Below are 144,179 nucleotides of genomic sequence, written 5' to 3' on the forward strand. Positions count from 1 at the left end.
CTCCAAATGTGTATCAGCCGTCAAGGCCACCATTTGGATGATATAATTTTTAAAACTTAAAGTAAAAAAACTTTTTTATATCTACATTTGGGAAATAAATAGTTTTTGGTGATACCGCGTAGCATTTTTTTTCAATCCCCCCTTTGAAATGTGGGAGTTATTTCTGCTGCACCCTGGTACTTACAGAAGAGATCATTAGCAGGAATCTTATCATCTCCATTTTTCTTTCAAAGGGACCCAAAACAAACCAGGAATTTTGTGTATTGAAAGTGCAAAAAAGTAGCTCTATATCCAGAAACCTATATGTGCCCACTGTATGCCCAAAGGCCATGCTATCTTTCCCCTAGCTATCAGAAACTGACTCCCTCAATTTGAGTCACACAGTACCAGCTCCACACCAAAATGGTAAGGAACATCTGAAATACTAGGGGATGGTCCCAAAAATCCAACATGTAACAGTATATCCAACAGCAAATCATTATTGAGTGTGTGTATTGAATACCCTAACCCTAACCCTAACCCTGTCTTTTATATCTTCTTAAGTAAGGCCTCAGACTAATGAATGTTCCCCCTTGTAAATCCCAGGTCCTTCCTTGTCTGTTCCAATCAGTATATCTGAGACACCAACAATTTGCAATCCTCCCAGGGCCCTTTCACAGAATGGTGAGCAGCAAGATCCGTCAATCGTTAACTTCATGCAGTTACTGCCTAACCAGGAGGGCTGTCGTTACCGGGGAGACACCTTGGCAGACAGACAGACTAAAATAAGTGAAGCCATTTTCAGAGGGGACCTGCCTAGAAGCTGAAGCTGCTGCATTGTCCTGCTTGGAGCACCAGTATACGAGACTTTTAGTGACCTCTGGAAGATTGGCATACCCTCTTCACTGCTATAGCTGGTCCTTAAGAGCTGTAGAAAAAAACATGGGTGGTATCACAAGGAAAATCCAGCCATCTCCATTACATTGTTGTCGACGTGAAGACCTGTGTGCCTCTGCTTCATTTTGTGCTTAAAAGAAGACGTGTCCTAAAGCTTCTTCATCTGCCTAACCCTTGACAAGGTGAGGGATATGGAATGAGGATTGCAAAGACTTTACTGTGAATGCAAGATATCAGACAAGGGGCACAGTATTAGCACAATCAGAGTGTTTGCTTTTCCTAGACAGAAAAAAAACAAGCAGCGTCCAAGTACAAATTCTCCATCCCTGCTTTAAAGATGACAGAAGATGAGCAGAATGGTCCTGCATTGCTGTTGGTGCTTTTCATTTCAATCTTGAAGGCGAACAAGATATATGCTTTCGGACAAAACTCCAGTATTAAAATCTGACAGCAGGGGCCCCCTGGTAAAAGATGGGCTCCTCTACAACCAAACCAAAACTGACCCAGGTGGCACCATGCCAAACTTCAGAAGAAAGTCTACCGAGAAATGGAATGACCTGGGCAGTTCTAAGCAACACCCAAGAGCAGGAAAGAAGGAGAGCTGGACTGCTACCTCCCCTTCAGCAGGAGGTCCCACTGACATTTTCCTATGGCAGGGACATATCCGAGAGCCTGACTACAGCAGCAGGTATGTGACATGGTTGGGGACGGAACTATTAGAGGGCAAGGTATTGGTCACCCCATTTTCCACATCTGTGTGTGAAAACAGAATGTAAATATTCCTTGTCCATTTTTCCTGTAATTGGTCAGCACCATCATACAGTATCTAAGCAGGTGGAGAGACCAAAATGGTACACCAGTGTTTCTCAACCTTTAAGTATTTGCGACCCGAGTTTTCATAACAGTTTTAATCGCATCCCCCCCTAATGTTTTTTTGAAAGGAGCCCACTAATGCCATTTGTTCTTTTTTAATTAATGATATATTATAGATGCCTATTTTATTATACCTACTTAACTTTTATCGACATTTATGTTACCCTATATTTATTCTTCTAGTATCAGAATGTAGTTTAAGTTCATTTGTTTTGGTTTCAACAGATGTATTTTCCATATTTTCAATTCTTGTTTTCTTTTGCCCCCCTTTTGTTACTTCACGCCCCCCTAGGTGGGCCCGTCCAACAGGTTGAGAACCACTGTGGTACACTTTTCTTTTGTAGTGATAGGCAGATATATTTTGAAGGTTGGCTGTCATTCTCAGGTCAGGGCATAACCAGGTACGTTATATTAAAAGATGAAAGATCAGCAACCAAACAAAAGGGCAAAGCAACCTAGAAGTCAATACACAATTTAAATGTGAAAATCTAAAGTATTTCTTATATTGCTGGAGGAGCACATTTTTCTCTTGCTAATAAGTTCTTTATTCTCGCAGAGTGCAGGCAACTTTGTAGAGCATGAGGCTTATCTTGCCAAGACCACATGACCATGCCCCATGACTTTACATATCTGAAATCTTCACAGGGGACACCCCACACCCCAGACTTTGATCAATTAACATTGTACTGCAACTCTGAATTGACGTTGTATTGTATTGCACTGCACCAAAACCTGATTTTAGTGTACCAGCGAGTACTGGCACCTCTTTATGAATCTTCACAGAGAACCCTTCCCACAACAACTATTTGACTGAATGTCACTGTATTACCATAAACACAGTACTGCCAGTAATTTTGATCCACTTCGAGCGCCGACAAAGGCCATGCCACTGGTGACGTGTAGTATTATAGCAACCAACATTTACAAATGGCAACATTTGAGGACATCATAACTGTGCATCATCAGAAAACAAAATACAATAAGAACACTGAGCTCTCCCTTTTATTTCTGACAGTAATAGAAAGGAGGTGTTTTCCAGGTGGCAGTATCATATAATGGGAACATCCTGTGTAAAGATCTGAGGAGGTAATATAAAGTGGTACCCACAACTGAAAAAAATAGAAAAGGATGCAAAGTGTCACTGAGATGACACCCAGATCTGGCATTGATTCATTATGAAAACATGAACTAGACACACACACAGCTGTACAAATCTCTTGCTCTCTACCACCAGGATGCAACAAAATCGCCTTTCAGCTCAGCCCCAACTACCTGCTATAAAAATTACTTTGCGACAGATATAATGAGCATACATCAGTTAATCAGGACTATTATAGTCTGTCATCTCATCTTTAGGAGATCAATCTGATCTTTATTTTCATATTCACATACCCAGTTCAGAGAGAGAGCATTGCAGAATTTGTGGCAAAGCAGTGAACCAACCATTAATGTCGATACTAGCCCATTGTAGAGCTTTTTCACAAGTACACTAACACTATTAATCGACATACAGTATATCCCTGTGATGTGAGAGGAAAACTGGAAGTATGTGGGAGAAAACTCTCACAGGAGAAAAGTATGCAAACTCCACACACTCAGTACCCGGGTTGGGCTCTGAGGGAAATGAATTGTCAGTCTCAGTCAACTTGCGAAAAGATGTTAAAAGCATTTACCCCTGTGGAAAAATAAATACTAAAGAACTACACAAGAAAGTGATAAAAGGGAAGAAGATAAAATACAAACAAAGTAGAATTTGTTGCCTCTCTAAGCTCTCCTAAATTGACTAACTCTAACATCTGGGGTGTACTCCCACTTGCCATTCTAATTATACCATATCTGAGCTTTACTTTTTCACCTCCAGTCTCTCTCTTTCACCCACCATTGATGTTTCGTCCCAAAACTTTCCTTCCAGCTCCTGAATAAATTAATCTTTAGGATAATGCAACTTTAAAATTCCATTCAGTGGTCACTCTGTGCCAAACCCAGAATAATGTCCTACAGTAGGTTGGATGCAGCCCTTCTTTAGCTCAGGATCCCAAACACAGAGCTCTGTGTAGCCCTTAAAGGGTCACCTGTCCTAAATCTTTAAGGGTGACATGGTGCTCCCATTTACCCCTCGGGGTGCATGTATTTTAGTGGGTGGAGTGTGTTTTTTTTTTTTTACTAATCTTTGAAACCCCAATAGTCAACATTTCTCTTCTAAGTAGGCACATTTCCCAAGAAGCCTTCTTCAGATTTCCCTTTATCCTTTCATTCTTGTTATGGCCAGAGGGTCACACATCCTTGTAACATCTGGAGGCAATCACCTCCTAGCATCCTGTAGTTTTTCAGTGGGTTTTGCCCTCATTATTATAGGTGCTCCAACTTTGCAGGACCAGAATTGCCATCCAATAGGTACTCAGTTTTACACAATGGTACATAAAGATAACCCTTTGTCACTGTCATTTGTAAACGTTTTGTGAGGGACTTTCACCCCACACCGCCTTTAACCTAGCAACCTTAGTAGCTCAGAACCCCATCCAGACAGACATGCTTTTATACTTCATCACATGATGTTTTATTTGAAGTAACCTGGCACAGGAGTTAGTGGCGCTGTCTTACTGATACAGCATCCTGGGTTCAAATCTTGTTCATTATCTGGATGGAGTGTGATCTTACCATGTCTGCACAGATTCTCTCCCACATTCCCAAAAATATGTGTTAGTTAATTGCCGATTCAAAATTCATCTTTTGTGAGTGAGCAAGTATTTATACTCCTTTATTAGTTGACTAAATTGAGTTACCTGGCATTGCTGGGGTAAGAAAGCAGAAAGACAGAAAGGAAAACCAGTTGAAAATTACCACTCACAAACTATTAAGCACACAAAAAATGACACCATAAAATTGTGAGCAAAAAAAAAAAGATGATATGCAAATAAAAATGTGAATTCAAAGAAGACAATCAAGCAAACACTACCGAGGGCAAAGAAAGTGGTCAAAAAGCAAGAAACCTAACACTAAAGATTGAAGATTGAACACACCAGGCACCATAACATTAATAGCATAAGCACCAGTGACTCGTGTGATTTTGGGCTATACAGAAAATAAATGATATTGTATTGTATATTAGTGAGGCGGCACGGTGGCGCAGTGGTAGCGCTGCTGCCTCGCAGTTAGGAGACTGGGGTTCGCTTCCCGGGTCCTCCCTGCGTGGAGTTTGCATGTTCTCCCCGTGTCTGCGTGGGTTTCCTCCGGGCGCTCCGGTTTCCTTCCACAATCCAAAGACATGCAGGTTAGGTGGATTGGCAATTCTAGATTGGCCCTAGTGTGTGCTTGGTGTGTGGGTGTGTTTGTGTGTGTCCTGTGGTGGGTTGGCACCCTGCCCAGGATTGGTTCCTGCCTTGTGCCCTGTGTTGGCTGGGATTGGCTCCAGCAGACCCCCGTGACCCTGTATTCGGATTCAGCGGGTTAGAAAATGGATGGATGGATGGATGTATATTAGTGAACCAGGAATGTGATGATGCAGGGTCAAAATGAGTTCTAAAAAAAAAAAAAAAAAAAAAAAAAATTTATACTTTTAAAACTAAAATGAAAACTATTTAATTACCATGTACAGAACTCCAAACTAGAAAACACACATACAAAATTAATCACATACAATAAAAAAATGATTGCATTTACTACAAAACTATTAATAGTATTGGAAAGCTGCTTTGTAGACAATATTCATGTTTTTTCCTTCTGGTGCAAAGAAATACAAAGTGTCCTCACCTTCACGACCTGTGTGGCACTCAGTTTCCTCTGCTGACAGATCACACTCTAGTATTCCATAACACTCCCTCTATCTTGAAACAGTAGCACTACTTTCCAGCTTTGTCAAAGTATTGTTTCCTAATCCTAAAAGAAATGTAAAAAGCGAAAAAACTGTGTTTAGACTAAATGTGATAAGTGATTCCAGTTCATTTTAAGATTTAAATCAACTGTGAGGCTTTGACCACTCGCTCTCACCCTAAGCTGCTCCCACTGTGGGGTGCAAGGCAAAGTTAAAAAGTATGTCAATACAAGGACTGAAGCAACTTGAATTTTGACTGAGAAGTGGTAGCTGACAGGCCGTAATGGTGATGTAATGATGGATATAAAGGGTAAGAATCAAGCCCAGATTTCTCCATTGAAAGGTTACAGTCTGTGTGGTGCTGTTTCTCTGTCAACTAATTACATTAGAATATAATGATAATATTTCATGAAACTTTCTCCAGCCCAGAGGGGGCATATCAAAAACCTAACTTATGGTGAGGAGTACCTGCGTGCCATGGCTTGGAAAGCCCAACTGTGGATAAATAACAGGAAAACAAATCAAACAAAGGTTGTGCTTTTTAGATATAGCAATGGTGATGGCAACCCTGTGGACAACCAGTTGAGGAAAAAGCAAACAAACTACAACAATAACAACATTTATTTCTATAGCCCATTTTCACACAAAAAGTAGCTCAAAGTGCTTTACATAATGAAGAAAAGAAAAATAAAAGACAACATAAGAAATTAAAATAAGACAACATTAGTTAACATAGAAAGGAGTAAGGTCCGATGGCCAGGGTGGACAGAAAAAACAGAAAAAAACTCCAGACGGCTGGAGAAAAAAAATAAAATCTGCAGGGGTTCCAGGCCACGAGACCACCCAGTCCCCTCTGGGCATTCTACCTCACATAAATGAAACAGTCCTCTTTGTAGTTACGGTTCTCACGGAGTCACTTGATGTTGATGGTCATGCAGACTTCTGGCTTTTAATCCATCCATCATTGTTGGAACATCACGGTGCTTTGAGTAGATGGAAAAAAGGATACCGGAAAAGGAAACTAAAGAGAGCTTTATAAATGGAAAATTAAAAAAAAAAACACTGTATGATTTGGGGTGTGTGATTTACAGAAGCAATTTATATGCATTATCATGTTTATGAATTGTACATTAAATTGCCCCAGCCTTGCTTGATTGAGCAGTTACTGTACATGCACAAATCCATCTTTCAAGATGCCCCTCTAACAATTTTTAGACAATGTTCAGACATAACCCAAAATTCTCATGTGACTCATTTTCTCTTAAAAGACATCAGAGCCAATTATCTTTCTTAAAGCCTTTAATCCAATGTATTATTTTATTAGAAGTCAAATGGGAACAATTAAAAATAAACTGTGGGCTGCTGTTCTAATCACAAGGTAAGTCATTGAAAAAAGAAAGCTCATTTCTGCTCTGCTCTCCAGGCATCACTGGCCAAGCTATCCCTCAGAGAAGCATCATTCAAGCACACCCACCCCGCAGAATGAAGGTAAGCCTTGTTTAAAGTGAGAAAAGGAGATTACTAGCTGTGTAACATCTGAACAGCACAATTCTTGTAAAAACCAGTGAGCTTTGGTAATGTTCTCTAGATGACTGACAGGCATGAGTCCTAAAACATTCATTGAGAATGGGATGAGAAATCACACAGAGTATAAAACCAAACTAGCATACAATATTCTAAGCAAAATATTCTGCCTATAGCTGAAGTGAACTTACGCAAGAATTGGCCTGGTAAACCACAAACCACGAAAATCTCAATTTGAGGGAACATTAGCTCCACGGATGGACCTGATCCAATGTTGAGAAATGCACTGTTCACTTAAAGTGCTAAACACAAGGCCACAAAGGCAAGAAAATTGCAAAAAGAAGAAAACAATTACACCACCAATAATAATTTTATACTCAGCTTCTACTAAAGAATCATTCAGCACAGTCCACCACAGGAAATGCCAGGAGACCCCAAATAAATATTGTTAGAATTAAAGTTGCTGTAATGGTTAAGACACACTTGTTCTTTTTCTGTTAGCAAGGGTTCTCAGGGTGTTCTCATTACCAGAGAGGGGAAACTTAATGTATTTATTTATTTTAAGTTAACGTTTTTTTTAGTGCAATACACCAACCAGTGCTTAACCAGATGTTTTTTCCTTCCACCCATTGCTAGAACTCTCTGGGAATGAAGAGTTTTCTCTGCATTTCTCTTGGCCGCGTCCATGAAATGACACACAGACAGATAAGGCATAAATAATCAAGTCAAAAACTCTGAATGTATAATAAAAATGCAAACCATGCAATGTAACATTAATAGAAATATTTGATACACAAGTATAATATTTCACATGCAAGTTATGTACTGTATGAATGCAAATCTTATTTAATCCACAGTGACACCTTTAATACAGACTGAACCTCATACTGTAGATGCCTACACTAATTTACTTTTATATCTACTAAACACACGTGGTGTATTTAAAGAATAAAGAACAAACAGTCAATTAATCCTTATACTGTATTATATAGTGCCACTCAAAGACTGAACCTTATACTGTAGATGCCTACACGAATTTACTTTTATATCTACGGAACAATCAGTTAATTAATCCTTATATTATATAGTGTCACTCATATCACTCGACTATGCAAATAATGAGAATATAATCCATTGTAAAAATCACCAGGTTCAAATTCACTTTTGTAAAGGATCTCAGATCTTATATCACATATATAAATAGCTAGAAGTATCAGTTAATCTCTGGTTTTACTCTGTGTGACACAATGACTAGCAATGGCTCAGCCCAAAAGACCCAGTCTTGATTATATTCTTTGTAGAGTTTATGTATTGTCTATTGTATTTTCTCCAAACATGAGGTAAGTTTGAGAATTTTGCATACATTATGTGAAGAGAGAATACATTTTTAATATTCAATAGTGGAAAAGGAATATGAAGGAAGTATTTTACCTGCGGGGTGGCACAGTGGCGCAGTGGTAGCGCTGCTGACTCACAGTTAGGAGACCCGGGTTCGCTTCCCGGGTCCTCCCTGTGTGGAGTTTGCATGTTCTCCCCGTGTCTGCGTGGGTTTCCTCCCACAATCCAAAGACATGCAGGTTAGGTGGATTGGCGATTCTAAATTGGCCCTAGTGTGTGCTTGGTGTGTGGGTGTGTTTGTGTGTGTCCTGCGGTGGGTTGGCACCCTGCCCAGGATTGATTCCTGCCTTGTGCCCTGTGTTGGCTGGGATTGGCTCCAGCAGACCCCCGTGACCCTGTATGCGGATTCAGCAGGTTGGAGAATGGATGGATGGATATTTTACCTGCAAAGATCAAGATTAAAGCCTGGTACTGGCAATAACTTGGTTTGTCCTCTTCCAGAGATTGGAGCCCCTTGCATTGCCACAACAAGAACGCGCATCTCAGCCGCAGCCCAGTGCATCTCCAGATCTCCAGGTAAGATGAACTTTCTGTCTCTGCACAGTAAATATGCACTCAGCCACTGACTCCTTCAGAGATCACCCTACCCTGGCAGCTCTAACTTCACACCACACTCTGTCAAAGGACCCCTAATTACATTAGTACTGCTGTTCGCCGCTGTGCCACGGCTTCTACTCGGCGTTACGTTAAACTGAAAACTTAAGGTCGCAGTAGGAGTCGCGCTGTTTTTATAAGATGATGTACACGTGTTTGAGTAAGGTAACAAAAATATATATGTAATTAAAAGAATTCAGCATCTCCCTACTTATAACCGTTCACCTCACACGAACTTGGCGCAACTCACTTAATAAACTGCAATATATTAAACAGTATATTAATACCACGTACAAATCACAATATAAAAGAACTATCAAAAATAATGCAATATAAATGACAATAATGACATTACTTTTAACACCACGAACGCCTACTTGAAAAAGAACAAGGAATACCAACAGACAAGTAAACCGTTGCACACACAGAAGGTAGCGAAGAAAGGAAGGGCGGATTATAACATAAAGCTTAACGTACACATTTGAAACAGTCACTAGAACTATGCACAAAGCTCCTTGTTGAAAAGAAAATGTGACAAGTCAGGTAAGCAAACGCTGTAACAGAATGCGGATAAGAGCTCACGCCCTACATGCCTCTCCACAGCCTACCTTAGCTACTGGGCGTCGAGGGCGATTAGGCGTGCAAAACTCACTTATTAAGCTACAGACATGTCAAAGGTCAACAGCAATAATAAAATAATAATAATAATTAAAAAATTCAAATCGAAATAACCAAGAGGTATTCGTGTTGAAATTAGCAATGTGAAATAAAACCATGTTACATTCACCCAGCACCCATGCTCTTTAATTGCTTCAAGCCTATGGTACATGGTTTCTAAACCAAGGGTTCCCAACCCAGTCCTTAGGGACCCCCAAACTCTCCACGTTTTTTTTTAATCCCAGTGTAACTTTAGTGGGCAATCACTAACAGTGCACTAACACATATGGGCTACATAAAATCCTTGGGGTGCATAATTTGATGAGTCCCATAATGGTCACTGTGACAGATAGGGGGCGCTGTCATCCCCTTGAACCTTCAGACAAGACGTCAGACACCAGATAAAAGTCCCAATAATTTTATTTTTACAAAAATACTGTGCACAAAGCTCCCTCCACTCCACTACACTCATAAACAATACAATTCTCCAATACACAGTCAATAATCAAATCCTCCACTCCCAGACGCGTTGTCACCCTTCCTCCCAACTCAGCTCAACCCTGGGATCTCCCACAGTCCTCTTAAAGTCCTCGACCCAGAAGTGCTTCTGATCCCCCAGTCCATGTGATTACCCAGCACTTCTGGGTCAGGTGAAAACTCCTCTTTTTCTTCAGCCCGGAAGAACTTTATTTCTTCCGTCCTTGTGACTGGGAAGTACTTCCGGGCTATACAGAGAATACAAGTCCTTGAGCCTCCCTGGTATCCAGCAGGGCTGTGAAGGAAAACTCCAAGGTCCATGATGCCCTGCTGGAATTTGGGGCATCTCCACATTGCAGGGAGGGCTCCACCTGGCGGCTTGGGGGGTATTGGCTGGGATAAGCTGCCGGCCATAGTCCATACCATCCATATAGGACCCATATAAAACACAGTTTGGGGTCCTGGAGCCTTGTTCACCACCTAGTAACCTAGCCTATTATAATTCTTGAAATCAATTATTCACAATTCATAAATACCATCTTACTTTAGCCCCAACTCCACGGAAGTGCCCAAAAAATAAATGAAGAGAATCACATGCCACAAATGCTGCTTTCCATTCTACAAAAGAAGAAAACACACTCCATTTACACACAACATTTGCAATTCTAATTTCTGACTGTACACAAAAAAGGATTGTCCAGTCGAAAGATTAACAATAGAAACCACAATTCAAAAGTACAGAAGTAACAAACCAAGGTGAACTTGGGAATCAAAGGCTGTATAAAGTCCCTTTGAATAGCCACATGCCTCAAGTCACATAACTAACTCATCGTAAAAGCTGGGGGATCAAGACGCGGTTCCTGGAGAGCCACAGTGCCGGCAGGTTTTCATTTCAGCCACCTTCTCCATGAGTAACACATTTATAATGCTAATGGATTATACTAGTCAGGTAATTCCGTTGCTTAACTTTTTTTTTTCTTAACGATCAGCCAAAAAATGTGATGCAAAGCAACCCAACAAATGACCAGCTAATACAAACATCTCCAAATGTCTTAGAGGGCCACCATTTTTGCTCTAGCCTATCTGCTCTTCAGTAGTTAATGAAACACGTTACGTAATTCTCTAATTCTCAGTCACTTCCAAAACTGACTTTCTTTTTCTTCACTATGAAAATGTGGGTGGCTGGTGTGTATGTGTGTGTGTGTGTGTTCAACCTGCGATTTACTGGCACCCTGTCTAAGGTTTGTTTCTGCCTTGTGTCCTATGCTAGCTGGGATAGGCTCCAGCAGACCCCCCGGACCCTGTTCAGGGCTAAGTGGGTTAGTAAATGACTGACTGACTATGCAAATGCTTGATGTACCATAACAAATGACTAGTTCTCAAAAGTCTTCTTTTCAAATATTTTATTAGGGCAGTTACTGTGTGAAAGACACAAGTGCAAATGAGATCAAAGTTAGCCTGCTGACTCGCTTTTTGCAACTCCCTATTGTCTGACTGCTGATTCAAGAAAAAAATTAAACAATTAAAATCAATTACAATTCAGTTAAAAGAAGTGTGCTAAATTAGAAACAGTAACTGGTCATTAACTAAAAACGCAGAAAGCCACAGTAGCCCTCCAGGATCTGAGTTTGACAGAGTTTGTCTAGGGAGCTTTAATCGAAATGTTTGTGTAAAAGTGAGCTGCTCAAGATACTGTAAATGTGATTTTGCCTGATAAAGCACCAGGAGGGTTTGGCTGATGCCTGAGAAATGGGTGAGGTTGAGGGCATTGTATGAAAACTGGCAGTTCTGACCTGACCCCATAAAACAGCCACCAGAGCCATACACATGTCTCACTCCTAACTGACCTCACAGCATTTCGTTGTACCAAGCATCTTCATCTTTGTGTCTCACAGGACTTCAAAGACGGCAGTGGTGATGTGATTCAGCGCACTTCCACTGGTAAGCGGAGACCCAACTCTGAGATGGCAAGAAACCAGGTAAATGTCGTTTACAGCAGACCTTGTCAAGTGCTGAGTACAGCTGGTGAACTAACTGTGAGTTAGCTGTGCAGTGCCTACAGACTGCAGACCACCTTAGCTACTCTAATAATGAAGAAGGTGTAGGCCACCTGACTCCTCTCCCCAGTCTCATCCCCTTCATCAATACACCCCATAAGTGCAGAATCAACCGAGAATTTATGCATGTGCCATGACCTGGGGCCTCATGTATAAACGGTGCCTACGCACAGAAATGTTGCATAAGAACTTTTCCACGTTCAAATCGCGATGTATAAAACCTACACTTGCCGTAAAGCCACGCACTTTTCCACGGTACCTCATGTCTTGTCGTACGCAAGTTCTCCGCTCGGTTTTGCAAACTGGCGGCACCCAGCGTCAAAGCAGTGCTACTGTTCCTGTGTGGTTACTCATTGTTTTCCTGACGCGGCTTTATAAATACACCGAAACTAACCGCATATTGTTTATTAGTGTAATACATCTGATTGTAATTAACTCGTAACAATATAATGGTCCAGGGAATAGCCATAGTATTCCAAATACCATAACTGCTTTAGCGTTGTTACTCTCACTTCTTCTTCTTCTTTCAGCTCCTCCCGTTAGGAGTTGCCACAGCGGATCATCTTTTTCCATATTTCTCTCACTGCACGACTCGGAGTATTTATATCACTGTATCTGAGTGTGAATCACAGCAGCAGCTGATCGGAAAGAGAATTATCGGTATACAGCTTTAAGGACACGCTGTCTCAGCCACTGCAAAACGTTTCAAAGCCTTTCCTGTACGGACCTCGCGGTTCAGAAACAGTTTAATCCCAAGAACTTTAAATGCACTCAATCAATTGCTCCTTGTAGAACGGTTTGTACTTATAAGTACAATCACCCCACTGTAAACTTGCACTACAGTTATAATATCTCACAACCTGAGCCACTTTATAAAGCGCGTATTTACATATGATGACAATATCATTTTTAAGGTGAAATGCAGCAAAATATGTTTATTATATTATACAGATAAAACTTTAACTTCATTTAAATAATCCATATTCTTCACTGGGAGTATCGTTAAGGATAGAATAATTAAAATGTACTATGAAGATATTTCAATGTTCCTTAAACGTTTTGAAGAATCGGCGCTAAGCTTACAGATGGCTTAACGTCTATTACAGAGCTGATTGTGTGGCGATCTGTTACTTGGGGAAAGAAAAGCACTGACTGCAGTGACGGCTACGCCAATATATATTGAATATAAAACAGAAAGAGAAAATAACAACACAGATAAAAACGCAGCGACAAATTTCGCCAAAAGTTAAATGCTTGTCATGAGCACGAGGCGGCTATGCAGTGTCTGCAACGGACGTGGCCATCCACCGTGCATAAGATACTTTACTGACATTGGCGGGCGAAGGAGACACCGATTCTTCCTCTGCCCAGTGCCACCACAAGCCTAGAGCCGCCCCTGATTGTACTGCTGCAATAAATTATTTCATCGAAGTGAAACACATGTTTAATAACGTGCTTTAACTCCTATCATCATGAAAATGACATCACGTATACATCTCAGTATTTTAGTTATTCAGAGAGCTGTAATATCACGAATGTCATGGATTCTGTGTCCTGTCGGATGAAGAGAGCCAGTTTAAGAAGCCAGTAGTGATTCCCACACATAGAGCACATACGAGTAGAAAATCAAATACAAAACAAAGCATTTAACGTGCTACTTTAATTACGATGTGATTTGAGAAACTGGTTAATTAAACGATTTTAAGATGAAGTTTATGATGTTCTACTTTAATGACAAAATAAACTACGTGATTAAAGTGGAAATGTCGAGATTCAAGATGAAATTTAGTGCTTTTTTCCCCACCGTGTGCCTTTTTTCTCTGTACCCTAATAAGCTTTCATATGACACTCAGACTGTGGGCTATAACTCGGCTTTCACGGCAACTTTGATATGTGACTTCTTTTTTATTTCCGGCACTGTGCGATTTTGTGAACGTGAGCTTTCAAGTTTCTCCAAAACGCTATGTCACTCGATCAACTTCATTTTGTTGATTATACCACGGTTTATTTGAACAAATAGTATGTTTTTCCTTTGCCTCCACTTGGTATTCGCTGAAATTCTTATATTTTCCCCCGTGCTTTTCCCATTGTCTTTTCACAGAAGGCTGAGCTTAAGGGCGATTTATATTGATTTGCATATTCAAAGAGGCGTAATTCTGGGAGGAGTTGGGGCGTTACATAAAGCGTGCCTGCGGCGTTAGTTTTCACGCTGATCGGGATTTATGTAGCGGAAGAACATGGAAGTTGGAGTACGCACAGATTCCTGCATCTGGATTTTTCTGTGTGTAAGCACATTTCGGCTTTTGTGCTTACGCCATGTTATAGTGCGAGTTCTACGCACGGCGTTATACATGAGGCCCCTGGTGTTATATTGATAGTCTGATGTGTACGAAGTGAAAAGAAAAGGAGACAGAACGTCTCCTTGTGCTGCTTCAGTGTTGCTCACATCCATATCAGAAACACATTCCCATCATGATAGTAAAAATATATGGAAAATATACACTAGTGTCTTATTCATGCCATACTGATTTGTTTTACAATAAGTGAGCATGAGTCTAGGAACAAATGCACCCTGTGATGGACCGACAACCTGTGCAACCTGTGTCCAGTATTGCCAGAGTATTCTCTATACTGGATGAGCAGACTGGAAAGAACAAGTGAGTGAATGGACAAACAATCAACACATACAAGGCATTCAGCTCAACAAAAGAATAAAATTGCAGTGAACACCTAATGTCATTGCTTTGAGGCTCAAAGTACATTCATCCATCCATCACCATCATTCTGTTCAGAGTCGGGGCTTATCCCAGCAGCACCAGGCACAGGTGAAAAAGCAGTGCAGCATGGGATGCAAGTTCATTACAGGGTCCACTCTTTGACACTTACAGTGGTCTGCCAGTTACAGTGTAGGACTGTAAGGGCTCTAAGGCTGTGGGTTCAGTTCGAGGCTGGACTATATGTAACTTTGAGCAGGTTGTTTCACATACCAGTACAATTATTAAATATCACATGTGGAAATGATGTTCAACAACGTTACAGATGATATATATATATATATATTTTTTTTTTTTGTTAAGAGTAAATGGTTCTTCTCAGCTATTTCCATTGATGAACCCCACACAATGCACACACCACAACCCAGTAACCTCAGATTTAAGGGTTCTGTCATGCAGTGGGGTTATTACCCCTGACACTTCTCTGTGGGCATGTGTTTCATAGATAGCCAATCCATAGTGACATGTCCTCTGCCACCTGATATTTCCCTGGTGCTCCCTCGGGGGGTGGCTAAGGGAGTCACACACATGCTCTGCAGAGTAACAAACATCATTCACCCAGTCAGTGACCTTGTTTGCTGAATTTTTTCTTGAAAATTCACTAAGTGTCTGGCTTAAGAAATCTTTTTTCTCACTTCCCCATGATGCTTTGCAAGGCTAACATGGCAGTCATTGTGAATTCCTTGGAAGTTCGGATGGCGTTCTTTGTAATGACCAACACGATTGATTCAAAACAACAAAAAAGTATGGTGTCACTGCAAGATGGTAAATATTTTCTATTTTTCATGTCACCATAAAATGAAAAAAACAAACTTATTTTTAGATAATTTGAACTTATATAGAATAATTATTGAAAATCTATCCAGGAAAGGCTACAAAAAATGAACAAAGACTGAAATTCATAACAATGACGCTGATCCCTTGCTTCACAGACTGTTAGTAGTGATAGGGAGTTTGGGAGACGCAGAGAGAGAGAGAGATACATGACTCTCGGAGCTGTTGTCTGATATACTGTATACTGTATATTGTGGCCGGGAGCAGGAATGACAGACTGCTAGATCAAAATTTGGGGCACTAACCAGGTCATCCTGTTTAACAAAAGGGAGAAATAAGCACAAGTAATGCCTGTCTTGATATTTTTACAGTGAATCTCAGGCCAAAACAACAAAAGAGTCTTTCTCTTAACCAAGAGGTTGCTTCACAAGACGAGTTCTGTCTATCAGATCATCCTGGAGTCAAATTATACCTCCTGCTCAGGAGTCTGGGATTCTTATAGACTAGGGACTGGAAGGGGTGGAGTCAGGTGCCCTCACAGGGCAATGTTAGTGGTAGCGGCCCCTCTGACTCTGGCAGATTATTACATACCTAGACATGATCCGTAAAAAGATCCCCCAACACACGTGTGACTATATATTTATTAGGACAAGAACAAGAAAGAAGTTTCGGGGGATCCACCCCATATATTATCAAACAGTAACAATAAAAAAAGTATTCATCAAAGACTGAGTCATAATGTGATTACTTTGGTGAGTGGAGGTCTTTATACATGCTCAGCAGGAAAAAGCAAGATATGGGCAGAAGGGCATGGTCTGATATGGAAGAAGGTGGAACTTTAATTGGTCTTCCCTTCTGGACATCTCAGAAGAGAGAGAAAAGGCATTAGTGTGATTCATCAATCCCTGACTCTGTAGCTTACTCTCAGTTAAGCCCTTAGACGGCCTCCCATATATGCCTCGCAGGCATGGTTAAATCTCATTGCACAAAGTCTCATCTCGAGTTCTTGATATTTTTTAGTTTATAATTTAAAAGTGGAATAAGAATCTGAAAATCTAACAACATTACATTAAATTTCAATTTATTCTGAAAAGAATGATACCAAACATATATAGGCTATGTATGTTTTAAAATAAACCGATTTAAAGCGTGACAAAAAAGTGACATAAAATGTCACAAAAAATCGTTACACAAAATCATTGCACTTTTAGGCTCAGGATTTTTATTTTTTAGGCTATATATGTATATATATATATATCTGTATATATATGTATATATGTATATGTATATATATGTATATATATATAATATATATATATATATATCTGTATATATATGTATATATGTATATGTATATATGTATATATATATATATATATATATATATATATATATATATATATATATACCTGTATATATGTATATACACTGCTCACAAAAATTAAAGAAACACTTTTTTTATTGGGCCTGGCATGAAATCAGTTAAACCTGTCTGATAATTTTCTGGTTGGTTAAGCAGCTGAGGTCATTGTTAATCACTTTCAGCTGTATTGGTGTTCATGGACTTAACAACAGGTGCACTAAAGTGGCAACAATTAGAAAACCCTCAAAACAGGACTGGTTTTACATGTGGAGGTCATTTCAAGTTTCTCCCTCTTGATCTTTTTTGGCTGGTTTTCCACTCGTGCTAGTTTTGGTTTGAGTAATTATCTCTACTGGCAGTATGAGGCGATTCCTTAACCCTACAGAAGTTGCACAGGTTGTCCAACTTCTCCAGGATGGCACATCCACACGTGCTGCAGCAAGAAGGTTTAATGTGTCTCCCAGCACAATCTCCAGAACATGGAGGAGATTTCAGGAGACTGGCTGTTATTCTCGGAGAGCTGGACAGGGCCGTAGAAGGTCCTCAACCCATCAGCAGGACCGATACCTGCTCCTTTGTGCAAGGCGGAACAGGCTGAGCACTGCTCGTGCCCTACAGAATGACCTCCAGAGGGCCACTGGTGTGAATGTCTCTACCCAAACAATCAGGAACAGACTTCATGAAGATGGCCTGAGGGCCCAACGTCCTGTAGTGGGCCCTGTGCTCACTGCCCAGCACCGTGGAGCTCGACTGGCATTTGCTCAAGAACACCAGAATTGGCAAGTCCGCCATTGGCGCCCTGTACTTTTTACAGACGAGCAGGTTCACCCTGAGCAGCTGAGTCTGGAGAAGACAAGGAGAACGATATGCTGCCTGTAACGTCGTTCAACAGGTTTGGTGGTGGGTCAGTGATCTACTGACATCTACTGCGTAGGAAATGGTGCTCTGACTGCCATAAGGTATCGAGATGAAATCCTTGGACCCATTGTCAGACCCTACGCTGGTGCAGTAGGTCCTGCTTTCCTCCTAATGCACGACAATGCCGGCCTCATGTGGCAAGAGTATGCAGGCAGTACCTGGAGGATGAAGGAATTGAAACAACTGAATGGCCTTCACGATCCCCTGACTTAAACCCAATAGAACATCTGTGGGACATTATGTTTCGGTCCATTAGGCGCCGCCAGGTTGCTCCTCAGACTGTACAACAGCTCAGGGATGCCCTCATACAGATCTGGGAGGAAATGCCACAAGACACCATCCATCGTCTCATTAGGAGCATGCCCCGGCGTTGTCAAGCATGCATACAAGCTCGTGGGGGCCACACAAGATACTGAAAAGCATTTTGAGTAGCAGAAATTAAGTTTTTGAAAAAATTGAGCCCTCTGTAGGCAGAAAACGTTTATTTCCATTAAAAGACTTGGCATCCTTTTGTTCCTAAGACATTGCCCTGTTGTTATTTGTATAGATATCCAACTTCATATTGAGATCTGATGTATCTAATGTGTTTCTTTAAAGTGTTCCTTTAATTTTTGTGAGCAGTATATATGTATATATATATATATATATATGTATATGTATATATGTATATATTGTAACAAGAGGAGACCAGAGACGTAGAAAGGTTTGGGGCAGCCACCCGTTTAATTCGGTTTCCCGGCTGCAAAAGTCTTTGAGGCATAATTAACAGTTGTTACACAACAGAGTCCAAAACAGAACTGCCTGCCTAAGCAAGGCAGTGAGCTTTATAGCACAGAGGGCGGAAATGATGTCGTCCTCTGGGCCGGAACTGGAAGTGACATCATCCTTGGGGCCGGAACCGAAGTGACCTCATTCTTGGGGCCGGAACCGAAGTGATGTGTCCTTCCTGGAAATGGCGGCTCCTGGTGGGATTTCCGGGTAAGACCTGCAGAGAACTCAGAAAGAGCGCCAGTGCCCGCCCCTGGGCAGATGTATAAACAGTATTTCCTAAGCCCTTCAGCTGCTTCCCATGCACACGCAGTGTGACAAGACTCCCCTCAGCCCAGACCCGTGGGTCGGGCGACCTGCACCGAGAGGTCGTGGGCCGGGAGAGGGCATCGGCGTTGGCATGAAGAGACCCCTGTCGATGAACGAGGCGTATACTTGTACTGCTGCAGGTCAAGAAACCACCTCGTGACCCGTGGATTCGACTCCTGTGAAGGGCCATCCACTTCAGAGGTGCATGATCCGTCACCAGAGTGAACACGCGACCCAAGAGGTAGTACCGCAGCTGAGTTACCGCCCATTTGATCGCCAGAGCCTCTTTCTCCACCGCCGCGCACCTGGTCTCCCTGTCCAACAGTTTCCGGCTCAGGTACATAACGGGTGTTCAACACCGTCGGCGCTTTGGCTCAACACGCACCCAAGCCTGTGTCCGGCGTCCGTCTGGAGGATAAAAGGAGAGAGAAGTTAGGGGAGATCAAGATAGGTGCTGAAGTCAGAGCCCTTTTTAAGTCACTGAATGCAGCCCCCGCTTTATCAGACCATACCACCGTATTAGGAGCTCTTTTCTTTGTCAAATCGGTCAAGGGCGCCGCTCTCGGAGAAGCGAGGCACAAACCGGCGGTAGTACCCGCCAAACCGAGAAAGGATTGGACTTGCCGCTTGGTTTTGGACGGGCCAGGCCATTATGGCTTGCAACTTGGAACACTGTGGCCTCACAGTACCCCGCCCACTAGGTAGCCCAAATATTTGGCTTCCTCAATCCAAAGAAACATTTCTTGGGGTTGATTCGAGCCCGCCTCTCCCAGTGTCCGTAATACTGCTGTGACCTGCTGTATGTGTTCCTTCCAGGTGCTGGAATAGATGACGCGCCATCCAGATAGGCAGCACAGAACGAGTTATGGGGCCGGAGCACTTTGTCCACCAGACGCTGAAAAGTCGCAGGCGCCCCGTGTAACCCGAATGGAAGGACACGATACTGCCAGTGTCCGCTAGGAGTGCTAAACGCGTTTTTCCTTCGGACTCCGTTAAAGGAACCTGCCAGTACCCCTTTGTCATGTCAAGTGTAGTCAAGAATTTGGCTGGTCCCAGTCTCGAGGAGGTCATCCACGCGAGGCATGGGATAAGCATCATTTGGAAACTTGGTTAAGCCGACGGAAGTCATTGCAAAACCTCCAACTGCCGTCAGGCTTAGCAATCAAGACGATGGGACTGGACCAGGGACTACTACTTTCCTCGATTACTCCTAGTGCCAGCATTCGCTTGATTTCAAGTTCCACTTCTACTTTCTTTGCCTCCGGAGTCTGTAGGGTCGCCACGGACGATCACCCCGGTCAGTCAATATGTCATGCGCAATCAGAGAGGTCCGACCGGTTTTCACTTACCACCTCTGGGACAGAGCGGATAGCTGCTTCGAGCTCTTGTTTCTGCCTGGGGATAGCTGCTCGCGAAATTAAGGGAACTTACTTCAGCGAAGAGAGCAGGGCTGTCCGAGGAGGGATCGATCCCTCTCCTTCCACGGTTTCAGCAGGTTTACATGATATATTCGCTCAGCTGGTCGGCGATTGGGCTGTTTCACCAAATAGTCAACCAATCCCTTCCTTTCCTTAATTTCAGAGGGGCCTAGCCAATGGGCGAGCAGTTTAGAGTGAGAAGTTGGACCAATACCATGACGATCCCCGGTTGGAACTCCCGGAGAGTCGTACCACGGTCATAAAGGCGGCCTGTGCTGATTGCGCCTCCTCTATATGACTTTTAGAATCGGTCTTATTGCATCAAATCTACGCGCAATTGGGCGATATATTCCAAAATATTAGTGGAGGGCTGTGCCTCCCCTTCCCAGCCCTCTTTTAAAATATCCAATAAACCCCGGGGTTGTCTTCCGTACAGTAATTCAAATGGAGAGAACCCGTAGAGGCTTGAGGAACTTCCCGATATGCAAAGAGGACAAGGGGGAGGAGTTGGTCCCAATCCCTCCCATCCTTGCTGACTACCTTACGTAGCATTTGCTTGAGAGTTTGATTAAATCTCTCCACTAGGCCATCGGTTTGAGGATGATACACCGAGGTCTTTAAATGCTTTATTTTCAGTAACTTGGCAGTCTCCTTGAACGTTTCCGAGGTAAAAGGCGTTCCTTGGTCCGTCAGGACTTCTCTAGGAATGCCTACCGCAAAAGACTCCTACTAGTTCCCGTGCAATATTTTTGTGGTAGCCGAACGGAACGGCTTCAGGGAATCGGGTAGCATAATCCACGAGGACGAGTATATATTTATATCCTCGGGCTGAGGGTTCTAGGGGTCCTACTATGTCAACCCCAATCCTATCAAAGGAACGTCCAATAAGGGGAAGGGGAATCAGAGGAGCACGGTCCTCCTAGGAATTTGCCGCAGTTGACATTCCGGACAGGAAATGCAAAAGCGCGAACCTCCTCATTAATCCCGGCCAGAAAAAGCGGAGCTTAATTCGCTCTAATGTTTTATCGGGCCGAGATGGCCTCCAAGAAGGTGGGAGTGTGCTAACTCGCAAACCTGCCGCCGTAGGTCCGCTGGATTAGCAACAACTTCGGACCTTCCCCTCATGTTCAGCGACCCGATACAACAAATCATTATCAACGACAAAGTGAGGTCCCTGTGGCATGGGCAAATGCGCGCTGGCGTTAACGAGAACCACTGCATTCTTTATGTGTTTCCGAGAGTCGGCATTCCACTGTTCTCTCTTGAAAGAAGCCGGCGTCGCTCTAAACTGAAAGTGCAACTCAGAGAGCGGGTCCGGTCTGACCTCAAGGGGCGGAGATTCCTCCTGCGCTGCGGGCGCTAGTGGATGACGTAGTAGCCCGCGACGGTCCGGGAGTGTCTTCGTCACTCTCTTGGCCTACCGCCCCACTCCCTGTCGGCTGATTACACGGTGTGGAAGCAGCTTGAGATGAATCGTTGTCATCTATAACGAGGCCATAAGTTTTTCGGGGAATGCTTTCTAAACTACGCCGTTACTATCAGACCAGTCTCGCCCGAGGATTACGGAAGCGGAGGATCCGGATGCACCGCCACGGTAAGCTGTCGAAGGGTTCCTCCGAGACATACGTAACACCGGGCGGTATTGTATGTGCGGATATCTCCGTGTATACATTTTAGACTGGTCTTCTTTTTAATCCACTGTTGCGGTAGAATAAAGCGGCGAGCAACGACAGACACGCTACTGCGGAATCGAACAGCGCTGTTATTTATGTCCATTAATAAGAAGCTCCCCGTATGTTTATCCGCCAGGGATTGCTAGGGGCACACAAACACCCCCGCCATTGTCCCCTACGGTCCGCCTTGTTCCCCGACAGGTCGCAAGCCAGACGGCCCGGCGACTTCGGAACAGGCTCTGGATTGCGTGGAAGGGACTGCTTTAGTAGGACATAGCTCCCGGTAGTCCACAGAGCGGCTGTTCTGCCTCCCAGGTTTCACAGCCGGCTTCTGGGTTTGCAAGGTGTAGCAGCTCGTCCATAGAATGGAATTCCCCCAGGCCGGCTGGGCAAATTCCTGGGGTAGCTTTTAGCAGCAAAAACAGGCCACTTGCTGCACTATTTGTAGGGGTCAACTCGAATGGCGTAGCCACTCACCCACCTGTTGCCAGAGAGCCATAGCCTGCTCTGACAGCCCTTTGTTTGGGTTAAACTCCCAGTTTATTATTTCTTCACCTGCCAGCCTGGGGACAACCCATCGTTAACAGGGACCTTGGTCCCGATGGGCAGCTCGGCTTTCCTGCCAAGGAGAGCATACTGAGCCACTCGAGTGTGTTCCCCAGAAGCCAGCCCACGCCTGTGGGTCCCCTCTACCTTCTCCACGAGATGGGTGGTCAACCCGGGTTATGCTCATGGAGCAGAGCCTGCACCGTCCTTCCTGACCCTCCGGCGCACTCCCTGCCCTGAAACTCGGCCCGGTACTCACCCACCTGGTTCCATGAAGTTCGTGTCCCGGTTCATCGGGACACCATCCTGCCGACTACGCCACTGTAACAAGAGGAGACCAGAGACGTAGAAAGGTTTGGGGCAGCCACCCGTTTAATTCGGTTTCCCGGCTGCAAAAGTCTTTGAGGCATTTAACAGTTGTTACACAACAGAGTCCAAAACAGAACTGCCTGCCTAAGCAAGGCAGTGAGCTTTATAGCACAGAGGGCGGAAATGATGTCGCCCTCTGGGCGGAACTGGAAGTGACATCATCCTTGGGGCGGAACCGAAGTGACCTCATTCTTGGGGCGGAACCGAAGTGATGTGTCCTTCCTGGAAATGGCGGCTCCTGGTGGGATTTCCGGTAAGACCTGCAGAGAACTCAGAAAGAGCGTCAGTGTACCCGCCCCTGGGCAGATGTATAAACAGTATTTCCTAAGCCCTTCAGCTGCTTCCCATGCACACGTGTGTGACAATATATATATATATATGTATATGTATATATGTATATATATGTATATATGTATATATATATATATACACATATACATATATATACATATATATTTATATACATATACATATATACATATATATATACATATACATAGTGGTACCTCTGTATACGTCTGCTTTGGAATAAGACCAACTTGGTATACATCCTGTTTGGACACGAAAAATTTTGCTTGGTATACGACCTTTGTTTGCAATGCGACTCGCGTGCTAGAACACCAGGCGCTACCCTTGTTTACCTGTCTCGAGACAAAGCCACGACTGCCCACGAGCATCAGTGCGGCAGTTGCTAGCATTCAGTAAACAACCCGCACTATAACTCTCTGTGAATTTTCACGTGTGTGGTATAGCCGGGTCCACAGCTCCTGTCAAAGCCCAGTTTTAAAATAAATAATCACCGCGCTCACGGCTTGGTGAGGGGGCGTGGTGGTTTTGTGGCTGAAGCGGTTCTCAGGGCGATTCGCGATGTGGGCATTTCTCACCTAAGTGCACAGGTAAAAGAGACAATCCGCATTTGTAAATAGAAGCGCAAGTTGGCTAGAAGGGGAGGAAAAAGAAAGAACGGATGGGAGGTAGAGAGAGTGAGCGAGTGAGAACGTGCGCATGCATGAAGTAGCTGAAGTAGGCAGAGAAAGGTCAGCTGCAAGTAGGGCGACTCCCCTGTTGGGAAGCAAGGGAGCTGCCAGGTAAAAAGGTACCGGGCTTCTTCTTGTTTTTTTTTTTTTTAAAGAATGCTTCCTGCTGTATTTCAACCTCATTTTTAAGAAGACTTTTTTCTATTGTTTTTAACCTCCACGTTTCTTTTATGGATTATTTATTGGAACTTTGGAGACTGCACTTTAATTTGAACACCGTGTTTTGTTGATTGTTTTAATAGAAGCACTTTGCACTGTTTCACCATCCCCTTGCTTTGTTGTTACTGATGAGCTTAGCAGTGAGGCACATTATCGACGGTGTAGGGTTCAAGGGCTCCCCGGCAGCAGATAGGAGCATACAGCAAAACCCGCATCATCACAACGTGATTTTGTGTTTTTTCATGTAAATTTGAATTGATTGTTGAAAAGTATGATGGTGGCATGCGTATCTGGGACATGGCTGTTGCATACCATTTGCCGAGAACGACGGTATCTACAACTGTGAAAAACAAAGACGTTATTAAAACGTAAAGTGAGGTTAAATTTTCGTTTATTTCATCTAATTGCTTTTGTATTTATGTATTTTACTATTAAGCAGTGTTTAAATTATTTTATACAACCCCATCAAGGTATAATATGCCAATAACAATAGGATTTTTTTTCATGGGAACAGATTAATAATTTTCCCATTATTTCTTATGGGAAAAATGAGTTTGGTATACGTCCTGTTTGGTATAAGTCCAAGAACCTGGAATGGATTAAGGACGTATACCGAGGAACCACTATATACAGTATACGTGGAGTTTGCATGTTCTCCCCGTGTCTGCGTGGGTTTCCTTCGGGCGCTCCGGTTTCCTCCCACAGTCCAAAGACATGCAGGTTAGGTGGATTGGCGATTCTAAATTGGCCCTAGCGTGTGCTTGGTGTGTGGGTGTGTGTGTGTGTCCTGCGGTGGGTTGGCACCCTGCCCAGGATTGGTTCCTGCCTTGTGCCCTGTGTTGGCTGGGATTGGCTCCGGCAGACCCCCGTAACCCTGTGTTCGGATTCAGCGGGTTAGACAATGGATGGATATATATATATATATATATGTATATATATATATATATATATATATATATATATATATATATATATATATATAGAGAGAGAGAGAGAGAGAGAGAGAGAGAGAGAGAGAGTAGATATATATACACAAGGGGGGCCCCAAAAATAACAAGAATTAAAAAAAAAAAAAAGCATTTCTCTAAAAACATTTCCAAAATTTGCCGAGAACGACGGTATTTACGATTGTGAAAAACAAAGACGTTATTAAAACGTAAAGTGAGGTTAAATTTTCATTTATTTCATCTAATTGCTTTTGTATTTATGTAATTTACTATTAAGCAGTGTTTAAATTATTTTATACAAACCCATCAAGGTATAATATGCCAATAACAATAGGATTTTTTTTCATGGGAACAGATTATAATTTTTATAATAATTTTCCCATTATTTCTTATGGGAAAAATGAGTTTGGTATACAGTATGTCCTGTTTGGTATAAGTCCAAGGACCTGGAATGGATTAAGGACGTATACCGAGGTACCACTATATATATATATATATATATATACATATATATATATATATATACAGTATGTTATTGTTCAAACCTGTTCTCAAATTCTTGCAAAGTGACAGCCTTCAGTGCCTCCGTCGTTTGCTTGTTGACCTCATCTTCATCCTGAAAATACTTTCCTTTAAGGTACCTTTTCATTCTTGGAAATAAGAAAAGAATCACAGGGTGCAAGGTCCGGGGAGTAGATGACTGTTGTCATCCTGTTTTTCATAAGAAACTGTCGTACATTCAAAGCTGTGTGGGCAGGAGTGTTGTCATGATGCCGAAGCCACTCGCCTGATCTCCAGAATTCGGGTTGTTTTCTCCACACTGCGTCATGCAATCGCTTGAGCACTTCAAGGAAGCCACTTGGTCAAATGATGCAGAGGGCAGTCTAGTACACGTATCTAGCAGCAAACGTCGGACCCAACGCCTCTCTAGCCTCCAGAAAAAAAGTTCTTGTTATTTTTGGGTCCCCCCCGTATATTATATATATACAGATGCGCATCTTTTTTTCCTCTTAGTGGTAGTTTGTGGCAATTTATATTTTGTTTGTGGTTATTGCCCTGTTTGCATCATAGTAGTACAGTCGTTAGCAGATTGTCCAAATCAGAGGATTCATAAGCACTAAAGGCATTTCATCTGCTTCAGAGCTTTTACAGTTTCTTAGAGAAGAAACACCTTCCAGGACATCTTCCACATGTAGATGTTGCTTTCAGCCTTTAGCTAATATTGCGTGTCACAAATGCCAGTGGTGATCGATCTTTCTCCAATCACCGGCTAGTGAAGAACAGACTCAGATCCACAATGGGACGGGAAAGACCGGATCATTTCACTCTGATATCGATTGAGAGTGACCTGGTTCAGAAACTGGATTTTAGTGATCTGATCAAGGGCTTTGCTGCAAAGAAATCGAGAAAATTACAATTCTGAGAAGCAAGCATGTGTCCGTGTTAATATGCTGAATGGCCTGCAATATTTGATATTTTTGCTTTTGTGTGCATTTGCCATAGAGGCCTAATAGTTACTTGTGATCAGTGCAACCATGGCAAATTAAATATAAAGACTTAGATACGGCACGCATGTTGTCTCTCATAGCGTAAGCCCTATTTGTTTCTGTTCTTCGTGATTTTTGCCATTCACTTTAAAGCTAAGACTCTGTAGAAGGCATTTACTTTATTCTGTGTCACTTTGAGATCTTGATGTTGATGTGTATAGCACTCAAGAGTGTTTTGTGTAGGTAGTGCCCCAGAAATATCTCCAGCCCGTAGGGGCCCAACCCTTCTTAATCTGCCCTGACCATTGCAATATGCACAGAAGAGTCAAGGAAAAAATCAATAGAGGTACAGCCAATCAAAAATGGAAGGACAAGATGGGCAATTTTAACATGAGGTTAAAGATCAGATAACCTAGGTGTGCAGGTTAGGCTAAGTGACAACTCAAAATTTTCTCAGCAAGAGTGAGTGAGTTTGTTTGTGTGTGTGTGTGAGAGAGAGTGAGGAATAGGCATCCTATTTAGAGATGTGTCCTGAATTATACCTGATGGACAGGCTCTAGTTCCCAAAATCATTAAGGAAAAGGACGAAAAAAGACGTGAAAGGTACTTTCCATTCTGAAAAAGGAAGTGAAATTTTGAAACAGTATATTTGAATTGGAATACAGACTGAAAGGGCAAGCCAAAAATAACTGTGACAGCAAAACAACACTGAATTAGCACAGAAATCCAAGAATGCCACAGATAACAGCAATCAGCAAAGATACCTTCCATATTTAAGTAATAATAGTAGTAATAATAATTAATTAATTAATTAATAAGTAATAATAATTATTATGCAACGATAGGTCTGAAATTAAAACTTTATCAGTTATCACTTGGGGGTCCCGGTACACTTGTTACTGACTAGACCTAGACAATGTACACAGGAGATTATGAAGGCTAAATTGATTATTTAGCACAGTATGTACAGTGCAAGTCAAAGGAGGTTAAATCTAAATTCTAAAACTTATTATAAAGGTGTCATCTGGAGCACAGTGTGTAGTTTTGGACTCCATATTTAAAAAAATTCCAGTACAATACAATACAATACAGTTTATTTTTGTATAGCCCAAAATCACACAGGAAGTGCCGCAATGGGCTTTAACAGGCCCTGCCTCTTGACAGCCCACCAGCCTTGACTCTCTAAGAAGACAAGGAAAAACTCCCAAAAAACCTTGTAGGGAAAATGGAAGAAACCTTTGGAAAGGCAGTTCAAAGAGAGACCCCAGTACTATTGTACATGCTGCAAATATAATCAGAGGTGACCTGACAGAGCTCTTTAAAACGTCAAAGAGAATCATAGGCACAGTATGTGGAACACGTCATAAATGTAATGTAAATGTGTGGAGTAAGTCGTCCAGCAGTGAAGTGGATCACAGTATTTTGGTTATCTTCATATCTCAGCTGGGTCATATTTTCAATAACAGTGGGGAATAAAGACTGATGAGCCGTGTCATGCTCTGGTCAGCTCAAAACGTACATAGTGTTATGTTCTTATGAATAATGTATATTAACATAAAAAGATAATGGAAATACAAACAGGCCAGAGGGGATGAAGACACAGAGGTATGGCCACTGAGTGAATAATCTTGACAAACAGAGAAGGAGAAAGATAGAGGTGCCATTTTCTGGTAATAAACTGCTGCTTTAAAGGCACTAGTAATGTAATGTATATTTGAATATACTGAACATTACATTAGAGTCTTGCATAGCCAAATGTGATTGTCAGATGAGAATATACTTTTGGGGACAACTTGTTAAAAAGTTTGGAATGAATAGCAGCAAAACCCACCCCTGAAAAGGCTCCGCCCACAGGGCTTCTTTCTAAACACCCGCCCCCAACTCCTCCAGTCCGTCCATTTTAAACTGCTGGGTTTTCAGGAAGGGAGCAAAAAGAAACTGAACAAAAGACGCTGAGAGAAAACAGAAAGCTCAAATTGCAAGTTATCCATTCAGGAGCTCACAAGGTAACTGAAGATTAATTTGAACACTGTACACTGAGGTAGAAGAGACAACAGACAGACACAAATGTCGGCTGCTGCAGCTACCTGGCTCCACGCGTTTGAGACCTGCTCCTGTCTGCTATGACACCTTTCTATCATTTTGACTACTGCATTACTGTACAGCGCAGCAACAAGTCAAGTTTAGGCGAGCATTGTGGTCTATGGATATGCTACGTGTTAAGATGGCTGCACATGCCATACATTCTTGCATGGCATGTTTGCATTTCCATTTGGTAGTACTAACTTCCATCCATCCATTATCCAACCTGCTATATATTAACTACAGGGTCACGGGGGTCTGCTGGAGCCAATCCCAGCCAACACAGGGCGCAGGGCAGGGTGCCAGCCCACCACAGGGTAATAATGACTTCCTTTAGTTAATCTTTTAGGCATACAGTGAGAAGGTAAATGCTGTGCAGCCTCATCTGGGCTTCTACTGGTGTTGTTACACAGATTTGTTGATTCAGGTGTTTTGAGGACTGAAATTTACATCTCTGATGACTTTTTGTTATCAGCTTTCTTAGTAGTAGGCCTCTCCACATCCTTTTGATGGGGTGTGTCACACCTTTTACTTCAAATGCATATTTTGCAATTTATAATTTCACAAGTATAGCAGCCAGTTCTTTCAGCCTTACATCAACTCTTATGCCATCATTATAAGTGAATGACAGAGAGTAGACACAGTGCCTGTGACAACATTGATGTCTTCAAATGCCAATGTATAATCTAATTAATCTCATGTTACTGAAAAGTTTTTCACTTGCATCAAGTTATGTTTATTTTCAAAACATGCAATGTAATCTCTGGACACATGACCCACGTTCATATTTTTAATAAGGGTCTTTTTAGGAGATTTCTCAACTGTAGACACTCCATCAGACCAGGTTATGATCTTTGCAGTTCAAATTCACTGCCCCTACTTTAAGCGCCACCTTCATGAGGCGTTGGATTGGTGTAGAAATGTGCCACTCAGTGAGCCGTCTGCTTGTTCTCATCCAGTTTTAAGCAGCGTTCATTCTCATTTCTTTACATTTATATAGTGCTTTTACTGCTACTCAAATTCGTGTTGCCATCAGGGGGAAAAAAAAGTAGTGTTTCTTCCCAATGAAGAGGCGTATCCATGAGAATTAAAAGATTCCAAAAACGGCGTGATACACATGCAGAGCAGGTTAGAGGTAATGGAAGTATAACAATTCGAAAGTCTCAAAAAAAAGTATGGTAAAGATTGCATTAGGGCAAACAAATTGAAATGATTACTCGGTGAAATAACAGAACAGCGAAATGAGATCGAATATATCGTTCCGATTTAAACTTTAAGTCGGAGGACTTGTAGATCATCTAATTCGTGTTGCCATCAATGAAGAGGCCTATCCGCAAGAATTAAAAGATTTGTTGTTTGGCGAAAGTGAAATCCCGTGAGAGAAAATGTCAAGCCCTGCGAGACAAGAGCTTATACAAAGAGATTCGGAAAAGTCCTGCCCACACAACCACGCACAGAGTTCAATCATTTCCAATTTGTGTGAATGCCATCGTCAGACACATTTCTTGCAGAGAGAAAGAAACGATATTCACTCATGGGCAGTTATACGTTGCGTTGTCATGATGTAATTCCAAACACGGAATCAAAATTCAATGCGATATTGATGAAAAGGTAAAAGAGATTGAATATATGGACATAGGTGATATGATAAAATGTGGTGGGTTGGTGCCCTGCCCGGGATTGGTTTCTGCTTTGTGCCCTGTGTTGGCTGGGATTGGCTCCAGCAGACCCCCGTGACCCTGTGTTCGGATTGTATGGGTTGGATAATGGATGGATGGATGGATGGATATGACAAAAGTGCACTGCGCGAGATGAAGATCACGCGGCACGGCAGCAGCATCAAACCAGCAGCTGATCGAGCAAAGACGAGATAAAAAAAAATGTAAAAAACTGTACTTGTTTCCCACTGTATCACCATTTAAGAGGGGGTTTCGGAGGAGTGACCGCATCTCTTTGGGGTGCATTCAGCCCCCCTCTTCACAACGTGAGTGGCAGAGACGCGAAGATGCGCCAGCCCCTAGCAAAGCAAGCAGTGGGCAAAGCCCCCTAGTACATTATACATTTATACATCTGGATCAGTGAGACTAATTAGATTTAGGCTTAGGTTTAAGTGACAGCAAAGTAGTTGAGGTCTCCAAGCAATGGCAACCTTGAAGCCCAAAATGGTGATGGTTTTCTGTAGCTATGAAAAATAAAAAATAAAAAATGAATGTAGGAAATGACTGGAAGAATAGAAGAAAAAAGCTTAAAACAAAACAAAACATTTAACAATTGTATCTGTCACCATGTAGCCTGCCTGTCTAAGTCACTGACATGGTGGGTCACTACTGCTAGTGCTCGGCTATTAATATATAAACATAATGTACAGAAATGTGTGGATAACAGGTGCATAAAAGCCATAATTGGCTGTGCTTCTTAATTTCAGAGTGGAGTTTTAGCAGCACAATCACAGATGAGCCGAAAGATGTGCAAACAACGTTTCAGCGAGAAGAAACGAATCAAGGAGATCATGAACAAGAGATACCAAGGGAAAGATCAGCAGATGGCAGTTGAAAATGGTAAGCACAGCACAGACTATATAGAGACTCACATTGACATTACTAATCAGGATTATTAATGATTTGAACAGAGTTATTAACATTTTTAAAATAACATTTACTGTCTGGCCAGGTGAATTGGAGGCAGCTGCACGTCTTATAAAGCGGCCAAAAGAGAGGGACATCTTTTGGGATTCCTACTGTGGAGAACAGGTTGACCTGGAGGAACTTGTGTGTGCAAGTCCAGAATTGCCTCACCATGATCAGACCAGGACCAGTCAACAGCTCTCCCCAGCCTCAGGAGAAATGAAACCAGACACCAGTAGGTCAGCGACCAAATCTGCAAAAAGAGATGAGATGGTTAAGAATTGGATGGATTGGAAGACAGAGAGAAAAGATATGACCCTAAGTGACAACTTTTTAGAGAGTTACTGGGGAGAAACAAGCGAAAATTGCTTGTCCAAGGAGGTACGGAGACACAGACTCGAACCAGAGAACCATGTCAGTATGGAATTCATATCTGAGTCTCTCCGCTCAGCAGAAAAACAGCAAAAATTGTCCCATTCTAAACTGTTAATATCCAGCAGCTTTCTGGAACCTGACTGGAATGGAATGGACAATTGTGGGCCTAAGCAGCCATCAAGACGGCGTTGGCCTGAACAAACCAAGAAGAAAGCAGGAATGATTACCAACTTAGACAAGTTTTCAACTGATGACATCTGAGAGGCACCAAATTTTGATTGGGACTCAAAGACGACAACTTATTTTCATTCATCCCTTCCTTTCTTCAATTTCCAACCTCTCAATCAAAATTTCATTGCAGGTCTACATATAAATGAAGGTTACCCATTAAGCATAAGAAACGACACATACAGTGGATTTAGAAAGTATTTGTATCCCTACAGTTTCTCCACACTTTATGGCATTGTGGATTAAATTTTAAAAGAGCTAAATCTGACCTTTTTGCCCATCAACCTACATCAGGGGTCCCCAACTCCAGTCCCTTTTCTTAATTGATGACTAGTTTTTGCTGCTAATTAACTCCTTTTCCTTTCATTTTAATTAACTTGACTTTTTAAGATTTGTTCCCCTGAATTTTGTCATCGTTTCTCTGAATTGCTCCATGTCTTTCCTTAAATGGCACCCAAACAAAAATGACATGTGAAGTGAGTGAGCCAACAGGAGACCAACTCAGTCAGGGCCTCAAACTCCAACCAATTGCTTAATTAGGTGCCAATTCTTGCCGTTAATTAAACCCGTCCTTTAATTCCATGGCTTGTTGTTGCTCTCATTATGCAATAGTATACAACATTTCCAAAACTGTTGGTTTTCTCTTTTCTAACTGCACACTGTTAAAATGTTTTGGAGACCTCCATCTTTCTTTATTTTCAGATATTTTATGATGGACACTATTTGCTGGTCATGTTTTGGTTTATTTTGTATCTCATTATTGTTTGGCTGCTAAACAAGAAAAGGGAAACAGTTAAGGGATCTGAGTCTATAGGATCAAGTCAATTAAAATGTATTCAAAATAAATTAATTAGCAGCAAAAACAGGTCACTGATTAAGAAAAGGGTTCAAATGAAAAGCTGTAGTCATAGTGCCCTCCAGGACTGGAGTTCTTGACCCCGAACCTACATGGCCACATCACTCTTCTGCCTATTTATTTTCATTTTCGCTGCACAGACAGTTAGAGGTCAATCTTTCACTAATAATAATTAAACATTTAAGGGAGCATCTAACATGTGGAAGCCTACCTTTGTATTCCAAAAGCTTAATGGCATTTCTATGGTTCCCAATACCATAAAAAGAAAGAAGTATTTTGCGCCACAAACTTTATTTTTTGTTAAATAATCTAAAAATCGTGCATCCCTGTTTTTCATACATTCTTACAATGCACAGCACCCAGTGTGCTCATCCAAGGAAATAACAGGCTTGCAAAGAGAGAACTTTCAGGGTGCCAACTTGGCCGTTCCCATTTTACTTCTAAGTTCAAAACAAAGCAAATGCACGATGGAGTGAAAAGGAAACACATGAATCACTTTGCAAATAAAGTGGCTGCAGTAAATCAGACTCTCTGGTCTACCTTGAGAAATTCGTAGAACTCCATAGCTCTGGTCATTTTGCATTTGATTATTTGATCACATGCCTGGGAAGAACTTGAGTGTGCGATCCTCAGACATACCTGCGTGACACAAGTTTGTAAGAAAAGAGAGCTCAAAACTGTGAAGTAACTAAAAATAAGATCTAAATAAACAGGGGAAACCTGGGTGACATAGCGTAGAGCATTGCTGCCTCATGGACCCGCATCCAGTGTGCAGTTCCTTTGGTGGAATTTGTATGTGCAAAGCAAATTAAACTGTGATCCTAAACTGTCTCTGTGTGAATATGGGCCCTGACGTTGGCTGCCACCTCATCCAGGGTTGATTTTAACTGCCAGGTATTGTTCTGGCCATAAATGATAGATGGAGGGTTGGCAGCACTGATAGCACGTGTTTCCACACCCATCACACAACGAACCACCTCAGCAACCCAAACAAGGACACAAGTGCGGCCATGCATTGGGTGATACCACAGCACCACACTGGAACAGTGTGAGAATTTTTACAGTGGCTGGAGTGCCAATCCCGTTACCAGACCCCAAGTTTTCCCTGTAAGTTGGAGGACCTGCTTGCACAGCTGGATGTAGATCAATGTCATAACCAGGATGGAGAAATTGCAGGGCCCAGCAGAATGGAGTCACTTCTGGCTCTTACAAGATTCAAACTGGCAACCTTCTGATTGCTGGCACAGGTTCCTAGCCTCAGAGCCACCACTCTGCCCATAAATGACCCCAACTTTGATTGAGGTTGTTGAAAAATTATGCTATGCAGAATCATTGACGTTGTTTTGAGTGGATCGTGCTTAAAGAAATACCCCATCCAAAAATATATTTTTTTAATTTATTACTGGTTGAAGTGGTTCCCCACTCTCTATGTAAAGCAATTTTGAGTAGCATGAAAAGTGCTTAATAAATGTAATCATTATTATCAATGTATTGTCAAGAATAAGATGAAGTTTTCAGTGCACCTCCTGCTTTGCGATTCTCATTTTTATGTGGACTCCCTGGTTTTGCCCCCTGCTTCCGTGATAAGGTACTAATATTGGGTTGCTCCTCTTCCTCCTGCCAAATTTTTGCAACCTCTTTTGTTTTTTTTTTTGCTGTGAACATTTAACCCATTGAATCCAGCCACAGAGCGGTATATACCTGTAAGGCCAGGATAACAGCCTGTCATCATAATTCTTCTGGCCTGAACAGCCGCCGACACATTTCTGTGACGTTACTCTACACTGTAAATATTCCCAAAAGGCTGCTGCACTTCTCTGCCGTCAAGACCCGGCTGGCCAGAATACCAGCCTTCGTCATATTCGACTACGTCTACAATATACCACTAGCTAGTTACACTGCTGTTTTTGTCAGCTGCAGGTCAGTTTTGTTTTCTCTCGTAGGTTTCAAAAAGAAAACAAAGGATTTCAGTTGTACTTTTAGCATGAGTGATACTCAAAATAATAGATGCATAGTGTGAACAGAGAAGTGCAAGCAGGCAAACAGAGCTTTTTTTTTTTAACCAGAGGTTTACAGTTTCCCTCACCTCCATTCTGGACTTTGAACTTTAAATGCCTTAGTCCCATTTTGAGGCCAGAAGCCTGACAAACCTTTGCCTTGTGTTTAGGCCTCTCAGGGTAAGGCCAATTCAGTGGGCCTAAATATGAAGTAAAGACAGGTCTGGCTTCTTGTGCCTTGTTGTGACAGGAATCAGTTTATAATTTTTTTGCCTGCAATCATTCCCTCTTACCTACCAGATATTAAGTTTGTCAATAAAAACCAAGGACATTTTGTTAAAAGCCAGAACACTTTGCATAAAAGACAGCCCTGGAAAAAAACAAGATGTCTGGTCACCCTATTATTATGTCACCTACTGAGCAGTACAGCTTTGAGGCAACAGAGCTAACCACCATGCCAATATGCCTCCCATGGTATTATATACAATTATTCAATTTATTTCCAAGATTTAATTTCCATCTGCCCTTGGACTTGGAAAATAATGAAGAAGAGTTTCCCAGCTGACAGATATGGTGTGTCACCTCCAACTTAATGCATGCACATTGAAGTGCTCTTCATGCAAACAGGAACCTGGACTACAGGTTCCCCATGATGTCAAGATGAGTTCTTTAAGCCATCCATTGTTATGTTTGAGACTACAGAAAATCTCAAGAAGGTCTTGGGAACCTCTAAAACACCCCACCAATTATGATCACAAACACAAAAAAAAAAAATCACATTAAGTTTCAGAAAAAACATTCACTTCTGTTTATTCGGCTATATATTGACTTTGAGCACACTTTCTTTCCACTGCAAAACTTGGTGCCTTAGCTGGATCAACCACTGTGCTTCCCTTTGTGATACCAACTTTTACAATGATAATTTTTTTTTTTTTTTTTAAACATAAAACAACCTGAACTTTGGACATTTATGAGTGTCAAGAGAGACTGAATGTACTACTACTTCTCTTAGTATCTGTGCTCATATCATTCCTTGGATAACTGAACAATGACTAAAACTGTTGCTTACAGAGCCCCGAGTTCAAATCTTGGGAACAGGCAAATACTTTTATCTAGCACCCCATCTTAGGTTAGCTACTGTATTATATTCAATACTGTATGGGTAAACTTCAACTGTCCATTTTAACAGTTGGCTTCAGGAAAGGAGCATTTATATGATACAGGTCACATTTTTATGCAGAACTTACATACTTTGAACATGTCTTCAATACAGTTTTTATCAGAATGCCAATAGTGCATTTTTGGCTATAACAGTTAGTTAGCTTTAACACAAAATAGAAGGCCCGGGTCATTTCAATCGAATGTGAGGTCTTCCAGACTGTACCCAAGTACCACACAAGAACTAGCTGTACGAAATGTCCCACTGGGGTGACACTATATCTTTGCCATGCAGAAACAACTCTCACTTGTACAAGTACTTTTACACTTTTATAAGTCATTTAAATAGCTCTTAAAAGCAACACGTGTATAGTAAGAATGTAGCATACCGTGAACTATTTTATCTATTATAAAAAAAAAAAAATCTTGGGAGGGAGACGAGACGTGATCTTCTCGGAAGACACTTTGACGTCCCGTGAGACAAGGCAGTGAGACAAAAGAACAGCTGCTGTACAAGCTTTTAAATAATCGACGCGCAGCGCGACAAGCAGAACACACAGCTTGCCAGCAGCTGATCTGACCTCATCTCCTTAGCGTGTGTTCACATACCCACCCCCCTTTTACAACATGAGCAGCATTATACGTTCTGCGAGAAAGATTTAACCACGTCCGGGGCCGGAAATAAAGGACAAAGAGCAGATGACAAAGTAGAATGTTGTAAAGAATTCAAAAATGTTGGTGTGATACACATGCAGAGCAGGGTAGAGATAATGGAAGTACGAAAATACCAAAGTCTCAAAAAAAGGACAGGAAAGATCGCATTAGCGCAAACAAAAATTATTACTCGGTAAAATAACGGAACAGTGAAAAAAGATCTAATGTATTGTTTGGATTTAAACTTTAAGTCAGAGACTTGTAGATTGTCTAATCTGTGTCCAAAAACATTGGTACAGTATGAAGTCCTGTGAGACAAGAGACTTTTAACATGAGATTCTTCCAAGTCACGACCTACTTAAAACTATTTTCAAACAAGACCACGGTCATCTAAATTCAGTCATATGAAAGCTTTTGTCAGACACACTTCCTGCGCTCTCAGCTCTTATAAATTTTATCAGGACAATCATTTTATATTTTCTAGATGACACATCAATGACAAGGTGAAGAAGAAAGAGCATGGACAAACATTTGATACGTTTTTATCTATTAGAGAGAAAGAAACGATACTCACTCACAGGCAGTTATACGTTGCGTTGTCAAACAGAATCAAAATTAAATGCGATCTTGAAGAAAAGTTAATGCCAAATATTGTTTTTACTAAAGTTTTAAAGTAAAAGTGAAAATAAGGCATATGTAACAATTCCCATGAAAATAATCTCTAACTTGTATATCTGGTAAACCAAACCCGGGGGTGGGTGAGCGAAGTGAGCAGGGGGTGGAGCCCCCATTTTTAAAATTAAAAATGAAAATTTAAATTGCTAGCCACCATGTCTTGTTCATTTTAGTTACCTGAAAATTTTATTTGGATTTTTTCCATATAATATTTTTAATATAAAAATATATACATATACACGCACACACACAAACATATGCCCCTAGAGTCACTTTTTTTTTTTTTATGCACGTTCAGCTAGGACCACATTTGCACATGCAGGCAGTAATGAAGCACATTCAACATTGTATTTAATAAGCCTTGTACTCATTTATATAAACTGCTTTTGAAATATTATTCATTCATATACAATTTAATTTCTACTTCTTAATATGCAACAGTGTTTGGATTTTCCATTTTTATGCATTATGCACTTTTACTTTTTGCATTCACCACTGTGCTGAAGTAAACAGTTGGGTCAGCCAGGAGAAAATTATTTGCTTCTAGATTTCACCTAAATAGGGTGAAGCTCCCAGTTAAAACACTGATTTATAAGAATGTTACCTTAAAAGTTCTAAAAGGCTTTAGCACACCTTGACACTTAAACTACACACACGCTGGAGAAGCATAACCACTGACCTGCTCAAATAACCATTTGACTTCTGAATTGCATCTCCCTATAACCTTCCAGTTTTAACTTCCCACACACTCCAACCACACTTGGGAGAAAATCCAGCTGCAGCACCAAGAACAGCTCAGAAAACAGAGAAAGAAAGCAGCAAGCATCTTAACCAATGTGGCTGCATTCATACACCCCAAATCAAAAGAAACTGACATGGATTGTCTTAAATTATCATTCAGTGTACAAGTTAAATACAAGGTAATTTTAAGATTTCTTTTTGGATTTCGTCACTACTCTGGGCTTTGAAGTGGTATTGTTAACACAACTACCAGTCCACAGTGATTTTCCAAACAGTGAACCTAGTCTACTTGTGGAGCTAATGGCTGCTTCCTGCTGAGCACAGCACATGTAACCATTGCGGTTTTGTCTGTTTATCTTTATATAATTGCCCAATCTGCCTCCCTTCAGAAGAGAACTGTATGCAAACTACTTACAGCTTCATCCACATGATCTCTGTTGGACTGAGACCCAGTTGTGGAATAGGCAGGTCCAGGACGTTTTATTGTATTTAAAACACATTAATATACATTAGGTTTAAATATTCCAAGGCCTTATTAAAAAAAAATACCTAATTTCATAGCAGATTATAGAGTTTTCTGAATGACGTGTAACGTCACATTTTCATAATACATCATTAGAAAAATTTTGACAAGAGCTGCTGATTCAGCCCAACAAAGCTCGCAAGTCCTATCCTTTTAAATTCCCCAAAAACAAGTCAGTTTTGAAAGTGCCTACTGTCAAACACTGCAATGCTCTCACAGTGTACGTGGAAATAAAGACCTCTATCTAATCTATTCAATGTACCATGTTTAGTGTGGAGATTAAAAGGGTACTTTAAGTTTTGTGAGACTAGGCAATGTACATTTACTTGATGTCAAGAGTCTCGCACACACTGGTTGTCAAGAGCTGCCGAAAAGATTTTTCAAACTTCAGCTGTTACCACATGTACTGTTTTGCTCCATTTTAGACCTACAACATTGCAATGAGCTTGAAGATGTCATGACCATCTTGGTGACCTGCATGACAAGTATTAACACCCAACCTCTTGGCTATTGGAAAAAATCGATTTCTTTATGGGTGTGATACAATTTCAGTCATTTTTTTCAGATTAGAATGATCATTTCACTTTACCGTGCAATTTTGTTAGTAACAATCCTAACCAAGAAACCTGCAAAACACACACAAACATTTTAACACAACACAGTTGGACTATTACCAAACAGTGATACAATATTTCTAACTTCATTTCTCATATGTTACAGGAATGGGGTGAAATGCTGTTGAAATTACTTTCTGCTTATTGAGAAGGATCTTTTAAATTTTGTTTTTGCCAAGTACTATATTTTTCTTCATTTATTTAATGGGAAAACAAAATAACTTTACATCGACAAACAAAATAAATAAAATGTAAAAAGTCCATGACCCAAGCAGGCTGGTGAATACTTTTTATATCCACTGTACACACTTACAGGTTGACACTGGTGTTTGAGAAACCCACAATGCTAACACTTTGGACAGTCGCAGTTGTCTCCCAACCAGCTTTAGGTTTCCAATCTCCATGATGTTAGCTTCTCTTTTTGAGTAGCGAATCTTTATGGACAGTTACGGACTGTATTTCCACAATTAGAATTGATTTGCATTGTAGTGTTCACTTTTTAAGACTTTTTGGCAAAATAAAGCACTTTTCACCAGAAGATTAACATACAAAAATCCCTTCAACCTTTACTAATTGGTGATTATGCTTCCTTACTCTTGCTTAAATGTTGTTTTAAAAAGGTATATTTAACATATAGTCAAACCAAAATAAAGTAACTATCTTTGAGAACTAAACCTTTGACATAACCCACTACTCACATTAACATACTGTACTTGACAAAAGGAACACTGGCATTTCTTAAACAAGGCTAAAGCTTTAGCATCCTTAAGCTTTTGTGACAGTGTAACATTTGCATAATTGTACATTCCAACATACTAATAATACCCCCAAGAGCAAACAAAACTGAAAAATCAATACACCCACATGCCACAAATGTTCCTTGAATTATTAAAAGTAAAAGAAAGTCATCAGTTGTGGAAATGCCTGTTAACACAGGTTGTGCTACGAGTCTGCAATCATAGGGGGGCAAACAATGTTTATCTTTTCAGCCCCAAAACATTTTTCAGTGAGAATGAAAAAATATGGATTGTTTTTCCTGTGTTTTCAGTCTTATGAAAAATCTTTACTTCAAATGGAAAAGCTTTAAGTTTAAGAAAGAAACCAAATTTGCATTTTCAAATGTCTGTCTCCACTTCTAGATTCATCATTAGTCTAAGTTGAACTTATCAGGGACAGAGTTGGGAAAGCCTCAGGCTATGTTTGATTTCATGCAAGGATGTTTATCAATCCAATCCAATCCAATTTTATTTATAAAGCACTTTAAAACAACCAGCACAGGACCAATTGCAACTAAATATTTTCAAAACAGCAACAATGGAAAAATCATAAAACTGAAAATCAAATCTGCAAGAGTCTTTCATTTTTAGAAAATAAAAAAACAAAACAGTAATTATAAGTGGCTCATTGTATCAAATGATAAAAAAAAAATCTTATTGAACTAAGGAACTAAAAACAGTGTGCATACAGGAGTTTGACGGAATCAAAAGCCAGTTTCTACAAAGTGAAATGTGTGTGTAATTTATTCATAACAGAAATCAAATGCAATGTGAATATTGCATTTTCACAAAAGTTTAGCATTATCAACAGAATTCAAAAGTATTGACAATCTTTAAAACATTTTGCCAGATATTCTGACCAGACCTAATAAGGTCTGAACACTTTCATTCTCACATATGAGAAAAGCAACACCATACATACACCACACAGACACACACACACTTAAGCATCAGGTGATTTCCAATATTTTTATATAAACAAAACCATACAATATGAGCTCATTTCTGGTTATTCACATCAATACATAAAAAATTAAAATAATTTATTACCAAATTTATACCTTTGCATTAAATAAGTTTTCTTGCAAGACAATAAAAAGGAGTGAGAGGGGACAAAAATGACTCTACATGCAATTCAATCTTCCCTTCACCCATGAAGAGACGCAAAATCCTGTCTAGCAAAATATTCATGTATACTCTCTCATTCTAAAAATGAAAACCAAAAATGAATCCCACAACCCTATATAATCTGTCTTTTAAATCCCTTACCATTTGAAACCAGAAATAAAAAGATCCCAAACATACTGCAAACTTGCACAAAATAAGTTTACCCTTTATTTTACCTTACCCTGGGTGGGCGATTCTAGCCATTTGAATTGAACAGTTTACAACTTCACACAAGAGTTTGAATTAATTGTCAAGAATTTGAATTAATACTTTTTAGATTAGAAAAGTAGTTTCAGAAGAGTTTAAAATTAATACCAGCATTGGGCAAAAAAACTTAACGCTGCCTTCTGTTCATGCAGGCTAGCATACACAACTGTCCCTTCGTTACCAGGAGACACCCATGAATCTCGCTTCAAGTACCCAATGTTGTCAGAATTATGATCTCTCATTTACACAAGACTTCAGATGGCTCAAGCAACAGACAGGCTAGTGAGATGTTTGGAGAAACAAAACATTTAGAACATCACATACCATGAGAATTCTTCACATGGATCACGCTGAAAACCTCATGTAATGTAAAAACATAACTAACTTGGCAACAATTATTTGGGAGGCTCCATGTAAACACACAAACCAGAGACTGTCAATAGAAAAAAAAAAATTTTGCCTAAAATTTCCTCAATGAAGTGCCTTTTCATCAACTTCACATGTATTTCATATAAACTTTAGGATATTAATGTAAATATTACCATAATTTAAAAAGAATACCACTGCCCTTGATAAAATATTGAATTATGCTTTAATCATATGATTTTCATGCTACTAAGAAATAGAATGAATTATGAAAAAGTATTGTGCAATTAAACAATAATGCTGCCTTGAATGCAAATGATCACTTATATGCACAATGTGTACTTTATATGCTCTCAACTGAAAAGATCCATTTTAAGCTTAAAATAACCAAATTCAAGGAGAGAAAACCAGTAAATTCTTTGATTTCTTCCAATTTAGGATGCATCTTAATTGTGTACTAAGCTTTCTATACAGATACATTAAATTTTGTTTAAATATTAAAACTTGCAAAAAATTTTGGCAGACACAAACCCAGACATTCAGTTACATTCAGCTGATGTTATGTGCTGGTGGAATGAATATGAAAGAATCAGCACATAAAAGCACATCTTACAGCAACAGGCATTTAGATTTTATTAATTGCCTCTAATGTCCAGGCTTTTGGGACAAAATTCAAAAATTAAATAGTTTTTGCCAAGTACAGAAACAAATTTAAAAAATTAAAATCTGTGCTGAATACAAACAACGTACTTTTCAGATGAACAACAAAATTTCTCCTTGCTTGACTAAGAGAAATGCCCAAGATTAAATACCTGTACATTCACATTTAACCAACTGCAGCTAACATGTGGATTATTTTTTTTTTTTCACGCTGGGGGGAATTTTACTCCATAAATCTTTTTGTAATTACCTGCAACAATAAGATGAAATGGCAAAAAAGATTATGCTTCTCACTGAATATTATTACAAAATTAAAACCTTGTTTTTTTTGTTTTTCTCAAAAAAAAGAAAACTGGAAGGACAAAATTAGCCATAGACCACTTACATACACCAAAACATGTATGCATACAGTAGAGAGAAACAAAGTGCATAAGATCAGTTTGATTAAAAAAGTAAAGTAATTCAAAGCAGCAATGAATGCATAATTTTATTTACCAGCTTGAAAATGCATAAGAAATGCGTTATTTTACCAGTGACTTTTCTTAACTAACAAAATTTGGGGTAGGATGGGTCTAAAAAGTTGCCCCCCACTTTAAATCTTAAGGAGATTCATCTATATAGAAGCAGAGGCATTAAACCACAAGAAACTTGTAAGAATGAAGATCATTGTGTAGAAAATGAAGAGTGTAAACTGGAAAAAGGTTAGATTTTCTGGGTTTTTTTTTTACTTTTTGTAATAATGCCTCTTAATATTTTGTTATTAGAAACAAGAGACAAATATTATCCCAAGAATACTTTTTTTATATATATGTTATGTGCTAAACCTTACTGGGGACGCTTTAGTTAAAAGGTGACACCTGAGGATAAAAAGAGTGCTTACATCCCATGTTCCCAAATGGTTCAGACTAACAAATAATGAAGGGGAAGGAAAAAAAAAAAATCTAGTCACTCATATCATGAAACACTGCCCACTGTAGCTGTGAGGGATGGGAACGAAATCTTTGAACCTACAGCTCAAGGCAGTTTATTCTAAAGATGTTTCAAATATGCTACTTCTGACACTTAAGGCTTAGAAGTGAAAATGCGTACAGGCCTAAAGTGTACAAATATGGATAGCTGTCAGGATCAATGCACCTTGATATCCCAAATGTCTATTCTTGCAGCACAGCTACTAAAGCATAACAACATAACAAGATTTTACAGTCATTGTCTCTATTGCTGCCACTTCTACTCTGCTCGCATTCATCTGAACTCCTTCCCTCTCTCCAACATTAATTTAAACAGCAATTCAAATTCAACACTACCAATCCGGAAGCTTAGGTGTGATTGTGCAAATATATATAGTAGCTATTAAAGAGCACTTTCAATTCATCCTCTCAGACCCATCCCCCCATTCAAAAAATAAACCCTGCAAATGTCCATTAATAGCTAAAGTCTGGTTTACCTGCTTATGTGGTTTTATTAAAAAAAAATATATTTAAAAAAAAAGTTTTCATTGGTGATCTGCCAGTGGGCAACCTTGCAGCTTATTAGCACCTATCTGTGGCCCCTGGATTACTTTATATCCTTTTTTTTTTTTTTTTAAAGTTTGTGGGATTTTCTTTTCTTTCTTCTTTTTTTTATGTGACACTCCCATGAGTCAACAGTTGTCAGCTTTCAGAAATCAATGTCAAATTGCTTGAGACAACAAACTGCTCCCACTCAAGGGCCCAGCTTCCCCTGAAAAATATTCATGTATTCATATTTCTTCTTTAAATGCTTAAGGTTAATTGTTTGCTGTTTTTCATTTAATATTTTTGTGAAAATCACTTTTGCTCCTTATTAGCCATGTCCAGATTCTGCAAGGCCTCTCTAACGTAGCCATAGTTTGAGCCGCAAGGCATCAACACCATTTAAATAGTATCGAAAAAGCCGCTTGTCCCTCACAAAACCCAGATTCTCATAAAGTTTCAATGCAGACTTATTGGTGATCTCTGTTTCCAAAACCACCTGCAAAACACAAAGAAAATAAGGAAATATTGGTGAGTTCATATAAACTGTCCCTGAAACAGTAATTCCAGTACTACAATGGAAAATTCATTAGCACATTTGATTGACTACAATAGGGTTGCTTGTTATATAACACATATCAAAGTGCATGGTTTCTGCTTGCTGAAACTACATTCCTGGATACTAAGCTAATATAAATAAAATAAGACACTGTAATATCAAACATGTTTTTTGCAAAATAACATCATGAAACTGTTTGCAGTTCAACTTCAAAAATGTTATACTGATGTATGGCATTTTAATATTATCAGAAAAAAGATGGCCACATCTCTTTGAGCTGCTTAGATAGGGATCTTTTTCCCCTGTGCTCCCTGATATTCATCAATCAATTTTCAGCACCTTGCTATCCAAGTTTATGGAGTCCACAGCCAATTTTGAAAGTACTGGTTACAAGACAGGAAAAAACAATTTAGAATCACCAATTAAACTGAGCTACATGCCTTTAGAACATGATAGAAAAAAAACAACAGGAAAAAGAAAAAAAAATACACTCACACGCACAGAGACAAGATGCAAATTCCACAAAAAGAAAGATACAGACAATAAAATTGTTAAGTCTCAGCTACATCAGGCAGGGACTTCATTGTAATGACCTAATTTACACTTTATATTTCACATTTATGGCCAAGACTATCCTTAATTATACTTAAATACTGTCATCAAATAACAGGGCTAGCTAATATGAACATCTCATATCAAGATGAGGAGAAAAGAAAAGCCTTCTTACTTTAATTCTCCTTTCATTCAATTATAAACTTGTATAGCTGGTAGAGAAAGACAACGGCCAGTAACCTAAAATTGAATTACAGCGCTCAGAAATGCAAGGGTAAAAATAAGATATTCATAGTTCAACTGGCAATTACTCATGCCAGCATGTAGAGGTGACCTCCAATTTTAAACGGTTTTTACTTGTGTACTCTTTGGGCCCAGCTCCTGTTCTATACCACCAGCAATCCACTAACATTCAGAAAAACCTATAATAATGTGAAGCATATATATATATATATATATATATATATATATATATATATATATATATACACACTGTGCACAATTATTAGGCAAGTGAGTATTTTGACCATATCATCATTTTTATGCGTATATTCCAACTCCAAGCTGTATTAACTTGAATGCTTATTGGATTTAAGCACGTCAGGTGATGTGTATTTGTGTAATGAGGGAGGGTGTGGCCTAAGGAGATCAACACCCTATATCAAGGTGTGCAGAATTATTAGGCAGCTAGTTTTCCTCAGGCAAAATGGGCCAAAAAGAGATTTAACTGACTCTGAAAAGTCAAAAATTGTAAAAAGTCTTTCAGAGGGATGCAGCACTTTTGGAATTGCTAAGATATTGGTGTGTGATCACAGAACCATCAAACATTTTGTTGCAAATAGTCAACAGGGTCGCAAGAAGCGTGTTGAGAACAAAAGACGCAAATTAGCTGCCAAAGATTTGAGAAGAATCAAGCGTGAAGCTACCAGGAACCCATTATCCTCCAGTACTTTCATATTCCAGAGCTGCAACCTACCTGGAGTGCCCAGAAGTACAAGGTGTTCAGTGCTCAAAGACATGGCCAAGGTAAGGAGGGCTGAAACCCAACCACCACTGAACAAGAAACATAAGTTGAAACGTCAAAACTGGGCCAAGAAATATCTGAAGACAGATTTTTTCAAAGGTTTTATGGACCGATGAGATGAGAGTGACTCTTGATGGACCAGATGGATGGACCTGTGGATCAGTAATGGGCACAGAGCTCCACTCCAGCGTGGAGGTGGGGTACTGGTATGAGCTGGTATTTTTAAAGATGAGCTAGTTGGACCTTTTGCATTGAAGATGAACTCAAAATCAACTCCCAAACCTACTGCCAGTTTTTGAAGACACTTTCTTCAAACAGTGATACAGGAAAAGACCATGATTTTTATGCAGGCCAATGCTCCATCACTTGCATCGAAGTTCTCCACTGCGTGGCCAGCCAGTAAAGGCCTTAAAGATGAAGGAATAATGACATGGCCCCCCTTCCTCATCTGACCTAAACCCTATCGAGAACTTGTGGGCACTTCTTAAGCGCTAGATTTACGGGGGAGAAAAACAATACACCTCTCTGAAGAGTGTCTGGGAGGCTGTAGTCACTGCTCCACAAAAAGCTGATCGTCAACAGATCAAGAAACTGACAGACTCCATGAATGGAAAGGCTAATGACTGTTATTGGAAAGAAGGGTGGCTATATTGGTCATTGATTGATTGATTGATTTTTTTTGAAATGTCAGAGATGTTTATTTGTAAATTTTGAGGTGTTTATTTATTATTCTCACTATAACAGATGAAAATAAACAAGTGAGATGGGAAAATTTCATTTTTCCTTTAGTTGCATAATAAATCTGCACACTAATAGTTGCCTAATAATTGTGCGCACATATGTATTCCCCTGATGATGTTCACACTCACATTTCCATTGTGAAACATTCAGGTTTCAGGTTTATTAACATTTTGGATTGACTGATAGCACTGTGTTTGTTCCATATTAAAATTAATCCTCAAAAATACAACTTGCCTAATAATTGTGCACACAGTGTATATACACACATAAAAAAAACAAAAAAAAAACCACACATTTTGGAGGCACACACTTTAGCTTATTTAACCAACTAGGAAGCACTTGGACATCCAGGTATCAAAGGAAGGTGGTTCATGGGCATCTTCTCCCTTCTTACTATAACTGAGTACTTCAGAAAAGTGGTCTTTAATTTCACACCATGCATTAAGTACCGAGGAAGCAGTCTGGCAAAGCTATGGGCCACAGTGTTGGTGAGGTGCTCAACTGCTCTATACTCAGGCTAACCTTTAACTTTGGTATGCGGAGCAGTGTCTTGCCATTTCATGGCTTCTTGGAAAGTGTATGACTTTCAGTTGTGATGAAAATGACCATTCGGCTGTAAAGCCCCAAGCATGTCAGTGTGTATGGACAGCTGTCTGTGTTGTGTACAGTAATCCCTCGCTATTTCGCGGTTCACTTTTCGCGGATTCACGACTTCGCGGGTTTTTAAATATAGTGGTAGTATTTCCTAGTCTAAGAACAACAAAACAAGTTCGGTGACTAAGTGCGTTGTAACACTGGCTGTGATTGGTACATGGGAGGGAGACGACAAATCACAGCTTTCCGCTTTCTAATCGGGCCCGTGATTGGTGCTTTGACTGATGCCCAGATCCCACAGCACCTCCCCTTGTCTCTCTGTTGCGGCCATTTCGCTTCAAGCTTTCTCGCTGAGCGGTTTACTTTACACTGTACTGTGTGTGTTTTTTTGTGGTTTCTTTGTGTTGAACTTCGCTTCAATTTTCACCCCTGCAACGGCTCCCAAACGTGTTCCTTCTTCCAAGGCTGGTGCTGAGCCTAAACGCCAACGAAGAATGATGACGATCGATGAGAAGATGAAACTTCTGGATATGTTTAAGGAAGGGAGAACGTTCACGGCTGTGGCTGCAGACTGGCTAAGGATCTGCAAGAGCAGTCACAGGAATGGGACGACGATATCGTTCGATCTGTCCAATTTTGCAACAAGGTCGACGACGTCATGACCGCCTACAAGCTGCTCTTCGACCAGAAAAAGAAGCAGCGGCAGCAACTGCCGATCACAATGTTTTTGCAGCCTCGCAAAAAAAGAGCCAGTTCCTACTACTACTACGGATACACCTTCGGAAACCGTGGAAGAGGTGCCCTAGGAAATGGCACCGCCGTCTGAAGAGACGTAAAAACACAGTCATCGGCTGCAAAGTAAAATTCATCATCACCTTCATCGTCATCATTTTTACTGCACAGCATATTCATCACCATCATCACGTCATATACAGGTACGTGTACTTCGCTATACAGTAACTGTAAACTTATCTACCGATTTCATATTGCTTAACAGTTGTCCCTGTTATTAATAGAGTAGAGGGTGGGTTGTAAACAGTATAGGGAGGGTTTAAAAACGTCCAAATACACGTTAAATAATTATATAAATATGGTGTCCCTACTTCGCGGAAATTCAGTTATTGCGGCCGGCCTTGGAACCTATCTTTCGCGATAAACGAGGGATTACTGTAATGTGTTTCACTCTCAGCATGTCACTGCTGTACTTTTTCTATCAGCCCTGGCACATGCGCACACCGCTGTTTGCTGTGAGAAAGATCCAAGACTAGATTACATTACCGGGGTAATCTTGCACCTTCAATTGTTTCTAACAAGAGTGCATATCACATTAAATGTTCTCAATTAAGGCTAAGACAAAGATTCAAGGTCAAGTGGTTCACAGGTTTTTGCATGAAAATGGACGACCCTTAGCATTTTATATACATGAATAACAAATATTACTGAATTATGAATCATTAAAAAATGACTTCTGACAATAAACAGATCCTGTCTGTTCTTTGTTATTTAAGTTTTATCAGAAATCAACAGGCAACAAACTACTAACAATAGATAAACAAGCAAATATTCTAGACTAAGAAGCAAAACTATCCAATAAAATTATATTTTTATGATAACTCTGCATACAATTGCTGCTCACCTTAAAAATGGCTAAGTTGCCAACATTAAAGAAAATGTAAAAACTAACCTCATCACAGTCGCCGTCAACCATTGCATATATTGCTTTCTTCACAAGATTGGTACCTGCAATGTGGTAAAACAAAATTATTCATTAAAGAGGACTTTTAGAAAATGTTATGCATACAAGTATACTGTACAAAGCACATAAAATTTGTTTAGAGGAATCTGTTGTTCTTTTCTACATTTTTTGTGTTCTTCTGCATATATACACATACTTACTATATACATATATATATACATATATATATACATATATATATACATATATATATATATATATATATATATATATATATATATATATATACATATACATATACATACATATATACTGCTCAAAAGAATTAAAGGAATACTTTTTAATCAGAGTATAGCATAAAGTCAATGAAACTTATGGGATATTAATCTGGTCAGTTAAGTAGCAGAGGGGTTGTTAATCAGTTTCAGCTGCTGTGGTGTTAATGAAATTAACAACAGATGCACTAGAAGGGCAACAATGAGATGACCCCCAAAACAGGAATGGTTTAACAGGTGGAGGCCACTGACATTTTCCCTCTTCATCTTTTCTGACTGTTTCTTCACTAGTTTTGCATTTGGCTACAGTCAGTGTCACTACTGGTAGCATGAGGCGATACCTGGACCCTACAGAGGTTGCACAGGTAGTCCAACTTCTTCAGGATGGCACATCAATACGTGTCATTGCCAGAAGGTTTGCTGTGTCTCCCTGCACAGTCTCAAGGGCATGGAGGAGATTCTAGGAGAGAAGCAGTTACTCTAGGAGAGCTGGAGAGGGCCATAGAATGTCCATAACCCATCAGCAGGACTAGTATCTGCTCCTTTGGGCAAGGAGGAACAGGATGAGCACTGCCAGAGCCCTACAAAATGACCTCCAGCAGGCCACTGGTGTGAATGTCTCTGACCAAACAACCAGAAAGACTTCATGAGGGTGACCCAAGGGCCCCATGTCCTCTAATGGGCCCTGAGCTCACTGCCCAGCAGCATGCAGCTCGATTGGCATTAGCCATAGAATACCAGAATTGGCAGATGCACCACTGGTGCCCTGTGCTTTACAGATGAGAGCAGGTTCACCCTGAGCATGTGACAGAAGTGAAAGGGTCTGGAGAAGCCATGGAGAACATTATGCTGCCTGTAACACCATTCAGCATGAGCAGTTTGGTGGTGGGTTAATGATTGTCTGGGGAGGCATATCCATGGAGGGTCACACAGACCGCTACAGGCTTGACAAAGGCACCTTGGCTGCCATTAGGTATCAGGATGAAATCCTTGGACCCATTGTCAGACCCTATGCTGGTACAGTGGCTCCTGGTGCACGACAATTCCTGGCCTCATGTGGTGAGAGTATGCAGGCAGTTCCTGGAGGATGAAGGAATTGATACCATTGACTGGCCACCACACTTTCCTGACCTAAATCCAATAGAACACCTCTGGGACATTATGTTTTGGTCCATCCAATGCCACCAGGTTGCACCTCAGACTGTCCAGGAGCTCAGTGATGCCCTGGTCCAGATCTGGGAGGAGATCCCCCACAACACCATCTGTCATCTCTTTAGAAGCATGCACCGATGTTGTCAGGCATGTATACAAGAACACAGGGGCCATACAAAGTGCTGCGTACAATTTTGAGTTGCTGCAATTAAATTTTGGCAAAATGGACTAGCCTGCCACATAATTTTTTCACTCTGATTTTTGGGGCGTCTTTGAATTCAGGGCTCTGTAGGTTGATCATTTTCATTTCCATCAAACGATGTGGCATCCTTTTGTTCCTAACACATTACCCAGTCTATATCAGTATAGATATCCAGGAGGATTTCTTTTTCCCATTGAGATCTGATGTGTTTTCAAAGTGTTCCTTTAATTTTTTTGAGCAGTATATATGTATGTGTGTGAGAGTGTACATACATACATACAAACAAATAAATAAAAAGGCAACATACATACATACATACAAACAAATAAGTAAAAAGGCATTAAAAACTTAGCAAGCATGAAAAAAACTACAGAAATTTCAACAAGTACTGAAGAAAATTTGAGCTATTTACACTTAACGTTTTTGAGTGTAATTGACAAATGATCTGGTCTTTTGTGACATAAAGAAAAATAACCTTTGACTAAATTGATCAATAAATTAGCTAAATTTCTGCAGGGCTCTACTATTTTCACCATTTGAGTTAGGCCTTACAGTGATATACCAAGTTATACAGCTTACAGTTCTATGTGGTATTTTGTAGATTTCATGAAATGTAATAATGTATACATTTGCCAGAAACTGTCACATGTTTTTATATTTCGTAATTTGATATGTATAAGTATGTTTTCTTACTATAAGAACTACATATGTTATACAGTACATGTCCCTTGGATCACCATGACACACAAATTACATGTACCGAAAAGATGTATTCTATAAACAATGCAAAATTTGGGTACACTATTAAAAGAGAAGCAAGTATGTTCACTACTGGTCAAACTCTTTAGAACACCTCAGTTTTTCTTCATGTTTATTCAGATGAAATGCAACGAATGACCTAAAATCATGAAAAGGTTAGCCAAAACTGAAAAAAATGAAATTTCATAATTTTACAAAACAGGCCTTCTTCAGGGAACAACTAATGTTACAAATGCAAAGTACATTTAGCCTTGCAAGTTAAAGCAAACAACTTTCAGAGGTGTCCCAACCTTTGTTGATTACTTTAAAACCCTCTGTCTTAAAGCAGGGTTTGTGCAGACTGTGTTAATACACCCTAGAAAGTTGTTATAATGTGATAATGGCAAGAAAATGGCAATTAACAAATTAAATGAAACAGAGCATTATTACTCTTAAAAGTAAAGGCCTTCCATTTAGAGAAATTGCAAAAAAAAAATACAAGTGTCAGTGACAATAGTGTTCTACACAATCTAAAGGCAGCTAAAAACTGGAAGAAGCCCTGATTGGAAAAGATCTGGCAGACCCAATTTCACAACCATATTAGAAGACAAGTTTTTGAGGTTGACCAGCTTGCTTGATAGGTGCCTCACAGCACAACAGCTTCAAGCACAGCTTAACAGTCATTAAAAAGCAAGTCTCAGTTTCTACTTTGAAGAGGAGACTTATGCTGCAGGTTTGACAGGGCGAATTTCAGCAATAAAGCCATTCCTTAAAGGACAAAATAGGACCATGAAATACTTGGGTGTGGACTACTGCAGACTAGAAGAAAGTCTTATGAACTGATAAAACAAAATTTGAAATCTTCGGTTCATCACTAAGGGCGTTTGTATGCTGTTGAGTTGGTGAAAGTTTGGTCCCTCGGTGTGTGACACCAACTGTCAAACATGGAGGAGGAAGTGTAATAGATCTGCGGTTCTTTTGCAGGAGGCAGAGTTGGTGACTTGTACAGAGTGACTGGCATTCTGAATCAAAAGTGTTACCACAGTGTGACTGTAATATCAGGAAAAAGTGGCTACTTTAATGAATCAAAAATTTGAATAAACTTGTACACTTAATGATTCCTTGACTTGTGTGTTTTATTTGCCATTTTTTATTTGTCCCTATGACTTATTGGCAATTTTATTAACATTAGATATATGCATTAAAATCAATTCTGAAAAAATTAAATTGCTAAAAAAAAGGAAAAAAAATTACAAGAACGGTATATTTTATAATGCATGATTTCAAACGTTAAATGTGTCTTTTAAATCCTAACTACATGACTTCTGTCATTTTCCATTAAAACCTGAACTCATGGACGTTTGCATATTAGAAGACAGTGGCATGAATAAAATTTTAGAAATGAACCAATTTTCACAGGCCACATTAACATGGTAACTAAGGAATAGGATACTGCTATTCCAGTATTGTCCACATTGCATTTAAATTTTATAAGGCAGCATATCTAGTAAAAATATAATAATAAATAATATCAGCATCTAGTAAAAATATACAGGAGATTACAAAAATAACTTTCTCCACATTATCATTATTCAGCTTCAGTAATTTGTTTGACCCAAGAGTTTGCTTTAAAGTAGAAAAACAGTGTTTGAGCATCAATTTTAGGTATTAAAAACAAAACCCTATCACTAACCCCATAAAACAAGAACATGAAAAAATCAAAGAAAATGTTTGAACATTAAAAATTGCAACTGTGTTTTCGTATGTGCCACAACAAAACAACAACTTATGAAATTTCTGAGTACTTAAAAGAGCAGCACATTGATAGGTCACTAATCAGTCAGAAAAACCTGGAAATTCACAACACACACAGCATCATATTTTCTTTCACTGTAGTCTATTAGTTCTTTCAATGTGCTACACCAGTACTTATTATCAAACATGTAAACAAGCAGTATATTGTATTAAAAGGTGCATACCTATAAATATCTGGGAGTGCAGCTGGATGACAAATTGGACTGGACTGCCAATACTGATGCTCTATGTAAGAAAGCTCAGAGCAGAATATACTTTCTGAGAAGGTTGGCATCCTTCGACATCTGCAGTAAGATGCTGCAGATGTTCTACCAGACGGTTGTGGCGAGTGCCCTCTTCTACGCGGTGGTGTGCTGGGGTGGCAGCATAAAGATGAAAGACGCCTCACGCCTGGACAAACTTGTTAAGAAGGCAGGCTCCATTGTAGGATTAAAGTTGGACAGTTTAACATCTGTGGCAGAGCGACGGGCACTAAGCAAACTCCTGTCAATCATGAAGAATCCACTGCATCCACTGAACAGTGTCATCTCCAGACAGAGGAGTAGCTTCAGTGACAGACTTTTGTCACTGTCCTGTTCCACTGACAGACTAAAGAGATCGTTCCTCCCCCACACTATGCGACTCTTCAATTCCACCCGGGGGAGTAAATGCGAACATTAATTTTATTTTAATTCTTTTCAGTTTTATTACTATTAAATTTAATATTGTTTCTTTGTATCAGTATACCGCTGCTGGATTATGTGAATTTCCCCTTGGGATTAATAAAGTATCTATCTATCTATCTATCTATCTATCTATCTATCTAAAACATCCATTCAAAACAAGAGCTCAAACACATTGTAAAAAAACTAATCCAGTGTATAATTGAGTTAAGATACTACATTGTATAAAATATAGCGCCCTGCAAGATGTTTGGGACAAAAACAAATTTTTTCCTTGATTTACCGCTCTGCTCCACAGATTCAAATTACAGATCAATTCAGACGTGATTAACGTGCATATTTCAGATTTCATTTAAGGGTATTTGATTACATTTCAGTCACACAAAGTAGAAATTACAAAATTTTTTTTATAAATGGTCCTCCCATTTTAAGGCACCATAATGTTTGGTATACAGCAATCACAGGTATATTAAAGAAGTCATACTTAGTACTTTATCGCATATCCCTTGCATGCAATGACTGTTTGAAGTCTGTAACTGATAGACATCGCCAGATGCCGAGTATCTTCTCTGGTGATGGTCTTCTAAGCCTCTAATGCAGCATTTTATTTCGGGGGGCTTGTCCCCTTAAGTTTTCCTTTCTTTATATGGAAGGTGTGCTCAGCTGGATTTAAAATAAATACCTGCGGAAGCGGAAAGGAGGAGGACTCGCTCTCTATGTGAACACAAGGTGGTGCAACCCTGACCATGTAAATGTCAAAATATCCACTTGCTACAGGGACATCGAACAGTTGGCCGTAAGTCTGCGTTCCCACTACTTGCCCAGAGAGTTTGGACACGTCATTGTTGTTATTGTTTATATCCCTCCTCCGGACATGGACATAGCAGGTGACAACATCCACGCCGCTGTTGCTAAACTACAAACACAGCACCCCAAGGCACTTTTGCTAATCTCTGGAGACTTTAACCATTGACACTGGACAAAACATTACCTGCCTTCTCCCAGTATGTGAATTGTAACACCCGGGGAAATAGGACTATTGACCTACTGTATGCAAACGTTAAAGACGCATACAGCGCCACCCCGCTGCCTGCACTTGGGAAACCAGATAATAACCTGGTTCTGCTTCAGCCTCACTACAAACCAAGAGTGAGGGAGCTACCTGCAACCATACGCTCATTCAGGAAGTGGTCCCCTGAGACAGAGCAGGCTCTGAGAGACTGCTTTGGAACTACGGACTGGGATATCCTGCAGGAATCATATAGTGAGACCATTGAGGAGGTTGTTGTAGTCAGTAGTGCAGTCATCAACTTCTGTATGGACATTGTAGTTCCAGTAAATTACGCTGCTATGCTAACAATAAGCCATGGATTACAAGTGACATCAAGGGCCTTTTGAACCAGAAGAAAAGGGCTTTTAAAGGCGGTGATCAGCATGAGCTCAAGTGTGTGCAGAAGGAACTCCGAGTCCAGCTCAGGGAGTCGAAGGAGCAGTACAGGAGAGAGCTGGAGCAGAATAGCAGCATGAAGGAAGTGTGGGATGGGATAAAGATCATCACTGACTGCAGCTCGAAGCGAGGTGCCACCATCGAGAGAGACATGGAGAGAGCACACCTGATGAACAACTTCTTTAACAGGTTTGACTACCCTAATCCACTCTCACCTTAGAGTACTGCATCCTCCACCCATCCTTCTGCTGATACCAACAAAGGAGAGAGTTTCCCCCTACCCACAATTATAGTAGCCCAGGTATACAGAGAGCTGAGGAGACTTCGTTCCAGCAAAGCAGTGGGTTCAGATGGAGTATTACCACGACTGCTGAAGGCCTGTGTGTTGGAGCTGTGGTGTCCTCTACAGCGCATCTTCAACCTGAGCCTGGAACAGAGGACAGTCCCGAGGCTTTGGAAAACATCTTGAGCTGAATGACTTCCGGCCTGTTGCTCTGACGTCACATGTGATGAAGACCATGGATCAGCTGCTGCGTCACCACCTGAGGCCACAGGTCTGCCATGCCCTCGACCCTCTGCAGTTCGCATACGAGGAGAAGGTGGGAGCGGAGGATGCCATCATCTATATGCTACACCGATCCCTCTCCCACTTGGACAAAGGCAGTGGTGCTGTAAGAATTATGTTTCTGGACTTCTCTAGCGCCTTCAACACCACACAACCTCTGCTCCTTAGGGACAAGCTGACAGAGATGGGAGTAGATTCATACCTGGTGGCATGGATTGTGGCCTCTTACTGACAGACCTCAGCATTTGCGTCTTAGGAACTGCAGGACTGACACTGTGGTTAGCAGCACAGGAGCGCTGCAGGGGACTGTGCTTTCTCCGGTCCCTTTCAGCCTATACACATCAGACTTCCAATACAACTCGAGAGTCCTGCCACGTGCAAATGTTCGCTGACGACACTGCTATCGTGGGCTGCATCAGGAATGGGCAGGAGGAGGAGCATAGGAACCTAATCAAGGACTTTGTTAAATGGTGCGACTCAAACCACCTACACCTGAACACCAGCAAAACTAAGGAGCTGGTGGTGAATTTTAGGTGTCCCAGGCCCTTCCCGGACCCCGTGATCATCAGAGGTGACTGTGTGCAGAAGGTACAGACCTATAAATACCTGGGAGTGCAGATGGATGATAAATTGGACTGGACTGCCAATACTGATGCTCTGTGTAAGTAAGAAAGGACAGAGCTGACTATACTTCCATAGAAGGCTAGCATCCTTCAACATCTGCAATGAGAATCTGCAGATGTTCTATCAGATGGTTGTGTCTCTCTTCTACGCGGTGGTGTGTTGGGTGAGTAAGGCAGGTTCTATTGTAGGCACGGAACTGGACAGTTTGACATCTGTGGCAGAGCGACGGGCGCTGAGCAGGCTCCTGTCAATCATGAAGAATCCAATGCATGCACTGAACATTATCATCACCAGACAGAGGAGCAGCTTCAGCAACAGATTCCTTGGGGGGGAGGGGGTATTTGGAATCAAAACATTAATACTACACAAGATTATAGACTGTTATACCTGGTTCATACTCTCCACCTTGCATTTTTTAACTTGCGCTACGCTTTTATTGCTCTTTAATTAATATTGGTTTTATCAGCATGCTGCTGCTGGAGTATGTGAATTTCCCCTTGGGGATTAATAAAGTATCTATCTAGTATTTTGAAAATGACAGAACAATACACTACATCTGCTCTGGGATATGGAAGTGCAACAGCACAGCATTAGGCTGATATATACAGTACCAGGACTTTCTCAATTCCCATTCAAATATTTCAAATATAAAAAAGGCAAGTAGCTTCGATTATAATTGAATATGATGAACTGAAAACCATATACTTCCAAAAAAAAGTTCAATATTTTGACTAGGGTGATCATCACAAACTAAAAATATACTCAAATTAGAAAATATCTTTCACCAATTAAACAATAAAAATACACAATTCTTTCCTTACTATAAAACACAGAAGTAATTTTTACACAATAAATAGCAAATTTAAATTATTTCATAGCAAATGGAGGACATATCACCAGGTGGTCACTATTTTCAAAATTCTATTACATTCAACCCCTACCCCCAACAAAATTACTTACCTATTCCTTTCCGCCTATACTTAGAGTCCACAGCTAGCATTGCAATATACCCTCTTCTAAACATTTTTTTGTGCATGTCCAGCTTGCACACAATGGCGCCAACACACTCTTCTCTCACCATTGCCTGCAAAAGATGAATACATCAAAGGAAAGGATACAGTATTAATATTTAAAACAAACTTAATAAAAAAAACTATATATATCAGAAATTTAAACTAGTACAGATGCGCTGTTTCTACAATAATTCAAATACAGTCTCCCACCATAATATATTACTACTAGCTGATTACCCAGTGACTTTGTTCACTGAGTGCAAGGGGAAAAAATAAAATGTAGTACTGTATTTATAAAATAAGTTATTAAGTAGTAAAACATTTTGATAAAAGAATTTTAACAACATGAAGTGTACAAATTATTAAACAGTAAAACATTAACATTTAAGATGTAAAGATACAATGAGTACTACTGCAGTGGTTTCGGGTAAAACTACCTGCTTGACAACCTTGCATTACATGCCTGTGATTTAAGAGAAAAATTATTCTAAGAAATGTGGACGCTGCCCTTCTGTGCTTAACGCGCAGAAGGTCCAAACAATTCCCAAGTCCAATACTTCACATGAAGAGGTCGGTACATCTTCTTAGATGTAAACCCTCCATCTTCTTAAAAGAAATCATCACAAAAGCAACCTTGAATGTTTGCGGGGTTTTAGTGACCTAAACTAATCTTAAGGAACAGTAAGTAGCCGTGCACCGCAATTTACCGAGAGTGTCACGCTTTGATGGCGCCGATTACACTCATTCACAAAGATTTCCACTGTCCCAGGAGCCGATGGGGCACTTGAAGTGTCACAAACAGTGCAAGAAGAGAGGACGCTGCCCAAAACTGCAAAGCTGTCGACCCGGCAGAGCAGCACGACATTCCGCGCCTCCCAGAGTCCACTTTGTTCTCACGACCCCTCTCCACTGAAGGCGGTCTCATCTTCACAATGTTTACAACTCGCCGTAGTTAAAAAGTAGAAAAACGCAAAGCTGTTTTCTTCATCTCTTCTACTATCAAGTACTGCCAATTAAAAAAAAGTTACAATGTGGCAGTTTCCGCGACAGTCACTTGGACTGAATAAAACTTCTCTGTCAGAACGCGCCAGGTGGCGGACGGCTCAGCACTAAAGTCAATAGAGGAGGGCTGGGAGAGGGCGACGCGGGGCGCACTTCTATGGGATAGATTGGCGTGTTTGTGTTTACTTCTTTTCAATATAAGTAAAATAACTCTCACACAAATAAATATTAATTCGTAAAGATGATATAAAAATGGTGTCCACAAACAAAGTTATTAGTTCCTGTATTATATGTTCTGTGGTCATACATAATTTCCGTTTCACATGGTAATATGCAATATATATATATATATATATATAGATTACAGTGCTATTAATATACACCATTATCATCACATATGCAGAGTGCAATATGTGAAAATAAATTTAAATAATCATATTAATGAAACCATACAAAATTACATTACATTGTACTGTATATTATTCAAAAAATCTCCAAGAATGCAGCATAATAAGTGTAAATAAGGATCATATATTTTATATATATATATATATATATATACACACACATACATATACATAGTACTTGGTGGTGGTTAACATTACTATTTTGATAATTTAAATTTGCAAAGTAGCATTGACTACTAATTAACTTAGAAAAGGAAAATGTATTTTAGAAATTTAAATGTAAAAACACATTGTTTACTACTTACTTATTAACTCAAACTCAGAATTCATTTAATAAATCACACCCACCATATCTTACATAAAGACAGTTTGATGACATAAAATTTGCCATAAGCAAAAAAACAGCACTTAAGTAGAGGCAGTTCACCAAACCCCAATTCTACAACTGAAACACATTCAATAGATTGAATGATAAGCAACACTTCAATTGCAACATTTTTCTATTCACTTCATTAACTGTGTACAAAGGGTCCTTGCATTTTCCCACACTGCAAACAGGTCCACATGTGGCTCATTAAATCCTTGAACTATTGGAATCAGTGGATTTTACATTTCTATGGTAGTGGATTCCTGCCTATTTTATTTATCAATTGCTTCTGTGTGCTGTAAAGTTATACTGTCATCTGGCAAATGCTCTACCTTACAGTATACACCTCAGAGGTGTTCCTTACAAAGAACAACATCCAGTTAATATACTTTGTTCATTATACTGCATTCTTTAATGACTGAGTGTGGCCTCAGAGAGCTTACATTTGATCTGAACATGCAATTCAGAAACATTCAATTACTTAACCACCCCAAAAAACATACTTTTTTTTTTTAATTTTCCATGAAAATAAGAACTGATTTTCAATATTACTTCGATTCTGTTACATGATCCGGTATCTAAAGTATCTAGGGTTAGTTTTCCAGGAGAACTGAATAAATTTCAGAGATGTCAGAATTGTGACATCTCTAGAAAAAATTTAACTCAACCACACAAGGCAAAAATCTAAATTGACAAAAACAATTACTTAAAAAAATACAGGAAATTTAGAAATTATATGTTTTCATGTATGAGATGATTTACATATAACATTTTTGCCACATTACTATTAACACTAATTCATGAATGTTAGTTAGTGAATTAATGCTATTTAATTTATGGAGATTTTTGCAACAGAAAAATATCAGTACAGAACAATTAGGCACAAGGCTGCGTGTAGACTGAAGTTATGCAGTAGAAATAGCAACAGGAAAAGGATAGCTTGCTCATACAAATACATAATGAACCCTCAACAGTTTTAAATTACATTCTATATTAAGATGCATCTGGAAACAGGATCAAGTTACCCCAAAATACTTTGTGAGTCCAAAACCATATTTATCAAAAGTGTGTGCCTCATCTTTTAACATACATGAATCACACAAATATAGAATGTGTACTTGCATACATCAATGAAAGATGATACCAAGCACAGACCATGATTTATTATATATGCTAACTGTATTAAAAAACAAACTGGATATTTTATAGTAAATAGGACATTTACCAAGATGTGAGCATTCAAATGCACAGAAGGTAAAATAACTCAGAAGGTTTACTCTCTTTTAGAAAAAAGTACATTTCAGTAATAAAAATACTCCTTTAAGGCTTTTGTTTGAATATTGCCTTAACCTTTTTTATTTATATAAACAGTGCTTTATTCATCTATCATTAATGGTTTCTAACGCTAAAACTGCAATCTTTATGTAGAACAAGATTTTTAAAAATTAGTTTTCATGCTACATCACATAAAAGAGGCATAATGTGTTTAAGTGTGCCTCATTAAATTAACACTTTAAATAGCAAATGGTGAGAATTTAACGCAAAACCTTTGGTACCCCAAAATATTTTAACAGTCTTGACAAAACTGTACTTTCTGTAAAATATCAGACACAAAGAGAAGTTAACATATGAAACAAATTTAGAGTCTTATACTTTAAATTGAGAATTAAGAGTTATTAAAAAAACTACAATACATTAACCAACACAGCTTGAAAATGAAATGGTGTAAAACATCTATAGTACGAGGGGCATTCAATAATTTAACTACTTCAGTAGGAAATAATTTTTCAAAAAAATTATTTTTCAATATAGTCCCCTAATAGCTCCATACACTTTATCCACTTTTCCTGCAGTGACTTTCGAAAAAATGTTTCTACCGTTTGACCTTCAAACCAGGATGTCACATCTGCCTTGATGTCTTCATCACTTGAAAAGCGCTGTCAACAAATAGATTTCTTTAAAACTCAGAAAAGAAAATAATCTAAGGGTGCTAGGTTAGCACTGTAGAGTGGATGGGTCAACTGCTAGAACAGTCATTCTTGAATGGCAGCCTGTGATTGACATGACATGTGAACCGGCGCACTGTCATTATTTGAACAAGGACACTCCTGACATCCTGTATCTTAATCTGTTAGACTCGCACTGAGCCACAACTGTACATTTGTGACCTTGAGACATGTTTCAACATGATTGCTACTTTCTTTCATACTCTGGTAGATAAATTATTGAACATCCTTCATATATAAACACTGTAGACAATAAACACATCCAATGACCATATTTCAAGGCCTTCACTTTGGTTTTAGAAATTAATATTTAACTAGTGAAATAATGAAAATTACATGTTAATGTTAAAAAAATTTATACACAATGAAGTTAAAAGTTTTTTTCTTAACTCTTACGAAAATAAATCGGTGAGAGTGCAACAACATAAATGGGAAACAGAATTGCAACACTGATTGCTGAAAGACTGAGAATAGTTATGTAAATAACCTCAAAATAAAATAATACTCTTTACTCAAACTTAACATCACACTTCTACAAGTCAATGAGTGGTGGAGTTATTATGGATGACAGGTTATGCTCCACAGTAAATGTGGCAATATTTTGGCATTTGGTTACATACAAAGTCTGGTGTAGATGCAGCAGCAGTTGTGGTGGGTACTGTTACTGGCAAGACTGATGTAAACTGGAAAGCACAATAGCTAACCCTGTGCATTTATTCAGTGTCGTGCTGTTAACAGTACCTTTTTACACGCATGCTGTGCTGTAGCAGAATGCACAGCAAAGAAAGTAAAATGTGTTGCACCAAGTACCAAACTTTTGGCCTTCATACCCCTTTTTTCCACCAAAGTCCACTGCTATTTATTCTAACATTTTAATCTACTGCACTTGCATCTTCGTCATCCTTAAGCAACTTTCATTCCTTCTCGAGCAGAGACTTTAAATCATAGTCACAGCCATTCACAAAAAGAAGCACTAATGACTGCTTAACAGGTTTAAATATACTTAAAATGAAAACTGATGTATTTGATTTAAGTGTTTGTGATAACTTTAACAAAACAACATAAAGGACAGTTGTTATTTGACATCAGAAATCCAGAATGCTTTGTAGTTAGCATCTCACATATAATAAATTAACAAACCATGGCTTCAATAAAATGTGTACCTATTTTGAACGGGAACAACTTCAAAGCTGAAGATGCACGTTCATGTATTTAACAAGCCATTTAAACAATGGATGCCACTTCTATTTCACCTTTTTAATATCTGTTATTATATTTTGACTAGTCAGAAATGTACAACTTGTTTTGTTCCAAAATCTCACATGCATGTCGATCTTACTGGCTCTGCTGCACAATTATGCACTTTCTCAGTATGCTGCAAACACTCTACTTTGACTAGCGGAACTTCCTCTTTGGATTGTCAAGCAAGTTTACAATAATGTATACTTTATGATGGGGGGGTGGTGGGGAGAGTGTGAATTGAGTTCCAATTGTGTTTATAAACCAGGACGCAAAACGAGTTGTGAGTGGATGTAATAAGGCAGTAGTCCGGATGGAATCTGCTTTAGGGATTTGGATTAAAGACTGCCGGAAGAAGAACAACAGCGGTGCTGCACAGTCGCCTGAAGAGGCTCCTTTTGAAGGGCTGTAACGCTCTCCTTTGTTGAGCAGTAAAATCAAACTCATCGTTATCGGACAAGTAGTCGTGTCATTGTTGGTGACTAACCATAATTAATTTTCTACTTACAGTACTTAGTACATGTACATACGTTTAGTGTCATTGTACACACATTTACTGTATACAATTTTTCTTGCATTATACGTATTTATTGCTGGTGGCCCGTCTATTGTAATGTCTGCAACATATGTGATATCGGAGACGCTCGATATCTTTAAAATAATATTTAGGTTTTATTGTATAAAAACAGTGTGTTTACATACATAATTTCAATGAATCTTACCTAATATCTAAGAGAATACAAAGGGTTTATGCTGTATAACTGTGCGGGGAATATTTATAAACAGTGTGGGAGAGTTTATAAGGGCTTAAAATATCTAAAAATAACCATACAAACATATGGTTTCTACTTCGCGGATTTTCACCTATCGCGGGGGGTTCTGGAACGCAACCCCCGCAATCGAGGAGGGATTACTGTATTTTGCTATTTTATAGTCACTGAATAATAAGCATACAGAATTTATTTTTTTGTTAATAAAACAAACAGTTAACACTTGTGGTCTATAGTCTAGTACAAAAATATGCTTTAATATAGGACATAAAACTTCTGTTTATCTGGTTATGCAGATTAGTGTAAAAGTTTTTTTTAAGGGATAAAAAAAAAAAAAAGAAAAAACCTGAATCGCTCGACCAAGTAACATGAAATAGGTGATAGGTATTGGCCTTAAAAAAAAAATAAAAAAAAATATCTCATATGGTGTATCCAACTGTCTCACAGCTAAAGCTTAGCCACAACTGGGTCATGCAACCAGTAAATGATCAATCTTTACAACTTGCCTGAAGAAGGGGTCTGAGTTGCCTCGAAAGCTTGCAAATTGTAATCTTTTTAGATAGCCAATAAAAGCTATCATTTTGCCTGGCTTCTCACTAACTCTGTCTTTGATATCTCCATCCTTCGAAACAATTATCGCTGACAATTCATCACATTTTGGTTTATTATATATGTGAGCATGATCTTTCGGATTTATACAGAAATCCAAGAAAAATTCTCTGTCCATGTTTTTCAGATAAATTTCATGTAAAGTACAATACTTTTGGACGTATGGATTTGTATCCATTATTAGCTGTAGAATTTCTAATACATCCAATTGTTTAACTCTTTCGATTCTATGTTGCATCGCTTCTCCGTGATTACAAATATAAACCTGACTGAATTGTGGTTTCTTTGGAATTAAACTTGTAGTAGCTTTAATTGTTGCAGAACCACAGATTCTCATAGCATATGGTCCTGAATCATGTAAATCTACATTTTGAGCACTGAATGATGCAAACGCGAACAGATTATTGTAGATGCAGATATTTTGCCTGTCGTGTTTGTGGATTTCACTTTCACCAAACAACCAGTGGTTACGTGGCGCAGCGTAAAGGGACTTTGTCTCTGACGCTGACATCTAAGATTCGATTCCCGCGAGAGGGGCAGCAGAGTGTGTAAGCCTGATAAGCCCAAATAAGGGAGAAACACGTGTTGCGTACTCTTTGCATTATTTGACAGTAAACTATGTAATAGTCTATGATCTGCTTCTTGCAACCGAGAGGGCCCGTGGTGGATGTTTGCTAACTGGTAGACCAACCTCATGCGTTACCTGGCAGGTAACCACTCATATAATCAGATCGAGACTCAGACTACGGATGCTATGAATATATAGGCAGTCCCCGGGTTACGTACGAGATAAGGACTGTAGGTTTATATTTAAGTTGAATTTGTATGTAAGTCGGAACAGGTACATTATTTTAATAAATGCTATTGTTGACCAACTGTATCCAAGTGCTCTGCCAATGAATGATGGAGTTTCACCTCTCTCTGACCTTTTTATTATTTCTACTTTATTTTCAATGGTTATGGTTTTTCTCTTCTTTACTGTATCACCAGCACTTGCATCAGATTTGTGTTTCTGAGACATTCTTGAAGGGTGAAGACAAAAGGTTAAGATGAGCTCTTTTGCACAGCACTGTACACGCTATCACAGCAGGAAGGCACCCGTCGTAAACACGTCTCATGTACTGACAAGAGACAACTTCCTGCAATGTGCGTAACAGTACAAGCAGGCTTGCTATTGAGAATGAATGGGGGTGGAGAGGGGTGGTTCACCACCCGCCCACCACATAGTCACCTCCACTACAGTATGCTGCCTGCAGCGTCCGCCCACTGAGAAGGAACACGGTGCAGCCAAAGGCGGGTAGTGAATCGCCCACCACTGCCCCCATTTAACAGGCAGCCACCCAAGGCACACTATAATGCTAGCCCCCGCCGCCCTGTTCACCCTCAATGGGCTCTGGGACACCGTTTGTAGCATAACCAGCCTCCCACCGAGAACGAACGGGGCAGCCGTGTGTGGTGGGAGGGCAGTGAAACGCCCCCCTCCGCTCCATCCAGCCTGCATCCAGTCAGAAGCAGTAGCTGCGGCAGCATGGTGGGAGGGGAAAGAAATGCCCAATTAAGCCTCCATCCTGCACATGAGTGATAGCTGTGGCCCTGGTGACTATGGACCATGGGTCACCGCTTGCCGGTGGGAACTGCCCGAGGGAGACTACACTGTGCAAGCAGCGAAATCACCCCTCTCCACCTACCGCTTGCAGCATCCCCAGGCCGAAGATGAAGGAGTGGCAGTTACTGAGGCGCATGCATCGCAGTCCTGTTTGTGTTTGTGTGTGTGTGTATATATATATATATATATATATATATACATACACATACACATATACGTACATATATACACATATATACATATACACATATACATACATATACACATATACATACATATACATATATACATATATACGTATATATATATATATATACACATATATACGTATATATGTATATATACACGTATATATGTATATATATACGTATATATGTATACTAGCAAAATACCGGCGCTTCGCAGCGGAGAAGTAGTGTGTTAAAGAAGTAATGATCGTCAATGTAATTGTTTTGTCACTGTTATGAGCGTTGCTGTCATATATATATACAAAATATATATACAAAATACCCGCACTTCGCCGCGGTGAAGTACTGCCTTAAAAGTTTTATTAAGAAGAAAATTAAACCTTTTTAAACTGAGGGAAAATATGCCAATAATTATTTGTTAAGGATCTCTTTGTATACCACATTGTGAGTTCGGCCCTCCGGTTGTAATATGACCAAGCTGTGCGCTGAGCTTACTCTTAAGCATGCAAGTACAGTTGGCCATGTGAACAGTAATTTTGTTTCAAATCTCACAGCTTGGATTGCTACTGTCATAATCGGTTTGAGTTTCATGGTTTGTTTCAATTACGACAGTATTTGTAGGGCTTGTGTTGAAGTGACATTCAGCATCTGTCAAGCGTTGTAAGTATACAACCAGTTTCATCGATAACTTCACATCCAGCTTTTGAGAGTTTAAACATTCATAAACATCAAAGTATCCACTACTGAAATCATCACCTGTCAATCTAAGATGTTTAAGAGGCATTGGCGGTTGTCCAAAGGTGTAAAATATTTGGCCATTTCGTCCACTTGAAAGCGACAACCGAACAATTCAGCGGCAGCCATCAAATCACATGCAGATGCATAGGTGAAGGGCTTAAGCATTTCACTCTTATAGTGCTCCTGTGTAGTATAATTATCTCCTGTACCGTCATCAGTCCACACCTTAAACCTGTCCCAGTCGTTCAATACATAAGACACAATGTTCCTCCAGATATCAAGAGTGAGCCTGATATGGCCGTGCAATATGTAACAAAGAGAATGGAAAAGATAGGTGCCATCTCCGGGCATGGAAACTACTCGGTAAATGACAGTTCTTTGATCAATGGTTATCACCTCAATAGACATGTTAATGCGGGTTAGGTTGGAATGATAAAGGAAATGGGTACCTGAACAATGTAAAGTAAGTCTAAAATACCTGCACAATAACTATAATCGTAATAAATGAACAATAAAACAGCGGAGAAGCTGTGGATTAAATAAAAAGGCTGTAGTTATCAGCAGGGAGACGTGAATCCCGTGGCGAAGCAAGGAAGGGAATGTAGAGACCGGAGTGACGGACGGCCTCATATAGGCAGGCAGCCAATAACGGGGGGCGTTGGGATGGGGACCCAATGCCACCTCACACGGTGACTGAGCTGCAGGCTATGGACGTATATATGTACGTAAGTAGGATTCAGTTAGCGTTGGGAACCCGCTGCCAAATTTCTTGAAGATGGGCCCATAAGTAACAAAGACTGTTGAAAAGTTCAGTATGGCGGCCGACAGTGGCATCATACCATCGAAATAAGTACGTACATCGGTTTCGCTTAGCGCAGGGAAGCCGCCTACCAAATTTCGTGAAGATGGGGCCATGAATAAGAAAGTTCAACATGGTGGACGTTGTCGACCGTTATGACCGTTACGTGTAGAATTTCAAAATGAAACCTGCTTAACTTTTGTAAGTAAGCTGTAAGGAATAAGCCTGCCAAATTTCAGCCTTCTACCTACACGGGAAGTTGGAGAATTAGTGACGTTGGAAAGTTCAATATGGCGGCCGACAGTGGCATCATATCACCGAAATAAGTATGTACATTGGTTTCGGTTAGCGCAGGGAAGCCGCCTACCAAATTTTGTGAAGATGGGGCCATGAATAAGAAAGTTCAACATGGCGGACGTTGTTGACCGTTATGAGTAGAACTAGCAAAATACCCGCGCTTCGCAGCGGAGAAGTAGTGTGTTAAAGAAGCAATGAAAAAGAAAAGGAAACATTTTGAAAATAACGTAACATGATTGTCAATGTAATTGTTTTGTCACTGTTGTGAGTGATGAGTGTTGCTGTCATATATATATATATATATAAAATATATATAAATATATATATATATTTACACACACACAAACATATATATATACATATCTATACATATACATATATACACATACATATACATACACACATACATACATACATACACATATATACACACAAATACATATATATATACATACACACACACATATATAAACATATATATACATATACATACATATCTACATATATACATATATACATACACAACTATTTCGTATCAGTGCAATACACTGCTTGTTAAAACGGATAACTCCCGCTCTTACGTGCAAGTCTGCGTGGATATTATGAACTATCGTATTTGTTCAAGTTCTATTTAAATTTTAAATAGAAGGAATTTTTATTTAGTCGACAGAAATATCTTTGGTAGGAATGGTAAAAACAGACAGGAATATTATTCCTGAATAAATCAACTCAAACCTTAAACAACTTATAATATTTTGCTCTCCATAAAAATATATCCTGTCTAAATTATACAAGTTAGAAATAAAGTAAACATTAAAAGAACAAACATTCAAATTTCTTTACTCTTATGTAATTTTATATTTTATAAAAATAAACTTAGATTTTAAATATACCAAAAGATTTTGCTCTCCATAAAAATATATCCTGTCAAAATTATACAAATTCAAATATGAACATGCTGCATAACAAAACCTGGAAATATAAATGTGTTCCTTTCAGCAATAACAAATCAAATCATTCAGTTGTCTTTGCTCATATGTCATTTTAGAGCTGGACGCCTGGCATCTTTTTTTGGCCACAAGTTCGTTTCTGTTTGGTGTGAGGTTCTGTGTTGTGGAGATTATCAGGATGGATTGCAGGTGCTCATCAGTGAGGCGACTCCTGTGTGCTGTTTTGTTAGTCTTTATCACTGAGAAGAGCTTCTCACACAGATATGTGCTACCAAACATGCACAAGGTTCGAGCCGCATGTAGACGGACTTTTTTTGTTCTTCAAAGTCACCAAAGCGCCGTGCAAACTCAGTGCGCAATAAGTGTAGTAAGCGGTAAGTGTTCGGCAAGGCAGCTGAAGCGCTGCATTATGGGATCTGTAGTTTATTGTGTTACCAGCTCTTCATATACCCGGGCTTTAATAACAATAATACAGTATATAAAATGATCCCGCTTGAAAAGATATATTTTTTCAAATGTGATCGCGCAATTCAGATAAGAGTTGACGCGCACTACAGCCTGCATGCCTCAATGAGTCATCCTCCCCTCGCTCTTACTTTTTTACCGTTCATCTAATGAATACACTGAGTATGGCTTTACCAAAACAATCATTGATGGCGAATAAAGTATCCATTATTCGAGTATGTAGAGTGGGATATATATATATACATATATATATACCCGCGTATCGCAGCGAGAAGTAGTGTGTTAAAAAGGTAGAAAAGAAAAGGGAACGCTTTTAAAATAACGTAACATGACTGTCAATATACAGTATTTGTTTTGTGAGTGTTACTGAGTGTTGCTGTCATCAAGGATTTGATTATCATTATTTCTTTCAATCAGGTTCGTATTTGTAGGATGTGTTGTGTTCAAGTTACATTCCGTGTTTGTCAATCGTTGTAAAGATGACAGGTTTCATTCATCGATTCGTTTCTTACTGCATCAATAAACAGCTCGTCTTCTTCTTTATCTGAGACCTGACACACTGCATGCAATGGTTTTTTTTACACTGTCTTCCTTTAGCGGGACATTGACTTTTTCCAACGTGTGCTTTGTTTCCACAGTAGCTGCATTTATGAATATGCTTATCAGACGCTTCATATTTTTGCTGCCTTTTCAATTGTGTAATTCGGTTTTTGTTCAGCGCTCTTTGGAACTGTTTCTTTTTATCTGTGCACTGCGTCAGTTTACATGAGCCACTCGGTGTACTTGCATCGAAGGTTCCCAGCTGTGCTGGTGCCATCTCGTACTATGTCCATAGCTTTATTTAATGTTACCTTAGTCCTGGCACTTAAAACTTTCTCTCGCAGTTTCGCTGAGTTTGTGTCAAACACCACCCTGACCATCTCATCTTCCTCTCCATAAGCACAGTCCTTCACCCGTGAATATTTACCCGTGGCAGTTTGCTATTGGATTGCCGCTGACGGACGGCCTTATATGGGCAGGCACTAAATTACAAACGCCAGCGGCAGCCTGTCTATGAACTTAATTTAAAGTGTAGGTTTACATCGTGCTTTGTTTCCGAAGTAGCAGAACTCATGAATATGATTGTATATGTCACTCGCTCGCTTCTTATTGTTTCGCTGCCTTCTCAATTATATAATGCATGTTTTCTTGAGCGCTTTTTGAGGTCTTCCTGGTTTTCTATGTACTGCGTGATTACGTGGGAGGCGTGATGATGTCACACGAAACTCCGCCCCCACGGCATTGAAGCAATTCTCCATTACAGTAAATGGAGAAAAAGTGCTTCCAGTTATGACCATTACGCGTAGAATTTCGATATAAAACCTGCCCAACTTTTGTAAGGAAGCTGTAAGGAATGAACCTGCCAAATTTCAGCCTTCCACCCACACGGGAAGTTGGAGAATTAGTGATGAGTCAGTGAGTGAGTGTGTGAGTGAGTAAGTGTGTGAGTGAGTAAGTGTGTGAGTGAGGGCTTTGCCTTTTATTATTATAGATATATATGTATGTGTATATATATATATATATATATGTATGTGTATATATATGTATGTATATATATATATATATATATATATATATATATATATATATATATATATATATATATATATATATATATATATATATATATAGCAGAATACCAGAATAAGGCGTAAGTAGTGTGTTAAATAAGGTACTAAAAAGAAAAGGAAAAATTTGAAAAACAACGTAACTTGATTGTTAATGTAATTGTTTTGTCATTGATATGAGTGTTGTTCTCATATCTATCTATCTATCTATATATATCTCTATATATATCTCTATATATATATATCTCTATATATATCTATATATATATATCTATATATATATATCTCTATATATATATATCTCTATATATATATATATATATATATATATATATATATATATATATATACACACATACACCGCTTGGCAGCGGAGAAGTAGTGTGTTAAAGAAGGAAAGAGAAAGAAAAGGAAACATTTTAAAAATAATGTAACATGATTGTCAAAGTAATTGTTTTGTGTATTTGGCGGCAGCGTCACAAAGTTTTTTTCGTCTAGCTGCATCAGAAAATGTACCACAACGTCTGACATGCCTCCTTGTTAGTGTTTTCTCACAGCTTGGATTGCTGCTGTCATATATATATATATACACACACACACACAAACACAACACACACACACACACACACACACACATACATATATATACACATACATATCTTCATATCTACATATCTATATACATATCTACATATATATATATATATATATATATATATACATACCTATCTACATTATATATACACATACATACATACACACACACAAATTATATATATGTGTGTATGTATGTGTGTGTGTGTGTGTGTGTGTGTATGTATATATATACACATACATACATATATATACACATACATATACTTGTGTGTATGTTTGTATGTGTCTATATGTTTGTGTATAGCTTTGGTCACTGAGTGCAAGGGAAAAATAATAAAATATAGTCTATAAGTTATTAAACAGTAAAACATTAACGGTTTTAAGAAGTACAGGTACATTGAGCACTACTGGAGTGGTTGTGGGTAAACTACATTTTAAAGACTGTGTAACACCACAGGTAAGTAACTAACAGCAGCTAAAATGTATATGGATCATCTCTCGGTAGTAGATCCCTTTTGAAAGGCGCTACACGACGGCTGTGGTATAGAAATTACATTTTCTATGTGAACGTTCAAATTTGTGCCTGTGGTAATGTGCCTTACCGGCATTTAAAGAAAATTAGTTTTGTGTCCTCTGCAGTGTTAAGAGAGAAAGGCTTTGGTTTGGGATAAAAGGAAAAAAGGTGTAAAGAAAGGAAAGTTGCCTTTTCTTTTATATAGTATAGAGATGTGTTCGCTGACGCTATGATCGCCTTGTGTAGACTGGTGAGACGTCCCGCCATTAATCGGCTGTGATGGCACTGTCAGTCCTCCACTCGTGTGCGTGTTTTCATAATCCAAGGTGAGGACCTCATAATCGTATACGTGCAAAAGAAAGTGTGAATCGCCTTAATATTATTTTTCCGTGGTGTAGAAAAGGGGTCCCGTGTTTGCACTTGTCTGGGCTATAGCGCAAGGGGAGGATGAAAAAAATTAAAAGTGCTCACTTTGACTTAAGGCAGAAGCGCAGTCAGCGTTTCAAAGGCGGCACAGCTATCTGCGCTGGCTGCTCGACTTTTGCTATATATATATATATATATATATATATATATATATATATATATATATATATATATATATATATATATATATATATATATATATATATATATATATATATATATATATAGTCTTTCCACAGTCTTTGCACTGTGGGAGGAAACCCACGCAGACACGGGGAGAACACGCAAACTCCACACAGGGAGGACGGGGAAAGTGAACCTGGGTCTCCTAACTGCGAGGCAGCAGCACTACCACTGCGCCACCGTGCCTCCCTATATTTTAATATGTATATTAAAATCAAACAATAGATTATCCCACCTTGGACTTCTAATTGCACTTAGAACATTGGTGCTGAAATTAACAAAATGTTGGTAATGTACAGTTTTCAAAATGGGTTTTTCCGTACTTTCAGTACTGGTATACCACGTAACCCTAGAACCATAGCACTACCACAGTGTATGCCTTTTTGAAATAGGCTTCAAAGCTTCTTGACTGTATGAAGTGTTAAAAGAAGATGAACAGTCAAGGACTTTAGTAAATCTGAAGGTATACCATAAAAGAGAGAAACACTTGCTGTAACAGCTAATGCCTTAAATTCAGCTATTGTAAAAGAACACTGGAAAGGACACTCCCAGAATAAAACTATGTGTCACACAGCTCGCTCGGCACACCCATATAAGCAAACTCCAAACCTCCTTTTCTTTTCTGCTCACTTCTGCCCTGCCACCAAATAAATGAATCTGCCTCAAAAGGAGAAATCCACAAAAGGTGCATACTAATGCTAGTGTGGAGGATTTTCATGACCGTGAATATCATGAAAAATTTTAGCAGCCCACCAAAAAAGTTATTCGTTAAAAAGGAAATGCATTTTCTTCTATTAATTTTGTATACTTTTTTTTTACCTCATTCATGGTTACAAGAGTCTCTGCCTCTCTGAGCAGCATTAGGAGCAAGACACAAATCAATTCGTTAGTTATCAGCTTATCACTGTACATTAATGAACAAACCCTACTCCATTCATATATTACCAATTTACAGTCAGAGAAGCCTAACAAGCTTCATTTTGGAATTTATGAGTAAAACCAGAGAACCTGCAAAAAGTTACACATGGTGTAATCCTTTGCATCCTACTTTAGTGTATTTTTGTTCTTAATATTGAACCTTAATTTCAATGGGAAGCATATTTGACATAAGTAAAAGCAAGTACAGTATCCTACATTAAAAGATACTAAATGTGCAAAAAGAATTAGAATTTTTATTCAATATTCAAGGACCAAAACTGGTTTGTTGCATAATCATTACTATCAAACCAGTAAATCATCAAAAGATGAAAATAAAAACACATATCTTGCCTACTGGACATTTATGTTAGTTTTTAACAGTGAGGCACCGAATGATCGGACGATTTTCATTACAATAGTGATTACTAAATTAACAAATGCTGAAAAATAATTGTTATTGGCTTTTATAAGCCTTACTGTAATTTAGGTGTTCTGCTGCTTTATGCAAGGTATTAGGAATAGCTGAGCTAAAGCACATATTTTTGCTGTGAACTTCCAATAAACAGACAGCAGTAAGGAAGACTATCAGAGAGAAGGAAGATATGACTTCATTAAAGAAAATGGAGTGATAAACTGAGAAACAGGAATTGGAGTTGCTCTGTGAAATTAAACAAATGGCAAGAAAAGCTACTTCAAACAATTCATTCATACTTTTATATTTTGCCCACTAATTAAAGCGAACAATGCTTGTCTGAGTTTGGACAGTGATCAAAATTGTTCAAAGTACAGATACTGAGCTTCAAATGGAAAAAGAAGTGATAAAGAATTTTAAATTGCTGCATTGTGAGCAAAAGCTTGTTACCTTAACAGAAAAAGTGTCTATTTTACTTGTAAACTTGTTAAGCATGTTTGTCTTGAATGTATCTTATTGATAAACATCTTAAGACCATTTCATAGAATTTTGGTTTTTATTTTATTTTTTTTTAAGTTTGCCTTTTGTGTTTCATACAGTAAGAGTTCTAGTAAGAAACAAGTGCTGCATAATTAAAATGGTACTCCATATCTATAATTCCACCTAAAGAATAAGGAATGTCTAGCTGGTACAATGTAAAACAAACTGTATAAATATAGTAAATGTATATTTGTGTAGCAAAAAGCTGTAGTACAGTTATCAGTGTGTGAGAGTACAAGTTGAAATATGAAGGATCTTGTGTTCATATAAAATTCTACGTGAAACTGGCAAAACGCTTACCAAAACATTTCATATGTTTAGCAAGCTTATGGAGAGGAGTATTGTTTAAGACACACACAATGTTACTAATTGAACTGGCATTTCAAATTTAGCAGACAGTCCCAAAACTGGATGATGATCACATTGAGAAAGTGTGTGCTTTGATTTATTAAAACCATCTCCTAACTGTTTTATGAAGTTACTGAAGAAGCAAGCATTAGTAAATGTTTGTGTCACACAATTTTGGTGAAAAACTCCTGACAATATGTTGCTGCAACATTTGTGCTGTGTCACTTGACAGATGAGCAAAAAGCCAACTGTGTCACAGTCAGTCAGGAGTTATTAGATGGTTCAAAGGTGTACAACCCCTGCCTACTTTTTTTGTTGCCAAAGTTCAACTCCAACCTGAAAAGTCACCAGTTTCAAATAACAGAAAATTTACCACTGGACCTATACTACAGTCCACAAAACGAATTCCAGGATGCATTCCAGAAATTGAAAAAGCATTGGGAAATAGAGCAGGGGAATACTTTGAAGAAGATAAGTCTGATTAAGCATATAAGTAAGTATTGAAAAAAACATCTTTTTTAAAAAAATAGTGAATACTGATTGTTTAAGCTCTGCTTCAGATAAGTACATTAGAGAAGAAATTTAACACTATGACAGCCTGTAATTATGAGTAGCACTTTATCCTTAATACTTAAGGCATTAAGTAAAATAAATATTTCTCTAACTTTTTAACTAATACTCAAAAAATAAAATTCCTTAAAATACATCATATTTTTATTTTATTTTAAGGTAACTGAAGAATAAACCTACTGAATTTTATTTTGTTAATAAAAAATGAACAGGTAACACCTGTGGCCAATAGCTTAATTATAAAAATATCAAAATTAACACTTTAATATAAACAGAAGTCTCTGTATCTGGTTATTTAGGAGCTTGGTGTAAAAGCTTTTTTTTTAAGAGATGGAAAAAAAAAATGTGAGTCATAACACCAATGATAGGTATTGGCCCAAATAAAACATGATTGCTGCATCCCTCGTTTTTTATAATGAGAAAAAAAATAACTATCCACTGATCTGCTCCAAACTGAAAATCACCTGTGTAACATTTTATAGGTCTCTTCCATGTCACCAAAACAGCCCTGACCTGTGGAAGCACTGACTTCAAAAGACCTCAGAAGGTGTCCTGTGGTATCTGGCACCAGGCTAATAGCAGCTGATGTTCTGAGTGCTGTAAGTTGTCATGAGGGGTCTCTATGAACCATAGTTGTTTTTCAAGAATGTCCCACAGATGCTCAAACATTTTGAGATCTAGTGAATTTGGAGGCAAGTCAATACCCTCAACACTTTGTCAAACTACTCCTGAACAATTTTTGTGGCAGGGTACATTATCCTGCTGAAAAAGGTCATTGCCATCAGGGAATAGTGTTGCCATGAAGGGGAGTATGCAATCTTGAGGTGGGAAGGACCCAATTGTTTCCAGCAGAACATTGCTCAGGGAAACACACTGTCTCTACATGCTTGCCTTCTTCCCACAATACATCCTGCTGCCATCTCTTCACCAGGTACACAACACACATGCACCTGGCAGTGTACATGATCTAAAAGAATTACTCCATGGTCCAGTACTGAAGCTCACATGCCCATTGTAGGTACTTTCACCAGAGCATGGGCTCTCTGACTGGTCTGCAGCTATTCAGCCCAATACGCAGCAAGCTGCCACATACTGTGACATTCCTCTCATGGCCAGCATTACGTTTTACAGCATTTTGTGGTACAGTATCGCTTCTGTGGGACTGGACAAGAAGTGCTACCTTTCACTCCCGACAAACATCAATTAGCCTACGGTGTTCATAACCCTGTCACCAGTTAACCGGTTGTCCTACCTTTGGGCCATTTATGGTGGGTACTTAGCACTGCAAACTAGGAGCACCCCTACATGACCTGCCATTTTTCAAGATGTTCTGAATCAGTCATCTAGCCATCACAATTTGGCCCTTGTCAGTCACTCAGATACTAATTGTTCATTGCTTGCTCATTTTTCCTGTTTTCAATGCATCACTTTAAAGAACTGCATGTTCATTTACTGCCTAATATATCCCACCTCTTCACAGGGGGCACTGCAATGAGATAATCAAAGTTATTCAATTCACCTGTCAGTGGTTTTAATGCTATGGCTGATTAAGGCAAGTTTTAACAGACTCAGCTAACTACCATAAATATCTAATGAACTTTACTATCATCTAATGTGCAATTCTTTGGACCATTAGAAAAAGAACACTTCTGTAAAAAGTTTGCATGCTCTCTTCGTTATGTTGTGGCTTACACCTGACATAACATTCTGCAACAATCGAAAAAGTATAATACATCTTATAACTACATGAAAAAAAAACCCTCAAGACTCAAGTCAATCCCAGCTACATCAAGTGGGAAGTCTGTACAGAGTATCACTCCAACTTATTGCAAATTAATAAATGTTTGTTTACTGAATGTTGGGTATACTGTATATAAAGTCTTTTAAGTAAAGAGCTGCAAAGCTAAGATGTTGGTTAAAACCTTTCGAACTACTACACAATGATTTGTACCCTTGAAATTATTAGTGACAAGTCAAGTCAAGTTGGGGAGCATGCACTGGTACAGTGCGTTGCCGGAACCCTCTACACGGCGAAACAACTCGGGATCCCGGTTTGCAGCCCCCTAGGTAGGTACCAAGTCCAGTCTCGCCCTCTGGAAATTACCCTTTATCTGCCGCAGCCAGGTGTTACGTGGGCGATCCCTTGGCCTGGTCCAGCCACTCAGGTCCCCAACAATAAGGAACTTACGAGCCACATGGCCATATTGTCGTAACTGATGCTCCCTCACAATGCAGGTAATGTGCCTCATTCGGGACTCCATGAGCAACCGCTCATTCGACACAAAGTCGAACCAATGTTACCCAAGGATTTCCCAGATACACACAGTACCAAAGGAGTCCAGTCTTCGTCTCAGGTCACTGGATAGCGTCCATGTCTCACAACCATATAGCAAGACAGGAAGCACCAGGACACTAAAGACTTGGACCTTTGTTCGTTTGCATAGATATCGGGAGCGCCACACACCCCTTTCCAGCAACCTCATGACCCCCCCATGCTCTCCCAGTCTGTCTACTAACTTCAGAGGATGAATGTCACTGCCAAGGTAAGTAAACCTCTCAACAAGGTCAACACTCTCTCCACACACAGAAACACTGCTGATGGCTGTGCCCAAGAGGTCATTAAAGGCCTGGATCTTCATTTTTATCCAGGACACTCAGACTCCTCACTCAGTCTCTCAAGCATCCTGATCAGAGCCTCCATTGACTCCGCGAAGATCACAGCATCGTCAGCAAAGTCAAGATCTGTAAATCTTTCTTCATCAACAGATGCCCCACAGCCACTGGACCCCATGACCTTGCCCAAAACCCAGTCCATACAAGCATTGAACAGAGTAGGAGCAATCAAGCAATCAACTGGGAAATACGCAGAGATCCCGCTTCCACTCTGTACAGTACTCACTGTACCAGTGTACAGGCCAACCATGATATCCAGCAACCTCAAGGGGATCCAATGAACCCTCTGCCGATATTCGCATTGTTGACAATTTCTTTATTTTACTTTATTTAAATGCATTTATATTGTTATATACATTTTAAAATGTTTGTATAATATTGTATAAAAAACAAAGAATTAATGAAGTCTGTATAGATCTGTTCCAGTTTAACAATATTTAGCATTCATTTTGCATGTTTTAAGGTAGCGTCTGCATCCCTCACATCTGGATTATGTCTCATGGGTAATGGAAGATTTTCTTTTCTATGGCCATTTTTCAAATTTTTTGGTGTTGTACAGCACTGGCCAACACTTAGTTCTGTTATGTTATAAACTTCTCTCTCTCTCCAATGTACATTAAAAACATGATTAAAATTGTTTTAGGCCACCACTACAAAACACCACCATTTTCCTTTAATTGAGAGTGGGTTCTCAAATAGCACTCCTAGAAATCAGGTATAGTATATGCTGCAGAAATGGATCAAGTAGGTAAGAAAATAAATAGATGGATGGATTAAATGCTGATAATTGACATACTAGAAAAATAACTTAGTTTGGATTCATAAAATGTATTAGTTTTTAATTACCACATAATACTTGAGCTGATCTACACTGCACTGAAATATATATTCAGTCTAGAAACTGTTGCATGTGTTATTCTTTTTACAGCCCATTTACTCAACAGATGCCACAATTAGAGGGTTCTACCTATAGGATTCTGACTAATACCGGTATTCAACTCAGCATTCATTGGGTGTGCCACATTCCAGAACAGTATGAAGAGTCACCTTCTCCAAATTTCCCATAAACTCATGCACTCCAATACACACTGCCTTAAACAACTTACTCACAGATGTTACTATCAAGGAAAGAAAAAAAAAAAAAACAGCTGCACTGCATCCCCATTACTTTTCTGTCCTTATCAATCTCATCAGAACTTTAAATTCCAAGCTACATGACTCCCTCAACAAAAACAATGAGACCAAACTCAACTCCTTATTAGAAAAAAATCAGAAAAGGAACTTCATTCATTGTCTCCAAAAATAAACGCTCCCTTGATCTCCTTCTGTAGGCTCCCTAACCTATGCAAACTTCTTGTTCTCACCTTACTTCACAGAGGAGAGACAATTCCGCACCAGGCACTTAAGAGTTGTAATAGGAGCTGCTGTGTCATTTGCAAATATGTCACTAACAATACCCTTGTATCTGATCCCTCTAGTAAATTCAACAGTAAATAACTGGCCTTTTGCCAATGTACAAAATCCTATTTACTGCATTTCTTAAAGGAAATGTCAGCCATCTTACTTCTTGCAGGTTATTTTATAGTTAACATATTCCAGATGTTAAAATTAAAGACTTTCCAAAGCATACTGTAAAACACTTTACATCCTTTGATCACTGCCATACTGATCCTTCAATTTTGTGCTTTTTCACAGTACTTTAAAGACACTTTTCAAAACCAAAGCAGCTAAACTCATTCCCAGATTGTGATCACACATTCCTGCAGGTCATAATGACCATCTGACTTTTTAATCTCTCCCTTCTCCTTCTCTAAATGGCAGCTTTTTCATACCTATTCTCACCCACTTATCCTTTCATGAACATTGGCTTTATTTCCAATTCTATTTCTGTAACCTGCTTTTTTTCAGTCATATATCTGATAAAGGCAATTAAGCTGAAACATTGCATCTTTAACCTCCTCTGCTTTTCAGCATAAAAATAATCTTTAACGTGTATTGTAATATACACAAATAACTGAATGTTGTACCTTGGAGAAATTCTTTATGGCAAAATGAATTTACATTTATTTGCTTAGCGGATGCTTTTTTCCCCACAGTGACTTAGAAAAGCAGTCAAGATAATGAGTAAACAGTCTGGGAGGACTATTTCAGAGCAAGTGTTACAGGACAACCTGATCACCACAGGTTAAGAGTTCAGAACAAAATACAAGCTAGTTACTGTTCCAAGGTTACAAAACTAACCGATGTCAGACAGAATTCAGCCATTAGATTATATAAAATACAAATAACTCTATTTATAATGGGAAAACTGGAATGACAGTACTTTCCCCACATATATTCCACCTAGACAGCTCCAAGTGAGCTTTATTACATCTTAAATAAGTACGCTACCAAAAATTGCGTGTCATTACTACAGGGTAATTTTCACGTAAAGGAATTTGAGATTAAATCAAATTAACAAAGACTGGGAGCTTTGATAATCCCCTGGATTCCCCCAAGACAAAATATTTTACACAAAGTAACAAGTGTTTAAAAGTCACAAATCAGAACTTACGTACCAGAAAACAGAGCTGTGGCCAGTTGTGAATGAAGTACCTGTAAGTATAAATGGAATAGGGCTCCGACAAATCTTTCGTAATCAATCGCATGATGTCCGGCATTTGCAGCTCCGATTCATAGCGCACGTATTGGATCATGTCCTCCTCCTCATCGTCGTCTCCGGAATTGTCCCCTACACTGGGGAAGCTGTTCGCATTCCGACACACCGCATCTCGGACGGTGCACGCTGCATCCAGTGCGTCGGCGAGTTCAAGCACGGTGTCCTGGGCCCCGTAGTCGAGGCTAGCAGGGCGCATCCCCTCCACGCCTTCTTGTCCAGCCCTGTCATTGTGGACGGGCGGCGGCAGAGCCGTCATATCAGTCCTGTCGCAGGCGCGGCGCTCTTCCTCATTTCCCCGGTCCGCCTTGGCCTGCGTCTCCGCTCGACTCGGTGCCAGCTTGCCGCTGATGCCGGTATTCTTGGGGCAGCAGTGATGGCCGCTGTTAGAGCAGCAGTTACTCTCCGAGTCCCGCGGCCTAGACGCCGGGCTGTGGTAGTTGAGCGTGCAGCCGCTCCCGTGATGGTGGTGGTGGTGATGATTGTTGTTGAGCAGCCCCGACTCCAAGTTCGCTATGCCGTTAAACTGCTGAGCGCTCGCCAGTGCGTGCGAGTGAAGGTACAGATGATTCTGCGGCATCTTCATTAACCCCTTCCCTTCCTGTTCGGGAGGCAGGGATTGTCCCTGGCCAGGGGTCATGATACTGCCACAACTCCACACTCGCTCCTCATCGTTATCTTCCCCGGGCAAGGCGCGCCCAGCCCCGTGGAAAGGAATAACTTCGGCCGGGGATGTATGCAACGCGCTAGGCCCAGGTGGCACTTCAGCCATCCCGCTTCATTCAGGGCTGAAGGGGAAGGGGCAATAAAAAAGCGAAGGACAAGGGAGTGGGAAAGGGGACCTACTGTCCTCTCCAACGATCTCGAAGTACAGCGTGTTTCGCCTTGGATCTGCTGCCTGGTGCTCTCTCCACAGCTAACCGTCCCTATCACTCCCCTCGGTTTCTCGCTGCCGCAAAGTGTCGTTATCGCGCGTGTTGGCGAGATGATCGACGATTTACGACACTAGTTCCCGACACGCGCACACGGTTTATGGTCATTTGGGGCAACGAAGTCAAGTCACGGGCAAAACGTCATATTTTTACGCAAGAAAAGGGCATAAAGAGCCAGTAAATGAAGGTGGCCATTCGATGTGGTGGAAGTGAACGGTTAACTTTTTGTTACATTCAAGATCGCCCAAAATCCCCGTGGCTTTTGTCGTTCAGGACCACTCCGCTGGTGTCTGCCTAGCAGTCACTACCAGAAACCAAGAAATTCCAGACAGCTTTGAAAGTTTAACCAACAACGTACAGTTCAGTTAGATTTTAAATGTCAATTAACTAACGGTTTAGGCACTACGAAGACTCGCCTCAGTCGTGGTGTATCATGGTAACTGTAGTCCTAGGTTCTTACATTAAATACAGACGACTTTACTTGATGCCCACTAATTTGTATTCAGCTTTAAAAGTACCCATTGGCGTATGAGTTAACTATACGCTTAGTTAGCACATGATATGTTCATTGTGTTCTGATGTATTCTGTCAGAATATGTGAAGGTTAAAGTATTTGTATTGTGTTAGTATTAATGAGCGCTTTCAAATCATTTATTAATGTATGTATATATGTACAGTACAGGCCAAAAGTTTGGACACACCTCCTCATTCAATGTGTTTTCTTTATTTTCATGACCATTTACATTGGCAGATTCTCACTGAAGGCATCAAAACTATGAATGAACACATGTGGAGTTATGTACTTAACAAAAAAAGGTGAAATAACTGAAAACATGTTTTATATTCTAGTTTCTTCAAAATAGCCACCCTTTGCTCTGATTACTGCTTTGCACACTCTTGGCATTCTCTCGATGAGCTTCAACAGGTAGTCGTTGGGACCAGCAGTTGTGTTGTGCAGAAGTCAGGTTAGTTGGACGATCATTTATTTTTCAACAGGACAATGACCCCAAACACACCTCCAGGCTGTGTAAGGGCTATTTGACCAAGAAGGAGAGTGATGGAGTGCTGTAAATGGTCATGAAAATAAAGAAAACACATTGAATGAGGAGGTGTGTCCAAACTTTTGGCCTGTACTGTATATATGTGTGTGTATGTATGCCCGGCGCCTCCTGTCTCACCTGTACGAGAAAACCCCCATAAGATATATTGTTCAATGCGACAGATGTCTAGTTATTCATGATGTCAAGCTTTTTTGGGATTCCCCTATTTTTGACCCTGTAAACCCAAAAACCCCTTATTCTTGACCATTTTGTACCACATTTTGTGCAGTGAATGGCACCCTTTGTCTTCAACAAAAATGTTTACAAGGATGTGAACTTGAGCATGACACATCAACTAACCCCAGGGTTTCATCTTCAAATAGGATGTTATTTTATGCTCTTTTAAGGTTGCTGATCACAAGCATGACCATAATTTTGATGTTTGATTCTTTACCGGTGGTCCAAGCCCTTTAAAAGCAGCTCCCAGTATGTTTAAAAAAACAAATTTCAAAATAAGCACATGGGATATTGTTGTAGGTCAGTAATTACAAATATGATGTAATTTTTAATCCTTTACTTTGGGAGTTAGCCTTCTACTGACCTCTGTCAGTTTGTCTTCTACTTTCGGCTGCTTCCGTTAGGGGTTGCCACAGCGGATCATCTTCCATATCTTTCTGTTTAGGCCTTACTCATTTCCTCTTCCCTGGTAGCTCTATCCTTAGCATCCTTCTCCCAATATACCCATCATCGCTCCTCTGAACATGTCCAAACCAATGCAATCTCGCCTGTATACTCCACTGCCACCTCTCCTAAACACCTCCATACTACCATAGGTATGTTATCTGGACCAACGGCTTTTCCATTTTTCATCCTCTTTAAAGCTGTCCTTACTTCCTCCTTGCTAATCCGTTGCACTTCCTGATTCACCATCTCCACATCATCCAACATCTTCTCTCTCTCGTTCTCTTCTTTCATCAGCCTCTCAAAGTACTATTTCTATCTGCTCGACACACTCTCCTCACTTGTGAGTACATTTCTTTATCCTTTTATCACCCTAACCTGCTGCACATCTTTCCCAGCTTGGTTCTTCTGTCTAGCCCATCAGTCCTTTGCTCCCTCCTTAGCGTCCAACCTCTCATACAACTCATCATACGCCTTTTCTTTAGCCTTTGCCACCTCTCTCTTCACCTTGCGCCTTATCTCCTTGTACTCTTGTCTACCTTCTGCATCTCTCTGACTATCCCACTTCTTCTTTGCCATCCTCTTCCTCTGTATACTCTCCTGTATTTCCTCATTCCACCACCAGGTTTCCTTTTCCTCCTTCCTTTTTCCAGATATCACGCCATGCGCTCTTCTTGCTATCACCCTTACTACATCTGCTGTTGTTTCCCAGCTGTCTGGTAACTCTTCACTGCCACCCAGTGCCTGTCTCACCTCCTTCCTAAACTCAACCTTGCAGTCTTCCTTTTCAACTTCCACCATTTGATCCTTGGCTCTGCCCTCACTCTCTTCATCTTCTTGATGTCCATCGTCATCCTACATACCACCATCCTATGCTGCTTAACTACACTTTCCCCTGCCACCATTTTGCAGTCTTCAATCCCCTTCAGATCAGCTCTTCTGCATAGTATGTAATCTACCTGTGTGCATCTTCCTCCACTCTTGCACGTAACCCTATGTTCCTCCCTCTTCTTAAAATAGGTATAAACCACAGCCATGTCCATCCTTTTGGCAAAATCTACTATCCTCTGACCTTCTTCATTCCTCTCCTTGACACCATACCTACCCATCACCTCCTCGTCTCCACTGTTCCCTTCACCAACATGTCCATTGAAATCCGCTCCAATCACCAGTTTCTGTTCTTTGAGTACACTGTTCATCACTTCATCCAACTCACTCCAAAAATCTTCTTTCTCACCCATTGCACACCCAACTTGCGGTGCATATGCACTAACATTCATCATTACACCTCCAATTTCCAGCTTCATAATCATCACTCTGTCTGACGCTCTTTTTCACCTCCAAAACACTCTTGACATACTGTTCCTTCAGAATAACTCCTACCCCATTTCTCCTCCCATCCACACCATGACAGAACAATTTGAATCCACCTTCAATCCACCTGGCCTTACTCCCCTTCCATTTAGTCTCTTGCACACACAATATATCAACCTTCCTTCTCTCCATCATATCAGCTAACTCTCTACCCTTAGCAGTCATACTGCCAACATTCATAATTCCTACCCCCGGTTCCACTCTCTTTACTGTCAGTGATTGAAAAAAATGACATATTTCAATTACAGCCAACAATATTTACAGTTTAAACATTTACATGGAAGCACCCATTTTAATACAAAATATTGTTTATTATGCACTTCTACCTCATGAAGTAAATCATTAAAAGTTTTTATGAACACCCTGACTAAGGTGGTAAATTCAGACCTTTTTAGTTTCACACATATATATATATTTATTTATTTATTTATATACTGTATATTGTCACAAAAGCCACAAAGAGCCATAGCAAGGTTTGGGGTGGTCACCCATATATTTGGTTTCCTGTTTCCTGCAAATTGTAGTTTTAAATGATAGCATTTCTGTGCACAAAACCAAGTCCAAAACAGAACTGAGGGAATAAGGAAAAGGTGGAGGCTTTTAAAGAGAAGACAGGAAGTGAGATCAAAGGGGTCAGATCATGAAGGTCTTCAGCCATAGGTTCGAGCCCAGACATGACATCACAGGGGCCAGAGCCAGCAAGGTCTTCTTCCATATTCTCGGTCCCAGAAGTGATGTCAAATGGGCCAGGTGGAATCTCCCGTGAATGGTCTACAGGGAAGGGAGAAAAAGAGTCAGTGCACTCTGCCACATCCTGGTATGACTCGGGACTGCCCTTACTCAAGCCCTTTGGCTGCCTCCCATGCACATGTGAGCAGTGATAGTTTTCATTCTCTTTCTCTGTACGTTTAGCATTTGTTTGCTCAAAGGTTGATGCACTTGCTGCTTCCTGAGCAGCTCTTCTTTTCTCCATCCTAGCAAACCGCTTCTTCTCATCTTTTGTCGGCGTCTTTTCGTGTTAAAACTGATTATGTCTGTGTTTGTGTTGCAATTACTTTGTGTTCAAACTGTTTGCATATATATAGTCACAGATGGCCGTGGTTCTTGTCCGGCCGGGGATACTTCTTCATTGTATGGACTGGGGGAGCACGCCTGGTCAGAACATTACCTCCCCCGAAATGCTGGATGGCAGCCCACCTGGGCGGTTCTTCTGCAACACCCAGAAGTGCAGCCAGAAATGGGTCATGAAACACCTGGAGCACTTCCAGGTGGGCTATAAAAGGAGCTAGCAGCCACCACTCCGGGAGCCAGAGTCGGGACGAGAGGGACTAAGCTTGGTGGAGAGGAGTCGAGGAGAAAAAGAAGGAAAGTATTGTGTGCAGTGGTGCTTTGGACTGTGTTGTGTCCCTGTGGGAACAGGAAAGGCATTGCCCACAGGCAAAAAGAAGACAAAATAAAAACACTTTATTTTAGTAGTGTGCCTCCCGTGTCTGTCTGTGTCGGTGCTGGTATAGCGCCATCTCCAGTTACAATATATATACATGTATACTGTATATATAAAATTTATATTTTCTTATTTGCCTGATGCCTTTATCCAAGGCAATTTGCTACATTTGCAATACAGTTGATCAGTTGATTACATTTGTTTTTCATTTTATACATACAGTACTTAACTTAAGGAATGAAATATACACAATTAAATATACATAACATATTGCTATACATTCATGATTCTAATGCATTATAATAAAACATAAGAAAAGAGAAGAACTAAAAACTACTAGGGATAGATCTACTGCAAGTTAATACTCTATTGGCTAAACACATTTCCAATAGAGTAAGAGTAACTGTTTTGCTTAAATATGAAGAAACTGTATCTATGTAGTTTTACATCCTTCTTAAAAACTATTAAAAAACATTTTTTTCTGTAAATTTACATTTATGGATATAATGAGAAGTGAAGCAAAATGACACCTTTTATTAGCTAACTGAACCTGAAGGGCCTGAAGGGCCTGAAGAAGGGCCCTAAGCTGCCTCAAAAGTTTGCATATTGCAGTCTGTTGAGTTAGTCATTAAAAGGTGTTATTTTGCTTAACTTCTTATTGTAACCATAATGGGTAACATGGTACACTCTACTACTATATATGAATTTTTCCTAAAAGTAAATTTAAATTTATAAAGAAGAAGGCATTCTCTTTACAATCTTCATGTGCATAGCAACCAAAAACTAATAATATATTATCAGTGAAGGTGTTGATGCTTTTTCAGAGTTTATGAGTGTAACTTCAGGTCTAAAATAAATAAAGGCTGGTTTCTGAATGTAATTTATAACAAGAACCATGTATGTTTTATGTCTCATTTACATTTCTGTAAGACATTTCTAGCAGGGTAAAATTTAATTATGTTAACAAATATTTATTTTATCTTATTAGTTAAACACTTTTTTGGGGTAGTTTCCAAACTCTTTTCCAGTTCAGTATTTTGAACTGAGTTAATTATATATAGAACTAGCTGATTACCCAGGGGCTTCGCTCACTGAGTGCAAGGGAAAAAAGTAAAATATAGTATATAAATTATCAAACAGTAAAACATTAACATGTAAGAAGTAAAGTTACATTGAGCAGTACTGGAGTGCTTTCGGGTAAAGTACATTTTAAAGGCGCTATAACACAACAGGTAAGTAGCACTAACAGCAGCTTAAATGTATTTGGATCATCTCTTGGTAGCAGATTCCTTGTGAATGGCTGCTGTGGTATAGAAATTACATTTTCTATGCAATCCTGCAAATTTCTGCCTGACAACCTTGCACTACATGCCTGTGATTTAAAAGAAAATTATTCTGAGAAATGTGAACGCTGCCCTTCTGTGCTTAATGGGCAGAAGTTCCAAACAATTCCCAAGTCCAAAACGTAACATGAAGAGGTCGGCACATCTTCTTAGATGTAAACCCTCCATCTTCTTAAAAGAATTTATCACAAAAGCAACCTTGAATTTTGCGGGGTTTTAGTGACCTGAAATCTCCTTAAGGGACAGTAAGCAGTCGTGCAGCGCAATTTACAAAGGGAGTTTTGCTTTGGTGGCGCCGATCACACTCATTCTCAAAGATTTCCACTCTACCCTGAGCCAAGGGGGACTCGAAGTGTCACAAACAGTGCGAGAAGAGAGGACGCCGCCCGAAACTTCGAAACTCTCGACCCGGCGGAGAAGCCCGACATTCCGTGCCTCTCAGCGTCCACTTTGTTCTCACGAACACTCAACGCTGAAGACTATGTCACCTTCACATTGTTTACAGCTTGCCGCAGTTAAAAAGTAGAAAGACACAAAGCTGTTTTCCTCATCTCTTCTACTATCAAGTACTGCCAATTAAAAAAAAATTATAATATGGCAGTTTCTGTGACAGTCATGTATACGAATAAATAAAACTTCTCTGTCAGAATGAGCCTGGTGGCGGACGGCTCAGCGCTGGAGTCCACAGAGGAGGGCTGGGAGAGGGCGACGCAGGGCGCACTTCTATGGGATAGATCGGCTTGTTTGTGTTTATTTCTTTTCAATATTAGTAAAATAACTCTCACGCAAATAATAACAGTTCGTAAAGACGATATAAAAATAACGTCCACAAATGAAGTTTTTAGTTCCTGTATTATAATATGTTCTGTGGTCATATGTAATTTCTGTTTTGCGTGGTCATGCGTAAATTCCGCTTCAAACGCGAAAAGAATTTTATATATATACAGTAGATCATTGAGGTAGTATTGTCTAGGAATAAAGCTCTTATTTTATAACAAGCTTGTCAGGGATGCCAGGGGCAACGACCCGGCTTGGAATCCCAACCCTGTAGGGACCCGTGGTCACTGCCAGGGGGCACCCCAATGCCTTGGGGACCCTGGACCTCAGCACTTCCGCCACACCAGGAAGTGCTGGGCGGAAGTGCCGGCTGTTCTCCCGGAAGCTCTCCGGGTGTCCCTTCTCCTCTTCCCCCCAGCACTTCCTGGTGTGGCGGAAGTGCTGAGGTCCAGGGTCCCCAAGGCATTGGGGTGCCCCCTGGCGGTGACCACGGGTCCCTACAGGGTTGGGCTTCCAAGCCCTCTACCCGTGGCCCCCAAAGCAACCAGGATGGCGGCCCCCACGTGATCCAGGGTGGGCGTAGACCCTCTTCCGGTCCCTCAAGGCATCCCAGGCCAGGTTGTTGCTCCTGGCATCCCTGACAAGCTACATTATAGCCATGTTATTTTTTTATTCAGGGTTACTATGTAGAATTATTTTTTGTAGTGCTTGCTGACATGCTTTCGGTTTATCCTCTGACATTTAGATCTGTGGCTTCACACCCATGACAAACAAGACAACGTCCATGTGGCATTTTTAAAAACATGGTCAACACTCACGCCCTGAAAACAAATTTCCATACTGCAGTTAGAGCTTTGTGAGTCTCTCACATTAGTAATTTAATCATTTTGTAAATTTTACTCACATCAATATTGACTTGGCTCAAGATGTATGCTCGATAATGTTTATTAACTCAGCAACAGAAATGATTCCCTATGTTACCAACACACTCTAATGATGGATCATTCTGACACTAGAATGCAGAAGAATTCTGGATAATAATGTCTTTAAATGTAAACCTATGGCTCAATTGAGCAAGACTGACTACACCTTATTCTCACCTATAAGCCTGTTATTGATAGTAGCAGCTCTCTTATTATACCAAGCCAGACGTTCTTGTGAGTGTTTCGGAGCTCGTGGTTTGATATAATATTTATATTTTTCTTTCAAGGACAAACACAGTATCTATCTATCTATCTATCTATCTATCTATCTATCTATCTATCTATCTATCTATCTATCTATCTATCTATCTATCTATCTATCTATTCATGCCTAAATAGATTCTGTGGGCCCTTGGGCTACCTAAGTACAAAATCAGGCAGAGATGACATATGGGAGATACTGTATGCCAACAGAGTTGATAATAATAATTATTTGCTTTTATATAGCACTTTTCTCACTAGCTCAGCAATTGCAGGTTAAGGGCCTTCCCCAAGGGCCCAACAGAGTAGGGTCCCTTTTGGCATTTACGGGATTCAAACTGGCAGTGCTGATCCTTAGCCTCAGAGCCACCACTTTGTGAGTCACCATGTCACATCACTTCCTCAGGAAATATGGTTATAATCTAAAATTTTAATCAGTTTATCTGAATGACAAATACAGTATTCTTTGGGAAGCATTTTAGACAGAGTACTGTATATAGATTTTTTTGGTGCATGCCTTAATAGGTATTATTGCTTTTTATTTTTTGCTTTACATTTGTTAATGTTGTTAGGTTATTCAGCTGTACAGTGATGCTGACAATGATACATTTTTCCACAAATAGACTTATTAAAATATAGACAAATAGACTTATAAAGCTTAATGCTTGAATAAAACAGATATATAGTATATAAAACTGCTGTGTAGGCATTGCAAGACAGGTACTAAGGTCTTCAAGAATAGTATGTCACCCTTTAACTTTTTAATTCTCTTTTTGAAATGGAGGCAGTATATTAAAACTTCCAGGCTTGTCTGAGGTAAGCTGTACCACTCCGGGACATCAAGGGAGGCGACCGCTAACTTTTGTATTTCTCTTATCTCCCACAGCTCGGAGCAGACACCCACTAAGGGCAAATGACCATGCCCCTTCAAGTCTGGGAACTATAAAAGAAAGGCACTCCTAAAAGGTGGCATCTTATTCAGGTGATAAGCGCACTCACTGCCTTATGAATCTCCAACCCTGTGACTAGACAATTCTTGAGCCTATCGCTGTGAAGCTAATGGCTAAAACTTTACAACTGTTAAGCCTTGTGCTATCACACACCTGTTATTTTATGTTTTTTCTTCCTTTGAGCTAAATGGGGTGGCTTGGTCGGCACCCCAACATTCCATTTGAATCCTGTCCTTTCCCTTGACCAACAACATATTAAAGTGTCAAAAAAGAATAGAAATATTGTTAGCAGCAAAAGCAGGGACTGATGTCACTGATGAATTAAGCTTACGTGTACACAAAATTTAATTTTATTGTTCATCGGAAACCAAAAACCAGTAACTTCAGTCATTTGGATAATAAGATCAGCAAAATTGTGGATATATATCTACCCTCTGTTTGTTACATATGGTGGTGCAGTGGTAGTGCTGCTGCCTTGCAGTAAGGAGTCCAGAGTTCACGTCCTGGGTCTTCCTGGCATTGAGTTTGCATGTTCTCTCTGCATGTGTGTGGGTTTCCTCCCACAGCCCAAAGACATTGAATTGGTGATACTAAATTGGCACTAGTGTGTGGTTGGTGTGTGTGTGTGTGTGTGTGTTCACCCTGTGATGGATTAGCATTTGTTCCTGACTTGCACCCTATAATAGATGGGATAGGCTCCAGCACCCCCCGCAACCCTGTTCAGGACTAAGCGGGTTAGACCATGTCTATTTGTTACATATGCAATAGAAACAATAAATACCAACATACTGCGGTGGGCTGGCGCCCTGCCCGGGGTTTGTTTCCTGCTTTGTGCCTGTGCTGGCTGGGATTGGCTCCAGCAGACCCCTGTGACTCTGTAGTTAGGATATAGCGGGCTGGATAATGGGTGGATGGATGCAATATTAACATAATGAACTTCCCTTATATACATATTATTTTAAAACAGTAAGTTTTGATCTTCAGCATAACCTACCAGAGAAAAAAGGGTTACAGGGCAACATACACCGTGTCTTAATAGTTAAGTCCATGGACCTTCAATGGCAAGGTTAGCCATTCCTATCCTGGATCCATATTGATGTGTGACTTTGAGAAAGTTATTTAGGCTTACTGTTAAGCTCTCTAAATGTCTGCATCTAAAAATTGTACTATAATTCTGTACTTTTAAAGTGCCTTGGGGATAATGTACACAACAAGAAAAAGCTATATAGTTGTGATTTAGAGGTTGCGGGGTCTTACATGCATATCTTATTCAAGCCCTTTTCTTTAACCAAAAAAATAAAATGGATCTTAATAGATGCAACAAGAACACTGTAACCTAAAAAAATTACAATACATTTCAAATTCAAAGTGCAGTTCACATTATCAGACATCAGACTAACTAACCATCCATGCATGCATTTTCCAAATCTGCTTTGTCATACCTAATATTTGAGGTGTAAACATAAAATATTGTCACACACAGAAGTCAGGGGCCAATAAACAGGTGCCCAATGGTTATTCATGCAGTTTCCATTTCCCTCTCTAGAATGGAGGACTGGCATCACTGCTGCCCTGCTTGCACCTGGACTATGTCATCCGACGACCAGCAGAGTGCAGATGGCTCTCTTTTTCCAATGACGCTGTATTCAGCTTGCCGTCATTTCAGCCATTTGGTTCATTGAATTATATTTACTTGATTAATCAGGGTTGCCCTGTTGAAGCCCCAGATTTTTAGCTTTATTCGTTTTTTTGACTATATTAAATAACATTTTTAACTATCATTAAGCATTACTTGTTTCTTACCCATTTAATATTCTATGATACACACATAAAGAGAAATAAAACACACAGTCACACACACCCCTTTTTTTAGGTGTTACCTTTGATTTTTCTTTTGCGCAAAACTGATGACTTTGACAAAACTTATATTTAGCAGTGGCAAACTCTAGAATTGCTAATTAAATGCAGAAGAGTCATAGTGAAGGTAGGTTTTGACTCTTAAATGCACTGAATGATCTTTCGCCAGTTGCCTTTGGTGGGTTGTCTCATGTGTTTTTATATCATCACCACTGCTACAGCTTGTCTTTGTGTAGGAGCTTTGCATACCTTGTACACTGAATGCTCACAGTTTAAAAACAGTAAAAAAACACATTTCTGGTTTTTTTTTTTAACATCTTTCTGACCTCTAATTTTGCTACACTTTTCTCTTTCTGGTGAAATCTGACGTTTCATTTTATGACTTCCGTCAAAAGGGTTAATTCATTTTCTGAACAACACTGTGTACCGCTGAGCAAGCAGCCAAGCCCACTCAGAGAGCACTGTCTTTATGTTCTTGAACTGCTTCACACATTTTGAACAGAATCTATAAGGCACAAAATCACAAACTTGTCATTTATTAAAAGGTATAAAATTAGCAATTCCCTTTTTTAGTCATTTTTGAAATTGTTTGTTTTATCATGTTATCAGATTACCTATGACATGAACTTAATTAACCTCAAGGTTTTTTTTCTAAATGTGGAGTAGAAAGAAATATCAAAAGCAACTTGTTACCTGTTACATGCAATCACTTACAGTACCTGTCTCATTGTCCATGTATTTAAACAGGGGACCTCTATGGCAGGCTGTTCTCAAGCTGGGATTGTCTTTACTTTCACTCCTTTACTTCAAACCAGCTTACCCTCAAAACGGGACTTCATAAGAGCCACCGCTTATGCCCTTAAGTGACTACAGTTAGACAAAAAATTAACAATCTAAACCTCTTGGTGAGCTAGCAGCAGTCAGACAGGACTGCTGGCTTTAATCTTTCGCTTAAAAATTATATTTGCATGAAAACTAATAGCAGCAAATATAAAATAATACCAAGAATTATACAATTTGGGTGGATTCATGTAGTTCCACTTGCAACAGCAAGATGCAGGTGACATTTTTCCCAGAAGGTCCAGATCCTTAGCTTCAAATTAAATATCCATAATCAAAAAATGAAAAGAAGATTTCAAGCTCTTTACAAGTGTCTGTAGTACCTGAGAAAGAACTAAAGTGTCTTCTTTTACAATAAAAGAATAGTATTAGCTCCACTCCCTTTTAGTCCAAAATGAACACACAAATACAAAACATTCGGCTTACTTGCTTTTATCTCCATTAGCAGAGCACTGCAATATTTCAGTTGCTTAAAACACACAAACAATATTACAGAATCATTATTACTAAGTTCAAGTTTATTTTTTCCATGGGAGTTACAAGCTGCATATTTTAACTACGCAAAATCCCTCTGAGCTTTGCTTCACTTTGCAGCTCTCCCCAAATACACTGTGGTTTCATTCAGTTTGACAAGAGTTTCAAGTTAAGGCCTTTTGCCTGAGATTTGTCAGATGAAAAGTTTAAAGCATCCTCTACACAGGACCCCACATTTGCGCATACTACGATTAGTTATAAATCTACCTCTGGAGCTGCTGTATCTATAGGTTCACCAACAAAAGCGCGATAGACATATGCGCCCCAACAAAACCGCGATGGACAAATGAGCACCGACAAAATCACCACAACAAAATCGCGAGAGAGGCCAAGAGAGTGCGCTAGGTTATAACTGTTATAAATGCTGATGGAATACCGCGAACAAATAACTCAGTCGAGGGTTGGCATAACACGTCGTATACAAAGCGGAATTACCAGCAGTCAGGCAGCCAGCAAGTCTAAATACGCTCAACTATCAAGACGTCTTGCTGCAATTATTCCTACATATGCAGGGCGTGATCTTAAGGACTATCTGCGTGCCGTGCTGATGGCATGCCGCGTCTCATAATATTGACTTCTAAAATCAACATTATTATATATGCTTCAAAACTTTCATATTTCATGAAACTTTCACGATTTTGTCGGCGCGATTTTGATGCCGTGTTTTAATCGCCTCTATTTTGTAGGCGCTCATATGTCTATCGCGCAAATGTCGGGTCACGGTATCTCTATACAACCCCTTTTTTCCAAAAAAATTAGGAAGCCATGTAAAATGTAAATAAAAATAGAATATGATGATCTGCACATCAAGTAAATCCTATACTTACCTGAAAATAGTACAAACACATGGTATCAAATGTTGAAACTGAGAATTATTATTATATTTTTTTTAATATATGCTCATTTTGAATTTGATGCCAGCAACATGTTTCAAAAAAGTCGGAAGGGGGTTGTGTTTACCATTTTGTTGCATCACCTTTTCTTTTACCAACACTCTGTAGACATTTGCGAACTAAGGAGACCAATTACTGTATTTCTGAAAGTGAAATGTCCCATTCTTGCCTCATATAGGATTTCAGCTGGTCAACAGTTTGAGGTCTCCTTTGTTGTATTTTTCATTTCATAATACAGCAAATGTTTCCAATGGGTGACAGGTCTGGACTGCAGGCAGGCCAGTTTAGCATCTGAACTATTTACCTTGGAGCTATGCGTAATACATGCAAGCTTGTCTTGTAGAAATAAGCAAGGCCTACCCTGAAAAAGACGTAGTCTGGTTGGCAGCATATGCTGCCCCAAAACGTGTACTGTATATATATCGTTCACCATTAATGGTACCTTCCCTGATGTGCAAGCTACCTATGCCATGTGCACTAATACACTTCCATATCATCATGTATGCTGGCTTTTGAACTGTGCTCTGATAACAAGCCAGATGATCCCTCTCCTCTTTAACGTTCATGATTTCCCAACAGAGTTTCACATTTTGAAATTCTTTTTGGAAAATCTGAAATTTTGAATTTGAAATTTTGTCAAACCACAGGACACTATTCCATTACGCCTCAGTCCATCTTAAATGAGCTCTGACCCAGAGGAGGTGGGGGTGTTTCTAGATCATGCTTATACAGTATATGGTTTTGTTTTTGCATTTGTGAATGCAGTGACAAACTGGGTTCACAGACAGTGGTTTCAGAGGTGTCCCTGAGCCCATGCAGTGATCTCCACTACAGAATCATATTTGTTTTTAATGCAGTGCCACCAGAAAGCATGAAGACCAGTTATGGTTTTCATCTGTATCCATTACAGAGATTTCTCCAGATTTTGTGAATCTTTGAATGATATAATCCCCAAATTCTTTGCAGTTCTACATCGAGGAACATTATCCTTGAACTGCTGCGCTATTTGCCTGTATAGTCTTTCACAGAGTGGTGAAGTCCTCCCCCTCTTTACTTCTGAGAGACTCTCTCTTTTTATACCCAATCATGTGACTGACCTGTTGCCAATGAACCTAATACGTTGCGAGATGTTCTACCAGGTGTTTTTTTTTTTTTTTGCATTGCACAACTTTACCAGTCTTTTTTTGCCCTGCCCCAACTTTTTTGAATCATGTTACTGCCATTAAATTAAAAATGAGCATATAATTTTTCATAAAACAATACAATTTCTCAGCTTCAACACTGATATGATGTATTTGTTCTACTTTCAATTAAATATGGGTTTAACTAATTTGCAAATCATCACATTCTGTTGTTATTTTCATTTTACACAGTTTCCTAACTGTTTTGGAAACAGTTGTTTTTTCCTTGACTGCTTATACTGAACAAAACTTTTGGAATTTAGTCACCCATGTTGCATTTAGATAAAGACAGCTATTGAGTCCTATTTATGACAAAAACATTGCAATTGTCACAGTTGTAATTGAGTCAGCTATGAGCTGTTAACAAATTACATCCTGATTTTCAGCAATAGACTATTTTTCATCTCCACTACTTTATGTCCAAAGGTTCCTTGAAATCACACATTGCTTGGTTTCTGCTTCATACATGGAACTTATGTCATTGAGAATGCTTAGGTGATTCAGAACAAAATGGCTTTGTTTTCCCCCAGCACAACTGCCAAATCATTGTAAAGTCTGCAATCAACTCTTACCTCTTAATCGGTGCTATAATTGCAATGCAAATACTTTATGTCATTAAATACAAAACAAAAAGCAGGTACAAAAGTGTGTAAAATAATGGATTTATTAAAAAAATCAATACCAATAATAACATGCTACTCCAGCAATATATACATTATTTGTATGTTTACTAGACATAAAAAAGGCTGAAATAGCAATATATGTTTGAAAGTTTTTTTTAATAAATTTCAAAGTGAAAATGCACTTATGCATACTAAACTGGAGAAGTTTCATTATAAGACAAAAGAGTTCTGGCTCAATGTGTCTTCTCCATGCTGAGCCACAAGCCCCTGCTTTGTAAGAGGGTGTAGAACCTGCTGAGCAGTACCCTGGCCTTGGTACTGCCACCCCAACTATTCAAGCAATACTCATCCATTCATCCATCCAACCATTTTCCAAATCCACTAGTCAAAAAATATTTTCTTCCTCTTGAGAAGATTGTAACTCGTCTAGGAGCTTAAGAATTCCAATTTTCGCTTGTACCTGGTTACGTGGTGTTAAGGCATCAATAGTTGGCACCAAGCTCATTAAAAACAGTTCCGTTGGAGATTGTGGTTTTGGTGTTATTGAGGAAACAGGGACTTTCTGTGATGGAGATGTCAAGAATTTGATGAGCTTTTCATCTAAGTCTTCTCGTTCGCGTTTTCGCTTTCGCCCTCTGATGTGAGGTTGAACAGAATCATCATTTCTGCTTTGGGAATGTGAAATGTCAGAAGTTGAGCCTGTACTTTCTTCTTCACCCTCTGCTTCATGAACATCATTAAGGGGGATGGTTATGTTTTTCTCTACCAATTCTTTTGAATCCTCTATAAATTTTGACATGGCCCTAAAAAGGTAAAACAGAATAAAGATCACTTAGCATTACTTATTATACTTGCTTACAATATAGTACACAAAACCAGTTAGTATGATTAATTAATGCTGATGATTGTGCAACTGCAATTATTTTAAAGCTATTATTATTTATTTACTTAATGCAAACTGGAGATATGTGAGGTTGGCAGACAGATATAGCCTCTGACTTCATGATTCTGAATTTTACTAAGTGGTTTTGTACATGATAGTTATATTTCTAGTGCAACATTTAAAAAGTTTAACATACCCTCTTGTTTGCACATATGGGAGAAGAAAAGACATAATTTCAGCATACTTCCATTGCTTTTGCCATCTTAAATCTGAACCACCAGGCTGGTAGGCTTTGTTCTTCCTCACAAAGGTATCACGAAGATTTTTCCATCTCTTCTGACAGTCCTCCACTAAAACAAAAAATAAATATATACAGTATATATATTTAAATAGTAGGTATGAACTTATAAATAATTGGTGTTAGCCAATTTTTCTGGGCTGATATTATGAGATCAAGTGACTCACTTACAGCAGTCTTACTGTATATTTGCTTAGTGCCCATGGAGTTGAGTACTGACAGCCTGTTTGTGGGACACTTGTATGGCATTTGTGTAGTGAATGATATCCTGTCTTAGTGAGATTAACTACTTAGTCATTGTACCTTTGGGAAGAAATAGACAGAGATTTGATTGGAAAGTACATTCATAGTACCAGCTATCAAGAGAGTATTCGCCATTATAATTCATGATCTTGTTGACGCTCTTTATCAAGTTAGAGTAATAAATGTTAGCGGTGGGTGGCACAGTAGTCTAGTGGTTAATATTCAGGGATGAAAATGCAATTCCCTGTCTGGTCCCTGTATATGTGGATTTGCATCTCCTCACACTTATTCCATGTATCTCAGGTAATTATGGGCTTGTGCATGAATAAGCCAAGTGATAGAGTGCCATCCAATTCAGTGACGATTCCTTCCTTCCACATTCCCCATAACCCTGGTCATAACAGGTTCAGAAAATGGATGAATGGACATGTTGGAGATGCCATTTTGATGCATTTGTACCCTCTAAGTTTGCTAATACAGTATTCTAAACTAGCCAACCTGCGTACGCCACATAATCAGGCCGGTTTTTTAATGATTTTTAAGCACAGGGAGAAAATTAACATTTGAAAAATCGGTCATGTAATAAATCAGCAAGAAAAGCAACATTGTAACAATGCACGGAACGAACCAACACACAATCGTCCGTGCGGCGCTCAGGCGCGGAGGGTGGAACGGGAGGAGAGGAGAAGGACATCAACTCCGCTGCCTCCATCACGCTAGTCTGCGGATTTCTCGTCCAGTATGCACTGCCTGCTCATGTGCCCACCTCCAACTCATCAGTCGAGTCGTTGTCGTCTTTGCACAGTCCAGATGCACCGGTGACTCATGTAGACTTTTCATTGCTCTGTGCGGTTTTGGCTGCCTCTCTATATATAATCAACCAAGACACCCGACCACTGTAGTAGCGAGGTGGAAGGGGGGTGTGTACAAAGTGCAGGAGTATCTAAGAAGACGCATGTTTGTCACGGATGCGAATTGCTGTATGTAGCGTGTAAAACAGTTTGCTATTGTGCACGCGGTCGTGCGTCATAACTGAAAACTCGGTTTTTAAAGACTGCTTACTTCATTGTGTATACGACTGTAGGTGAATGAAAAGATGCAACTCTGGAGAGGGCAACATACAATACAGCGTTTTACACGCTGCATACAATGATTCACATTCGCAACAAATTGTTTTACACGCTGCATACAGCGATTCACATCCGTAACAAATATGAATCTTCTTAGATGGTGCTGTCACGTCCACCCACACTCTCGAAGCACACACACTGCCTGGTCATGTGCCCGCTCGCAAGAGCAACTAACACAGCCTCACCCACCAACTGTAAGACCATGGGAAACCCCTCGCCGACTGCTCAACACACCACATACAGCGATTCACATCTGCGACAAACAAACTGTTTTACACACTGCATGCAATGATTCACATCCGCGACATGATTTTTCTTAGATGGTCCTGTCGCGTCCACCCTCGCACTCGAAGCATACACACTGCCTGGTCATGTGCCCAGTCGCAAGAGCAACTGACAGAGACCCGGCCACCAAGTCCAAGACTATGGGAAACCCCTCAGAAACTGTTTTACACGCTGCATACAATGATTCACATCCGCGACAAACAAACTGTTTTACACGCCGCATAAAGCGATTTACATCCGTGACAAACATGCTTCCTCTTAGATAGTCCTGCCGCATCCACCCTCGTTCTCGAAGCATATACACCGCCTGGTCATGTGGTGCCTCTGTGTGAACCGGTCAGGCACAGAGAAGGTCAGCTGCTGAGAGAGCATCTCGAATGTTGCAGGGCCTGCATTGGTGAAGCAGGTGAGACGGTAATGAAACCGAGGCACAGGGCTCATTGGGTTTTAAAGACTGCTTCCTTCATTGTGTTTTAACCTCAGTTTTAAAGGATTGTTTTAAGGATCCCATGGGATACCCCTCGCAAACTGTTTTACACGCTGCATATAGAGATTCACTTCCCGTGAGAAACATGCCTCTATGAACAGCCAACGTGGCTCAGAGGTGCATGTGGGCTCTACGACAGACGAACATAAATGACGCCGTTTTTCCTGTGTCGTCGCGTCCGAGTTGGTGGGCGAGGTTCTGCGAGTTGTCGTGGTATCCAATGGTCTTAGAGTTGGTGGGCGTGGCTCCTTCCTGCGTGAGCCATGGGCATCTTACTTGTCGGCGGCTTAGTGAATCCACGCCCCTTTCGGCGTGCTTTCAATGGGTGTCTTGCCTTAGTGAATTATATATATAGATAATCATTCTAAATGTAGTTTTTGGTCTAATATAACTAGCAATGTAACCAGTAAGTTAGATAGTTTACATGCTAAGGTAAGGGCAGCAGCTGACATACTGGCCCTTGAAAAAATTGTTAAGAAATTCTCCAGCACTAAAATACCTTGGAAGAGTAATAGGGTGTCCAAAATAATGAAAAAATGCAGGGGAGCTGAGCATAAAGAGAGAAAAAGTAAACTAACAGTCCACTATGAAATACTGAAGGCACATATTAGTGAACAGTAACGGCACACTGCACAATAACGTGCAGTGAATACCCTTGACTTGAGCATTCCTAGTTTCCTCCTGTTTCTCTGTATGTTTAGCATTCATTTGCTCAGATGTTGATGTGCTTGCTGCTTCCTGAGCAGCTCTTCTTTTCTCCACCCTAGCAGCCCACTTGTTTTCTTCTTTCGTCGGCATCTTTTTGCGTTAAAACTGATTAAGTCAGTGTTTGTGTTGCAATTACTTAATACGTTTTCTTTAATCTTTCACACTAGCTGGCACTTAAGTCTTCAATCTGCCTCAAGAATGATTTAAGATATGTAGAGGTAGAGGAAATGATGGAGAAGGTGGTAGGGAATGAGAACGGCGCCCGTACACATGCGCCGCACTGCCGAGAGTTGATTCTACAATAAGATAAAATAAAAATAAATAGAGGAATAACCTTGGAGGTCAATCATCACCCCGAAAGCCAATAGTAGACATCACGTAGTATTTGTGTACCAAATTTCAGGTCAATAGTTCAAACGGTTTGCGAGCTACAGGTGATTTAAAATCCTGGACAGACAAACAGACAGCCACGGCTGCGTATTATATAAGAAGATATAACAAAGCACTCCATTTTGATAGGCAGTCACATTTCTCTAAAATTATAAATTATAATGCTGGAAAACTAGGAGTTGTATTGTCAACTATTGATTATCTTCTAAACCAAGCTCATTCAATGGAACACACCTTGAAAACTTCTAGTGAAAGTTTTTTGAGCTTTTACAACATTTTTTAAACACAAAACAAACAATATTAGATGTAATATAATAGTCCTCCAATGTTAACCCTGTTAAAGCCTAACATGCTGTTTTAAGTGAATTAAATTCCTTCACCCAAATAGGTGTACTTGAGCTCCACAGAATAATTTCTCAACTAAAACCATCCACTTGTGCCCGTGACCCCAGTCCCACTAGCTTTTATCAAGAAATCTCATATGTTCTCATTGACAGTGTACTTGACACAGTTAACGCATCATTAGATATGGGGGCCTTCCTTATCAAAAGGCTACATATGTTAAGCCCTTGCTCAAGAAAAATAATCAACTCTCTTCCGTCTTTGACAGTTTCAGACCTACTGTATTTCTACCCTGCCTTCCTTAGGTAAATTCTAGAAAGTGTAATATTTAATCTGTTAAGTGATTACTTGAACAAACATTCTATACTTGAAATGTTTCAGTCAGGTGTTAGAACAAATCATAGTATAGAAACTGCATTGACTCAATAACATTACGGGTTAATGTGAACACAGGCCACATATCTGTCCTTTCTCTCTTAGACCCGAGTGCAGCATTTGACACCATGGACCACAGTATTCTTATAAATTGCCTTAGGCAATGGGTGGGTGTCTCTGGTAGGGTCTTAAATTGGTTTCAGTCTTTTTTAACAGGTAGAATATTCTTTGTTAGTTGTGGTGACTGTAAATTCAGAGGTCTATAATATAGCATAAGGTGTACCACAATGATCAATCCTGCGCCCGCTGCTTTGTTCAATATACATACTTTCATTAGGAAAGATTATATCGAAGCATGAGGTGAACTGCCACAATTCTGCTGATGACACACAGCTTTACATATACAGTATATAGGAACCAATGATCCTAGCGCTCTTGGCTCCCTAATCTTATTTGTATTTCTGAATGGATGAGTAGTAGCTTTCTCAGACTAAAAAAGGAAACAACAAAAGTCTTAGTGGCTGGCAAAAATGGAAGTAATAAGGGCATTAAAAATAAACTGGATCCAGTGGCATTAAAATGCAAGGCAGAGGTAAAGAATCTAATATATAAAGCAGAGTCGATGTATGTGTGTATGTATGTTTGTTTGTCCGCAATACAAATCTGCACCAGGCGTCCGATCGCCACCGAACTGGGCATGGAGCTCCTTTGTGACCAGGAGAAGGTGATGGGGTATGTTTGGTTCGGAAAAATGTTCGTGGTGAACTGACACAACATTCGGCACATGTCCCTGTACTTAAAATGGCTGCACGTTGCAACAGAACTTCACTGTGGCACCCTCTACCAGCAACTTTGGTCCCTGTGCGTCGCTCTTTACTCATGTTTCTTTAAATTGCCAAGAGATGGTGGAAGTGTCCAAGTATGAGAAGGCCGACTGCTTTGATCGGGTGAAGGGGAACTGCCGTATCGATGTAAAACGTGAACGACCCAGTCCGCGTGACCGGCTGACACACCCATGTTTCCGTGAGTCACACTCCCAAATGCACTGATAGTGCTGTATTTCGATCGCCAACGTCTGTTATATGCCAGCACGTTTGAACAGAGACTCACCTTAAAAAGACAGCATCCTTCCCCCGCCATTTTCCACACACACAGCAGCAGTTGTATGTCACTTCTCTCTGTAGTTACCATCGCCAACGTCAGTTAGACAGCATCACGGTTCAACACAGATGCTCCTTACAAGCAGAGCACCCCTCCCCACCATTTTTCCCAGTACAATTTCCGTGCTATTCTTTCTCACTGGCTTTCCATATTTGTGGTGCTATTTGCTCCCTTTTCCGACTGACAGTACGATTTCAGTGTTGCTCTTTCTGACTGACTACTTCTATTTGTTCGCTTTCCAATGTATTGTAAATAACGTAAATTCATCTCATTGTGGTGCTTATTCCGTACGTAATACCATGTAACACATTATAATTGTCCTGCTTTTCGCTAATATACCCATGCCACCGAAAAAAAGGCGTAGAATTGGAGGGTTCACTTCAGATGCCACAAGAATGTCTATTTCAAGCTCTTCTGAAACGCCACACCACACAGCATCCAGAGTAGAGGAACTTACAATAAAATGTCAATCAGAAACTGTTTGTTCTATTTCTATGTTCTGTTTCTTTCATTTGGGAAATTCACTCATTACAGATTCCCGGGCAACGCCGGGTACTCCTGCTAGTCTCATATATAAACATCTACATGTGGAAGTGTGTGTGTGTGTGTGTGTGTGTGTGTGTCTGTCCAGTCCGGAGGTGAGAGGTGGAGTCGAGGTAAGGGCTCCACCTCCAAAGAAACAAACCCACTTAGACGCTAATACAGAAGCGAGGCCAGCAAGTCGGCAAAACGGTATCCCTTTTACTTTTCCTTCCACCACTAATACACAAGCAAGGGGAGCACGTCGGAAAACAAATCACCCTAGGAGAGAGATGCCCAAAGTAGTTCCTTTTAATTACCTGACATCTCTACATTACAGTTTTTTACTGATGGTTTCAATAGTTTCTTGGACCCCGTGCTGCTTACACTGCTAGTTTAGGTATAATCTTGGACTCTGACCTAAACTTTAAATCACATATTAACCAGAATACTAGGACCGCATTTTCACTACCTGGGAAACATAAACACAAATGGTGATGGTCACAAGAAAACAATTATGATGATTAGATGGTATAATATTATATAAGAATACCATTTAAATAATGCCAAAAAGATATCAAAACAAGAAACTTACACTATAATCAAAATTTCTATGATCAATAACCCACACAAGGTGAGAAAAAGCCAAGAGAAAAATCAAAGAAGAGGTCAAGGAAAATTAAATGAGATGTCCTCTCATCACACTGGCAACTTGGCCTCGTATGGGTTGAGTGTGTTCTGTGATGGAGTGAAGTTCCCTTCCACATTTCTGCCTTCCTACCATAAACCTGAATAATCAGATTCAGTAAATGGATATCTTTATAAGGAGTTGTACTTTCACTTAAGGAACATTGCAGAAATAAGACCTCTCATGACGATGCAAGACGCTGAGAAATTACTTTTGTTTTGTCGGTTAGATTACTGAAATGCACTCTTAGCAGGACGACCTAAATAAAGACATCAATTGGTGGCGATTGGTTCAAAACGCAGCAGCAAGAATCTTAACCAGAAAATCTGAGCACACCTCACCAGTTTCAACACTGCTACACTGGTTACCCGTATGCTTTAGAAATGTCATTTTCTAACATGCCTGATCCAGATCAGGTTTAATTAAATTGTGTTTACTTACTGGATGTTTTTATTGAACGCAATTTACACTAAATTGTTGTACTATACGTTATATATTCCCACAACTGTAGACAAAGTCACAATTTTAGAGTACAGTATTTTCTGCACCTGCTAAATCCATTACATGGTAAGGGAGAGCTGGAGCCTCAAGCACACAGCAGAAACTCAAAAATAACGGGACTCAACAAAGGATACACACACACTCACCCAATTTAAAGTCTACAAACACAGAGCCTTTAAAAAGTATTCACCTGCTTAGAAAATTTCAGATTTTATCATTATACAACACTGAATCACAGTTTTTTTGAAACTGATCAACAGAAAAAAATAACCTCTTTCCATTCCTTAATGATTGATTTAACTGGACTCTAAGGGACTTGACTTGGAGATGTTCGTGTCTCCATCCGCTGACTTGTGCTTTTCAGTCACCTTTTCGTGGAGTGTTCTTTAATCTTCATTCTCCGTATTGACCCTTTTAGATAAGGACTATTTAACAATGCAGCACCATGCCAACGAACTGGATTCAAATTCTAGCTCAGCCAATGTAGGGGTCTCCCTTAAGTTAATCACCCGGGTGTGTATATGTGTGTTGTGCAGTGAAATGGCCTCCCATCCAGGGTGGGTTGCTACCTTGCACACAGAAAGGTCTGGCTCAAAAGAGCCCTGGAATGGAAAAAGCACGCTTTGAAAATAGTCCGCTGGTTGCCGCAATAAAGAGAAATACATCCAGTAAAGGGAAGACGGAGCGACAGACAGGATCTAAGGGGTTCCTGGTATTTATAGTACTTGTTACAGGAAAAATACATTTTTAATGTAATAAAATCTGCAAAACTGCTAAAAGAAATCATGACAATAAATTACAATTTATAATTCAGAAATGTTATAACACGATCGTATAGACTTGTCAATTTGAAAATCTGTGTCACGTTCTTTCAATATTTCCTCGCGATATAAACACTATTGCCTGCTTGTTTTAAAACTTCTTATAGTAACTTGTAAAATACCTGAGAGGCCAAGGGCTGTGGAAACTGCACGCCATGCACTGTCCTTCTTAGCATTATCCTTGTAGTTTTCGTCCTTTGAGTCATACAGCACGGGATGACTCTTGACTTGTGTGATGAGTTTTTCTTTGTCCATTTGTTTCGCTTGATGCGCTTCTGTTTTCGCTCGCGTCCAAACCACGCCGTAATCCTAAACGGGCGCGTTTTACGCGCGTCGACTTGCGTCATACGCGCGTCAATCACTTCCTGTGAGTTTTGCTCATTTTTTTTTAAATAGACGCGACTTCAAATTTTTAGTCGCTTCGCTTTTGCGCGATTTAGTCTCATCGAATGCACGTATAAAAAGCGTTACTGATCTCACTCTTTTTGTTATAGTGCTAGTCACTTATTTTCTTTCTCGTAAACTGTGGACGGAAGCAGTTCTGCTCAGCGTGATCGGATCCTATTTTGGGTTCATTCCATAATTTTTGCCAGTAGAGGGCACCATAACCTCAGAATTCTCGAGTCCCTCGCGGTCGATTTTAAATTCAAGGATGGGATTATTAATAGCAGAGAAGGGAGATTATGCCCAGATTAGAGACGTCAACCTGGTTGACGTAGTCTATTTGAAAATACAATAGGTATTAAAGCACCGTTAGAATAATCAGAAAACCTTCTCCATATAAAAATGGCGTATTGGGGCACAACAGTATGGCTTAGTGGTTCAGTCGTTTTTCATGTAAAGTAAGGCTAAAGGTTCATGGCTCAGCAATACAAATGGGTGATCCAGACGACGTTACCTACCCTGCTAATGCTACTAAAGGTGTATATGATAATTCACTTGTGATGCGTGAGTCACTTTGAATAAAACTGAAATACGATAAAGTGGTATATTTTTATTCAGTTTTATCATGTTTTATTCAGAACTGGTATTTTTCTTTGATTTGATGTTTAATGTTGATATTATTTTATATCCAATGTTTTATTCATTTTTGCTATGCTTTTATTTATTTTGTTACATTTTGAATTTTTGTGAAGTGCTTTGATCCTATGAAATACTAGAAGTAACTGAGTGTCGGGAGTGTCTCGCAGTTCTGGGTTCCTTCAAAAACATAGGGAAGGTTTTTGGTGTGAAATTGGCAAGAACACCATCCCTTCAGGTTCCTCTTCTAATAAAAAGCCATCCAAAAGAGGGGAAGTGAGAAAGGAGCACAATTGTTTTAGTTAAAACCATCAGTAAGTAACAGAAAATGGTGTCCTCGAGTGAAAAAGGGCAAAATTATTTAATAGATTGGACATGTTGGTCCGAACCAATATTATTATTATTTTGGCAGGCATAAAACGGGAATAGTGTGAGCAATGTGGCACTAATGTAGGGTTGCCAACCATATTGTTTTACAAAATCATCCTGCATTTGAAATAGATAAGTTGTGTTTTCCGAATGGAACGCTTTTTATTCTGTATTTTATACAACAAAACTCCAGGTGGGTGCCCGTGGGACTGCCTGGCAACAGCCCTTCAAACCCCCATTGTTGCCATAGGTTGTCCCTTATTTTTGTTTAGAAGAGTTGGTAACCCGAGATTAAAGAAACATCAGAACATTACATGGTCTGGTGTTTGAAATATGGTAAAACGTAAAAGATAACTCATAAATTTGAACAAAAAGGACTACCATGTAGTAATTCTAAAAGGAATAGTACATAACTGAGAATTGATATCTACTTAAAGACTTTTTAGTTTCTAAAAAATACAGAACTGTGTAATACATTCTAGAAGATTAAGTACTTGTAAGCAAATTAGGTAAATAAAGTTGGAACCTCCATCCAGATATTGGCAGGAATGGATTATTATACTGTATATGATCAAAGCCTGCCATCATTCAAAAGAAGAAGAAGAAAAAGCCGTCATTCATTTGGAACTGACTCCACATCAGGACAGATTGGCTGTTCAGAAGTATTTGAAAGGCTACAAGAGCCTTATTCAACATCCACCATAACGTATTAAATATGGAGTCCCTGGGAGCCCCAGCCCTTTTTTTGTTTAGTTTCTCTTTATTTGCAATGCATTATTATTATTATTATTATTACTTTTAAACATGATTCTATGTAATATGTATGTATTAAGAAATTAGCAAGTGCATATGGAGTTTCATTATTAGATGCTAACATAGGTGTAAAAATCTAAACTTTAAACTAACCTACACACATCTCACCAGTTTTAGCATTGTTACATTGGTTACCCGTGTCTATTAGAATTGACTTTAAAATACTACTACTGGTATATAAAGCTTTAAATAATCTTGCTACTTCTTATATTTTGAAGTGTCTATCCCCCTACACTCCAAGTCATAACTATTGATCTTCTAATAGTATTCTGCTTGCTATTCCAAGAGCTAAGCGTAAAAGAAGAGGTGAGGCTGCCTATCGCTGTTATACATTAAAAATCTGGAATACTTTACCAACAGAGACATGCCAGGCTAACACTGTGGACCATTTTGTAAAACTCCTAAAAATCCACTTTTTTGATTTGGCATTTTTGTAACTACAGTTTCATTCTACCCTTAATGACACCTTTTATTGGCAAACTAGAAAGATTACAATAGGCAAGCTTTCGAGGCAACTCAGGCCCCTTGCCTCAAAAGCTTGCCTATTGTAATCTTTCTAGTTAGCCAACAAAAGGTGACATTTTGCTTAACTTCTCGCTACATCCATAATGGCTAACATGTTACAACACCCTAGTACTATTCTTTCCTTAATATACTAGATTTGCATAGAATTTCCATTCTCTTCAAGGAATCTGCAATCTTTCATTTTCTCTGTTTTCTTTTTTCAGTTCTTCTGACCACCTAGTCAATGTCCTCTGCAGCGACCTGTGATATTTGAATGAAAGTTGATACCCCAACCTGCCACAAGACTCCACTTTGTTGAATCCTCAAAGATGAAGCCTTAAAAAATAAAAAACAATAAAGAATGACTTAAAGACATTTATGGCAGGTAGACTGTCCATTTGGGGCTGGGGGGTCTTTTGGCCTGAACCCCTTGCAGATTTTGTTTTTTGTTCTCTAGCTTAACTGGAGTTTTTTTTTTTTTTAATTCTGTCCATCCTGGCCAACTGACCATATCCTCAGCCCAAAGACTTGAAGACAAAAACTATATTTAAGGACTCAATTTCTTTTAATTATTATATATATATACTGTATATATATGTCTTACAAAAGTGTACATTATTTGTTGTATACTATTTATGCATTGTTTGTTTTTCTTTGCATGTAATTACTTCTTTGACATCTTGTAAAGCACTTTGAGCTACGTCATTTGTATAAAAATGTGACATAGAAATAAATGTTATTGTTAAGAATGTTTTTTACAATCACCATACAGCAGGCATGCGTCTCTAATGGAAAGCATCCATCTATTTATCCAGCTTCCTAACCCACTTACCCAGGGTAGGAGCACAGGGCAGCTGGAGGCAGTCCTAGCAATCATTGGATGGAAGGCAGGAACTATCCATGGATGGGTCCACCAACCCATTGCAGGTTTCTTGGAAAGCAGTGGTGTAAATGTTGTAGGTAATTGTTTAATGTAACTTGCAATTGCAAAAGGGAATTTAATTTTGTAGACGTGTATCACATCCAGCTCACAGTCTTTGCTGTGCAAGTTGTAATCCTACATAGGGACTCCATATATACGTTCTAAACTGACTCCTTTTGAGTTAGACATGTTTTCCAGGACACTAAACACTTACTATACACACTTCCATGAAGTATATGTTTACAGGAAGGGCCCACACCATCCCTATTACATCATTAACTCCTACCATTTTAACTGGAATGGCCAGTGATTGAGCCAACCGCTCACCATTAGTATGGGGAATCCACAACTGATAACCAAGTGAGTAGACAACTGAGGAGGCCACACACAGGAAAAGCATCAGGAATAGATGTAGACAGTCCTTGAATTCTTAAGGCCTTTACTGACCATCTTTGTGGTATCCTTTTTCACCTGTTCAGTCTGTCATTGAGGCTGCAAAAAGTGCCATTACTCTGGAAACATTCCACATTATTCCTGTTCTGAAGAAGACAGGCACTTCTTCATCTAATGAGTACAGACCAGTGGAATATTATCTCACATCATGAAGTTAGGATAGGTTGGTCCTCGACTATACAAGTCCTCTTGTGGTAGAAAACCTGGACTCACTGCAGTTTGCCTATGAATCAAAGATAGGAGCGGAGGATGTAATTATCTCTTTTCTCCAAAAGGCTTATCTCACCTGGACAAAGCTGGCAGCACTGTGATGAATTTCTTCTTTAATTTCTCTAGTGCCTTCAGTACCATCCAGCCATGTTTGTTAAGGGGTAAGATCAGGCATGTGCAGGTGGATGTGCCTGTGGTGTCCTAGAAAATGGGCTATCTGTCAGGCAGACCACAGTTTGTGAGATTCAAGGACTGTGTCTATGGTATGGAGCGCCACAAGAAACTGTCCTGTCTCCTTGTCTCATTAATTTGTACACCTCAGACTATAAATATAACACCAGGGCAGACATTTTCTGATGATTCTGCACTTATGGGGTGTGTTGATGAGTAAAGGAGTCAGATGGAGAACTTTGTTTCTTGGTGTAGAAAGAATTGTCTGCAACTCAACATCAGCAACTCCAAAGAACTGGTTATAGAGCTTCACTACACCAAAGAGCATCTACACCCAGTCAACTTTCAGAGGAAGGATGTAGAGGTGGTCGACTCCTACAAGTATTAAGGGGTTCACATCAATGACAGACTGGACTGGTCTCATAAAACAGAAGAACTATATAAGAAAGGGCAGAGTAGGCTCATTTACCTAAGGAGAATGTGTTCCTTTAATGTGAGTAGTGACATCCTTTACATGCACTGTAATTCTGTGATATTAAGTGCAATTTTCTGTGCTGTGGTGTGCTGGGCTGGTAGCATCACTTCAAGAGAGATCCAAAGAGCAGCCTCAGTATAGAACACACTCTGGACCCCCTAGAGGTAGTAGTGTAGGAGTGAATTAAAATAAAACTGATTACCATTATGAACAATGATGCACATTCTCTCTCTGACATTATATTATTCAACAGAATTGTTTCAAGAAATGCTACTGGGCCTTATTCTTACCAATGTCTATATGTCTACACAATGCATAACTGTCACTGTGACTGCCAAATCAGAAGTTTCCTTTCTTTACTCTTAGTTCAAGCGTCTTTACTAATACTAAAGCTTAGTCATTTTTTTTAAACCTATGAGTACAGGTCTGGCTTCTCTGAATCAAGAGAAGCCCATTTTAGAGTTTCCGCATGGTCCCAACCCCTCTGTCTCTCTCACTCATTAGCCTGGTTCAGCTCCTATCTTACTGACTGGTCATTTCTATTGGAAAACATGGCACTGCACCAGTTTCTCAAGGAGTTCCACAAGGCTCTATTTAAGGTCCTCTTTCCTACTTGCTTCCCCAGGCCTCTGTTATCGGTCAGTATGATTTGCAGTTTCATTTTTATCCAGATGATACCAAAATATATTTAAACACCCATCTCACTGGTCCCCTTTCAGCTTTTTCTCTGATAATCTTCTTCAAGGTTATTAAGCTATGGATGCCCTTTAATTTTCTTATGTTAAATGAGAATAAGGGAGAGGTCATGTCAGTGAGGTCCAAGGCAGCTCTTTCAAAGGTCAGAGACTTTTCTCTCAATTTAGATAGCACTGCAGTAACTCTTTCTGGTACAGTTTTTAATCTTGGTCTTATTTTTGATTTCACACTCTTTTTTGCAGACACATATTTATTCTCTGCGGTGGGCTGGTGCCCTGCCCAGGGTTTGTTTCCTGCCTTGCGCCCTGTGCTGGCTGAGATTGGCTCCAGCAGACCCCCGTGACCCTGTAGTTAGGATATAGTGGGTTGGAAAATGGATGGGTGGATGGATATTTATTCTTTAACTAAAGTTGCATTCTATCACCTACGTACTGTAACATTGCCCATCTCTGCTCCTCATTTAAGTCCTATGATGCAGAGGTCCTAATTCATGCTTGTATTACCTTACATCTAGATTACTATAATTCTTTATATATTTGTCTTCTGTCAAATCTTGCAGTAAACTGCAATACATCCAAAACTCTGCAGTCAGGCTACTCACCCATACCAGGAGGTCCGCACATATCACCCCTGTTCTTTTCCAATCCCATTGGCTTCCTCATTCGTGCACAATTTAATCTCCTCACACTTTCATTCAAACCACCCAATGGCCTTGCTCCTTCTTATCCTTCTGCTGTTCTTCAACCTTATACACTAGCTTAGTCCCTAATTTCTTCTGACACAAATCTGCTCTCTGTTCTCCATGCAAAGCTGTCTACAATCACAGTAAGGTCCTATAGTGTGGCTGATCCCAAACTGTGGAACACTCTTCTTCAAGCTCTCCACAACTGCACATGCCTTTCCTCTTGACCCAATATTACCATCCTTTTATTAAGACCTAATCATTTATTTATTTATTCACCTTTAAATTTATGGTGTTATTTTAAATTTATTTATACTCTGTGTTTTATATTATGTCAGCTGAAATATTTTGGCCTTCTGGTCACCTATTTGTTGATGCGATTTTGAAAAAGTGACCTTGGGTTTGAGATAAGGCACTATATACATAAAACTTTATAAATAATTTATAAATTATTATTATTATTATTATTATTATCAGTTGCAACCCACCCTTGGGGCACCGCTGAGCCCCAAACTTCAGACACAGCAATATCTAACATGCTTTTGAGTTCAGATAAAAGATATGTATTTAAACACTGCATCTCTCCAATAATCACCCTTCCAAGATTAGCCAAAACACACTAAATAAATAAATTCTTGCTCCTCTCATCCTTTCTATTGAGTGTTACCCACTGCCTCCCGACTCTGACTTACTGATGTGAGGCAGTAGACTCCTTTTTAAGCCGGATCTGGGAATACTTCCGGTGTCTCCCTGGAAACACTTCCGGGCCATAAAGAAAGTAGGGAGGTCCTCCCCTGACAGTACCCTCTTTCAACATCTAGGAACCCCCAACAGGGCTGCAGTTCTGTATTCCAACTCCCAAGCTCCCCTGCAGGTGTCCTGACTGGGTTGCCACAAGAGGACCACTAACACCTGTCATATGGTGGATTGAACTACTCCCAGTGTCTCAACTTCTGCTGGCCCATACGTTATTTTATACTAGCTGGACACAATGTTATGTTTTTGTCCAGCTAGCCAATCCATCTGTCATTCAGCTCTGGCTTCCCACCTGGTTAATAAACCATTCTCTTTCCCAGCCAGGATGCTGTTCTTGTCCTACATGCAGTATGCAGTGTAGATGTATTTATAAAAGTAGAGCTCAAGCAGCTTAGGTGACAACTCCAGAATAATAGTGACGTGGACAGAAACCTGAAAACTTGTGGTGCCTCATACCCATAATCTAGGGGTCCCCAACTCCGATCCTGGAGGGCCCCAGTGGCTGCAGGTTTTCATTCTAACCCTTTTCTTAATTAATGAAATGTGTTTACTGTTAATTAACTTCTTCTGAATTAATTTTAATTGGCTTGCTCTTGAAGACTCAGACCACTTAATTGTTTCTTTTTCCTTAATTAGTAGCCAAACAATAAAGAGATATAAAATGAACCAAAACAACTGATGTCCATTATACAAGATCTGAAAATAAAGAAAGATGATGGTCTCAGGAATGTTGATCTGCTCAGGTCCCCAAATCATTTTAACAGTGTGCTCTTAGAAAAGAGAAAATGAACAGTTTTGGAAATGGCTGCTATTGCACAATGAGAGCTGCAACAAGCCATGGAATTAAAGAACGGGTTTAATTAACAACAAGAATCGGCGCCTAATTAAGCAACTGGTTGGAGTGAAATTGGTTGGAGTTTGACGCTCTGATTTAGATGGTCTCCTGTTGGCTCACTCACTTCATATTTCATTTCTGTTTGGGTGATATTTAGGGAAAAAAATTAAGAAATTTAGGGGAACGATTCTTAAAAAACAAGTCCATTAAAATGAAAAGAAAAGGAGTTAATTAGCAGCAAAAACTGGTCGCCAATTAAGAAAAGGTTTAGAATGAATATCTGCAGCCATTGCAGCCCTCCAGGAGCAGAGTTGGGGACCCTTGCCCTAGGCCACAGTGCTTTAGAATTAAGAGAAGATATGAGGTCTGCACAGTAATCTGTAGAAAACAGCTTTGAGTGCAGATCCATAAATGTTTTTGTCAATAGGGATATGACTGGGAAGAAAGTGTTCCTATAGACAACCAACAGGAGCTTTACCTGTGATGGCCCCTATCAATGCATCACTGAGCCTGACACCAGTTCATATCATTTCTATAATAAACTTGTGAAGTAGCTGGATTTCAGTCATTTAAAAGTTTTTCTTTTGATGTCACATTATTATTGCTTGGTAAAGCAAAGGATGCTGAAAATCTTTTTAGCGGCAATGACACCTGTTTTATTTTATTTATAACAAATTACAAGTTATATTTACTAATAAATCATTCAACAAATGCCAGTTGCTGTAGTGAGGTAGTTTTCCTTAAATAGGAATGGATGTTCTGTTAAAAGGCTGGGTAAATTCTTCAAAAGCAGCTGCTCTTGTGACCGGGGGAGATCAAACAAATGCCTGGTATAGCAGGAGTGTCACTAGGGAGCAGGGCAAACCATGGAGGCCTCTAATCTCCAAGCTCTCATCCCAGAAAAGTGTAAACAGTGGCTTCAATGAGCATCCAGGATCAAAGTGGGATTAGTCTGAACAGGACGAAGCCTCAATAAAGACAACTGGCTTGGCAAAGGCTCACCATTTCTGCCCGCTGGCCAGCACCAGGAGGTATAAAGACACAGGCAAGTAGCTAGAGAAGTGAAGATGTCATTAGCTTCCCAGGCCAGGCTCACCACAGGGTTGAGGTGCAAAATAATTTTAGCTTTTTTCCTCAAGGGCTCTACCCTTTAGTGAAAACAGTCATGTCTGTCATCTTGGAGCTTCCTACAGTGCTGCTGCCTGGTCTGACCATGTCATGGTGTGAAATGCCACCACTTTTGTCTACCTGTCTACTAGTTTTCATTATCTCTTTTAAAGTGTCCATATGTCATGGGGTATAGTTTATATAAAAACTTCCTTCAAAGTATCCCTTAAAAGAGAAATGATTAAAGATGTCAAAAATTATCGAAAGATTTTTTAAAACGTGCAATAAGTCAACTGACAAGTTTCTCTGTGTCCTTCTGAAGACAGCTTTACGACAAGGAATTATCTCCATGACAATTGAAAGAAGCGGTGGTGTGGTTTTTTAGCTAGTTCTGTATACTACTAGCTGTGCCCAATGCGAAAAAAACACAATCAGGAGTTTGTAGACTGTGAGTGCGCTTTAATTGGGACAGAAGCCTATAGCTTTTAGTGTCATTTGGAAAAAAGTAATAAATAAAATAATACTGAATAGAAAATGGATTTTATATATGTGAGGTTTTAAAAATAGAAGCACGATTGTTGGTCTTTCATGAAGTAAAGAACAAAAATGTCTCACTATACACACTTCATCTATTGAAACTAAAAGTTCAGCCGTCTTAGGCAGAGGTCTGCAAAGTCGATCCTGGAGGGCCGTAGTGGCTCCTGGTTTTTGTTTTGACCTGATTGTTTGATTTGAAACCAATCCTCGCCAATAACAGAGCTCATTTAATGTTATTGCGTTTTCATTCTGTCATGTAAGGTCACTCTTACATTGCAGATTTTTTTTCCTTTCCAAGGGTATCATCCAAATGATTTGTAGCCTGAAGTGGAGGACTAATTCTCAATCCTTCACTTTTAGGTATTAATGAATTATGTATTAGGTAATGATGTATTAAGGTGTAAGGCATTAATATAAGTAGCAAGTATTTAAATAAGTAATTCATAGATTTCTTGCAAATAGAATTCGTTTCTGCTAACTGTTCTTTGATTCATTGCTACTAGTTAAGAGGAAGGCTTGGACTTCAGTGATCCCTTTTTTTGCTGTATGAGAGCACCAGTGAATTCTTGCATTTGTAACGGCTCATGGGACTATCACATTTTTATTCTCACAACTGATTTATATAATGTGCTAAACCTGGGGAAGAGTGTAAAAAATGAAACCAAAACAAATAAAAATGAACCTAGCTACCAAATCCTAGTGAGAGACAAGAACTGAAGTCGAAAAACAGGCAAAGATAGATAGATAGATAGATAGATAGATAGATAGATAGATAGATAGATAGATAGATACTTTATTAATCCCAAGGAGAAATTCACATAATCCAGCAGCAGTATACTGATACAAAAAACAATATTAAAATTTTCAAAGAGATCAAGCAAAAAGAAACTCATGAGAAGCAAAATTAGAAAAGATTTCTTTTGAGTGTTTTTTTTTATTAAAAGGTTTGTATCCACAAATCGGATAATGAAAGATACCCCCCAACCTCTTATCCCGTTGGTTACAGTGGCAACAACGGTGGCGATAGAAGGACCTAAAAAAATGCCATATGAATTCATACAAAATGTAATCAGGACATCTATACTCTGTATAGACTCAATTCTGAGAGATCTTTCCTAGTTATATTAAAACAAACAAATCTATTAAACAGCTGTAAGAAAGGAGTTCCAATCTGAGTCTAGAAAATATCGTAAAAATTGAGACTGTTATGCATTAACTTGTATTTTTCATTTTTCTAAACACAACATTTTGGGTGTTTTTGAGAGCCAAGAATCCAATGGTTCAATTTATTTTTTGTTTTATTGTGTTTTACGTACAGTACAGGCCAAAAGTTTGGACACACCTCCTCATTCAATGTGTTTTCTTTATTTTCATGACCATTTACATTGGTAGATTCTCACTCAAGGCATCAAAACTATGAATGAACACATGTGGAGTTATGTACTTAACAAAAAAAGGTGAAATAACTGAAAACGTGTTTTATATTCTAGTTTCTTCAAAATAGCCACCCTTTGCTCTGATTACTGCTTTGCACACTCTTGGCGTTCTCTCGATGAGCTTCAACAGGTAGTCACCTGAAATAAAACCATATGTTGCCAATTTTCTTTTAGTTTTCCCTGCAGTTTTTTTTTTTTTTTTTTTTGCTCTTTTATGGGTGCCACCATTATATTGATGGTTGCTATGTTGTTACTAGGTTAAGTCAACTGGAAGTGTGTGGCCAGGTCAAAGGTATAAAGGTCAGCATCATACACTTCCTTATTTTACAAGTTTGTGGGTTGAATCTAAAAACTCTACCATAATTATTGTTTGACTCTGGGTAGAAATTCCTTTTTTGCGCCTATCTATAATTTTTGTTTCATGTCTTGCCTCCACTTATATGATGTTTTGGTTTGTGATTCTCTTCTCTATTTCTTGTCTACAATTATGGCTTCTCGTTCTGGGCCTTGTCATATCTGTGTTGCAGCCCTGGCTTGTTCACCTCGACTTTGCTTTGTCTCCTAATTCCAATTCTTTACATCACCTGCCATTCCTTCAGTTCAGAACAGAGATAAGTGATACTTCAGTATCTATTAAAATAACTAGCCAGAGGTTATATAATAATGAGATGAAATGATGCCTTTATCAGAGTGTAAGAGTAAGTGGAAGAGTTCATGTTTATGAGACTACACAACGTATTTGGAATTTCCATTTCAGTAAATGTCTAGTAGCATGGCTCCTCTTAACGTTTTCAAAAAATATTTTTTGAAGCATCATGTACACATTTCAACAACACAAAAACAAACCTAATGAAAATAACTGGAAGATGATATGACGTCAAATATCAGTACTTTAAAGTTAATCCTGTCTTTCACCAAACCGGAGTAACACATTTCGCATTTGTAAATTTGTAGCAAAAACATTCTTTAACAATATGTCGAGAACAAAAAGAAAAAACACACATTAAAAAAGAACTTTTGCTTTAATCCACGATCCCAAATGATCAAGAAATGCACAATGCAGTCCTTTATACAAAGCAACACCTTGACAATGGTAAGCAAAAGATGTCTCAAGATGGTGTGTACAATAATAACATCATGGAAAGATGTGAATATTTCCAATTTTGAAAAAAAAAAACACTTTGATCTAGTAATAAATGTTAGAGTTTAGGTTCTCCAATATAGAAAATCATAAACAAAACCCAAAATAAAAAATGCCAAGAAACCACATCAAGAAATTTGAAACGAGACAAAATCAAAACAATGAGATACAGTGCAGCATTTTAGCCTATAAAAAACTAAAACAGCGCGGGAACAGGATAGCTCGAGAGCAGCCAAACCTTTCTGAATATTTTCAGGTATTACAACAGGTAATGTGTGCAAACTGACAACAGGACATATTTGCAAACTCCTTTCAAGAAACCTCCCATAGAATGGCTCCCTTTCACCTTAAAAAAAGGCATCAAAATGGCCCACTTAGTTTTTACATTGAAACAAAACCAGGTCTAATGCAATGTTTTAGCATATAGGATTTGACAAGGTTTTAGGTATTGCAAAGTTTTGTTTCTTCTTATTCATAAGCAATTTGTAAACTGCCAAAAAGGATTTTATCTATATGATATAATTTGTATTACTTCAGAAATTTTCTGCTTCATCTTTTGGCTCTTCCCATTAGGGTTGCCACAGCGGATCATCCTTTTCAATATCTTCCTGTCCTTGCTTTGTCAAGCCCATCTCCTGCATGTCTTCTCTCACCACATCCATAAACCTTCTCTTAGGCCTTCCTCTTTTTCTTTTCCCTGGCAGCTCTATCCTTAGCATCCTTCTCCCAATATACCCAGCATCTATCCTCTGCACATGTCCAAACCAACACAATCTCGCTTCTCTGGCTCATAACCCGTCCAACCCGAGCGGACCCTCTACTGTGCTTCTTCCTAATCCTATTCATCCTCACCACACCCAATGCAAATCTTAACATTTTTACCTCTGCCACCTCAAGCTCTGTCTCCTGTCTTTTTGCCAGTGCCAACGTTTCCAACCCATAATATTTCTATATTATATTGTATTGAGGATTACTTGTGCTCTGTTCTGTGTATTTTGTTGTATTTACCCCCTTTTTTGACACCCACTGTATGCCCAATCTACCTGCAAAGGGGTCTCTCTTTGAACTGCCTTTCCCAAGGTTACCTCCATTTTTATCCTCTTTAAGGAATTTTTTGGGAGTTTTTCCTTGTCTTCTTTGAGAGTCATGGATAGGGGGCTGTCAAAAGGCAGGGCCTGTTAAAGCCCATTGCGGCACTTCTTATATGATTTTGGGCTATACAATAATAAATTGTATTGTATTGTATTATATATAACGTAGCTGGTCTCACTCCCATCTTGTAGACCTTCCCTTTCACTCTTGCTGGTACCCATCTGTCACAAATTACTCCTGACACCGTTCTTCACCCACTCCACCCTGCCTGCACTTTTTTCTTCACCTCTTTTCCACACTCCCCATTACTCTGTACTGTTGATCCAAGTATTTAAACTTATCTACCTTTGCCAACTATCCTCACCATTCCACTGACCTCCCTCTCATTTACACACATGTATTCTGTCTTGTTCATACTGACCTTCCTTCCTCTCCTCTCTAGAGCATATCTCCACCTCTCCAGGGTCTCCTCGACCTGCTTCCTACTATCAATACAGATCCCAATGTCATCCGCAAACATCATAGTCCACGGGAACCCCTATCTAATCTCCTCTGTCACCCTGTCCATCACCATTGAAAATAGCAAAGGGCTCAGAGATGATCCCTGATGTAATCCCACCTCCACCTTAAACGCATCATTCACTCATACCATAGAAAACACCACTTTCACACTTCCCTCGTACATATCCTGTATTGTTGTCCGCATATTGATGTAGCAGAATTTTACACAGGATGCCCTTCCTTACGTAATCTTCTCCATTAATCCAGTCTTGGGACCGGCACAAAGAAACACATTGTTTTGTGCATCCCCCTTGGCTGCACTACTTCAGATATATTGATAGTGAATGCATAATATGAAGTATTATAGTGATCAAAAAAGGATTAAACAAATTAAATGTACTGGTACCTTCACTGTCCCAACATTGACCATCAAGCTAACCTTCTAACAGACTCCTTATCTTCTCATATGGTTCTGTTCCCACCCATGTTGACCTGCACTGTATCCTCGTTGTGTCCTCCACTGCTAACACTTCTCTTCTACCTTAATATCTGGTCCAGTAATTCAGTTTCAGGCACACATCTGATGAATTCAACAGCCAAAGCATTGTGTTCCTAGATTTATATGATGCTTTCGTGTCCCCACTACTGTGTGAATAATTATTTAAAACTCTGAACCTTTGTCCTCACCATAACATCATGGCTAAACATTCAAACGTTAAAAGTTTGTATGACAAACACGATTATCCAGTTAACTTACTCTCTGTTAGCCATCTGTCCAGATTATTGGAAGAAACAGTAAAATGCAATACATCTTTACGAAGAACAGGGGATTGTGTGCACCATGTCTGGAACAAGTAGAGTGACTGCCGTTTCTATGTCACTCTGTGAAAGTGCATTCTATGTGATATTTCTTCTCGGTTTTAAAGAACTGTAGGTTTTTAGTATTTTAGACACATTCTAGGGCTGATTGAGACAGACATAAGAATGAAATTCTACATGCATAGAAAACTTTGTTTTCTTACATACCAATGCCAAGATTGTTTTTAACTGAAATATTTTATGTTGTTTACAGAATATGCATTGGATGTTTCCTACTACCTCTCAGATATGTGCAGGTTCTGTCCATCGGTGACACTAAAATGAGTCGTTATGAGTAAGTGTTGGATTGTAAGCGAGTGTTTCCAGAATGGACTGGCGTCTTGTCCAGAATTCATTCTTGCCTTCGACTCAGTGTTGCTGAAGAGGATCTGTTAATACAAATGGCAATGAAATGGAATGACCAGATTCTGAAAAATGGATTGATGAAGGAATTTTTGCAGGCACATTTTAATGCAAACACTTTTTTAAGGTAACATTACATGATTTTTGGTACAGCAAGTATTACTTTATGTCCTATCATTGGCATACTTTGATTCTCTTTGGGTGAAAAAGACTTGTGTGTACAGATCTTTTGTTCAATGTATTAGCCTCAAACTTTATGGGAGTATTAGAAACAACAGTCATTCTTTATTTAAGCTCAAGTATAATATTCAACAATCTTGTCTTTATGCCTGTTTTGGCCTAGACCTCAAAATGTGCATTTCCTATTTAATATTTTGTTCTCATACTGGCCTCCAATTTTCATTCAAAAAACCCAATGTGTAGGAAATAGGAAGCAAATAAAAATGCCAGTAACAAAATGAGAGAAGAATTAGTACTGTATGTAGACAGAAGACAAATGTCCTTAGAATGTGGTGGACAAATATTCCTCTGAGGTGTGACTGGAATGATTAATCTTCTTCTGCTTTTTTTTGGCTGTTCCTGTTAGTGGTCGCCACAGCGGATCATCTCTTTCCATATCTTCCTGTCATCTTGTTCTGTCACACCCATCACCTGCATGTCCTCTCTCACCACATCCATAAACCTTCTCTTAGGCCTCCCTCTTTCCCATTTACCTGGCAGCTCCCATGCACAGTATTGCTGTCACACAAAAGTATCATATTTTTTATCTTCATTAGCTTTAAATGATACGGTGGCACGGTAGTTAGCCACACATATTTAGAGATCTGGTTCTGATCTCAGAAATGTGTATGCTAGGTCAATTATTGATTCTATACTGGACTGACAAGCCTGGGAACATGCATGAATGGATTATGGAATTAGTTGGTCTCTCATCAAGGTCTGCTTCTTGCTGCATCAGGTTGATAGCAGGAAGGCATCAGCAGCCTATGACCATATAATCAGGAACAGGAAATGGATACACATCCTTATATATAATTTTTTTTTTATTTATTATTAATTTTATTGCACTCCATACAAAGCAATTAAGTTTTTACAAAAAGAAAAATAGAGTTAAGAACAGATCGATCCCCACCCTTGAGAGAGAGAGCAAGCCAAACGGCATAAAATTTTACAGCTTTTAAACATACCTAAATTAATAAATTCTCTATGCTTCATGAACTTATTTTTTAAATATTACTGATTAGATCCTGCCATGTTTTGAAAAACGTATCCTCCAACTGAGTATTTGATTTTTTCCAATTTCAAATAATATAGCACATCAGTTTCCCACTGACTTAAAAGAGGAGAGTTTGAGTTCTTCCAGTTTATCAGAATAAGTCTGCGTGCCAAAAGTGTAGTGAATGCAATCACAATTTGTTTGTCTTTCTCCACTTTAAGCCCCTCTGGAAGAACCCCAAACACAGCTGTTAATGGGTTAGGAGGGATTGTGAGTCCAAGGCTGTCTGAGAGGGAATTAAAAATTTTTGTCCAGAATAATGTTAATTTGGTGCAGGCCCAGAACATGTGACCCAGTGAGGCTGGGACTAGTTTGCTGCGTTCACAGGTTGGATCATACCCTGGATACATTTTGGAGAGTTTTAGTCGAGACAGATGTGCTTGATAAATAATTTTAAGTTGTATAATTGTATGCTTTGCGCATATGGAGCTCGAGTGAATTCTCTGCATTGCTACTTTCCACTCCTCTTCTGATATATTAATTGAGAGATCTTTTTCCCAGTGTCCTCTTGGATCTTTGAAAGGGAGGGATTGTAAAATGATTTTATATATTGTAGAGATGGAGTCTAAGTCCTTGAGATTGAGCAATATTTTTCCAGCATGGATGAGGGTGCAAGATGAGGAAAATCTGGAAGGTTCTGTTTAACAAAGTTCCTGATTTGAAGATAGTGAAAGAAATGTGTAGCTGGAATGTTAAATTTGGAATGTAATTGTTCATAGGAAGCAAAGACGTTGTCTATATAAAGATCTCTAAGCAAGTTAATTCCAAATTTTTTCCAGATATTAAAAACTGCATATGTTTGTGAAGGTTGAAAGAGGTGGTTCTCTTGCAGAGGTGCCACAGATAGAAGCTTCTCCGTCTTAAAATGCTTTCTACATTGGTTCCAGATTCTAAGTGAGTGGAGCACAATTGGGTTATTAGTGTATTGCCGATAACGTGTGTTTATTGGAGCACAGAGCAAGGAATACAAAGAAGTACTGCAGGATTTTACTTCTATTGCGGACCATGCCTGTGTATGTTCTTCTATTTGTGTCCAGGTTCTTATCGCCTGTATATTTGCTGCCCAGTAATAAAACTGGAAGTTAGGTAGAGCCATGCCGCCTTCTGCCTTTTGTCTTTGTAAGGTCGCTCTTTTGATGCGTGGATGTTTTGAATTCCAAATAAATGAGGTTATTGTTGAATCTAATTGCCTAAAGAATGATTTATTAATGTATATTGGGATGTTTTGAAATAAAAAAAGGAGTTTAGGAAGAATATTCATCTTAACAGTGTTAATTCTTCCAGCTAGTGTGAGATGAAGGGTTGACCATCTATGCAAGTCTTGATTAATTTTTTCCATGCAGACGGCGAAATTTTGTTGATTAAAGATATAATTTGATACTATCCGTATGTATGGTGTTCACGTCAATACCCCTCATGTATGGTGTTCGTGTCAATACCTCGACTCAATACAAATTAAAACCATGCAATGGGACTCTGCCTCTCTAGTTAGAACATCACGTGGCAAACGCGGACGCAGTATTGTGTGATTGACTAAGAATGTTCAAATGCTTCTGTGACACTGCTGGACGGCCGAGTATAGTAAGCCGGTGTTGGTTCGAGCAGATAACAGTAAGTTTGGTTGGTTTTTGGAACGTTGGTTTGGTGGGGTGTACTTTCCAGGACTAACATCGTCAACTGACTTAAACCCTTCGACAGCTCTGGAACTGTAAGTAATTTAGAACATATCGCCATTTGCTTGGTACGTCGAAATCTATCTTTGGGCAGTTCAGTTTTGGCATCCGTCCTTCTGACATCTATTGGCAAACTGAGTAATGACGGCTGGGTATTATCTACGGTCATTGTTTAAATTAATTAGATTAAATTAGATTAAATTAACCACGCCAACATAATTATTACTCCGACTCTGATTAGAGTCGTAAAATATGGTTTGTTTTAAAAATTTGTTTGCCGGAAAAAATTAAATGAGGTGCGCCAATGAGCCGAGTTCACGTCTCACAGCCCAATTTAAACAGGAAGCTCTCCATTTCATCGGCCGAAAAGGTCTATTTTAAGCACATATCATTGCCATGATAACAAAATAATTTCAAGGACTTAAAAAAAACAAATAATTCTTTGCAGAGAAAGTATGGATTTCACAAACGTAGAATTTGTAGCCTGATTCGATGGGGCTCCCAGTCACTAGTATATTATAATGTTACTGATATAGCTTTATTTTTTTTGTAAATTGTTTTACCTTTCCCAGTTCAACATCTGAATTATGACATGTTATCAGAAACCTAGGAATAAACACATATGAAAATGGAAAGACAATACAAATTGCTCATCACACCTGGGAATTAAACTTAAATTGCAGCTCTATGAAGCGGTGAGCCTGCAATGTGCATATGTTAATCATAGTATACCATAATGTACTTAGACCCACTCGATCCAGTTCATTCTCATTGTGTATCATAGCCCATCCTGGCTGGCATCAAGCCTTGGACCACTCACAAATGTACCTGCACTCACACATAGTCAGACTCAATTTGAAATGGCCAGCTAACCTATTCTGCCTGTCTTTAGGACATGCAAGGAAAATTAGGCCATGCAGGAGAAGAACCAGTGCAGACTTGGGAAGACATGCAAGCTCCACACTGGCAGGCATGAGACTCAAACCTAGGCAGCTGGCTGTGTGAAGGAGCAGCGCTAAACACAGTGCTGTTATGTGGTCATTCAATTGTAAATAAATCATGTGCTTTATTTGCAGCTTGAAATATTCAGATAGTATCAGTAATGAAAGGTCCAGTATATTATCTTACATGTATAACATTAGTGCCATTTAATTTGACCATATTAATGAGGTAATAGGTTGTGGAAATACAGTATTATTAAATAATGAGAATCTTTTTAAGAGGTCTTAAGTAATTGAACTGCCATAAATGATAAGTTATGAGAATGAACTGAAGACCATGGTGTAACCAGAATTGAAAAATAATTATCGAACATTCTGATTTGTGAAGCAAAGGCAGTTCTTTCAGGCAGATGTCTGATTTAGGAACTAACTTCTAGGTTGAAGCTAGAAATGCAGATGTTATAAAATTCAATTCAAACCTTCATGCCTTTCTCAGAACTGCTTAAAAATTTCAGGATTGTATTTAGCAGGGCTATTCCAACAACACTCGATTTAAGTTAAGAGCCAGCACTCAATGGGTTGTCCAGATGTCACACACACATTCACACACTCACTGATGCAGGCCCAGCTTGGAGTTACCAGTGAGCCTAACATGCAAGTCCCTGAGATGTGGGAGAAAACAAAGGTCCCATAGACTAATAACTGTTTATAAGATATTGTACTTTATAACTTCTCCACACCTTCCCCTCTTCATTTATAATCTCAGGCAATTAAATAGAGTAAAACACAAGCAGGAGTTAAACTACACATTTAAATAATGTATTATTTATAATATTCATAAAATAATAACAATAACACAAAGTACATTTGAATATTGGCAACCATACAACCTGATAAATGCTGATGTGTAGTTTCAGGTGGCACACAGCCTTGTTAGTTACTTAAAATTTCTCTAGTTACGCCATCGTTTTTAGTCAGCTTTCTTTAGACCAGGCCGCATGCCTGACTCAATATGGCTGCCAGGCTGTGCTCTTCATTGTGTTGTCCTTTTAGGTTCATGGTGCGTGAAATGTTCCTTCATCGTGATGGTGTGAGAGAGAGGGAAGGGTAAAGCAAGCAAATTTATACATTCTCTGTTTAAATATTACAGCCAATATGGTGTCCCGGAACAGACTGGCTTCTGATTCAAAACCAAACAGTCAACTTTAGACCAATAAAATTCTGGTGCAACACATTCCCCAGTTACTGGCATGTTTTCAAACCTGAACCCCAAAACCATTTGTTAAGCTGATGCTTGCCAGCTCGGTAGTTTGGCTTTCCTGTGGGGGTTGACTGAGAGAGTCCTGCAGAGAATCACTTGCTTAACTAGTTTTAGGCACTTCACCCAACCCTGTCATAAAATTCACTTCCTGACTCAGTCGTAAAGACTCTTGGAATAGACATGAAAGCATATCAACGAAATGAAACATTAATATTACATTTTCTTTTTCTGACTTACAAATGAAGACATACAAAATATTTATGAACTTATATAAAAAATACACACCACAACACAGACACAAGGGGAACATGTAAGCACTAAAAGTGTCTGATAGGGAATTCAACCCAGGGGTCTCAATTATAGAACTATGTGGGGATTTGAATGTGAAAATGTGTGCATATCAAAGAAACAAGAACATATGTACACCAAAAAATAAAACCAGGCATATGCACATTTCTGTATAATTGACTTTTATAAATCACAATCACCTTGTAAATGTACAGCCATAAATGTACCTCAAAAGCTTCCCTGAAACATCTGCATAAGAAGCATGATAATCAGCCTCATACATATGCAATCATGGTGCTGCAGAACTTCATTGGCTGGTGGAGCAACCTCTCACCTGACATATCAAGACCTGCCACCTTCATTCAAGAGTATGTGGCCGTGTTCCATAACTAAGACCGTGAGCAGCATTATAGCACCTCTCGTTTGTGTTTTAGGGGATCAGTGAAATGCATAAGGCACCAGCATCTGAGTGGGTAGCCACTATCACCTGGCACATATAATGACAAGACTGCTGTTAGAGTGAATAACACAGGTCAGATGAAATATTAAGGTTCAGTCAGTTACTTTACCAATAAGCCAGCCACCACATACAGCACCATGACATCTGTCAAATCGACTCAAATCAAATGGATCACAGGTCAACCCAGACCACCAAGCTATGATGTTTGGGACTCTCATCTTTGCATTACAGATGACTTGTGCATTAATGAAATGTCACTGCTCATGGTTAACAAAAGCAGATTTCTTCTTGCTAGATGTCCTTATTGCAACAAGATGTGCTGTAAAGTGCTCTCATTATGTTAGGAGAACCAGACTCTGAAGAAAATTGTCTTTTTGTGTCGGGACAAACATTGCGTTTTATGAATGTGCTCCCATGCCATTTGAAAACTAGACTAATGGTTTTCAGCAGATTGGGCATGACGGACTGAAGTCTGGCTGAGATATTCCTGATGAGAGTTCTCTGAGAGTGACAGCCTGTGACAGCAATATAAACTGATGAAAAATCAAAAAGCTCTTCAGTGCAAATACACAACATTGACCCACGTAAAAGGTAACTAAAATACAGTCTGTACATCATTTTCATCACTTTTGAGGTGTAACATGTTTGTCATGTCATTGCACTTTATAATAACAGCTTGGTGAAGTGACTTCATGACTTCAAGGGTGTCTTCATTTCCCAGTTTCTCCCAAATGTCGCATACTCATGGGTCAGTGTTACTGTAAATATATGCATGTTCCTCCATCATATTTTCTCTTATAAATCCCGACATTTGCGTGGCAAGATGCATATGCATATTTTAAGTCTATTTTTGTGTGTGTGCCAGCCTTATAAAAGAGGCCCAAGTTCTCCTCAGCCATCAGGCAATAAAGGCACCATAAATCCCATCTAATCAATTCTTATAAAGCGTACTTACACCTAGATGTTCAGTACGCAGATTACCTTAATAAATACACTTAACTGTTCTTCCATCCAATTTCAGATCCACCACACGAAGAAACAGCTCGGGATCCTGGTTGGCATTCCCCAAGGCAGACACGTAGTCCAGTCTCACCTTCCAGAAATGACCCATCTATCTGTCACAACCAGGTGTTACATGGGCATCCCCTTGGCCTTGTCCAGTCTCACCTTCCAGAAACGACCCATCTATCTGTCACAACCAGGTGTTACATGGGCATCCCCTTGGCCTTGTCCAGCCCTTCGGGTCCTCAACAATCAGGATCCTGTGGCCAGATCACTCTTTGGAAAACACAATACATGACCGCAGTGCTGTAACTGACGCTCCCTCACAATGCAGGTAATGTGCCTCATTCGGGACTCTGTGAACAACTGCTGTTGAGAATTTTCATTAGGAATCAATGAGCTTTATTATTAGTTTTGTGCTCTTAGCTATGAAAAGTTTAGGCCTGAAACAACTTTAAAAGGACACCATTAAAAGTATCTATCTATCTATCTATCTATCTATCTATCTATCTATCTATCTATCTATCTATCTATCTATTAGTTTTGTTAGAGAGGCCTCTTGCCTGCCTGTCCTTCATACTTGCTTTGTTTTTGAGTTTCTGCAAGGCAAGCTGTGAGACAAGGTCATCATGCTCTCTGAGGAAGCAAGCAGGCAAACTTTGATATGAAAATTGCAGGAACAGTGCTTTTGCTAAGACTAAACAAACTGCATGTAAGGCCTTTGCCTGTGTGAGTAAAGGGTAAGCTCTTAAGCTAGTGTATAGAAAAATATAAGTAATTAAATGGCATTTAGAAGAGAAGCATTAGAATTCATTAATAGCTTAGGCAATAACATTAAACACAATGTATTATGATATTAGTTAGTTTTAAACACTATAGGGACTTAAGAGTTGATTATTGAAAGCTAGGGGACTTTATCCTGAACATGTGCCGTGACGTAAGCAGCAGGTTGGTCTCTGTCAGACCACTGCGCAGCTGTGTGCCATGACTTAACAGTACTGCTGTCTGCATTCATGGGCTTTTTATATTAGTACGCACACATATATTTTACAGTAGCATTTGAAATATTTCTTTACATAGCTTAGTGATAATAGTTAATAATAATAAGGTATAGTAGCACATATGAGTGAACTTAAAGAAGCAATTTTTAAAGGCTTGTCTTTTTTCTTTTCTCTTAAGCGTGAAGTACTGTGTCATGTCAAGGTTGTTTTGCAGCTTAGCTCTTATCAGTGCAGCTGTGCGCTACCACTCACTGGCACAGACGTTTACTATGTTACCCTTAGCCTTACAGGACACTAGTTCAACAAATAATCATTTATTGAAGTAATCAGTTATTGAATTATTAATTAGGCAGTCCAGTCAAGTTACTTTTTATCTATGGGACCCCCCTCATCTCAATTTAATTGTTCCTCAATTTAATTGTTAAGTTGGGAGTTGATTAACAACTGAAAGGCCATTGACCTTACCAGTCCAGGATTAGGCCTTAAAAATAGAGGAAGGGGTAAACAGGTAATGTTTATCGTCAGATGGCAAATATGTCCTGCCAGCAAAAATAGTGTTATGAAAAGAAGACGGTTATGGGGATGTCTCCAGGGGCAAGAATATTGTCATGAGAAGGTCTGGGACACCAGGTGATTGTTACGGGTAAAGGCGCTGAGTGAGGAAAACATCATGCGAAACTCCATATAGTAGATGCTGGGAACCTAGTCTGGAAGGGGGGCATTTAGAGATAAGAATAATATGTAATATATTTGGGGCTCTCTGGACACTCGGGGCTCATTTCAAGAATTGAGACAGGCTCCGCAATTGTTCTCTATGCTGTGCAATAAAGTCTTAAATTCTGACTGCCTTTCTGAAGACTCTGCTTGTTTTTTCAGAAATGTCTCCACAACACTGCTTGTTTGACACAAAGTCAAACCATCAGCACCCAAGGATTCTCCGAAGAGACACAGTACCTAATGGAGTCCAGTCTTCAAATCAGATCAGTGGATAGCATCCATTTCTCACAACCATATAGCAAAACAGGGAGCACCAGGGCTCTAAAGACTTGGACCTTTGTCCTTTTGCAGAGATATCAGGAGCACCACACCCCCCTATTCAGTGACCTCGTGACCCCCAATGCATCTACTGACTTTATAGAATGAATCACCAGAGACATGAATGTTGCTGTCGGGGTCAGTAAACTCCTCGACGAGGTTAATATTCCCTCTGCTGACAGCTGCGCCCAAGAGGTCATTAAAGGCCTCTGTTTTCAATCTTGTTTAATACAGTTCAGAGTGCTGGGGGTAGAATTTGTAACACATACAAATGTACAAGCAATGGAAGATCAAACCTGACATTGAAAACAAAAGCATCATACCATTAACATAAAAACGTACCCAAGCATGGGCAGTGCACAATCCAGGTCTTCAGCAGGCAGACAGAATGCTGTTCTCCGTGGACATCAAACCCTATAGCTACACTGGGCTGAAGTTGAAATTGCAAAGTCTGCCAAGGTTTGTTCATTTTGGGCAGCTTGTGCCCAGTCAGTGTACCCGCTGACCCTAGGCATAGCCGCCTGTTTGTAGAGTAAAAGCTAGTCTTGTCATATTTGAGAGTTGAATACTTGATTTTGTTTACTTTTCCAGTGCAACTGTTTCATAATTACGCTGCTGGGTTCTAGGTGATGACAAAGAAGTCATGGTTATGAATATACATGATGACTGGTAGGGGATCTGCTGTTTTTGTCACACTTCTGAGCATGAAAGACTAATAGAAGCACACACACACTGGTGCCAAAAGTGGCATTTGCATGAGAAGAAGCTTTACGGGCTGCACACTTCCTCTGGATGTTTAAATCGGAGATGCTGTCTGCTTTTGGCAAACCTCCCCTTCTCTACTTTGTTAGGCACGGCAATTCAATTTCCCCGCTGCTATCTGTAATAAACTTTTCCTGAAAAATCAATTTCATGTCCTAATTGGCTGGAAGGGAGCGGACACGCTTTCTGCCTTGGAATTTCTAAATATTTACAAACTAAATTGGGATTACATTTCAAACAGCGTTGTGTGTGCAAAGGCAATAATGGGGGTGGGGTTGGGCGGCCCGGTGCCAGTGGCAGAGCAGAAAACTCATTAAAAAGCTTCAAGTACCCTGAAAGTTCATATGAATTAACAGCACTTCTGTTTATTTTTTTAAAGTACCCGGTGCTAGATCAGCCTATTGTGCCTCATTAGAAGAGGTCAGGTAAACAATACTCAACAGTTGGTAATAAGGAGATGCCTGCCATGACATCACAGACACCTTCTAATTCTGACCCTCTAGTGTCATCCCTTCACTCAAACTGTACCTGCTACAAATGCTTCATCCTCACAACTATAAAGGGATTAATGGAAGTGCCATATTCTACAAATATCACAACATGGTAGAGCATGTGCAGGGTTACAAAGCTACTACTCTTTGAAGGATCTGCCATGGGTGCAAATATTCATATTATTATGGACACCAGAGCTGATTCTAGGATTTTTGCTGCCTTAGGCGAAGTTGTAAATGGCACCCGAGCACCCCCTTTGCTTTGCTTCACTGTACATTGAGACCTGTAGGCAGGACTGGGGGCAGCAAAGTATTTAGGACTTCAAATTCACAATTTGAGAATGTCAAGTTAAAGTAACGTCTGTTTAGAAGAAGACTGTCCCAGAAAACTATGTTCTTGAGTGGCGCCAATTTCAGAAATTAAGTTGGAATCGGGCTGTATTGGTGGTCTGTATTTATTGCTTTTAACGTTTATCTAAAGAAAAATAAGAATTACACACTTATATTATTATTAAAACCATAGTTTTGAGTCTATAGTTATCTATTTAAACCACCAGCTAAACATGTACCTTTTGATGATGGTGACATCTAAATATATATATATATATATATATATATATATATATATATATATATATATACTAATAAAAGGGCAAAGCCCTCACTGACTGACTGACTGACTGACTAACTGGTCACTAATTCTCCAACTTCCCGTGTAGGTAGAAGGCTGAAATTTGGCAGGCTCATTCCTTACAGCTTACTTACAAAAGTTAGGCAGGTTTTATTTCGAAATTGTACGCGTAACGGATGTAACTGGAACCTACTTACGTACATATATACAGCCATAGCCTGCAGCTCGGTCGCCGCGTGAGGCGGAGTTGCGTCCCTCATCGTCACGCCTCACATATAATTGAGTGCCTGCCCATATAAGGCCGTCCGTCAGCAGCTATTCAATAGACACGCTGCCAAGAAATATTCGCGGGTGAAGGACTGTATTTATGCAAACAAAGATGAGATGGTCAGGGATAGAATAGTGTTTGGCACAAACTCAGCGAAAGTGCGAGAGAAACTTTTGAAGTGTCGGGTCTTAGCTAACATTAAATAAAGCCGTGGACATCGCAAGATCGTACGAGATAGCACAAGCACAGCTGAGAACCTTCGATGCATGTACTCCGAGCGGCTCACGTGAACTGACTTTGCAGGACTGGGAAAGGTAAACCCGTGCATGCAGTGTGTGATGTCTCAGATAAAGAGGAAGACGAGCAGCTTATTGATGCATTAGGAAACGAACAACCCTTTGACGCTGAACAAGCCTTTGTACACATATCAATAGGAAAGCAAGGTGTAAAGCTTAAGTTTAAATTACATTCATAGACACACTGACGCTAAATATTCACAGGCAAATCCATAGCTTAATACTGGGAATGCCTGTTAAACATCTTAGATTCACGAGTACCGATTTGGGTAGTGATCACTTTAATGAATGAAAGCTGTTCAAAAAACACATTACACAATTGAGAAGGCAGCAAAAGAATATGAAGCGAGTGACGCATACAAGCATATTCATAAGTGCAGCTACTGTGGAAACAAAGCAAGGTGTAAACCTTAAGTTTAAATTAAGTTCAGAGACAGGCTGCCGCTGGCGTTTGTCATGCCTAAGACGAATATGATATTCGCGAGATACAAGTTTAATGAGAGGACACAGGGTATAAATGAGACTTTTCATCACTTTGTAACGGAGTTAAAATTGCTGGTGAAGGACTGTACTTATGCAAATGAAGATGAGATGGTCAGGGATAGAATAGTGTTTGGCACAAACTCAGCAAAAGTGTGAGAGAAACTTAAGTGCCAGGTCTGAGCTAACATTAAATAAACCCATGGACATTGCGAGGTCGCACGAGATAGCACAAGCACAGCTGAGAACCTTCGATGCATGTACTCCGAGTGGCTCACGTGAACTGACTTTGCAGGACTGGGAAAGGTAAACCTGTGCATGCAGTGTGTGATGTCTCAGATGAAGAGGAAGACGAGCTGTTTATTTATACAGTAAGAAAGGAACAACCCTCTGACGCTGAACAAGCCTTTGTAGACATATAAATAGGAAAGCAAGGTGTAAAGCTTAAGTTTAAATTAAGTTCATAGACACGCTACAGCTAAATATTCGCAGGCAAATCCACAACTTAATACCGGGAATTCCTGTTGAACATCTTAGATTCAAGAGTACCAATTTGGGTAGTGAACACTTCGATGAATGAAACCTTTTATCTATACAATGGTTGACAAACACAGAATATAACTTGAACACAACACATCCTCCAAATACGAACCTGATTGAAAGAAATAATGATAATCAAATCCTTGACAACAGCAACACTCATAACAGTGACAAAACAATTACATTGACAATCATGTTACGTTATTTTTAAAATGTTTACTTTTCTTTTTCATAACTTCTTTAACACACTACTTCTCCGCTGCGAAGCGCGGGTATTTTGCTAGTATTTATATATAGCCCAGGGTCCTAGAATCTGAGATGTCAGGTAATTGAAAGGAACTACTCTGGGCGTCTCTCTCCTAGGAGGATTTGTTTTACTGACGTGCTCGCATCGCTTGTGCATTAGTGGCGGGAGGAATAGTTAAAGGGATACCGTTGTGCCAATGTTATCGGCTAAGTGACTTTGTCTTTCTACTGAGGTTTTGTTTTGCTGACATGCTGGCCTCACTTGTGTTATTTATGGCTAAGCGAGTTTTCTGTTTTCTCAGAGGCGGAGCCCTTACCCCGACTCCACACTTCACTTCCGGGCTGGACAGACACACACACACTTCCACAAGTAGATGTTTATATATATATATATATATATATATATATATATATATATATATATATATATATATATATATATATATATATATATATATATATATATATATATATATAAGATCTACATTTTTTTAAACTAAGACATTACCATAATATATACATGTTGTTTAAATTAATAAAATAAATTCCAAACTTAGCATAATGACATTATGTGAAACTGAGAATATAATGTCAGTCAGTCAGTCATTGTCCAACCCGCTATCCTAAGATTATCTTTAAATAGGAATATTTACCCACAATTCCAATTTACCGTATGCTCATATATGCAAATAATGTAATCTACCTATTCGCAAAAATGCACAACTGTTAGAGCAAATCTCACAAATGGTGATGAGCAACAGAACAATATTTGTTAAGTTTTAATGTATATCCATTTGGGAGGAGATTATAGTTTGGGTTAAATCAGTTTATAGCAATTCACTCAAGAGCTACAGTCCTGCTGTAATTTTAATCATTTAATTTTATTTCACCATGTCTGTATCTTCTGCGCTACAGTTTGAGGATTATTATTAAATTCATCATCATTGTTGTTGTTCGTGTTATTGCTAGACTGTGTAGGTCATCAGACGTTAAGACCGAACATCGCTAGTATGCGAAAATAACATTAAACAATAAAATTGGACATTCGCTTAGGGTCCGAATATTAGTAGGTCTGTATTCTTTTAAAAAAAATGACATGTCACCCAGGGCTACTTCTGGAGATGTATCGTCCTGCAAGGCCTGTGGTGACGTATGGTGGTGTGGCTCTGCAGCTGGATATTATTGCGTTTCTGGGCCACAGGTTTTGCTGTGCACAGTGCAGACAGTACAGGCATTGCTGCGGTGCACAACATAAACATTTCTTCGTGTTCCGGTCTGGTCTGGACAATTTTTTCTAAACAAAGTAAAGATAGGAATCTCTACATTGGGCTGCAGTAATGCACCCTGACGTAGACTTTTGACTAAACCCCTATGCCCAAAAATGTCCCTGATGGACACAGCAGTAGCATTCTGTGCTTTGTAAGAAAGTATGGGTGATGAAAAACTAAAGGGTTCATAGTTAGTAAACAAACAAGCAGCAAAACCAAAATGGCAATATACGGAAACAGCAAACCAAAACAGAGGAGTTTCAAAACCATAAGCCAGACCTAACAATTGTTTGGAATTATTTCCCCTAAGTACCCCTAAAAAAATTTGTCTTTGGCATTTCTTTAATTCACCAAATGTTACCTGAAAGCTGGTGCACCACTATTTGAATTATGTACTTCAGACATAATAGCATAAATCATCCCACCCACATGATCAGAAACAGATATCAACATGTTAGCACCCTTGCCTAAACTCTCCAAAAACGATAAAAAAAACAACAATAGAATGATTCAAGAAAAGTAATTTCATAAAAAACAAAAAGAGTATGATCCAAAACCAAGATTCATGACAATCTGGTTAAATAAAAACCAATGTATTCAATTTTCATTGGTGCAGGTTGCATGTGCTACACTTTGGTTCAAGGACTGTGCTGCACATCAACCAAAATGGCATCATGTGAAAGGAATGCTGGTCAAATCCCAAATGGAGCATTAGGCATGGGGTAAAACACCAGTGTTTTGATTACTTGCCCCTTGATTTACCAAAATGGCACCCATTGTGTGATAAAGCACTAGGAGCCACTCTGTGTGAAAGAGGTGTGCAGACAGAGCTTGCATTGAATGACCTCTACACTCGATTTACCTAAAATTCCCAAAAATGTAATTAATCAATCAATCCATTGTTCGATATAATAATAATTAATTACATTTATTATACTATTTTTCTAAAATGCTCAAAGCACTTTACATAGACAGCAGGGAGCCACTTCAACCATCATAAACGTATAGCATCCAGCAGGATGGAGCATTGGCAGACATTTTTGAGCCAGTACACTCACCACATATTAGGTATCAGGTGGTGAAGGGCTGAGAGAAATGCCCTTCACCAGGGAATAAGGGGCCAAAATGGTTGTGATGGACAATTTAGCCAGGACATCAGGAAACACTCTATACTTTTCAAAAGATCCCCCAGGGAGATCTTTTATGACCATTGAGAGTCAGGACCACAGTTTTGTGCCTCTTCTGAAGGATGGTGCCCATCTTTAAAGGCACACTGTTCCCGTCACTGCACTAGGATCCACACGGGTTAAGCACACCCTGCTGGCCTCACCAACACCTCTTCCAGCAGCAATGCAAGCTTTCCTTGGATTGACTCCCATCCCTGTACTGGCTGGGCACAAACTTGCTTAGCTTCAGGTGGAGTCCCTGTTCTAAAGAGCAGGTGGTATGGCTGCTGACTACACAATGCTTAAACAACTTAAAGCAGGAGGGCAGGTAACATTTGATCATAGGTGTGTATGAAAGATTCAGAAAGGAAACCCAGTATTCTATGTTTTTAATTCCACAACCAGACATTGTTTGTGTAATGTCTGCATGTTCTCTTTATTTCATCCATCTTGAGACCCCTAATTGAAAGGGGCCAACGGAGGCTGGCAAGACTTGTGCTTAGTAATAAACTGGCTTCTTTAAGGCAGTACGTTTAAAGCGGAGTATCACAATGCTGCTAAAAGAGGCAACACAAAATGCACAACTCATTGTAGCTTGTCACAGATGTGTGTGGTAATCAATGATTTAAATAAGACGGTAAAGGTGCTTCAGTGTGCTACTGTAAAAACAATAGCAGACTGGATTACAATCTGCCTGAAGAAAGGGCCTCAGTTGCCTTGAAAGCTTGCACATTGTAATCAGTTCAGTTAGACACTAAAAGGTGTCATTTTGCTTGACTTCTCACTGTATCCGTAATGGCTAACATGTTACAACACCCTACTACTACTAGAAGATTGGAGAAACATTACCTGGTGTGACGAGTTCTGGTTTCTGCTCATCTACATTGATGGGAGGACTGGGATATTATAAAAGTCTTAGAAGTCTGTGGATTAATTTAATCAGCTGTAAAGATGGTAGGACGGTAGTGTTGGCATAATGTCGACTTGGAACAAAGTAGGATGTTGATATTGGACTAAAGCCACGGTGTGTGTTTTCATGGCATACACAGAGTTCACTGACATGAATGAGACAGCTTATGAACACCACAGAATATCTGAACATTGCTGCTGATCAAGTGCATCCCTTATGGCAACTATGTATTCACCTGCAAGTAGAAATTTTACAGCTGTTCAACAGCCCATCATCCAACAATTCCAGGGACATGTGAGTGAAATATTTTAATGCAGTAGCTTTGCCATGCAAGAGATTTCAATCTAGTTGAGGTTCTCTGGGGTTTTTTGGAAAGAGTTATTTGGAGTAAAGATCCACCATCACTTTATTTACAGCAGTTGTGGGACACATCTTCTACTGTCTTTTTGCAAGCTTGTTAAATCCATTTGTTGATGGACACAGGCAGTTCTAAAGACAAATGGAGGACCAGCTTGTTATTACGAAAGTGTACCTCATAAACTAGCCCCCGAGTATATGTAACAATGCAAAGTAATGATGATATTAAAGCCTGATGGGTAAAAACCAGATTACTAATAATAGCTGTGTCTCTTTAATGTGATAGGGTAACAAGCTTGCTTTTCACTTTCTGTAGAGAGCGAAGAACCTAAGCTGGCAACCCAATAGGGATGTGAACACTCAATTTGTGTATATAACATAACATTTATTACTCTTTTGTTTAATTTTGCAGGGATTTGTGGTATCCAGGGTGAACATCTCCAGGTTGGTGGTAAGCAGTCTTTGCTTCCATTTGGGAGACTGGCGTCATCCCATCTGACTGGAAAACAGGAATTGTCATCCCTATCTGGAAAGGGATGGGTGATTGCCTGGATTGCAGCAACTACAGGGGGATAAAACTGCTCTTGGTGCCTAGTAAGGTCCTTGCTAGGGTCATCCTCAATAGGATCTGTGATCAATTGCTCACCTGCCAGCGACCAGAGCAGTTTGATTTTACACCTAAGAAATTTATCATCCACCGCTTCCTATCACTGACGGTTCTCATGGAGTGCAAATGCAAATATCAAAAGAGCTTCCTTGCAGCCTTTGTCGATTTTCGTAAAGCGTTCTACTCAGTTGATCGAGCTGCCCTGTGGGACATACTGAGACTTCACAGGATCCCCTCAAAGTTGCTGGATATCATGGCCGACCTGTACACTGGTACTGTGAGTGCTGTGCATAGTGGGGACTGGACCTCTGTGTTTTTCCCAGTTAATTCTGGAGTTCATCAGAGATGTATTCTTGCTCCTACTCTGTTCAGTGCTTGCATGGACTGGGTGTTGGGGAGGGTCATTGGATCCAATGGCTGTGGGGGATCTGTTGGTGAAGAAAGATTCACTGATCTTGACTTTGCCGATGATGCTGTGATGTTCTCAGAGTCAATGGAGGGTCTGATTGGAGCTCTTGAGAAACTGAGAGAGGAGTCTGAGTGTCTGGGCTTGCGAGTGTCTTGGATAAAAACCAAGTTCCAGCTCTTTATTCACATCTTGGGCACATCCATCAGCAGTGTGCCTGTCTGCGGAGAGAGTGTTGACCTTGTCGAGAGGTTTACTTATCTCAAAAGTGACATTAATGTCTCTGGTGACTCTTCCTATGAAGTCAGTAGACAGATTGGGAGAGCATGGAGGGATCATGAAGTCACTGGAAAGGGGTGTGTGGTGCTCCCAATACCTATGCTAAAGGACGAAGGTCCAAGTTTTTAGAGTCCTGGTGCTTCCTGTGCTATATGGTTGTGAGACATGGACGCTATCCAGTGAGCTGAGACAAAAACCAGACTCCTTTGGTACTGTGTTTCTTCAGAGAATCATTGGGTACTTCTGGTTTGACTTTGTCTCTTCAAATTGAATGACTTAAAAACAGCAAGACTGTTATGGCACTGCTTTACTTTCGACATTTGTAAAAAAAAATACTTGTATGTCCATTCTTTGTTAAAAACACAGCATTCATCTTCAATATTTTGCTTTTTCACAGTAGCACTCATTGTTACAGATAACAAGTTTTAAAATATAATCCAGCACTCAGACAACAACTATGGCCGATTTAATCTGAGCGATTCAAACACACGCACGAGAATGTGTGTGCCTATACTACGTACAATTGAAACATCAGTGTACATGTACAGTTACATTCAGTACAAAGTCCACTTCCATAAACACAAACTTCTGCTTCTACACATGTAACATTATAAACAAGCCTGCTCATTTGCTCACATGTTCCAAAACACGCACTGTTTATGCATTTAATTTTTCATCTTTGTTAATAAAATCACGAAAGTTTTAAATTTGTCCATGGGCCACTCAAATTGATGTCCCTGTAATTTTTGGTAACAAAGTCACAAAGGTTTTAAATTTGTGTGCGGGCTGCAAAAACTGCTAGTTTGCCCACCCTTGATCTAAGGGCACAATTTTTGTGAAAGGTTTGTAAAGTATGAATATGCTAAATAGTATTTTTTCAACCAGCGACATTTATGAAAGATTAGGAAAGTGGGTTTCTTGTAGTAAAGTTTTTAATTTTTATATAGTATGAATAGTAACTAGTGAAAGATTGTTTTTGAAGTGTAATTACTCCTAATGCTTGCAAAACTGTTTTCAATTTAGAGCTCTAAACAAGGTCCAAATATTTCTATTTGATAAACACTAAATAAGCAAAGGACGACTGGGATAAATGATTATTGTGCCCTGGACCAAGTGATATTTGCTTCTCAGAATGCAATTGAATCTTCAAAATGTTTTCTACATTAGCACTGTATTTTGTGAAAATGTTGCACCACTGAATTACTGTGTAGGAAGAGAGCGGCACTTGTTTTAATTGTGTTTTAATGGTTAACATTAGATTTCAATATATATTTAAGGGTTTTTTTGTTAACTATTACTCATGGATATTTGAATAATCCTCAGAAAAATCAGAAGAAAGTAATTTGGGTGGGCCTTAAGGTTGCCAGATTAGAAAATTAGAAATACGGGACACTCTTAAAATCTCTCTCTATATTTCTATATGTATACATTTATACATGCCCCCTACACACCCAGACAAATATATTATATAAAAGTAGAGACATATGTTAAAAACATAAAGCAAGGATTTAATGAGTTATGAGGAAAACAAAAGTAAAATCATTTGAAAATTATTTACTGAAAGTGCAATTACATACACCACAGTTTGCTTCAAAACAGCTTCTGCCTTGTTTGATAAATGTCCATTCGCTGGAATATTCATCATGAAATTTACACTTACGTTTTGGCACCTTGGGATGGATGGATGGATTAGTTTTTAAGTTAATAAAAAGTGGGCCGTGGCGAGTAGTAACAACACACTTTGTTATCAGTCACTGTTATGTTGCAATGCTGACACAGAACTGCACAACGGTAAGAGTGTTTCTGTCCTCAGCCAACCACAGCAACTGAACAAGACATAAACAGGCAGCAAACACTTGTTTCCTTGTTACATTTGGGTTATTTTCATCAACAGAATCTGAGACAAGAAAGTATAATTACTTATAAAGCTACAACTAAGTACCATAAGAAGGGTAGTAAAGATACTGTATATTTTTATTACGAAATTTGATAATGAACTAAATGCAGGACATCTGGGTGTCCCTGAAAGGTCAGTACGGGACGGGGACAAAATTATCAAGTATGGGACATATCCCATATATAAGGGATGTCTGGCAATCCTAGTGGGCCTACGTTTTCACTTCAACTATGGTTAGAACACCAGAAGAAAAGAATATTTGGTTGACAGAGCAAACGTCTTCATAGCTGCGGAGATAATATCACATCTTGAGGGACACTACTTGGTGGCGATGGGGAAGGAAAAAAAAAAGATAAAGCAATTCTGGGTAATATGTATGCACCACATTTGGATAACAAAGAATTCATAGTTAAGGTTAAAGTGTTCATTCCCAATATATACTTTCATAAGCTTATAATGACATGAAATTTAAATTCTGCATTAAACCCTGATTTCAAAAAGTCATCAACAATTACAAGTACAAAACCTAAAAGTCCCTTGAAAATTTCAAATGTTATCACCACTTCCCAGACACACTGAGTTTCTCCACCAATATTCTTTTTTTCAGCAGTGTATCACAGTTACTTATGAATTATCAAACTTTTTAAAAATAAAAAACTTACTGCCTTCGCCCCAAATCTTACAGCTATAATGCTATTGTTATTTCTGACCCTGCTCCTCTCATTCTGAATTGAAGCATTTTGACTTCAATGGTTAACCGATGATTTCAATAGAATTGTTTTATGCAAATTGATATATTCATATACACTAAAGTTATACAATACCTGCTAAATAACACAGAGTACACGACACGTGTTTCGCCCTAACTGGAGCTTGTCAGATATACACACTTTTGCATTTGGGGATCGAATCTCAGACATCGAGAAGTGTCTAGCTGCAGCTTGAAATACCAATGGCATAGATCAGGTAATGCCCACAACGTCAGTCACAAAATGCCCTTTGACTCAGATAACCCTCCTACAACCCTAGTCTTAAACATATTGTAACAGGGCCCTAATGTTAATCATAGTCTAATGTGATGGATGTTAAGTGACTGACGTTGAGGGTGTTTCGTGATATTGGAGCTTTACATGACTGACCTCATAGGTACTGCAGTCTGCAATTACACTCTGTTGCAGACATCAGCACCTGATTCAAAGCCTCAGCCGTTGTGCCACGCCAGCTGGCTCGCTTTTTCACAGGGTGTAGATCGGAGTATTATAGCTGCACGTCTGAATATTTGGATGGTCACCTACCAGGTAACGCTTGTGGTTGGTCGGCCAGTTGACAGACATCCACCACACCCTCTCAGTGGCGAGAAGGAGATCACAGACTTATTTTACAGTACCTGCCAAATCATACAAAGAGTACACACCCTAATTAGGGTGAAACACATGTCGTGTAATCCCTGTGTTATTTGTCAGGTATTATGTAACATGTCTGTGATCTGAGAGGACATGGAGGATGTCTGCCGACCGGCCGAATAAAAACACAAGCGTTACCTGGCAGGTAACTACCCAAATATCAGATTGCAATCAGATCTATGCAAACTAAGTTATCTCCAAAGATATTAACATTAATATTTAAAAGAAACCAAATAGGATAACATTTTACCTGAAAAAAAAACAAAACAATGCCAGGTATCAATTACTGTTTTTCCAACACAGAAGACAAATCTTTTCGAGTGTCCATCCAAGTGACGAACCTTCCACCTGAAGAACAATGTCGGGAAGCTGGCAAAAGTTTAAGCAAAATGAGCAGAGAAAATGCACCCTTCTGGTACAGTGAGATAAAACCGGACCTGCTAAAGGGGTTACATCTATTATTAAACAACCTAATATTAAACAGTATACAGTGCCTATAAAATGAATTCACCCCTTGGACGTTTTCACATAGTATTGTCATACAAGGTTGAATTAAAGAGGATTTAATTTGCTTTTTTGTCATTTTTTGTTTTGTTTTTTGACACTGATCCTCGGAAAAAAGTTTAACTTCAAAGTGAAAACAGACCCCTGCAAATTGATCTAAATTAATTGCAAATAAAAAACACAAAAGAATTAATCACATCTGTATTTGCCCTCTTTATTACGACACACTTAAGTCATCATTGGTGTGGCCAGTTGGTTTTAGAAGTCACATAAGTAGTTCAATGGAGATCTTTAATCTGTAGTAGAGGGTTTTCAGTTGATTGAAATATAAATGCCCCTTATCTGGAAAGTTCAACTTGTGGAGAGTCAGTATGGTGGTCTAACCTACAGAATAAAGACAAAAAGAACATGCCAAACAACACCAATGAAAGGTGATTGAAAAGCACAAGTCAGGGGATGGAGACAAGAACATTTCCATGTCACTGAATATCCCCTGCAGTCCAGTTAAATCAGCCATTAAGAACTGGAAAAAGTATACCACAGCTGGACATTTGCCTAAGGCAGGGTGATCACAAAATATGAGTGATGGAGCAAGAAGAAAAGGGTAGGAGAGAGAGAGAGACAAAGAGAGAGAGAAAGAGACAGAGAGAAAAAGAAGGAGAGACAGAGAGAGGGAGACCTATAAGAACTCAAAAGGAGTCACGAGCTACAGTGAGTGAGATTGGAGAGATTGTTCAGACAACTACTATGCCCAGTGCTCCACCCATTGAAGCATTATGGGAAAGGGGGAAAGAAAAAAACCACTGTTAAGAAAAAATAATAAAAAAATAAAAAACTCATCTGCTGTCTTGGCTAGACTTTGGCAGGAGGGAGACTATGAATTCAGCTTGTAGAAGATTCCATGGTATGATAACAAAAAAAACAAAAAAAAAATTTGGCCATCAGGCTAAACACATTGCTTGGCATAAGAAAAACACTCCACCTTAGTAAACACTCCCCATCCTCCCCATGAAGGTTGGTGGCGGCAGCCCCATACTGAGGACATGCTTTGCTGCAGCAGGCCCTGGTAATGTAAAATGAATGCAGCAAAATATTATGAAATCCTGGAAGGAAACCTGCGGAAAAAAAGGTGCCTTGGGAGAAGATTTGTTTTCTAGAAAGACAGCAAACCCAGGCCTAAAGCTGAAGCTCACACAAGAATGGCTTCAAAACAGCCATGTGACTGTCCTGGAGTGGCTGAGCCAGAGTCCATCTCAAACCAACTGAGAATTTGTGGCTGGACTTGAAAAAGGCTCTTCAATCACAATCAACTTGACACCTGACAGAGTTTGAGCAGGTTTGGAAAGAAGAAATGGGAATCACGGCAGTGTTCAAATGTGCAAAGCTGACAGAAACCTGTACACACAGCCTCAAGGCACATTTACAAAACACTTATGTGATCAGTTATTTTGTGCTTTATATTTGCAACTATTTTTAAAAACTTTTCAGAGAACTGCTTACACTTAGAAATTAAACATAATTTTTATGTTGATCAGTATAAATAATTAAATCCACTGTCATTAAATGCTGTATTATAATGAAATGTCATAAACTTCCAAGGAGGTGAATACTTTTTCTAGGCACTACAAACTTATGTAATAACTAAGCTTCCAGTACATGTAAAAAAACAAGAACCAATAAAGATCAATTGTTCGAATTAGGTTTGGACTTAACACCCATGTACTACTACTTCTTCTTTCGGCTGCTCCCTTTAGGGGTTGCCACAGTGGATCATCTATTTCCATATTGTATTGACCCCCTTCTTTTGACACCCACTGCACGCCCAACCTACCTGGAAAGGGGTCTCTCTTTGAACTGCCTTTCCCAAGGTTTCTTCCATTTTTCCCTACAAGGTTTTTTTGGGAGTTTTTCCTTGTCTTCTCAGAGAGTCAAGGCTGGAGGGCTGTCAAGAGGCAGGGCCTGTTAAAGCCCATTGTGGCACTTCCTGTGTGATTTTGGGCTACACAAAAATAAATTGTATTGTATTTCTTCCTGTCCTCTTACTCTGTTACACCCACCACCTGCATGTCCACTCTCACCACATCCATAAACCTTCTCTTAGGCCTTCCTCTTTTCATCCTACCTGGCAGCTCTGCCTTTAACATCCTTCTCCTGATATATCCATTATCTCTCCTCTGCACATGTCCAAACCAGCGCAATCTCGCCTCTCTGATTTTGTCTCCTAACCGTCCAACTTGAGCTCTAATGTACTCATTTCTAATCCTATCCATCCTCGTCAAACTCAATGCAAATCTTAACATCTTTAACTCTGCCATGTCCATCTTTGTCTCCTGTTTCTTGGTCAGTGCCACCGTCATCAATCCATATAACATAACTGTACTATGTAATGCATTCTAACCCAGAAGATTCTGTTAATTTAAACAACATAAATTCTGACTGTTTTACTCCAGAATGCAGAACTAGACAGCACTGCCTAGCATCACCAATGATTTCTACAATTTCAGTTGAACCATTGGCTCTTCACAAATATCCTGAGATTAAGATAACTATAAGAGTAAGCTTGAATGCTTTGTGCTGATAATACAGATGTGGGTTTCCTCCCACAGTCCAAAGACATGCAGGTTAGGTGAATTGGCGAACATAAATTGTCCCTAGCATGTGTTTGGTGTGTGGGTGCGTGTGTGTGTGTGTCCTGCAGTGGGCTGGCACCCTGCCTGGGGATTTGTTCCTGCCTTGCGCTCTGTGTTGGCTGGGATTG

The 144,179-nt window shown here is 39.5% G+C and overlaps 3 protein-coding genes and 1 long non-coding RNA gene across 5 annotated transcripts; 1 reads left to right on the forward strand and 3 right to left on the reverse strand.

Annotated features, from left to right (window-relative positions):
* The first annotated feature begins 776 nt into the window (after positions 1-776).
* On the forward strand, positions 777-32,627 carry LOC120518925. 2 transcript variants are annotated; one of them, XM_039741949.1, is made up of 6 exons: positions 777-1,564; positions 6,984-7,048; positions 8,924-8,998; positions 12,106-12,189; positions 31,317-31,449; positions 31,562-32,627. In XM_039741949.1, exons 1-6 carry the CDS (start codon positions 1,348-1,350, stop codon positions 32,149-32,151), a joined length of 1,164 nt encoding a protein of 387 aa, XP_039597883.1. In that variant the 5' UTR covers positions 777-1,347; the 3' UTR covers positions 32,152-32,627. The 2 variants fall into 2 exon arrangements, with proteins under 2 accessions (XP_039597883.1, XP_039597884.1); XM_039741950.1 differs by lacking the exon at positions 12,106-12,189.
* On the reverse strand, positions 5,152-31,624 carry LOC120518926. Its single transcript, XR_005631323.1, has 3 exons — positions 31,551-31,624; positions 5,500-5,625; positions 5,152-5,268 (listed from the first exon to the last, which is right to left on the reverse strand). It is a non-coding gene; the product is annotated as an uncharacterized LOC120518926 (long non-coding RNA).
* A 10,359-nt stretch (positions 32,628-42,986) lies between the features above and the next one.
* Positions 42,987-81,514, reverse strand: naa30 (N-alpha-acetyltransferase 30, NatC catalytic subunit). The gene is made up of 4 exons (XM_039741306.1): positions 80,451-81,514; positions 57,609-57,732; positions 49,157-49,212; positions 42,987-44,501 (listed from the first exon to the last, which is right to left on the reverse strand). Exons 1-4 carry the CDS (start codon positions 81,318-81,320, stop codon positions 44,364-44,366), a joined length of 1,188 nt encoding a protein of 395 aa, XP_039597240.1. The 5' UTR covers positions 81,321-81,514; the 3' UTR covers positions 42,987-44,363.
* A 14,793-nt stretch (positions 81,515-96,307) lies between these two features.
* Positions 96,308-105,583, reverse strand: LOC120518620 (transcription factor Adf-1-like). Its single transcript, XM_039741499.1, has 3 exons — positions 105,155-105,583; positions 97,281-97,434; positions 96,308-97,004 (listed from the first exon to the last, which is right to left on the reverse strand). Exons 1-3 carry the CDS (start codon positions 105,285-105,287, stop codon positions 96,587-96,589), a joined length of 705 nt encoding a protein of 234 aa, XP_039597433.1. The 5' UTR covers positions 105,288-105,583; the 3' UTR covers positions 96,308-96,586.
* Positions 105,584-144,179: the final 38,596 nt, after the last annotated feature.

The sequence above is a fragment of the Polypterus senegalus genome, chromosome 18 (genome assembly GCF_016835505.1).
Source record: "Polypterus senegalus isolate Bchr_013 chromosome 18, ASM1683550v1, whole genome shotgun sequence".
NCBI classification, from domain to species: domain Eukaryota; kingdom Metazoa; phylum Chordata; class Cladistia; order Polypteriformes; family Polypteridae; genus Polypterus; species Polypterus senegalus.

Excerpts from the sequence above, each read along its gene's own strand:
- naa30 (XM_039741306.1), bottom strand. The coding sequence starts at position 81,320 with ATGGCTGAAGTGCCACCTGGGCCTAGCGCGTTGCATACATCCCCGGCC. Across the intron at positions 57,733-80,450 it reads GGCCACAGCTCTGTTTTCTG|GCAATGGTGAGAGAAGAGTG; the intron begins GTACGTAAGTTC and ends CATCTTTTGCAG. Across the intron at positions 44,502-49,156 it reads TTGACGGCGACTGTGATGAG|GTGGTTTTGGAAACAGAGAT; the intron begins GTTAGTTTTTAC and ends TGTGTTTTGCAG.
- LOC120518925 (XM_039741949.1), top strand. The coding sequence starts at position 1,348 with ATGGGCTCCTCTACAACCAAACCAAAACTGACCCAGGTGGCACCATGC. Across the intron at positions 7,049-8,923 it reads ACCCACCCCGCAGAATGAAG|AGATTGGAGCCCCTTGCATT; the intron begins GTAAGCCTTGTT and ends GTCCTCTTCCAG. Across the intron at positions 31,450-31,561 it reads GCAGATGGCAGTTGAAAATG|GTGAATTGGAGGCAGCTGCA; the intron begins GTAAGCACAGCA and ends CTGTCTGGCCAG.
- LOC120518620 (XM_039741499.1), bottom strand. The coding sequence starts at position 105,287 with ATGGACAAAGAAAAACTCATCACACAAGTCAAGAGTCATCCCGTGCTG. Across the intron at positions 97,435-105,154 it reads CACAGCCCTTGGCCTCTCAG|TGGAGGACTGTCAGAAGAGA; the intron begins GTATTTTACAAG and ends TTTTTGTTTTAG. Across the intron at positions 97,005-97,280 it reads CCATATGTGCAAACAAGAGG|GGCCATGTCAAAATTTATAG; the intron begins GTATGTTAAACT and ends TTACCTTTTTAG.